A 143,172-nucleotide genomic window follows, 5' to 3' on the forward strand; every position below is an offset into this window, starting at 1 on the left:
TATATACCTACCTTTCAACTTTCTCGCCCAAGGAATTGAAATATCATGTTGCAGTTATATTTTTATACTGTATCACCGTGTATTAAATCTAGAATTTTGTTTTTTATAAAAGAACTTATTGCAATTTGTAACCTTACACTTTGGCTGATTAGCAAATCAGACTCTACACTTTGAAATGTGACAGTTTGTAACCCTAAGTTTAATTTAGCTTTCGGTTTGTAACCCCGGCCCACACATTCGTTAAAAACAGCCGTTAACTTAACAGTGTATATATTAGTTTCCAACAGCTACTTTACTCCACGTGACCCCTCAAAATTTATGTATCATATTTGGAAATTATTTTTGAACACACACAACGATGTAAAACAATTTAAAATAATTTTAAAAATACGTATTTAGATTTAGAATCTGAAATTTTTTTTATTTTTACATAAACGATGTAACTTATCTTAAAATTTTAAATTAAATACATATTTTGAAAATTATTTGTAATTTAATATATATTGTTGTGTGTGGTCAGAAATAATTTTAAAATATAATACATAAATTTTGAGAGGTCACAAGGGATAAAGTAGCTGTTAGAAATTAATATACACATCGTTACCTCTCAAACAGTTAAAGTTAACGGTTGTTTTTAACGGATGTGTGGGCCATAATTACAAACCGAAAACTAAATGAAACTTAGAGTTACAAACTGTCACATTTCAAAGTGTGAGGTCTGATTTGCTAATCAGCCAAAGTTTAGGGTTACAAAGTGCAATAAGCTCTTTATAAAGAGAGTATTCTTATATTCATAGGGAGCTGAATTTGATTTGTGAAAACATAATTATATAATTAATATTGCATACAGTACTAATTTATATATAGATGATTTCAAGTTTAGTCAAGTTCAAGTCTTGAGATTAAGGTCTCTAATCAAAATTACAAGACTTTCTCAGATAATCACGCTTCTAGTCGTACATCACTGTTACCTATTTGAATATTAGTATTACTCAATGGAATATTATAGCCAATGACGTCCACTTATCCATCACTATTTCTTGGTTGATTATTATTGTTAGTCACTCATGTTATACTCGATTCGGAAAAGGATCACTTGGTTCTAAAAATAATATGAGTTGAAATATGAAATCGTTAATATATTATGTAGTTGAGTTATCATTTTTGATAACATGTATTTAGTTGAGTGGTAGATGAATATGGTTGATTTAGTGTGTGTATATAAATATATAATTATCAATATTATTTAAATAATATTTTTACATATTGGTAGGTTATTAATTTCATTTTGTATCAACAATTTATATGTGATGATATGAATAAAGATGAAAAAAATTAAAATTTGATTTTTAAACTCATACTTCATATCCATCTCCCGTCTCGAGGAGTAAATTATTATTTTTGAATTAAACATAACTTATATTAGAGAGAGACGAAACAATGACAAATGAAGTGTGTGTGTATAATTTTAGCATGTATCTTAAATTATGTTAAACAAATCATGTAAATAATGTATTTAAGCCAAAGCTGATCATAATTCGTACAAATTCATAATTACATGCAATTATGCAAAGCAGACGCCAGACAGGACCTTTATATATCTCAGTAAACCCACGCAGAACTTCGTGTATAACGGAAATGCGATTACATTTACATACATGTATTTGACCATAGTCCTCGTTACACTGTGCCAGTGCACACAGATAGACATACGAATAATACATGTGAACTGACCACCACGAAATTAAGGCAGTGACCTTATTAATTAGATAGACAAAGGGGATAGATAGTATCAGCATTGTGTGTGGATTTTTTTTTAAGGTGAGGGTAGAAGAAATGGGGAGAGGAAAAGTGGAGTTGAAGAGAATCGAAAACAAGATTAATCGACAAGTGACTTTCTCCAAGAGAAGAAATGGTTTGATGAAGAAAGCTTATGAACTCTCCGTTCTCTGTGATGCTGAAGTTGCTCTCATTGTTTTCTCTAGCCGCGGCAAGCTTTATGAGTTCTCCAGCTCCGGCAGGTTCTCTCTCTCTCTGTCCCCCCATCCCTCTCATATCTCTCTCAGCCTTAGGTTAATTTTTTTTGTTTAGGTTTACAGATTTATTCTCAGACTCGTCTCCCAATAACAATCATTCGCTTTTACAGCTACATATGCTAGTTATATTATTTGTTTATTCTTAGTACTGGTCTACATCTTGCTTTCTCTATGGAATCTTGAAAAGTATATTTATATTGTAAGATGTTACTGCAGATTAGGGAAGGATAATATTTGTTTAATGTCTGTTCTAATGAGAAATTGACACGTTTTAACAATCTGTGTTACTTTAATTGAACTCATCGTTCTACATGGATCTTTGTGCTAGATCTAAGGTTTCCATGAAACAGATGATTTTCTGTTATAGAGATGGAAAATGGACTTCTAGTCCTGGATCTATGTGCAATGTCTGTGTGATTTGCTCTGCTGGTTTATGCTTTAACCCCTATTTTCTTGGCCATTGTTTCATCATCTTTCTTGTTAACATAGTTCTTCTTTGTCTGTATATCTGAGTGTTTGAATGTGTTGACTGTTCTCCCCCCTTCTCACTCTCTCTCCCCTTTCCCTCTCTCTCTCTGTGTTATATCTTTATATTCTGCTATCTGTAAGTTCTCTCCTCCTTTAACCCTTTGCTGCTTCTTCCATTCTTTATTATCATTCTCATCTTTCATTCCATTTGTGTATATAGTTCAAACCAGTTTTGTTTGAGATCATATAAGGGAAAATCAGGAAAATTCATGCTTGTTCAACTCAGAAAAAGGGAAGAAATGGGATTAGGGCCGGTGTGCATGTGTGTGTTGGTGTGACTGATGATCATCTGGGTTTTTATGTGTCCACAGTGTGTTTGGTACTGTGCAATATATATATCTTCTTCGACTCTCAGTTCAAAAGATTTCTTTATAGTAAACTAATCATAGTTAATTAGGTATGTTCTCTCAAGTATTAATGGTTATTCATAACTACTACAGATATATGAGATTTTGCAATTGTAAATTTTAGTGACCTAAATGTATAGACTGTTTAATTAGGGCATTCTTCATTCTGATTTGAAGGGAGAAGGTGTGTTTTTTCTTTGTTACAAGACAAATGTATGGCTACATGAGAATATCTTTCTTACAAAAAATTATGTTTCCCATTCTTCCTCTGGTCAAATTGTCAGTTTGGTTTTATTATATATATCCTCTCAGCTGGTACTTCCCCTTCAATATTTCTGCTTGGTAATATGCTTAGGAAAAGAATAGATCTGTAAGTACTTAAATATAATTCTGCTTGGTAATTAATGTTCTTAAAATTCTGATCTCTGAGTATTTCTCATGTTGATCAGGAAATCATTTGCAGAATCTTGGTCCGATTGATACTACGAGATTATACAGAATTTTACTGTTTAAATTTTTAACATATTGTACTGTATATTACTGATGACATATAATAACAAATTACAAGCCGATTTACAGACATTTATAGTTTAGTACTTTATTTCTGCAGTCTTTGTTCAAGTCCTTTTATTAATTATACATTGTTCAAATTTAACTACTGTATCATTTTGTGGCGAGAGTTATAACCTAATATAACATGGAGAGAGATAATGCAGTTTGTTCTGTGAACTGCTATGTATATATTGATCGTAGAAGCACTTTAAGAATGTTAATCTTGTTGCTGCAGTATGACTGCAACCCTCGAGAAGTACCAGCGTTGCAATTTAAATCCAATGGCCAACAGCATCGGAACTGAAACACAGGTTTCCATTTTATCTTGAAATAAATTTGAGGTGACTGTACCAATTGAATTTCAGCGAGCTACGTTTAAATTTTACAATGATCTTTACCACGATTTCTCGTTTTATGCTTTCAACCAGAATTGGTGCCAGGAGGTCTCACTTCTAAATGCAAAGTATGAATCCCTGCAACGCACTCAAAGGTTAGGCTATACGATCATTAAAACCTTTAAGCTAATTAATCCATTATTCATGATTGTATAGTCTTAGAGCAATTATATATATAATATCTATATATGTGGTAGCACTTCTACTCAGTCATGATAGGTAGATATATGCTCACACAAGTTTTTATTCTGATTGTCAAAAAAAAGTCAATAATATAATTTGTAAATTTAACGGTGTTGTGATTTGTAAAAATTGCTGAAATCATTAAAATGATAAAGGCATTTGCTTGGAGAGGATCTTGGACCATTGAGCTTGAAAGAACTGCAAAGTCTTGAGAAACAGCTGGAAGGGGCTCTTGGACAAACAAGGCATAGAAAGGTAATTAAGTCAAAGAAAGTAGTTACAACACAGCAGCTAGCTCTACAACTATACAAGAATGAAACACAGACTGAGCATGAGCTTTATTTTTGAAATATTTCTTCCTCTAATTATTTATTTACGGATATAATATATATGCAGTCACAGGTAATGGTTGAACAGATGGAGGAGCTTCGCAGGAAGGTATCTGAATTAACTGTTAGATACACACATGCACCTCTCTTCTCTTTGATTTTGCTTTACTGTACATGAGTTCTAGGTAGCTATATAAGTAGTGTTATACAAAATGTCCTATCAGAATTAATGAATGCATATTTAAACCTGACCAAACATTGAACTAGCTATATCATGAAATGAACTATATCATGCATTACCCCTTCAAAAGTACTAGTGCTACAAAGAATAAGACTATTGGGATTAGTTTTAATAGATGTATACAAAAGGTGAAAATTTTGACCAGACATCAAATGTGTCTAAAGACCTTTCAAATATATCACACGAATAACAGGATTGATATGATTAGTTGCCTCTCCCTCCCTAGTCTCTCTCTCTCTCTCTCAATATTAAATTTCTAGCTAGGTTTTCTTTGCAGGCTCTATTTTCTTCAGTCATAAGTGCAAAAGCAAGAGCTATAGAAAATTAATTGCACCACTTCTAATTATCTTGTATCATTTCAATCACTCGTATTGTAATGACTATAGACCCACATTCTGTTTTACTGTTTGCAATGGCAGGAACGTCATCTTGGAGATGTGAACAAACAGTTGAAAATCAAGGTTTCTTTTGAATTGTCTTTGGTACTCATTATCCCCATGAATTTAACTTATATATAGACCTGTGCCCTGTGGGTTGTTTATTCACTAGTATTCTTACTGACAAGAAATGACTCTCTGGTTGTGTGTACCTTGTCTATTTGGTTTTACAATATGCAGCAAGAGTCATCAGGAGTGCATGAGTATAGGGGTCTTCCATGCCCATGGGGTACTGGCTTACCTATGCATCAGCAGCATGCACAATCTTCTCACTCAAATCCCATGCTCTCTGATCATGAACCAGCTCCTCTCTTACAAATAGGGTACTCATCTGATCTCTCTATTGTTCTTTTATATATAGGGTCGGACTCAAACGAGAACTAATTTTGAGATGAGAATTCCTTGAGCAAATTAATGTTTGATGCAAAATATCGATGTAGAAAAAGTGCTTAACTTTTTTCTTTTTTTATATCCCTGCCAAAGTTACTTTCACGTAAATAAATTGTATCGAAATAATGCATACAGAACCCCGTATTAGTTTTGGTTTTGTTTATGAAGCAGGTATGAGCAACAGTATGTTCAAGGTGAAGGATCGTCTGACATTCCACCAAACAACAATATTGCTGGTGAAAGTAACGTCACCTATGGCTGGGTTCTTTGATATACATATATAGCTATCTTTTTACCTACTCAACCTCATACGTATATATAGAGGGTTTGATATTATTTGAGTGATAAGATCTTGATGAGACACTATTTTTTTGTAAAGTACAAGGGATTGCAGACTTGCAATATGGGTTGGTATTGTATATTTTGCTTGCTGAGAGTAGCTTTGCATAGTCCGACTGCATGTAGTACTCTTGGTCTTCAATGAAACTTTTGATTTTAAGCTAATATAAAGTTAAGATCTCTTTTGGGTGCAATATATTTTTTAGTTGACAGAGATATTTTTATAACTAAACACTAATCGAATTCACATCTCAATATTATTAGTGCAATTTCACACTATATATATTGATTCAATATCAGTGGGAATACAGTATTATACGTATTTAACAAGATTCCAAGCCGTTTTTTCCTAACTTTACACAAGAGCTTATCGGTATATAAAACTTTTGGGTACAATATATATAAACATAAATTAATACCTAAAAAAGCTTTATTCCCAGAAAATATGTTTTTCAAAAGTTCTTTTCGGTCAAATTATATTACAAACTTCTTCCCAATTCACTCTTTCGCTTTCAACTTTTTGTACCTGCTTTTAATGTGACAACTTGATGGATATTTTTTTATCTTTCTGGCCTTTTCATAACCTATTTTTAGAACTCTTCATAAGAAATCAAAAATTACTTTATTCAAAAAGTGTTACTTTCCACACTAACATGATATGATTATTTAACTTTCTTTAAAAAATATATGTCTAGAAATCATGGTTCCAGTCTTCGGTAAGATAGACTTCCCGATTCGATGTCTAAAATCTGATTAATTCACTATAATTTTTTTAAATGATATGTTATATTGTAAATTAAATTAATATATTGTATCTTATTATAATATCTAAAAAACCTGATTTTTAGTTTTATTAATCCTTATGATTAATTCCGATTAGTTGATTAATCTATATTCAGTATCTCTACCGATTAATATTGATTTTCGATTTTTACATTCATACTAGAAATACGTTTGATTCAAAATTAATCTAGACTTGTCATATCAGAATTTACTGATACTTACTTGTCTAGAGCGTGTATTCGACTAAAAATTCATAAGCTATTCGAAAAAGAATGAATTTTTTTTAAGCAGTTCAAAAAATAAATATATGTTACTTTTCTTTTTCTTTTTTTCTTTCAAAAACGATATATTAAAGCATATTAACGTTTCGTCAAAAAAAAAAAAATATTAACGTAAAAAAGTCCTTGTTTTATGTATTCGAGTTTTCGTGGACACCATTGACCGTCCGAGACTTATTTTGCTTTCAAACAGCCCACCTGGCGCAGTAGCCCCCAACGTATCAGAGCAAGTCCAATGCAAGATGCAAAATAGCTATAGCTATTGTTATAATTTAGCATCAAAAAGTGTTTTTTGTTGCTAAAATAGAACTTCAACTCCAATGCTAGATGCATTTTGCATCCAAATAATTCCAAAATTAAGTAACTTTAGTCCCTCTCTCCTAAACTTTGTTTAAAGTTCACCACTAGACATACCAATTATAGTTAGTTGATGATGTGGCATGGATGCATAAATGCATCTTTGGTTTCAAATTTAGAACCAAAGATGCATATATGCATATTTGCATCCAAGTATAGAACCCCATTGGAGTTGAGATTTTTAGCATTTGATTTCAAATTATAGAAATGGCACCACTTATAACATTGCATTGGAGTTGCTCTCGATAGTTGACTGACTGGGCTCAAACTCAACTTAGGTCCTATTAAAGCTTTTGATGGGCTTTAAGCTTATATTGGGCTTCTCAGCATAGACGCCCAATATCGACATTTTCAAGGTCTCAGCTATCAACGTTTAGGCCTGTGCCCAATCCACAAGTACAAGGACGTGAATTAAAAATTTTGCGTAATCCAAAGACCTTTCAAAATATTTCTTGGATATCTCTTTTATTCCATTTCTTTTGGTGAGGTAGAATAAAAATCCCCAACTGAGAATCCCGAATTAAGACGATAACAGAATATTCTTGAATTATTTCGACTTTTTATTTTACATAAATAATATTTTAAATAATAACCGATGCAATTATACCAACTTTTTTTTTGAAAGAAACAATTATACCAACTTGAAATCCATATATTAAACATAAAATCATAAAAGATATATATGCAAACGGCCCACCGTTTTGAACTAAAAACTCTTGCAAAAGCTACTAATATATGAAATATTGTAGCTGTGTAAACTAAAGTGAGAGTTTGAATAGAAAATTGAGAGAAAGGGAGAGAGAGTTTTGGTGACTTGTTTTTTTCTTACGGCTGCCCCTAAATTCTCGTCTATATGTCCGTCATCTCTATATAACATCCAACCCATAACTCATCATGGCTTGACGATTTCATCAAAATTGAACTCCCCCAGATCTGATTTTTCTCTGTAAGCGTGTTCTTTCCTCTCTTTATGTGGTTTGCTTCAATACCCAGATTTTATATCTTTGTTTTTGTGTTTGTGTGGATTAAAGATTGGATTTTTAGCTTGTTATCATGTTTTTGCTCGTGGGTATGTGTGTTCATGTGTTTTTTGCCTCTGGGTGTGTGTTTTTATGGTTTTTGTGAGTGTTTATGTTGTTTTCTTGCTTTCAATGGTTCTGTGTAGGGGTTCAGTTGGTAGATTATGGACTTGACTTGAATCTTTGTTGCCAATTTGTTGTAATTTGGTGGTGTGAAAACTAAAACTTTATGATATGTGTTTATTGCCTGAATTAGGGGTGCTTGTGATTGGTGTTACTTTTTCAAGAATTGATTATGTGTGGGAAATTAGTACTTGATTGATGGGTATGTTGCATATTATGTTGTGTAGTTGGAGGGGGCAGGGGCGGGGGGAGGGAATCATGACTGTTGGTCACGAGGGGATGGGAGGGAGGGAAGGAGACTATTGATAAATTCTAGATGGATATGATAATTAGTACCATAAATCAAGAATCTTACTGAATGACTTTATTAGTATATAGTATAAAATTTCCGCACAAAACCAAACTAGGTTTATGTGTGTGAATAACTAAACTTGAAATTGGCGGGAGTTCATTCTTTTGTGTGTATATGACTATAAGCTTGACCATCTAAAATTTTATGTTATTTTTGGCGTTGGTTTTTGATTTGACCAAAACAGACTCTCTCCCTTGCTGGTCAGATTTTCCTGTTTGAATGTCATTACATCAGCTTTATATGATAGTTTAGGTCGAGCATATGAAGTAGGTTTTACGGTGTACAGCTGATCAGGTGTGGTAACAGATTTGCTAATTAAAAGTTGTGATTCTTTGTTTGTTAGAATATATTACTTTTCAGTATTATTTAGCTGCACAGTTTATAATTTCATATGTGTACTTAGCTGGGTTCGCGACTATATTGCCTTTGCTTATATTGTTAGTCTAATGCATATATACTTCAGTTTGGAAGACATGTTTGGATGAATGACATTTGTAGATACGACAAGTAAAATGTCTGCTCCTTCGTGGGAGCGTGCTCAGCGTCTTTATGACAAGGTTTGTGTTTTCTTCTTGCCTAGATAGTAATGTGTATAATCCTGTACTGTATTTTGTACTTTTGCAAGAAAGTATATTATTCTGACGGTCCATTGTCTCTTTCAACATTTACTTGGTTCGTTCTTTTATTTTATTCCAAATTGAGTGCATTTACTTTGTTATTCTTATTCTCTAGACTTGGTTGGTATATATTGATTCGTAGTCTATCTAATATGTTCTGTCGTTACGTTAGTCTTCAATCTTCATTAATTATGATGCGATACAATCACTTGTTCTATCATCATCAATGCTGCCTTTTAAAAATATGTTAAACGGAACCGCCAGCGACTTTTTGACAAATTTCTTACTTTTGGTTGACACACACACATACATACATATACATATATAGTCTTTTGGAAAGACTCTATAAAGCTAAAAAGTCGTGCACAATAACTAATCGGTAGAGGGTTTGAGATTAGGGTAGGGTCCTGTCTTTAACACCTACGTGTACCACCTTTGCGTGTAATGAAATTTCAACCGCATGAGTTGGATTTTTCTATATTTGGAAGATTACAAGGCCAGTAAGTAGTAGAAGCAGCAGATAATTGAGACGTATTCATGTCTACAAAGCTATTTCTTTTTATATTCTCGTTTTCCTTATCTAACATGCTCTTAAATTTATGATTCTTGAGTTGCATATTTTAAGTGTATTATCTTCATATATCGAACTGATTTTGTTAAGATTATTTCAGATAGCTAGACAATTCAGGTAAGTAAGCTAGTTTGTACTAGTAGGGTACACAAGTTCTTGGTTCTAGTATTATTACATATATTCACTCCAAGCTTATGTGCATATACATACATATCTCTACACCGAGTACAGTAGGTTACACCTTCCTGGCAATTAAAGTCTATACCCTTGAATTACGAGCATGTTTATCTGCATTTACTTTTGCCGTGGAAATTAATTGCTTACACACATATTGTGTCTCATAGAATACGGAGTTGGAGAATAAGCGTCGACGAGCAATACAAGCAAAAGTTCCCTCCGATCCAAATACATGGCAACTTATGCGGGAAAATTATGAAGCTATAATCCTCGAGGACCATTCCTTTTCGGAAAAGCACAATGTTGAATATGCTTTGTGGCAGTTACATTACCGGAGAATTGAGGAGTTTAGAGCACATTTCAATGCTGCTGCAGCAGCTTCTGCTGGATCTGTCCCACCTCGGTCTGCAAAAGGTCCTAGGCCTGATCGAATCACTAAAATACGTCTCCAGTTCAAGACTTTTCTTTCTGAAGCAACAGGATTTTACCATGACCTTATTTTGAAGATCAAAGCGAAACATGGGCTCTCTCTTGGACATTTTTCTGACGATTTCGAAACTCGTATTGTTTTTGAGAAAGATGAGAAAAAATCTATTGAGATGAAGAAGGGTCTGATAGCTTGCCACCGATGCTTAATTTACCTGGGTGACCTTGCACGATATAAAGGTTTATATGGGGAGGGTGACTCCAAAAATCGAGATTATGCAGCTGCTTCCAGTTACTATTTGCAAGCTGCATCTCTTTTGCCATCTAGTGGTAATCCTCATCACCAGGTACCTGCTCCTTGTTTTTTAAGCTTTTTTCTTTAAATATTATACTATTTTTAATCTTTCCAAATAAGCTCCCTTTACTTTACAACTGTATTAAGGTTTAGTAAGTTTTAGAGATCTTTTTTGTTTTGAAGCTCGCCATTGTGGCTACTTATTCCGGGGATGAACTGGTGGCTGTTTACCGTTACTTCCGTAGTTTGGCTGTGGAGAGTCCCTTTTCAACTGCAAGGGAGAACTTAATTGTTGCTTTCGAGAAGGTTTTTATGTACTAGTTTGTATATATATGTGTGTGTGTGTGTGTGTGTGTGTACATACTGCTTTCTTTTCTAGTTTATGTCCTAGTACTTGATTCATTCAGCTATTCAGACATACACAATCTAATCAACTTCACCTTCTTAAGACACTGCTTTTTAATTACTAGGCTCCCCAAGCTTATTAAGAGCTATTTTTGCTGTCATATATAGAAAGGGTAGAGGGAGGACTTTTTTCCAACTTGTTTACTTATCTACTAGAAACTATAGTTGATCTGGTGTATGCTAATATTTTTAAAGGTTTTGGTACTCAAATGTTAGTTTTTTAATTGGTGGAATATGGAAGGAATCTGGCAGCAGTCACATTTTTTAAGGAGATTATAGTAGTTACATAGATGACTACGACTAAATTATGCAATCAAGTATAATACGAAAATAGCTTTGTCTAATGTTGTCTAGATTGTTATTTAATATATAACAAGTCAATAATTAGTCTCATTATTATAATATTCTACTTTCCGGTTACAATCTAGCATTTACAATTGGGATTGTATTGTAACGAGGGCACTTGCCCCACTAGCAATAGTGTTGAGGAATATTAGTTAACTGTTTGACATAAACCGGATGGTTGTCCTGTTATGGATTTTTATGAAGTATTTGTCGATAGATGAATGTATTCGCCTTTTTACATTTCTTCATATATAATTGTATTTGCCTCTATATTTCTGCAGAACCGGAAATCCTATACTCAGTTGCACAAAGATATAGAAGGTTCTGCTAGTAAGGAGTCACCTAACCAGACAAATAACAGAGGAAAAGGAACAAAAGAAACAAGACTCCAGGCTAAGGAAGTCGATCTTGATGGCTTCAGTGAAAGAGCACCCAGTATTCATGATATATACAAAGCTTTTTGTACGCGATTTGTTCGTTTAAATGGAATCCTTTTCACACGAACAAGGTAGATAATCTTTGTACTTATACCTTACTGATTTTGTTGAAATTATTATTTAAATAACTGTATGATATATATAATCTCTCCAGCTTGGACACATTTGGTGAAGTGCTCTCACTTGTTAGCAATCTTCTGCGTGAACTGCTTTCGTCTGGCGCAGAGGAGCTGAAATTCGGTTTAGATGCTGTTGATAATGGACTTTTTATTGTTAGGCTGGTCACTATTCTCATTTTTACACTTCATAATGTTAAAAGGGAGGCTGAAGGTCAGTCATATGCAGATATTTTACAGCGTACCGGTTTGCTTCAAAATGCAGCTGTTGCTACTTTTGAGCTTATGGGACACATTTTTAAGAGATGTTCAGAGTTATCTGATCCCTGTGCAAGTCAGCTTTTACCTGGACTCTTAATTTTTCTGGAATGGTTGGCTAGCTTTCCTGATATTGCAGCTGGTACTGACATAGATGACAAGCAAGTTTCTGTTAGGTCGAAATTTTGGGATCATTGTGTTTGTTTATTAAACAAGCTCCCCTTAAGTGGATCAATGCTTACAAGTGATGGAGATAATGACAACTGCTTTTTTAACATGAGCAAGTACGAGGAAGGGGAAACTGATAATCGGCTTGCTTTATGGGAGGACTTTGAATTACGGGGGTTCTTGCCCCTACATTCTGCTCACCTCATCTTGGATTTTTCAAGGAAACAGTCCATTGGACATGATAGCAAGAAGGAAAAAACTTCTCGTTTGAAAAGGATTCTAGCGGCAGGGAAAGCCTTAACAAATCTAGTGAAAGTTGACCAAAAACCTCTTAGCTTTAATGTGCAGCTTAAAAGGTTCGTTATAGGTGTTGCACCCCAGAGTTCAGAAGATACTAGCTCAGCCCTCTATTCAGCCGGTTCAAAATCAGGTGCTAGCATCAAAGAGAGTTTAAAAGCTCCCATGACAGATTTGGCAATTAGCCAGTCAGAGTTTGAGTTATATGATGGTGACGAGGATGACGAAGTGATTTTATTTAGGCCAACATTGAGTGAGAAGCGTCATGATGAAATATCTGAATTGGTCCCGCCAGGGGAAGTGGTAAATGGGATGAATGCTTTCTCAGATGAAACTCAGCTTTATAGTGCTCCTCTTTCAGCTTTTGAAGTCGGTCTGCACCAGAATTCTGCTTTTTCTTCAGGTCCACAGGCACCAATGCCTGTTACTGCTTTTTCTTCTGGTCGACAGTCACCTTTGCCTGTTCCTAATTTTGTGTCTCAACAAATGCAACCAAATCAGACCAGTTCTAGCTCCAGGAACCAACATGATTTTCTTGCGAAAGACTTGGAAGGTTGGAGCTTGGTGGAAAGTGGTCGTGTGATTGATCTCAGGATGCAGAATGATATGAAAGTGTCTAATGTTGCTTCGTTATCTCTTCCCGTGCAGCAAATTATCAGTCCTGGTTATACAGGTATATATTCTCAGGCAGTAGGCCCGGGAACCATTACGCAAAACCAGATCAACCCAATTTCATCTTCTCGGGCACCGGATGTGCCAAATAATTTTGAGTTTGTTGCATCCTCTGGATACAATGGAGGCATCATTGCACCTAAGGTGTCTTCAGCATTGCAAGCTATGTCTATGAAAGGTCCAGCCAATCGTCCTGTAAGGCATTTAGGCCCTCCACCCGGGTTCAACTCTGTTCGTCCAAAGCAAGGTTTTGAACCGTCTGTTGCAATGAGTGGTGAGAATCCATCAGTGGATAATTATAGCTGGTTGGATGGATATACGCATCCATCATCTATAGGTCATTCGAGTCTTAAACAGTCTACTGGATATCCATCACATCCAGGATTTCTGTACAGTGAAGAGGGCAATGCCCCTTTAGAGGGAGCTCGTTTCCCTTTTCCTGGAAAACAAGTTTCTTCTGCGCAGTTTGGAGCTGAAGATAGAAATGGACAGATTCCAGAGAGTTTAAACTTGCCCAATGAACAAATGCAGCAGCAGCAGCAGAGTGTTCCACCACCACAGCAATACCAAGGCAAATCTTTCTTGATGAATCATCGTATCGTGTGATAAAAATCTGAGACATCAAATGGTGAGTTTCTGCCATCTTCTGTGCAGTATATACATTCTATTATTATTTCTGAATTGGATTAAAATGTATGTATATTACCTGACTTTTTACTGTTTGTAGTAATTTGAGATTTGTCTATCTGATTTGATAATCTTAGGCCCTTGAGCATAATTCTGAATTCTGGATGTCTGGGACAAACTTTTGTTAACGAAGTCTGGATCCAACTTGAAACCCTTCCTGTTTTCATACATGTATGTTGGAGCACATTGTTGGTGGCATCTTGCAGGCCCTTTAAGGTAAACCCTGATCTCTCTTTCTATATTGTTTTGCTCAAGATTCGATCAGTAATGATGGAGCATACAAGACTTTCTGTGAAGATATTATTTTGAAATAGTAATTGACATGATGTTTTGCGACCTCTGTGGTTATTGTTGGACCACGTGCAGATTGCAATATACTCTTTGCGTGGAGGAAGATTGTGAAGGTTTCAGCTGGCTCGTTACCCATCATTAAATCTACTGTCTGGTTAATCTGCGGATGGAACATGTCAATTATGCCATTGTTAAACTTTGGTCATTGTCTTTAAGAAGAAAGGGTGAATATAGTAAAATCTAATGACGGTTTTACTTGGTTCTGTTATGCCCTATCAGTGAACACAAGCATAGTATCTGGTGGCTATTAGCATCAGTTGGACGATTTATGTGTTGCTCGTTTGCTGCTTGCTAAAATAATTATCTGCTGGATGCAGAATGATATATAATGTTAAGTTACTTAAGTTTTTGTATTGAAGTCTGAGGACATGAGTTCAATAAATGGATCATGGGATCTATAGCTCAGAAGCCTGGTTTTTTCTTTCTTTATAAACTTGATTTAGACTTCTGTGTTGGTGCGTTTATTTTGTGCCTATATATTGTTAGAATAGAATGTTGTACCTTTAGGTTGAATGTTCCAAACATGAAAATGTTGTGGCATTGTCTGATTTGACCTGGGCGAAATGTTCCGAGTCTCCCTCTGACATGTTTCATGATTTGCTGGAAGCCCTTGTTCTCTTCATTTAGACTGGTAAACCTCCAATACTTGCCACAATTGTCTTCTTGACTTTTCGTGATTGATCACCTTGTTCATCCCCCTCGTAGCAAATATGATTACCCGCTTATTTATTATCACCGCTAAGCTCTCTTGACATTTGACAGACTTTGGTTCATTTCTCTTCAGAAACGCTTCTATTAGCTTCTTGTGTCATGCAAGTGCAGCTTTTCTCCGTTCTCTTCTTGCATGTTTTTAAGCCAAGCAGAATGGCGTAGAATTTTGCTTCGAGATTTAAACTGCTGAAAAATCATAAAATGTCGAGAAAACACATTTTGCAACTCAGGGTATACAGAAACCGTGTTGTCTCTCCTGTATATGTTCTTTCATCATATTTCCGTTGACATGTTCTTTTAGCATAATTTAGTGTTACACAATAATATTAATATTGTGACAGTGTCGGATCCGAAAGGGTGCACCGACGATGCTGACACCCCCGATTCCTATAATATTTCTTGCACTATACTATAGTTTATAATATTTGGCTGCATTTCTAAAAAATAAATTCAGCTCTGTTAAATACTGTAATTACTTAAAAATTATTGATGGCATATAGTATTTTTTTATATATATATAAATGATTGTTTCTTGGATTTCTAGATCCATGGACAGTAAAACCGCAGGAAAATTCGATTTTTTCATGGTTAAAGAGTCCTGTCAATATAAATTGGAACCTTGAACCCAACACAGATTAATATTTCCTTGGATATCCATTTACATTCTCCATTCCCATCTACCAACCAAACACCCCCTCAATTTCCCCGCAATCTCCGTTTCTCTTGAGAATCAATATATATCTCCGTTTCTCTTGAGAATCAATATATTTACTCTGATACGATACTAACTAGTATGCACTACAAAACACAGGATGCAAACATTGGTGTCAAGGGAACAACAAACATGATTCACCAAACCAGCCATTATTTGTGTCATTGTTTGATGAGAAACAAGAGTTTTTTCTTGGACAACTATGTAAAGAACTAGACAAGCGAAATCAAAAGCAACAAGCCACGTGCATGCATAGTATCATTTCTCCATAATGCGCTTGAATCTCTTTTCTGGAGGTCCGATGAACAGCTCAGTCTCCACGTCTGAGTTCTCGCTGGTTTCTGTTGTGGATGTTATGTTTCCTCCGTCTTCTGGCGATTCTTGTCGCGGTTGAACTTCATACTGAAAAATCATTCAAAAATTAAATCTGAGTTAATTACGTCAGTACTACTAACAAATTTAGAGGTCTTTTGGTCTAGTGAATATCCATCTTGCGTAGGGCTGTTTAACGAACCGAGCTGTTCGCGAACAAGCTCGAGCTCGGCTCGTTAAGAGCTCGTTCGGCTCGGCTCGTTAAGTTAACGAGCTCGAGCTCGAACACAAAAAATTGTTCGTTAAGTAAACGAGCTCGAGCCGAGCTTTTAGTATGTTCGGCTCGAGCTCGGCTCGAGCTCGACTCGAGCTCGCTCGGCTCGAGCTCGGCTCGTTAAAGCTCGAAAAAATGTAATATTTTTGGGGTTTTTTTTTATAATTTATATATGTTATTGAACTCAGAATTCAACATATAATTTATATATATATATTTTAGTGATGTAACCAAAATTTCGGAAAATAATAATTTTATATGGTTTGCTATTTTGACAGTCAAGTAGAAGGTTAACTAGTACCGCTAACTAGTGTTTAATCATAAATTAGTGTTTCAATTTTTTAAAAAATATTTCTTACCGATCCAACCTCATGGATGTTAACATATATACATTTTAGTGATATAAACAAAGTTTCAAAAAAATTAAAATTATTTGGTTAGCTATTTTAAGAGTCAACTAGCGGTTTGTCTTTATTTTTTTTCTGGCTCGGCTCGACTCGACTCGACTCGGCTCGGCTTGTATTTGTTCGCGAACAAGCTCGTGTTCGGCTCGTTAGTTAACGAGCCGAGCTTGAACACAATTTTTGTTCGATAAAAAAGCTCGGCTCGGCTCGGCTCGTCAGAAAAAAAATTAAAGCTCGGCTCGGTTCGGTCAAAACTCGGCTCGGCTCGGTTCGTGAACAGCCCTAATCTTGCGTATGCTTCACTCCCTGAAACCCTACTTTCTAATGTGTTCAGGTGGGTTTGGTTTGGTTTATAAATACTATTGAAAATTTTATTTGCCCAAGGTTCAGAAACCATATATTCTCATCGAATCTAAACTCTCCTATTTCGGATGAAACTGAAGTTCAAACTTCAAAACCGGTGTAAAGTACAAAACCATGACACTGCATAATACCGCAGGATCTTGGTCTGATAGTATCTCCATGGCTTTCTTTACGAGATGTCGATGTTGTCAAAAACGAGATGTGTGTGTGAGTTTCTAATTAAAAAGAAAACCATTCATGTAGATTACCTTGGCAAGCAGCATTGCGTTATCTGCTGCAAGAGTCTTCTCCTGAAATTTTATAGAATTTAGAAGAAAAAAATTATCAGACCATCAGACCCGATTCTTTTATATTTATTTTCGATACCAAGTAGCTCGACTCCTTTATTTTCTTCAGCATAGCAGCGGTTTAAAGAGTATTGCTTCTATAAATTTACAATAGTTAAGTACCTTTTCCTTTAATTGTTCGATCTGCTCTTTGAAGACCTGCATCTGAAATATGAACACACGAATTTATAAGTACTTAATAAATTTGAATTATGCAAGATTAATCTCTTAAACCCTCAGTTTAATGTTTTCATCGTTAAAAAGATACCTTTCTGGCTCGAACAGTGCTCACACTCTTCTCCAGCTGCTGTTCTATCTGTTGCAGTTCAGTAATGGAACACGATCCCAAACCTTCTCCCAATAGTTTCCTATGTGCATTTGATATGTTCAACAATTTTGATAATAAGCCTATTTAAGTGCCAAGAATGTGTAAGAAGGACCGTAAGCTAACCTCTTTGAAACTTCAAGAAGCTCTATCTTCTTTGCCAGAGTTGCTGTTTCATGCTTTAGATGCTGCAATTTAGTTACACCACAAAATAAGAAATACTGCCTTCATATTCGATGTCTTAAAAAGAACTTGTGCCAAAGTTTGATGATATGAACAAAGAGCTCTAAAATACACTTCATATGGTTCAGTGTCAAGTCTCTACTTGTTTTCTGTTGGGTTACTAATTTGAGTCTCGTTAAATGTTAATATATACAGGCAGGGGCGGAACCTGGAGAAACTAACAAACACGTGTGTGTTCAATGTAACCAAACACGAACATCGAAATCAGTGTGTACAAATGTGTGTGAAATTAAATTGTTGAATGGATGAAAAACCTGCATGTTTTGCGCCACAGGCGTGTTGTTACTTTGAACATCCTTAGTGTGTTTGCGGTATCGTTCGATGGTCTCATGCATGCTGCACGGTTTTAAAACATTATCAAACATATCAAATTAATTCTTAGAAGTGTTTTGTGGCAAAAAATAAAAATAAAAAAAACTTAGAAGTGTTTACACAGTTTGGTGCAGTGGGACAGAAATCGTAAACAGGCAAATTAGTGATCATAAGGACCAATTAAGACTGGGATTAGTTTAAAGAAACCTCTGTAGGAAACTGTAAAAACCTCTATGTCGGAGGCAAACAGCTAAGCACAGAAAGTAATACCGAAATAAAAATTTAAGAAAAATACAGTCAAGATACTATTCCTCATTGTGACTTCCTAGCTCCCCCACAGACCACCACCGCAACTTTTTTTGTGTTAATTAAGCTTAGAAATTTAAATATTTACGTTCCCAGATCTTATACTAAGAAATCTCTTACACATTAGTTAGTTACATGATAGAAAATAATCCAATTTTCCAGCATAATTCTAATCATTCCCTAAATTTTTAGTATTTATTTTTCATTCCCCTTAAATAGGTAATGACTAACCCATTCGTTTTACACAGTCTTTTCCCTATTTTTTCTATCAGTCTTTCTAATGTGTGCCCAAAGGCACATAATAAACACCAACTTTTATGAAAATGATTTCTTCTGATTGGTATAATTGATGTGAATGCAAAGGAGCCATTAACATTTATTATTCATTCACCAATCAAAAGCTAGTATTAATCTCATGAGAGTTAGTGACTAGTGTGTGCCCACGGACACATTATAGAAAATTCGTTTTTTATATGATCTTTTTGTTAATAGATTTGTAATTTAATACTCATAGTTATAAGAGATATAATTCGAGATTATTGTTGGAGTTTTCATTTGCTATCAATTTCTTTTTTTCTAGAAATTGAATTATTAATGATACAGTTAGGAACCTCACTAAGATACTGTCAGATATACTCTCAGACTCAGCATGGATAATACAGCATGTGTATAATAAATACGAACTAAGCATAAAAGCCCGTGCGAGGCACGGGCTCTAATTTGTGTTTGTATTTTAAATAATATCCATGTGTCTTCGTACTATTTCGAATGTAACTATTACGTTTTATTCTTTGACAAAATATGTAAACATGAAAATGAAATATTTGAAACCTAATAACATTAATGGTAAGAATAAGTACTATATTTTTAAAAAATTTATAGATCAAAAACTCTATTTGAACTGATTTTTTTATATTCAAATTCGTTAGGATATAGAGGCCACTACCATATTATTTATATATTCAAAATCATATTCGAAATTAATATTGAAACTTTTAGATTTTAAATATATTATACCTCATTAAAAGTATATGTAATATATTGTTGAAAATTATTAAATTATTTCATCTAATATAACATAATTTTGATGAAAACTTTTTCTTGATATGTGAATTACGATATCCTAAATCATGATTAGATGAAGATGGGTGATCCGCGTTGTTTTAAATTTATTTCTTCTTATTGATCATACGTTTGCGTAATAGCTAAGTGATACATGATGGGGCGGATTTTAACATATGTTTCACACACATTGTACAAATAGGAATTGAAACATATGTTGTATGTAAAAAGAGTCATACCTTGTTTTATTATAAAAGCATCAATTGAACTACTAAGCTTATAATTGTACCCCAAAAATATTCTGACACCTTTGATGTGGCTTACCCTGTTAATTTTCATATCAATTATATAGTACTTCAATGTCTTAGATCTCAAAATGATTTTACTTTTTGATTTTAAATATATTATGCCTCATTAATAGTATCTGTAATTTATTGTTGAAAATTATTAGATTATTTCATCTAATATAACATGATTTTGATGAAAACTTATTCTTGATATGTGAATAATGATATCCTAAATCATGATTAGATGAAGATGTGTGGTCCACGTTGTTTTAAATTTATTTCTTCTTTTTTGAGCGTAGGTTTGCTTAATAGTTAAGTGATACATGATAGGCAGATCATCAAACACATTTTTTTTCGGCATATGTTGCGCACACTTTGTATAAATAGAAATTATAACATATATTGTATGTAAAAAGACCCATACCTTATTTTATTATAAAAGCATCAATTGAACTACTAACCTTATAATTGTACACAAAATTTTTTGACACCTTTGATGTGGCTTACCCTTTAATTTTCAGATCAATTATACAGTACTTCAATTTCTTAGATCTCAAAATGATTTTTTGGAATTTCAAATAGCAAAAAGAGAGTAGATATGAGTTAGGAACCATGAAGTTTATAATAACATGAAATTTGCATATTATGTTCAATGTTAAAAATCAAATCAGGTATTCGATATTCTGGATTATGGGAAAACTATTCTTGTTTTAGTCCCGTTGAGTCAGATAGTAGTTTTCACCATATCGCGTCGGATTGTCCGGTTCAGAATTAATTATATTTTATTAGTTTAATTGGTAAAATTATTAATTAATTTAATTATAGTTTGCATCATTTTATTTAACTGGTATGTTATATGTTGATTGATTGCATATTAAAATTATACTTTTAAGACTTTAATATATATAACTTATTTCTCTGTGTTATTTTATTTTAACCAAGTAAAATTTATAACTCAATTATTTTTAGTAGGTCACATAAACGCTTTTTATTATAATTTGGTTGCCTTTTGATTAGAAATTTAGAATTTCCCTAAATTCACTTTATATCACAAGTCGTAATATTTCAAATTCATATATCATCAAAATCACATCATCTAGATATATTTTCTAACACCAAATTTGATTTTTTTTGTCATTATTCTTATATCTATAATTTTTAAAAAAAAAATTAACATGACAAAGTCCATGTTAAAAGTCCATCAATTCTTCCTTTCAAAGATGCTCACTGAAATCTCATTTTTATTCGAATATGAATTGTATCTATTTTTAGAAATCTGAAACATGGTTCGAGCTCGATTATTTAGATTCTTTTTCAAATTTAAATTTATTTATGTAAATACTTAATTTATAGATATTAACCTATCATGTAAATAATATATGCGGGTTAACTGAAATAATAACTTATCTCAGATAAATAAGATATTGAAAAGAATATAAATACAACAGATTTAATGTATGTGAGTAATGTTTTTGAATAACAAACCAATTGATTGTGTAGCTCAAGTGGTTTGAGCTGTGTATTCATGTTGGAGAGGTCTTGGGTTCAATTCCTAAGAATAACAAATTTTTTTATATAAATGAGGATGAGTCAGGTTCGGAGTTAGGCTCGGGTTCGGAGCTAGGTAATTTATTTGCTCAGGAGGGAGGTTTGACACGAACCTGTTGGGCTATTATCTATACTATACTATAATAAGCCAACATGAGTATAATTTGTAGTCCAAGGTTTTAGTTATATTTTTTGGTTTGGTACTCTCCTTTTGGTACTACAAGTCTACCAATGTGGAGTCTATTAGTATTATAAACAGTTTCAAATACTAAAAACACTCATAACAATACATTATCATATAATATTTCATTAAAAAAATTATAATGATGTTATAAATAAAATTATAAATATACAATTTTGAATATTTTTTTAAACAAGAACCTTCATATAACTCTTTTTAACTTTAACGTGTTCTATTTCAATATAACATTATATAATTAGATTACTGAATCTTTCAAAGGTATTACACGATCGGCTATGATTGGAAAAGATTAGAATTTTCTGATTTTTTTTATTTTTAAATCTATGTGTACTAAATTCGGATTAAATGTACTAAAATCCTAATATATATTTATTAGGGTTTGTCCATTTTGAAGTAATCGGGAGAAAATATAGTCAGTTGAATAATATAATTTAATTAAAATTCAATCCATTAATACTAAAATACTAACAAAATGATGTTAAAATTTAAATTATAAATAATAAATTACGAACTATAAACCCGCACGTGCTTCGCACGAGTTAAAGGCTAGTTTCTTCCTCTTTGTTTCGAAGCAACATTCTGTTCAGATAATACACGAAAAGCATATTCAACAGATGTTCTGGTAAGACAGTGAGCACTCGATCTACAAGCAAGTAGGTTGGTAAATAGTAAAGCAAGATTAAATAAACTATATCCGAAAACAAAAATCTTCAGTGATTATCCACTATTCCGAAACAAGAAATCATATCCTTGGACACAAATCACACACGACTACGCACAACGCACTCTACTGCTCATCTCATCCTCAACTTGACATACTTTTAATCTTATAAGCAGCACTCAACTTTACTGGAATATGCAATGGTACCAGCTGCATATGTAAAAATTGCAACTAGGTACCTCAAGTATCAACTATTATGCGTGCATATTCATGTAAGTTGCTACACTGCCTATTTTGCTATAATCAAAATATTAACAGAAATATAAGATTATACTAAAGTTATTATGTTATAGGTAATTTTGATAAAATGTGGAAATTAGTGACATATGATGTTTGATTTGTTTACAAATTTATTTAACTCGATTTGATCGAAACCGGTAATATATAGGGTTGGGTTACAAACTTTATTTCTTATGGTTGGATTACAAAATTTGAACCGCTCTGATTAGGTCGAATATTAAAACAGTCTATCCCAACCTGAACACTCCGAATCGATATCTTTTAGTATTATTTAAATTTGAAACTGATGAATCTGCAATTCATCATTCATGCATCTACAAAATGCAACTAGGTTCCTTTGTCTACACAGTTCATGAGAAAGAACAAGTGGGTCTGAGTGAATGCGTTGTGTGTGTAGATAGAGTAAAAGATGGGCTTATTTGCACTTCTTATATATTTTGATTGTTAATTATAAATGTAGACGAATTTTATATTACATTGCTTTTAACTAGCTATGAAAATTAAATAGAAGTCTAAAATATGTCCTTGAATTATTATGTATCTACGGGTATCTATAAGTTACTCATAGGCTAAAAATACCCATATTTTTCGATCTACGAGTTACTTATAAGATATCTTCGTAATTCATTCTCGAAAATGAGGCTACACAGAATTAGAGTTTATTAGAATTATATGCAATAAAATGAGAAAAATATAATTAACCCGAGAACTCGCTCTCGGGGTCGAAAAATCCCAATTTGCAGGTACTGATACTTCTAGTCGATAAACGTTCATTGTAATTAAACAGCAATACTAATCCAGATTGGATCTTCAATTGTTGAGTTGCTTTTGAAAAGATTGGAAAATCTGATAATCAAGTAATGACATATATATAACATATACTATATATGAGTGCATACATGCTTTATACACACACATGCTACCTCCATTCTAGAAAATATCTTTTGGCCTCCTCTTAAGTCAACAAAGATTCGGTTCCTAAAGCATACAACTTCTGAGATCTGGTTTCTTACAAAAACACACACCCACACTCAAAGATCTCCAAAGGAACTCACTGGATTCGGGTTTTCTGGTTTCTTACAAAGACACACACCCACACTCAAAGATCTCCAAAGGAACTCATTGGATTCAACAAACCCTAACTGCACATATGCATGGTTTATAACTACACATACCCATATGAATAACACTCAAGATTTTGCCAAATATTGAAGCTGATGAAATTCCAAAAAATGAAAACTACCCATATGAATTACATTCAAGATATTGCAAAAAGATCAAACCTTTCGATTAATAACAGATGCATCACTAGAGCTTGATTCTTTCAAGAAGTATGTAGAGATATGAATATGTGTATGATTATATGGAGTATGTTTATGTTTACCTTGAGCTGGCAAATTCATGGAGCTTGCCTCTAGGGGAGAAGATAATCAAAGCAACTTCAGCATCACAAAGAACAGAAAGCTCGAAGGCCTTCTTCAACAATCCATTTCTCCTCTTGGAAAAAGTCACTTGCCTGCTTGTCGCGTTCTCTATACGCCTCATCTGAGTCTTCCCCCTCACCATTTTCGATCTCCACAACCTTCAACAAAACCAAAATTATAAGTTCAACAACCATATGTATAAATAAATATGCAGATTTATCTAAATAGGCCATACAGAAAGAAACAAGAGATATTCCCTTATTGTCTTATAATTGAACTCAAGTCAGAGAGAAATCTTACAGAAGAGGAAATGGAAAAAGAAACAAGAGAAGAGATTATTTAGGTGGAGGAAAGATAGGCCTAAAAAAGGCAAAGAAACAACTTTATAAAGGGGAAGAGAGATCCCAAATTATTTCCAAGAGAGCACAGAACAAGCCCAAGAATGGTAGAAACAAAGGTAAGTTTTGTGTTTGACTGATTGATTTCTAGTCTTTTTATGGGTTTTTTACCCAAATGAAGGCCAAAGATTCAATCTTTTTTACTGCCCATCTTTCCATTTCTACTCACTGTATGCATTTATGTGATCTACAGTACAAACACTAGCAGTTTTATATTAACTAGTCTACTTGTTTCAAGTTTTCCCCACAAAAAAAAAAATTTATTATATTTCCGATAAAAACCTCATCTTTTGCTAATTTTGGTAACCCAGAGGATAGATATGGAAAATATTGAAATGGGTGGAGAGAGAAAAAGTATTTTTGGCAGAAAAAGCTAAAGGAAAAAAAAGCAGAAAAAATAGAAATAAAATTAGGTGTTAAAACATGCATGCGTCCGTACAGCTGTTGGATACGGGAAAATAATAAATAACTGGGCTGGTAGAATATGGAATGAGCCAATCAGAAATCGAAAACGCATCGGGCTTTAATGATTTGTTAGTATCCAAACTTATTGTCACCGTGGGGTCACAGGCCCACTTGTGAGTTGTGGGTATCGCTATTGGCTCATTCGAAGTCTTGTCTTGGTTTTTTTCCAGATGAAGATAACCCAAAAGTAAGTTACTGTTGTCTCTTCTTTTCTGCAACTATCCACATTTGTAACCCTAGGACACTGTACCTTTATATTTTCATATATTTCAGTATATTATTTTATATAATAATAATAATAATAATAATAATAATAATAATAATATATTTATCTTGCGGCACCTTTTATTATTTTTTCACATTTACTTGAGTTAATTTTAGTTAAAAAGAGGATGATCACCAGAATTTTGTGTCAAAGTGATTAAAATATACTCATAAATAAGGCTATTTTATGATTAAAATTCACTGCTAGTGGACCTTGATTATAATTATTAATTAGTAAAATAAAAGGACCATAAAGCATTAAAGCTTACGATATACTGTATATGAAATTATGAATATAGTGGCAACATGAGTCACTTGCCGCTTAGGGGCTCGCAACAGTTGTCGGTTGTGGAATTCTCTAGAAAAGTAAGCCTGATATTTTAATTTCAGATATTTAGAACATACTCCCTCCGTCTCAATTTATAGGTGCATTTTGGAATAAACACAAGAAAAAAGTTGGTTAGATAGAATCTTATCTTATGTATCATTAATTAGTGCATTGATAAGTGAGAATATAGTTGAGTTTCAAAAAAATCACAATAAATATAGGGATTTAGTGCATTGAGAAATGAGAATAATGTTGAGTTTCAAAAAAATTACAATTAATATGTAGATATATTTGTATTTAAAGAAGGGAGGGACAAATATTTTGGGACAAATTTTTTTCTCAAAATGGACCTATAAATTGAGACGGAGGGAGTATCTACGATTAGAAAATAATTTTAATTACTGTACCCCCGAATTTAAAAGAGTATATATGAGTCCTTTGCCCCAAGACGTCACCTAAATTGTATTGTATGCATTACCTATTTCGTATTGGCTGTCTAAACTTTTGAATTAAGTGGTGGCACCTAAAGTGACCTAGGTAATTATGCAATTCAAGATCAGTGCTAGTCTAACCTAACTTATGTATTTGTGGTTTTAATTATATATATAAACAGAATTATAAATATATATTTATAATATTTTAATTCTAACAAATAATAAGGAGAGTTTAATCTTATTTCCTTCGTCTCCACAGATTTTACTTTTTGAAAATGTATTTTAAGACTCTTATAAAGTATAATTAATAACTTTTTTTGAAAAAAATTCTGAATAAAAATTTGACGTTTAATCATTTATTTAGAAAATAATAAATTAAAAAAACATTATGAAGATATATTTTATAAAAACCTCAAAATATATGCAAAATAACGAATGTACTAACTAAAATATTAATAATATCTTATAATTTTAAATTTAACATACAGAATTCGAATAATTTTAACATATTTCAATATAATATATAAACAGAAGGTAATTTTAATATATTTTACCTGTAACTCTATTCGTTATTTTACTTTACTAGAAAGACATATATAGAAGTAAATCTAAGGCAATACATAAAACCCCAGATTATAAAGAATATATGTTACCCCCTCCTTCCCTTTTTTAGATGTGCATTTTGATTTTTGACCGATCAAATTGAATATACTTTGACTGAAATTTACATGTATTATATAATTGACAAAAATAACAAAAATTATATCATTAGAAAGTAAATTTTGTCTATTTTAATATGCAACTTTCGGATTTTAAAAATAATGAATAGATAATTCGTAATGTTTAGTCAAAAATTGGTTAATTTGACTCTTCGAAAAGCAAAATGGACATGTAAAAGGAGACGGAGGAAGCATAATATATTCAATAATTAATCATAAAATACCTATATTACATCAAATCGGAATCAACATAAAAGTTAAAACTCTGAATTTTGCACTTGGCGCTGCTTATTATTTCAGTTCATTTGTTGAATTGTTGCAGTCCATAACCTATACCGACTTTCGTTATTTGTTACAGACTATAAATAATGCATTTCCATATAATTTGCTCCGTTGAAAATTTGGTATGGAAATAATAGGGTATGAATTGTTGGAGACATTCGCGGGTGATACAAAATCGGTTCGGCTCACTGTTTCAACGGCCAAGGATGATGTTTTGCTATAATTAGTTTACGACAACAAGCACAAAACGGTCATATATTATGAACAGAAAAAAATTATAACCCACTTGATTCACTTAAAAACCTGAAATAATAATTTTTCGCAAATAAAATTCATAACAATATATTTTGATAAATGTGCGAAAAAAATCAAGAAAGAGCAGACAGAAGAGCAGTTAACATAATAGAGCCTGTTTGTCGACCTTGGGTCATTTTCGACTTAAACTGAAAAATATTTATTTGCGTGATAATTCATAGGTCAGCTTAGTGTTAGAAATAAGTCAAGAACTGACTTAAAATTATACGTTAGTTTGAAATAATTTTCCGGTCAATTAATTTTTTATATAAAAACTATTCTTAAAATATAAGTTATTCATAAATCACTTTAATTTCTATTATTATATTTTTAAAAACTCACAAATCACTAAAAAGTTAAAATTAAATAAGGAAATATTTTAAATTCTCAACTTATATATTAAAAGTCATCTTAAATCATAAATGTTAAATGAAACATGATCATGACTCCAATATTTAAATCAACGGGAAATGCAAGTTTAAATTATTAGAATTAAATATACTACTTTCTCAAAAAAAATTAAATACACTACAACTATGAACTATCTCAACTGTGCATTGTTTTCCTCAATTATAGAGAGAACATAGGCTGCTGTTTAGTGTCCGAAAGGGTAATTAGGCCTCAATGTGAATGTGTGAGAGGATTAGGACCACTAAGCGTGCGAATCTCTTTCTTTCATGAATTGTTAAGTTAAAGATTACTGTCGTTTAATTATGCTCACATTGTGTGAAAATTATAATTCTGAATCTAACTAAACAACAAGGATGAAGAAGAAAGCTAAGAAAATTACATTACGCACTTAACTGTATTTACATGTTTGCAGAAAAGAAAGAGATGTAAAAACTGAACTGTACAAGAACAATGCAAATGCTAATATATACAGGTGAGTAAAGTCATGGCTGGAATCTAACAGAACAAGTGTTCTGTTGTAACAAACTCTCTGAGCTGGCACCACCTTGCTGACACCACCTGGAACATTCTGGAAACATTCCTCCACCTCAGCTGATGTCTGATATCGCAACAGCCCCCCTCAAGTTAGGAGGGGATGAAGACACACCTAACTTGGACAATAAGGAGTTGAAGTGTGGTGAAGGAGCTACTTTGGTTAGCACATCTGCCAACTGGGATGAAGTGGGAAGATAAGTAAGCTGGAGTAATCCCTCTAAAACCTTATCTCGAGTAAAATGGCAATCAAGCTCGATATGCTTAGTACGTTCATGGAAAACGAGATTTTTAGCTATATAAAGTGCACTCTGGTTATCACAGTGAAGTGTTACAGGCTTAAGATCATGAACACCTAAATCTTCAAGAATACGAACAGCCCAAGTCACCTCAGATGCAGCTGCAGCCATAACACGATACTCAGCCTCCGATGAAGAACGGGACACAATAGGCTGCTTTTTAGATTTCCAGGTAACTGGTGAGCTACCAAGAAGAAGAATGTAGCCTGTGATGGAACGTCGAGAGTCTGGACAAGACGCCCAGTCAGCGTCTGAGAAGGCCTGTAACTTAAGATGGTCTGATGAGTTTAAGAGAATACCCTGGTTAACCGTAGCAGCTACATAACGAAGTGTATGATGAAGAGCTGCAAAATGAGGGCTACGAGGTGCAGTCATGAATTGACTCAAACTTTGGACAGTTAAAGAAAGATCAGGCCTTGTGTTGGTGAGGTAGTTAAGTTTACCTACAAGCGATCGATACACTTCTGGATTGGGGAGTAAATCACCATCTGAATTGTTTAGCCTGAGATTAACAGGCAAAGGTGTGACAGCAGATTTGGTGAGTTCAAGACCAGAAGAAGCAAGAAGATCCTTGGCAAATTTCTTCTGGCTGACAAAGAAACCAGAAGAGAGATAATCGATTTCAAGACCAAGAAAGTAACTTGCTTTACCCAGATCTTTGATGCGGAACATGTCATCCAAGTGAGACTTTAATGACTGAATAGCATCAAAATCAGTTCCAGTGAGTAACACATCATCAACATAAACTGCCACAATACAGATTTTACCATTGCAATGTTTAGTGAATAAGCTATAATCGTTCTTGGACTGTGAAAAACCCTGACTAAATAGTTCAGCAACAAGTTTTTCATTCTAGACCCTGGAAGCTTGTCTTAGCCCGTAGATGGATTTTCTAAGCAAGCACACCAAATTATTCGGATTAGGAATACCTTCAGGTACCTTCATATAAACCTCTTCAGTCAAACTACCATGCAAAAATGCATTATTTACGTCAAGTTGGAACACAGACCAGTTCTTACTTGCAGCCAGAGCAAGTAAAATTCGAACAGTACCCATTTTCACAACAGGTGAAAAAGTTTCGTCGAAATCAACACCATATTTCTGATTGAATCCTTTCGCGACCAAGCGAGCTTTGCATCGTTCAAGGCTACCATCAGGCTTTAGTTTGACCTTGAATACCCACTTGGAGCCTATTGCCTTCTTTCCTTTTGGCAAAGTCACCAAATCCCAAGTGTGGTTATTATTCAAAGCAGTTATTTCAGCCTTCATGGCATCAATCCAAAGAGGATCTGTAGCAGCCTCAGCATAAGACATTGGTTCTGTGATAGAACATGGAGTAACTGTAGGCTTATGCTGGACAAGATTGCACCAGTGAGATGATACTGAAGTATGACACTGATAATTGGATAAGTAAGTAGGAACTTTATGCACCCTGGAAGAGCGTCTTAGTTCTGGGAATTCATCAAGAGAACTAAGATCAACAACATTAGTTGAAGTAGGAAGGGAAGTAGGCGTATCTGGTGTAGAATTTATGATGAACTCATTTGAAGTGGATGGAGAATTCTGTACATGTGAAGAGTTCTGAGAAGCAGTTGCAGAATTCTGAGGAGGTGAGTTCTGAGAAGAAGGACTGGAGCCACTAGCATAATCATCATATACTGGCTTAGAAATAGAAACAGGTAGATATATGGCCGTGTCAATTTTCTTAATCGACTGTGGATCATGAAAAGGAAAATATCCTTCATGAAACATAACATTTCGAGATACAGAGAGTTGCTTAGACTTCAAATCAAGGACCTTATAACCCATCTGTCCAGGAGAATATCCTAAGAAAACGCAGGCAACACCTCTGGGATCAAACTTGCCTCTGTGCGCACTTGTCGTAGCAGTAAAGCACAAGCAGCCAAATGAGCGTAGATTTGTAATGTCAGGCACAGAATTGTATATTCTAAAGTAAGGTGTCTGGTCAGCAATACTGTGTAAAGGAGTGCGATTAATGAGATAAGTCGCACAAAGAATACACTCTCCCCAGTACATAGATGGAACATTGGACTGAAAATATAGTGCTCGAGCAGTTTCAATCAAATGCATGTGTTTACGCTCCACAACACCATTTTGTTGTGGAGTGTGACTACAACTAGTCTGATGGAAAATCCCATATTTATGAAATAAAGCTTGCATATCACCAAGACACAATTCTTTGGCATTATCTGATCGGACTATGCGTACAGTAGCATCAAACTGATTCTTGATGTACTGGAAAAAATTAGCTAAGACAGATGCACATTCAGACTTATGCTTGATTAAATGCACCCATGTAAAACGACTGAAATCGTCCACTATTGTAAGGAACTGAGTACATCCTGATGAAGACTTAACCTTGTACGGACCCCATACATCAATATGAATCAATTCAAACTTTGATTTAGTCTTAATCTGACTATGAGTAAAGCTAGATTTAACATGTCTTGCTTTTGGACAAACTTGACAAACAAGTTCTGTAGGAGTACCACTAATGTGTGGTACCACTAGCTTCAATTTAGGAAAAGGAATATGGCCTAAACGTAGATGCCAGACTTTTGCATCAGTGACAGCAACATGACAGCTTTTAGACTCTGCACCGCTTTGGACTTTATTTGTGCTGTAGAGACCTCCACTGATTTCACCAAGAGGCATCTGAAACTGTTTCGGAGAAAGGCCCTGTAGGATACACTTATCAACAGTAAACAGTATTGCACAACTAAGATCTCTGCATAGCCTTTGAACAGAAATGAGATTAAAACGAAAATCTGGCACATGAAGTACATTATGCAAGATAATATCTGTTGTTAGTTGAACTGTACCAACATGTTTAACCTCAATTTGCTTACCATCTGGGATAGTAATAAACTCAGGACCAGAGACATCTTTATAACTGGTGAACTCAGCAAGATTATTGCAGATGTGGTCAGTAGCACCACTATCAATAAGCCAATTTATTTTGGCATTATGATCAAAAAGGAAGCAGAATTTACCTGCCAGAAGAGCATGATGTTCAGTGTCTTTCGAATGACAATCCATAATTGAGTTTTGATTGTTGAGAAGTCCCAGAAGCTGATTGTACTGAGCTGTTGTAAATGTAGGAGTCTGATGAGAATCATCCTCATTTGCACCAGTGACAGCAGCAGCAACCTTTTTGTCTTTGAATCCCTTAAAACCTGGTGGATAACCATGAAGCTTGAAGCAACGTTCTGCACTGTGTCCAGACATTTTACAATGAGTACAATAGTATTTTGAGTTTTTCTTGAGTCCAGGATTAAACTTTGATATTCCTGAATTTGTAGACCTCTGTGAGGTTACTTGCTTGTTGTCAAAACTTTTCTTGTTATCAACCATGAAAGCAAGTGATTCAGTATTAGAGGTTAGGTTTGCGATGTCTTGGTGCCTTTCTTCCTGAGAAAACATCCTAAAAGCATTAGCAATGGTAGGAAGTGGCTGTTGCATCAGTACATTGCCCCTGATTATAGAATACTTATCACTAAGTTTCATCATAAACTGGATTAGCCTGTGGTTTTGTTGCCTTTGAAGGATCCTTTGATTGACATTACATACACATTTGTTGCAAGAACAGTAAGGTAAGGGATCAGCATCCAACACAGCATCCCATAGAGTTCTGATCTCAGTAAAAAACTCAGAAATCGATTTGTTTCCTTGATGAGACTCAGCTAACTGTTGCTCAACAGAGTAAACTTGTGCCATAGAAGCAAAACCATACCTATCTTCGAGATCGTCCCAAATTTCTCTTGCATTCTTAAAGGACAACACACTCTTAGCAATACTTTCATCAAGATTAGTAAGCAACCAGGCACACACCATATCATTACAACGCTCCCAAGCTTTGAGATCAACAGAGGTTAATTCAGGTTTAGCAACAGAACCATCAACAAAACCTAATTTGTTTTTCATAGACAAACTCAACAACATTGATCGTTTCCAACTCGTAAATCCATTTCCATCAAATTTCACAGACACTAACTGTGAGGCACTATGATCAGACGGATGAATGTAATAAACACTCGATTGATCATATACTGGCAAGATCGTAGTACGATCATGAACATTTCTTGAAGAATCAGTCATGTTTCTTTAGTTTCGACTCGAAAATCACACAAATTCTCGCAAAAGTACAATAGTAATGACTAGAACACTGATGTAGATTCAGGACACTAGGACTGAAATCAAAGAGTTTAGAGTGATTGCACCTTGAAAATGATGCAGAAAGGAGTAAAAATCGCAGATTCACAAGCGACTTCGAGCTCAGATTGATCGATAAACGAAGCAGCTTCTTCAATCTTGACTGTTTCGCTCTGATACCATGTGAAAACTATAATTCTGAATCTAACTAAACAACAAGGATGAAGAAGAAAGCTAAGAAAATTCCATTACGCACTTAACTGTATTTACATGTTTGCAGAAAAGAAAGAGATGTAAAAATTGAACTGTACAAGAACAATACAAATGCTAATATATACAGGTGAGTAAAGTCATGGCTGGAATCTAAGAGAACACTCTGTTGTAACAAACTCTTAACAAACTCTCTGAGCTGGCACTGCCTTGCTGGCACCACCTGGAACATTCTGGAAACATTCCTCCACCTCAGATGGTGTCTGATATCGCAACACATTGTTCCCACTGCTTCGAAATGCACCATTAAATTATTAGTAATATTTTCATGTGGACTTCATATAAATCATCCAATCATTTACAACATTGGTTCACTGTTCCGCACATTGTGCATATTATTCATTGAACTTACCGGTTAGTATTTCCCCACATACAGATTCCTATATTTATGAGCTTGCTTAGGGCGCACTAACAATATTTCCTAATTTAATCAATGAAGTACGTATATATGGATTTGCTGCTGAAGTCAAAACTTTAAATTTTCTAATTTTATCAATAACTAGTTGAGAAACCGCGCGTTGCGGCGGCCTATAAAAAATATATTAATGATTCAATATTAATATTTGTAAAATGCTAATACTAATATATAAAATTGTAAAATTGGACCATATTTCATGGTAAAAAAAATGAAAATAAATTTCAACACGTAATTAACAATTTAAAGAACGACGAATCTTAATTTTATTTGTGTTTTTTTAAAAAATAATCATGTTCTTACATTGTCACCTTCCTCCAATTTTTTTTCGATTGATTGTGCACGAAAACATCTAACTTGAATCCGTGAGATAACAGTCTATAACTACCCTTACTTGTAACAATAATACTGTATGAACAGTCTTCACTTAAAAGTTGCTTGAACGGAGAAAACAGATAATGATGAATAATATTTTTCCGTGTACAATGTAAATCATATAAAAAATTAACAACAACAAATATGTCCGATGAACAAAAAAAAATATTATAAAAGAATAACCAACAAACATACATCACTAATAGTTAATTTATTGATATCATCCATCAATATCATGCCAAGACTATATTTTTCTCCCGTGTTTGGATTTGTCCGACTCCCACATAACGGTCTATAACTACTTTCGCTTGAAACAACCTTTATTTTTTTAATACCGTATAAACAACCTTCACTTATCATTGTAGAAGAACGGCACCACCGAGTTAGAAATCGAGCAAGAAAATTATCACCAGAGAGAGATAGGGTTGTGGTATTGAGAGAGAGTAGGTTGTGTTTAGATGATCCAAAACCCTACAACCTATAGGGGTATTTATAAGTGCAGAATGACTTGTGTGTTACTCTTTTCCATAATTAAATAATCCGAAACAAAATCAGATTAAAACTTTCAAACTGCTATATTCCATAAATAATCTGAAACAAAATCAAATTCTGAAACTTGCGAAAATTCCAGAAAAATAGAAAAATAGAACAGAGCGATGTGAGAGGCGCCACCCACACGCCCCTCGCTTCTCCTTTATATAGAAACAAAATTAAAACTTTCAAGCTACTATGTTCCATAAATAATGTGAAACAAAATCAGATCCTGAAACTTGAATCTAATATATCCGAAACTAAAAAAGGTAGTTCTAATTTTTGATATTTTTTATCCAAAAATTTCAGTTATATAGAAACAAAATCAGATTAAAACTTTGAAGCTACTATATTCCATAAATAATCTGAAATAAAATCAGATTCTTGAACTTGCTTCTAATATATCTGAAACTAAAAAAGGTAGCTCTAATTATTGATATTTTTTATCCAAAAATTTCAGAAAATTAGAAAAATAGAACGGAGCGATGTGAGAGGCGCCACCTACACGCCCCTCGTTTCTCCTTTATATAAGTATATTGATGTATAGATATAGAGATTCATTGTTAAAACCAAACTTGGAGTTTGAGCTCACTGGCCTCCTTATTTTATAACACAAGTTAATAATTTTTATATAAATTTAATTATATTTAAACATTTTCATTGAAATATATTTCTTGATCAATTTCTAATTAGCTTATTAAAAGATTTAACTATAAAGAACCTATTCTAACATGCTGAATAGAACTTTTATTTAACATTCTCAATGAAATTATATTAACCGAAACATGTATATTAATTGTTTAATTTTTTCATTAAAAATGCATTTTTTTTATAATTTTATATTTACAATAAAATTAAATATGCATAACTAAATAATAAATATTATCAGACATATGCACATAACATATGTTATAAACTAGTTATGCTTAATGGTAAATTTGCACTTCCTTCGTCTCATTTGTATGTGGATGAATTAAACCACACCACACGTAAAAATGAGAGGTGAAAACAGATGGAGTATTGTTTTATGCAATAAAAACTTTGATGATTTAAAAATTATGTATTTAATTTGATGATTTAACAGATTTATGACTTATTTTGAATATAATAAGATTTATAAACAATACTCCCTCTTTCCCTCTCATTTCTTTACATTAATTTTTGGCATGTTTTTTAAGATTTATTTATAATATATTTTTTTTAAAAATAAAAATTTGATATTTAAATTCTTATTCATAAAAGAAAATTTTAAAAAATTATGAAGTTATATTTTATAAAAACCTTAAAAAGCGTGTAAGTAATTTAGACGCTGCCAGTCTTTTGAACATATGCAACAGTCTGGGTCAGGCGTCCAGCATCAACGAAAACGATATTTTCACTCTGTTTAATATGGGCCCCATAAGTCGACCTAGGAAAATGATACTCTAGTCTTTTATCAACCTTTTATCTGTCCACCAGTAATAAAATTCTTATTCCGCGTCTGGTTCGTGTATCCGGATCATTATAAATTTAATTATGATTCAAAACTTTCTTCAAAAAATAAATAAAAATTGATAAATAATTGATTCAAAACTTTAGTGAATAAAATTATTTAAAAAAAATTTCAAACTAAAACACAAGATAACAATTAAAATATATTGTTACATAATGATTTGAGAGTAGCTACAGGATCACGAAACAAATCAATTCTTCGAGTCAATTTCAAATTAGTTTAAATTGATGTAAACTTCGCATTTCGGATAATATTATATGTCATATATGTGTTGGTTAAACGAAGATAAGAAAATATCTAAATAGGGTAAGAAGATGAATTATTAAAGTGCAAGAGTTCAATCAGTGGCCAGTTTTAGAACTAGAGACATAAACGTTTTTCACAACTTCTACAACTACAAGCAACTGTCACAAGGAGTGCTCATGTAATTTGCGTTGTTCTGGAACTGTGAATCTGTGACAGCTGTATCGTAACATGCACGACGTCTTAAAGAATAGGCAGCCGTGTCATAATTAAAATTTTTAGATGATTGATATTATAAGAGTAAAGTTCTATGGAGTCCACTTTTTATTAGAGTCCTTGGAGTCCATGCATGTTCTGCAATTAAAATATAGCTTAAAATAATACAAAACACATTATATTCGAATGATGTTCTACAAACATCATTATTTTATTGTAAATCTTGCGGATTTCATATATTTTACAAGTAAAACATTGCAATATATATTATTCTATAAAACATGTTTAGTTTTGCAGAACATACATGTTCATCTTGAAGAACATACATGTTCATGTTGCAGAACATATATACTGTACTGAGATTTGTAGGATTTACAATAAAGTAATGATGTTTGTAGAACATCATTCGAAAAATAATGTGTTTTGTAATATTTTAAGCTATATTTTTAATTGCAGAACATGTATGGACTCCAAGGACTCCAATAAAAAGTGGACTCCATATAACTTGACTCTGATATATAATATAATATAACAATATCATATTAAACGAATACTCTCTTTATTTTTTAATATTTGACGCTTTGACTTTGGGCACGTACTTTTAAGTGCTTTGACCGAGTAGTTAAAAATATTATTTTTTAAATTTTCTTTTTATGAATAAAAATATATAATCAAAATTTTAATTTACAAGAAAAATCAATTAAAAATAATAATTTTTACTATCCGGTCAACTCACCTAAAGATGTGTGACAAAAGTCAAACTATCAAATATTAAAAAACAGAGGGAGTACATCAAGTATAGAATTATGTGCAACCAATATATATAAATTAAGCTTACGCCACGTGAAGAACACGTTTTAGCGAGTAAATAATAAAAAATCACTATCTTGCTGCAACATAATATAACATTAAAAAGATAAAATAACTATGTTATTCCGCACTTTTTGAAAAGTGCTGAACAACTGTTCACATTATTGTCACAAACAAATTGTTCTCACTTAAATCACTATCTATAATTAATATATATAATTTATGATATATCAAAAATTATTCCTTGAAATCACTTTGTCATTGGCCCATAGAAAGATTGACGAGACTCTCCTTGAAATTATTCCTATTGTTACCCTTTCTTTCGTTTTTCTAGTTCTGCTTCAGCGTCTTTCAACTGTTGTGCTAGTGTTGATACTCTCCCTTCCAGCTCTTCGATAGTGCCTCTAGTAACGGCAGGTTTGTATGCTGATAAAAAATTGCGAGAAAAATCTTTCAGAGCATCAACACCACAGACCTGCGTGCACACTCTTCTATTAATCAGAGAGACTAGCAGGGAGGGATCTTGAAAAATCAAAATAAGAACAGAGAAATTCTTCTAAATAATCAAGATGCCTCGGTGCATAAGAGTGAATGGCTTATGGCTACATATGCGAGAATGATCCATTGTGGAGTGCTTCATATCCGTGTTGAGAGTATTGGTAAAAAAATTGGAAATCGACCTTGCATGAATATCCTTTGCAGTTATATGCGAAATTCTTTACTATGTGCTGTAATTTTCCTAAGCCCTGCCTATATCTATTTCGACTTTCGAGTTAAGAATTAACCCAAATATATGGAGATCATGCAAAAATAATAGTGCTGGAGCAGGACTCTGTATAGTTTACCTCTTCTGGCAGCAAAGGCAACTTAGTAATATGGAAGTCGTCATATAACATGTAGAATTGATCGAGGTACTTCTGTTGCATCTTCATTCTAGCATTTAGCAACTTCGATTCAACAACTAGAATTATAGGAGTCCCAAAAGTGGTTAGCTATTTGTTCCAAACAATCATTGACTGATTAAAAAAATGTCATTATATTCTAGTGGAACATACCTTCATCATCAAAAAGTACTCCCTCCGTCCCCCTGAGTTGTATACATTGGGGGACGGGGACGCGGCACGGACTTTAATGCTCCTGTAAAGTGTAGTTGTGTAATTTATTTTTAAAATTTTCTTTTTCTGAATTAAAGTTTGGATGTTATATTTTTATTCAGAAAAAGAAAATCTCAAAAATAAGTTACGGAACTATATTTTATAAGAGCATTGAAATGCGTGTCGAGCAGTTGAAAAGAAACGTATACAATTAAATGGGACAGAGGGAGTACTTGATTGATGATAATATTATGTGTATCTATCTCAAATTTACTGAGTTCTTGCACCAGTCTTTCTGTTTCATATAGAGAGAGAAACTCCGGAATGCATATACAGACAAAAGTTGTCAAATCCTGTCAACCAAGATAAGCTGGCTTTAGTTTGACAGACTTGAACAATTACCCATAAAACTGATATACAAAGATGATGGAAAAGGAAAATTATTAACTGAAAAATAATTATTGATGCATGCGATTATAATTTTCTTTGTTAAGTCTCTTTTAAAAAGAATTCTCCCTCGTACTCAAATATATAGACTCCCTCTGTTTTTTAATATTTGATAGTTTGACTTTTTAATATCTTTAGGTGAGATATTAATCTCAAAACCTCTTTGGGATCTGATTGGACGATGAAAGATGTAAGGTACATTCCTGGACTGAAGAAGATGTTGATATCTGTAGGTCAGTTAGACAAGGAAGGGTATCGAGTTACTTTCGGAGACGGACAATGGAAGGTTATAAAGGGGAATCTTGTTGTTGCTCGCGGAGAGAAAAAGGGGACGTTGTATATTGTTGAACAATCTAGCTGTGAAGTGAATTCAGTTCCAGATGAGATTGGTTCTTCGAGTTTGTGGCACCAAAGGCTTGGGCATATGAGTGAAAAGGGTATGAAGTTGTTAGCTTCCACGGGGAAGATTCCAGAGCTGAAGAATGTGGAAGTTGGTTTCTGCGAGCCATGTGTTCTTGGAAAACAGAAACGGGTTACTTTTGCAAAATCAGGGAGGACACCCAAGGCAGAGAAGTTAGAGCTGATTCATACGGATGTATATGGTCCAACAACAGTTGCGTCACTAGGAGGGTCTCGCTACTATGTCACTTTCATTGATGATTCCACTAGAAAGGTATGGGTTTATTTTCTGAAAAATAAATCAGATGTGTTTGTTACTTTTAAGAAGTGGAAGACTGAAGTTGAAAATCAGACTGGTTTGAAGATTAAGAGTTTGATTTCAGATATTGGTGGTGAGTATAGTAGTGATGAGTTTAAAAGCTATTGCGCAGAATATGGGATTAGAATGATTAAAACTATTCCAGAGACACCACAACAAAATGGAGTTGCGGAGCGAATGAATAGAACCTTGAATGAGAGGGCCAAGAGTATGAGATTACATGCAGGGTTGCCAAAGATGTTTTGGGCAGATGCAGTTAGCACAGCAGCGTATCTCATAAATAGGGGACCTTCAGTTCCTTTGGGGTTCAAGATTCCTGAAGAAGAGTGGCAGGGAAAGGAGGTAAATTTTTCACACTTGCGAGTTTTTGGGTGTGTTTCTTATGTGCGTGTCAAAGATTCTGACAGGGACAAGCTTGATCCGAAAGCGAAGAAGTGTATCTTCATTGGTTATGGCTCAGATGATATGGGTTATCGTTTCTGGGATGAACAAATGAAGAAGGTTGTTAGAAGTAGAGATGTTACTTTTAACGAGAATGCAGTATATAAGGATAAGCTTGCGGTCGATTCTGGATTTACAAAGGAACAACCTGAAAAAGAGAAGGCAGTGCTTGATGATATTACAGAAGAAGATCTTGCTAGAAATAGTGGGAGTTCAAATAATGTTCCAGCTACTCCAGAGGCTGAGGTGAGAAGATCTAGCAGAATTGTGAGGCCACCACAAAGATTTTCACCTTCAGCATATTATATGTTATTGACCGAGGATGGAGAGCCTCAGTGTTATTCAGAGGCAGTTCAGGTGGATGATTCAGTTAAGTGGAAATCAGCCATGGAAGAAGAGATGGATTCTCTTGAGAAGAATGATACTTGGTCTTTAACGGAATTACCAGCAGGGAAAAAGGCTTTACAAAATAAGTGGGTGTTCACGATCAAAGATGAACCTGATGGCAGCAAGAGGTACAAAGCAAGATTAGTAGTCAAGGGGTATCAACAGAAAAAAGGTATTGACTATACTGATATATTTTCTCCGGTTGTTAAGATGACTACTATCAGAATTGTGTTAAGTATTGTGGCTGCTGAGGAATTACATCTAGAGCAACTGGATGTTAAAACCGCGTTCCTACATGGTGATCTTGATGAAGACATCTACATGGTACAGCCAGAGGGTTTTCAGATAGCTGGGAAAGGAAACCTTGTTTGCAAGCTTATAAAAAACTTGTATGGTTTGAAGCAAGCACCACGACAATGGTACTTGAAGTTTGACAACTTTATGATGAGGAATGGGTACACAAGGATTGCAATGGATCATTGTTGTTACTTTAAACAGTTTGACTCATCGTATATCATATTGTTGTTGTATGTTGATGACATGTTAATAGCAGGATCAAACATGAGGGAAATCAACAAGTTAAAGAGACAGATGTCTGAAGAGTTTGAGATGAAAGATATGGGTGCAGCAAAACAGATACTTGGTATGAGCATCATGAGGGATAGATCTGAAGGTACATTAAAATTATCCCAGGAGAAGTATATCGGGAAATTGTTGGAGAAATTCAGTATCCAGGATGCGAAGACCAGAAGTACACCGTTGGCGGCTCACTTTAATCTTACAAAGAAGCAGTCACCTAAAATGGATGAAGACAAAGAATATATGGCTAAAGTTTCATATGCGTCTGCAGTTGGCAGTTTAATGTATGCTATGGTGTGTACAAGGCCAGACATTGCTCATGAAATGGGAGTTGTTAGCAGGTTCATGTCTAATCCAGGGAAAGAGCATTGGGAAGCAGTCAAGTGGTTGTTGCGCTACTTGAAAGGTACATCCAAGATTGCATTATGTTACAAAAAGAAAGATGTTATCTTGGAAGGATTCTCTGATGCAGATTTGGGTGGATGTTTGGATACAAGAAAGAGTACTACGGGATATATTTTCACTTTGGGTGGCACTGCAGTTAGTTGGATGTCTCGACTTCAAAAGAGTGTTGCTCTTTCAACCACTGAAGCAGAATATATGGCTATCTCTGAAGCAAGCAAGGAGATGATTTGGTTGAAGAATTCTCTTGAGGAGTTGGGCAAGAAACAGGCGGACAGTGCTTTATATAGCGACAGTCAGAGTGCTATTCATCTTGCGAAGAATCCTGTGTTTCATTTTAGGACGAAGCATATTCAGCTGAGATATCACTTTACGAGAGAGTTGATTAGCAATGGTACTTTGTCCTTGAAGAAAATCCTTGGTTCAAAGAATCCTGCAGATATGTTGACTAAGGTGGTTACCAGTGAAAAGTTGAAGCTTTGCATAGCTTCAACTGGCCTTCAGAATTGATTAATGAGAAGGCGCCGCACTAGTTTGAGTTATTGATTGAAGTAGTGGATTTTACTAGATTTACAAGTGAAGTGAAGTGAAGATGAGGTCAGACTCCAAGTGGGAGATTGTTGGGTTTGTGGAGTCAGATTCGGAATAGGATTTGGTTAGGAATATTTGGACTCCTATTAGAGTTAGATATTTCAAAGTTAGACTCCTATTTTGGTTAGGCCAATTTCTTTTCGTATAAATACTCCCATGTAATTGTAAAATCACAACACAACAAATTGTGAGAGATCAATAAAATTAGTGTGGCTTGTGGAGTAGGATTTTCCGAACCACGTAAAATCTTTGTCTTGTGTGATTGTCGTTTATTTTCTTGTTCTTGTTTATTCGCTTTTGGGTTTTGCTTTCGTTGTTGTATACTCAACAGAAACCCCTGTAGAAACTGTAAAAACCTCTATGTCGGAGGCAAAGAGCTAAGCACAGAAAGTAATAACGAAATAAAAATTTAAGAAAAATACAGTCAAGATACTATTCCTCATTGTGACTTCCTAGCTCTCCCACAGACCACCACCGTAACTTTTTTTGTGTTAATTAAGCTTAGAAATTTAAATATTTATGTTCCCAGGTCTTATACTAAGAAATCTCTTGCACATTAGTTAGTTACATGATATCCTAAATTATGATTTTGACAAATATGTCACGAAAATCCACTCTAACGAAATCCTAGTTACTCCCTCCGTCCCATTTTAGTTGTCACATTTGGTTTTGTGCCGGTCAAATTGATCAAAGTTTGACTAAAATTTATTAATATTTTATCAATTGAAAAAATAAAAAAAATATATCACCGGAAATAACTTTTAATCTACTTTAAGATGTAATTTTCAGTTTTTTAAAATAATAAAGGAGTGACTTGTAATCTTTGGTCAAAAATTAGTCAATTTGACCAACAAAAAAGGAAATGTGACAACTAAAATGGGACGGAGGGAGTATTTCCTAAAAGTATCCACTTTTCCAGCATAATTCTAATCATTCCCTAAATTTTTAGTATTTATTTTTCATTCCCCTTAGATAGGTAATGACTAACCCATTCGTTTTCCACGGTCTTTTCTCTAATTTTTTTATTGGTCTTTCTAATGTGTGCCCAAGGTCACATAATAAACACCAACTTTTATGAAAATAACTTCTTTTGATTGGTATAATTGATGTGAATGAGGGCATTAACATTTATTATTCATTCACCAATCAAAAGCTAGTATTATCATGAAAGTTAGTGACTAGTGTGTGCTCATGGACACATTATAGAAAATTCGTTTTCTTATATGATCTTTTTGTTAATTGATTTGTAATTTAATACTCATAGATCTATATAATTCGAGATTATTGTTGGAGTTTTCATTTGCTACAAATTTCTTACTTTCTAGAAATTGAATTATTAACGATACACTAAGGAACCTCACTGGGATATTGTCATATATACTCTTAGACTCAACATGGATAATACAGCATGTGTGTAAAAAAAACGAAAATCATAAAGTTTCTTCCTCTTTGTTTCGAAGCAGCATTCTGTTCAAATAATGCACGAAAAGCATATTCAACAGAAGTTCTGGTAAGACAGTGAGCACTCGATCTACAAGCAAGTAGGTTGGTAAATAGTACAGCAAAATTAAATAAACTATATCCGAAAACAAAAATCTTCAGTGATTATCCACTATTCCGAAACAAGAAATCATATTCTTGGACAAAAATCACACACGACTACGCACAACGCACTCTACTGCTCATCTCATCCTCAACTTGACATACTTTTAATCTTATAAGCAGCACTCAACTTTACTGGAATATGCAAGGGTACCAGCTGCATATGTAAAATTGCAACTAGGTACCTCAAGTATCAGCTATTATGCGTGCGTATTCATATAAGTTGCTACACTGCCTATTTTGCTATAATCAAAATATTAACAGAAATGAAAGATTATACTCCCTCCGTCCCTCCCATTTCTTATCAAATAGGTTGGGCAAGGAGGTTAAGAAATATGTATAAGGAAGTGGAAAAGAGGAAGAAAAGTGGGTGAAGTGGTGGGACCCATTGATTTTTAATGTATAAAAATAAGATAGTGGAGTAAAAGTAGTGTGAAAAGGAAAGAAAAGTGGAGAAGTGGTGGGACCCATTAAATATTTTTGGTAAGTTTTGAAATGTAAAAAATTGGATGAGACACCCAAAAAAGGAAAGTGTAAAGAAATGTGAGGGACGGAGGGAGTACTAAAGTTATTATGTTATAGGTAATTTTGTTAAAATTTGGAAATTAGTGACATGTGATGTTTAATTTGTTTACCAAATTTATTTAACTTGATATGATCAAAACCGGTAATAAATAGGGTTGGGTTACAAACTTAATTCTTATGGGTTGGATTACAAAATTTAAACCGCTCTAATTAGGTTCGAATATTAAAACAGTCTATCCTGACCTGAACACTATTATTTAAATTTGAAACCGATGAATCTGCAATTCATCATTCATGCATCTACAAAATGCAACTAGGTTCCTTTGTCTACACAGTTCATGAGAAAGAACAAGTGGGTCTGAGTGAATGCGTTGTGTGTGTAGATATAGAGTAAAAGATGGGCTTATTTGCACTTCTTATATTATTTGATTGTTAATTATAAATGTAAACGAATTTTATATTACATTGCTTTTAACTAGCTATGAAAATTAAATAGAAGTCTAAAATATGTCCTTGAATTATTATGTATCTACGGGTATCTATAAGTTACTCATAGGCTAAAAATACCCATATTTTTCGATCTACGAGTTACTTATAAGATATCTTCGTAATTCATTCTCGAAGATGAGGCTACTCAGAATTAGAGTTTATTAGAATTATATGCAATAAAATGAGAAAAATATAATTAACCCGAGAACTCGCTCTCGGGGTCGAAAAATCCCAATTTGCAGGCACTGATACTTCTGGTCGATAAACGTTCATTGTAATTAAACAACAATACTAATCCAGATTGGATCTTCAATTGTTGAGTTGCTTTTGAAAAGATTGGAAAATCTGATAATCAAGTAATGACATATATATATTCCTTCCGTCCCCTCCAATTCTTATCATTTTGAATGGAGTGTTCGGTACGCATTTTAAGGCTCATCCAAAATATAGTTCTATAACTTATTTTTAAAATTTTCTTTTTCTGAATAAAAATTTAATGTTTAAATTTTTATTCAGGGAAAAAAAATTATAAAAATAAGTTATGGAATTATATTTTATATGAGTATTGAAATGCGTGCCGAACACCCCATTTCAAATAATAAGAATTGGAGGGGACGGAGGGAGTAACATATAGTATATATGAGTGCATACATGCTTTATACACACACATGCTACCTCCATTCTAGAAAATATCTTTTGGCCTCCTCTTAAGTCAACAAAGATTCGGTTCCTAAAGCATACAACTTCTGAGATCTGGTTTCTTACAAAGACACACACCCACACTCAAAGATCTCCAAAGGAACTCACTGGATTCGGGTTTTCTGGTTTCTTACAAAGACACACACCCACACTCAAAGATCTCCAAAGGAACTCACTGGATTCAACAAACCCTAACTGCACATATGCATGGTTTATAACTACACATACCCATATGAATAACACTCAAGATTTTGCCAAATATTGAAGCTGATGAAATTCCAAAAAATGAAAACTACCCATATGAATTACATTCAAGATATTGCAAAAAGATCAAACCTTTCGATTAATAACAGATGCATCACTAGAGCTTGATTCTTTCAAGAAGTATGTAAAGATATGAATATGTGTATGATTATATGGAGTATGTTTATGTTTACCTTGAGCTGGCAAATTCATGGAGCTTGCCTCTAGGGGAGAAGATAATCAAAGCAACTTCAGCATCACAAAGAACAGAAAGCTCGAAGGCCTTCTTCAACAATCCATTTCTCCTCTTGGAAAAAGTCACTTGCCTGCTTGTCGCGTTCTCTATACGCCTCATCTGAGTCTTCCCCCTCACCATTTTCGATCTCCACAACCTCAACAAAACCAAAATTATAAGTTCAACAACCATATGTATAAATAAATATGCAGATTTATCTAAATAGACCATACAGAAAGAAACAAGAGATATTCCCTTATTGTCTTATAATTGAACTCAAGTGATCAGAAAACAGAGAGAAATCTTACAGAAGAGGAAATGGAAAAAGAAACAAGAGAAGAGATGATTTAGGTGGAGGAAAGATAGGCCTAAAAAAGGCAAAGAAACAACTTTATAAAGGGGAAGAGAGATCCCAAATTATTTCCAAGAGAGCACAGAACAAGCCCAAGAATGGTAGAAACAAAGGTAAGTTTTGTGTTTGACTGATTGATTTCTGGTCTTTTTATGGGTTTTTTACCCAAATGAAGGCCAAAGATTCAATCTTTTTTACTGCCCATCTTTCCATTTCTACTCGCTGTATGTGATCTACAGTACAAACACCAGCAGTTTTATATTAACTAGTCTACTTGTTTCAAGTTTTCCCCACAAAAAAAAAAAAAGTATTTCCGATAAAAACCTCATCTTTTGCTAATTTTGGTAACCCAGAGGTTAGATATGGAAAATATTGAAATGGGTGGAGAGAGAAAAAGTATTTTTGGCAGAAAAAGTTAAAGGAAAAAAAAGCAGAAAAAATAGAAATAAAATGAGGTGTTAAAACATGCGTGCGTCCGTACAACTGTTGGATACGGGAAAATAATATATTACTGTACTATATATAACTGGACTGGTAGAATATGGAATGAGCCAATCAGAAATCGAAAACGCATTGGGCTATAATGATTTGTTAGTATCCAAACTTATTGTCACCGTGGGGACACAGGCCCACTTGTGAGTTGTGACTTGTGGGTTTTTTTCCAGATGAAGATAACCCAAAAGTAAGTTACTGTTGTCTCCTCTTTTCAGCAACTATCCACATTTGTAACCCTAGTACACTGTACCTTTATATTTTCATATATTTCAGTATATTATTTTATATAATAATAATAATAATATATTTATCTTGCGGCACCTTTTATTATTTTTTCACATTTACTTGAGTTAATTTTAGTTAAAAAGAGGATGATCACCAGAATATAGTGTAAAAGTGATTAAAATATACTCATAAATAAGGCTATTTGTATGATTCATGAGTAGTAGGTTTTTTTTAAAAAAATTTATTATATGTAGTAGGTTGGTGCTCCTGTTTTTCTAGAAGATTAGTCTTTTCCACATGTTTACTTTTGACCGAGACATGGTTAAATTTTCATCATACGAAGTTGTTGTGGTGACTTGGTGGGAAATTATGGGAAGAAATAAAATGGCCAATGCCCGGAAGACACACATGTTTCCCCACAGATGTATATAACTCATAACTGAATTAGTCTAATTTGGAAGAATTTTTAAATTAGTCGACTTTATGGGCATCATCGTATATGAACACAAATGACGACTGACGCAACACTTCCTTATCCAGAGCCATTTCATTAGCATCGGATGGAAGAAATAATATAATTACCTTTATATAATTTTATAATATTCTTGAATATAAACAAATTTTTCTTGCACATAATTATTTACCATTTATATTTATAATGTAATTTTAATTTTAAAAATCATCGACTTAACTGATTATTTGATTGATGATATGATTTTTGTAATTAATTTTGTCATCAATATTTGAATCCTTTAATTAATGTGCATGATTTCTTAATAGTCGACAAATATTCTGAGAGGGTAAGTAATATTAAAGTTTAATAAAATGAATATTATTATATTTTTTTACTTTATATGAATAACTAATATAAGTAATTTTGGCTAAGCTTTATTCATTCAATAAATCATTACAACCATACCACCTACTAATTCTGATTATGGATTTCTATAAATGAAATATAAAAACATGGTGCAGCAAAGCTTCGGCCAGCCTAACTATAATGGACGAGTTATGTGTTCGCTAAATTCACTACTAGTGGACCTTGATTATAATTATTAATTATAACTATAAAGCTTACGATATATATGATATTATGAATATAGTGGAAACATGAGTCACTTGCCGCTCAGGGGCTCGCAACAGTTGTCGGTTGTGGAATTATCTAGAAAAGTAAGCCTGATATTTTAATTTCAGATATTTAGAACATATCTACGATTAGAAAATAATTTTAATTACTGTACCCCCGAATTTAAAAGAGTATATATGAGTCCTTTGCCCCAAGCCGTCACCTAAATTGTATTGTATGCATTACCTATTTCGTATTGGCTGTCTAAACTTTTGAATTAAGTGGTGGCACCTAAAGTGACAACCTAGGTAATTATGCGATTCAAGATCAGGGCTAGTCTAACCTAACTTATGTATTTGTGGTTTTAATTATACTAGCCTTTAACCCGTGCAAAGCACGGTGGGTATAGAATTCGTAATTTATTAATTATAATTTAAATTTTAACATTATCTTATTAGTATTTTAGAATTGATGAATTGGATTTTAATCAGATTATATTTACCCACTGATTATATTTTTTGGACGACTACAAATTATATCAATGTCGGTTTATTATAATATAGTATATAAATTATATTTAAAAGAATAATTGTGGAGTTTTTATCTTGTACAACATCTCAAGTGTTTGTAATTTAAACAGTATAAAACTCTTTTAATATTAATATTGTAAGAGTAAGAGAAGTTTATATGTGACAGACTTGTGGTTACAAAGAAGATGACCAAACCAAAATTTTGTACGACTACAAATTATACCTATGTTGGCTTATTATAGTATAGTATAGATATATAAACAGAATTATAAATATATATTTATAATATTTTAATTCTAACAAATAATAAGGAGAGTTTAATCTTATTTCCTTCGTCTCCACAGATTTTACTTTTTGAAATGTATTTTAAGACTCTTATAAAATATAATTAATAACTTTTTTTGAAAACAATTCTGAATAAAAATTTGACGTTTAATCGTTTATTTAGAGAATAATAAATTGAGAAAAACATTATGAAGATATATTTTATAAAAACCTCAAAATATACGCAAAATAACGAATGTACTAACTAAAATATTAGTAATATCTTATAATTTTAAATTTAATATACAGAATTCGAATAATTTTAACATATTTCAATATAATATATAAACAGAAGGTAATTTTAATATATTTTACCTGTAACTCTATTCGTTATTTTACTTTACTAGAAAGATATATATAGAAGTAAATCTAAGGCAATACATGAAACCCCAGATTATAAAGAATATATGTTACCCCCTCCCTCCCCTTTTTAGATGTGAATTTTGATTTTTGACCGGTCAATTTGAATATACTTTGACTGAAATTTACATGTATTATATAATTGACAAAAATAATAAAAATTATATCATTAGAAAGTAAATTTTGTCTATTTTAATATGCAACTTTCGGATTTTAAAAATAATGAATAGATAATTGGTAATGTTTAGTCAAAAATTGGTCAATTTGACTCCTCGAAAAGCAAAATATACGGGACGGAGGAAGCATAATATATTCAATAATTAATCATAAAATACCTATATTACATCAAATCGGAAACAACATAAAAGTTAAAACTCTGAATTTTGCACTTGGCGCTGCTTATTATTTCAGTTCATTTGTTGAATTGCTGCAGTCCGTAATCTATACCGACTTTCGTTATTTGTTACAGACTATAAATAATGCATTTCCATATAATTTGCTCCGTTGAAAATTTGGTACGGAAATAATAGGGTATGAATTGTTGGAGACATTCGCGGGTGATACAAAATCGGTTCGGCTCACTGTTTCAACGGCCAAGGATGATGTTTTGCTATAATTAGTTTACGACAACAAGCACAAAACGGTCATATATTATGAGCAGAAAAAAATTATAACCCACTTGAATACTTGATTCACTTAAAAAACCTGAAATAATAATTTTTCGCAAATAAAATTGATAACAATATATTTTGATAAATGTGCGAAAAAAATCAAGAAAGAGCAGACAGAAGAGCAGTTAACATAATAGAGCATTAGAGCCTATTTGTCGACCTTGGGTCATTTTCGACTTAAACTGAAAAATATTTATTTGCGTGATAATTCATAGGTCAGCTTAGTGTTAAAAATAAGTCAAGAACTGATTTAAAATTATACGTTAGTTTGAAATAATTTTACGGTCAATTAACTTTTTATATAAAAACTATTCTTAAAATATAAGTTATTCATAAATTACTTTAATTTCTATTATTATATTTTTAAAAACTCACAAATCACTAAAAAGTTAAAATTAAATAAAGAAATATTTTAAATTCTCAACTTATATATTAAGGGGGTGTTTGGGGAGGGCTTAGAAGCCCGGCTTCTGGGCTTATAAGTTAGAAGCACTTATTCGTACCGTTTGTGTAGAAAATCAAGAAGCGCTTATAAAAAGCTAGGAATGCTAGCTGTTGTTTCAGGACTTCTGCTTATTTACCAAACACTTTAATCACTTATAAGTTCCAATTTGCTTCTAACTTCTACTCCACTTCTTTACTTTAAGCAAAAAGCACTTATTTTAAGTTTACCCAAACGCCCACTAAGTCACCTTAAATCATAAATGTTAAATGAAACATGATCATGACTCCAATATTTAAATCAACGGGAAATGCAAGTATAAATTATTAGAATTAAATATACTACTTTCTCAAAAAGAATTAAATATACTACAACTATGAACTATCTCAACTCTGCATTGTTTTCCTCAATTATAGAGAGAACATAGGCTGCTGTTTAGTGTCCGAAAGGGTAATTAGGCCTCAATGTGAATGTGTGAGAGGATTAGGACCACTAAGCGTGCGAATCTCTTTCTTTCATGAATTGTTAAGTTAAAGATTACTGTCGTTTAATTATGCTCACATTGTTCCCACTGCTTCGAAATGCACCATTAAATTATTAGTAATATTTTCATGTGGACTTCATATAAATCATCCAATCATTTACAACATTGGTTCACTGTTCCGCACATTGTGCATATTATTCATTTAACTTGCCGGTTAGTATTTCCCCACATACAGATTCCTATATTTATGAGCTTGCTTAGGGCGCACTAACAATATTTCCTAATTTAATCAATGAAGTACGTATATATGGATTTGCTGCTGAAGTCAAAACTTTAAATTTTCTAATTTTATCAATAATGTATAGATATAGAGATTCATTGTTAAAACCAAACTTGCAGTTTGAGCTCACTGGCCTCCTTATTTTATAACACAAGTTAATAATTTTTATATAAATTTAATTATATTTAAACATTTTCATTGAAATATATTTCTTGATCAATTTCTAATTAGCTTATTAAAAGATTTAAATATAAAGAACCTATTCTAACATGCTGAATAGAACTTTTATTTAACATTCTCAATTGAATTATATTAACCGAAACATGTATATTAATTGTTTAATTTTTTCATTAAAAATGCATTTTTTTTATAATTTTATATTTACAATAAAATTAAATATGCATAACTAAATAATAAATATTATCAGACATATGCACATAACATATGTTATAAACTAGTTATGCTTAATGGTAAATTTGCACTTCCTTCGTCTCATTTGTATGTGGATGAATTAAACCACACCACACGTAAAAATGAGAGGTGAAAACAGATGGAGTATTGTTTTATGCAATAAAAACTTTGATGATTTAAAAATTATGTATTTAATTTGATGATTTAACAGATTTATGACTTATTTTGAATATAATAAGATTTATAAACAATACTCCCTCTTTCCCTCTCATTTCTTTACATTAATTTTTGGCATGTTTTTTAAGATTCATTTATAATATATTTTTTTTAAAAATAAAAATTTGATATTTAAATTCTTATTCATAAAAGAAAATTTTAAAAAAATTATGAAGTTATATTTTATAAAAACCTTAAAAAGCGTGTAAGTAATTTAGACGCTGCCAGTCTTTTGAACATATGCAACAGTCTGGGTCAGGCGTCCAGCATCAACGAAAACGATATTTTCACTCTGTTTAATATGGGCCCCATAAGTCGACCTAGGAAAATGATACTCTAGTCTTTTATCAACCTTTTATCTGTCCACCAGTAATAAAATTCTTATTCCGCGTCTGGTTCGTGTATCCGGATCATTATAAATTTAATTATGATTCAAAACTTTCTTCAAAAAATAAATAAAAATTGATAAATAATTGATTCAAAACTTTAGTGAATAAAATTATTTAAAAAAAATTTCAAACTAAAACACAAGATAACAATTAAAATATATTGTTACATAATGATTTGAGAGTAGCTACAGGATCACGAAACAAATCAATTCTTCGAGTCAATTTCAAATTAGTTTAAATTGATGTAAACTTCGCATTTCGGATAATATTATATGTCATATATGTGTTGGTTAAACGAAGATAAGAAAATATCTAAATAGGGTAAGAAGATGAATTATTAAAGTGCAAGAGTTCAATCAGTGGCCAGTTTTAGAACTAGAGACATAAACGTTTTTCACAACTTCTACAACTACAAGCAACTGTCACAAGGAGTGCTCATGTAATTTGCGTTGTTCTGGAACTGTGAATCTGTGACAGCTGTATCGTAACATGCACGACGTCTTAAAGAATAGGCAGCCGTGTCATAATTAAAATTTTTAGATGATTGATATATAATATAATATAACAATATCATATTAAACGAATACTCTCTTTATTTTTTAATATTTGACGTTTTGATTTTGGGCACGTACTTTTAAATGCTTTGACCGGGTAGTTAAAAATATTATTTTTCAAATTTTCTTTTTATGAATAAAAATATATAATCAAAATTTTAATTTACAAGAAAAATCAATCAAAAATAATACTCCCTCCGTCCCTTTTTATCTGTCCATTTTGGAAAAAAAAACACATACCAAGGAATAATTGATTGTATGAACTTTTTTATTAAATGCCTCTAATTAATATCTTGAAAATGGTGGAATACCCCTACTTTATGTTTTGAAAACATGAATTCAACCAAGTTTTAAATAAGTCAAGCCTTGAAAATTGAAATTATGGAGATATATTTGAAAAACCATCATTAAATTAGTTTTGAAAGTATAAATGGACAGATAAATAGAGACAAATTTTTACTTCCAAAATGGACAGATAAATAGGGACGGAGTGAGTAATTTTTACTATCCGGTCAACTCACCTAAAGATATGTGACAAAAATCAAACTATCAAATATTAAAAAACAGAGTGTGTACATCATGTATAGAATTATGTGCAACCAATATATATAAATTAAGCTTACGCCACGTGAAGAACACGTTTTAGCGAGTAAATAATAAAAAATCACTATTTTGCTGCAACATAATAACATTAAAAAGATAAAATAACTATGTTATTCTGCACTTTTTGAAAAGTGCTGAACAACTGTTCACATTATTCTCACAAACAAATTGTTCTCACTTAAATCACTACCTATAATTAATATATATAATTTATGATATATCAAAAAATATGCTTTTCTCTTTTTTAGATTTTTAAAAAATATATTCAGATTTTTATTTAAAAAAATTACAGTCCCCAAATTTTGTGATTTCTGAAATTTTGGTCTGCGTTGCTCCACTTGCATACTTAACCGCGGGACTATAATCGATTACTTTAAAAATCATCGACATCATTTGAGTTTCCGTAGGATTATATCATACCTCGACAGTCGACATCGCTTTGAAAATTGAAACTTCATTTTTGAGTCTTAAAGGCTGGATCGATAACTTATCGCTACTGCAACTGCACTAACAGAGAGCCTTGCTATAAAGGCCTCGCAAAACCTGGGTCATACTCGAATTACCTTGACACATACCCTAAAGGTCCAAACTCCACAAGCCCAGCTCTTTGAGATCGAACATGTTAGCCGGACTTGCACCGCAAAGAATCGTTTTCGTAAAATATAATATAGAGTAATGCTAGGTCCACAGAAACTGATACAGAAATATGCACAGAATGATGTGGATTCCACTATCATCTGTGCTCTGTCATTTTTTGTTTACAGATGTGGATTCCACTCTCATCAGTGCTATGCCATTTTCTTGTAGCTTTGTTCTCTGATAATTTTTTTTACTCTTAAATTTTCAGTCTTAAAGTCTACAACTATCTTTTTATACATATAAGTTATATATTTAATCAGTTTCTCAACAACTTTTTTATATAAAAAATATATTTATATCATATTTTTAATATTTTTCTTTCTACTTTTATTAACCAATATATTAATTATATATAATATTATGGTTGTAATTTGACATGTTTATTGCTTTTAGTAGATAATTTATTTAATGTACTTTTACCAACTTAGTTATTTTATATTTTAAAAAATTTAAGTATATATTTTGTTATTTATAATTTAACTTTAACAACATATTTGTCGTACATGAAATATTTTTATACTATCATTATCTTTTTCAATAGTATTTATTATTTTTAAATTAAGATATTAAATATTTTTAATTTTTAACTTTTTTTACCAAAACAAGTTTTACCCTAAATATTGATAAGTTAACAATCTCATAGCAAATAATATTAGTATTTTTATATTTTAATAGTATAAATATATTTTATTTACTATAATTTTGTTATTCGGATTCTAAGACATATGTTTAAAAAAAATTCTTAATATAAAATAAACAAATTTCATAATATATAAAATTTCAAAATTTTATTTTGTTATGCATATATTAATCTTAACGAAAAATATATGTTGAATAAAATATGTCTATACTGTTATGTATGTGTATAAAAATTTTAAAATATAAAAAAAACTAAGTCGGGTACAAAAGTATAATAATAAATTATCTAATAAAAGGAAGAAAATGTCAAATTACAAAGATAATATTATATATATAATTAATATATTGGATAATAAAAGTAAAAAAGAAATATATTAAAAATATGATACAAATATATTTCTTTATATAAAAAGGTTGTTGGGGAGATGATTAAATATATAACTTATGTGTATAAAAAATATAGTTGTGGACTTTAAGACTAAAAATTAAAGATGAAAAAACAAGCCGAGTACAAAGTTAAAAACAACTAGAGTATAAAGTTTTAAAAAAAAGGATCAGAGTACAAAGCAAGGCGAGTATAAAGCTAAACAAGAAAATAGGATAGATAGTGGAATCCACGTCTGTAAACAAAAAATGACAGAGAACAAATAATAGTGAAATCCACGTCATTCTGTGCATATTTCTGGATCAGTTTCTCTGGATCTAGCATTACTCTATAATATAAGTTCGTGGGGTACCTAAGCTGACAGCTAATTTGCTTGATTTTTAAAAGGTTTGTCTAGTGTGTGCCCAATCGGCACATGCTAAGCACCGAAACTCATAAATTTGGTGTGTTTTTATTAGTGTGGTTAGTGTGAATGCAGTAGGTCATCGTTATTAAAGAAATGTAAGTCAATCAAAACATACAAAAACTTCCGTAAAAAAAAAACATACAAAAACTATCTCATTTTATGCTTATTGTGTGCACATGGGCACGCATTAAAAAAACCGTTTTTAAAAATTTATCGACGCAAATCAAGGTTTGCATTGAGCTTTGACTCACTTATTTTAACACAACCATCATTATTTAGCAAAGAAGAAGAAGCAACTACTCCCTCCGTCCCATTTTAATTGACACTTATTCCTTTTTGAGACGTCCCAAAAATAATGAACCTATTACACTTACGATTTTTGAACACTATTTTTCACTATTACACCCACTACTTCTTCCACTATCTCTATTCTATAATAATAAAAACACTATTACACCCACTATTTTCCTCCACTATCTCAAATCTATTATTAAAATTTTGATGGGTCCCATCACTTTACCAACTTTTCAACCATTTTAATTTCTTTTACTACCTTTTTCTTAATCTCCGTGAAAGTCAAAGCATGTCAATCTTTTTGGGACGGAGGGAGTATCTTATTAGACGTGAGCAAGTGACGTAGTGCATGAGATCATACGCGTCATTGGCATAAAACAAATTTCTGATGAAACAAAAAAGGATTATAGTTTAGGTTAATAAATTGGTAACATGTAATCCCTCCGTTCATTTCATTTTTATACACTTTCCTTTTGTGGATGTCCCATTTAATTCTATACATTTCAAAATTTTCTTAAAATAGTAATTTTTTATAATATAAAAGTCTCAACCACCCACTATTTTCATCTACTTTTTCAAATCTATCAATTAAATATTGATGAGTCCCGTCACTATACCCACTTTTCTTTCTTTTTCCCACTACTTTATCTTACTTTACACACTTTTCTTAATCTCCGTGTCCAATCCAAACGCATACACTGTTTAGGTGCACTGTTTGCACACATTTTGAGATTCTCGTAAAGTATAATTGTATAATGTATTTTTAATTTTTTCTTTTTTTGAATAAAAGTTTAAACGTCAAATTTTTTTCAGCATTTTTTTTAAAATTAAATATATAATATAAGTATGCTTTATAGAGCCTTAAAATGCGTGCCAAAAAGTAACGTAAAGAACCTGATGGGATGGAGGGAGTATATAAAATTAATACGTGCTCTCTGTTATTTTTTGACATGTTTTTTAAGACTTATTAAAAGTATAGTTTCATATTATTATTTTATTTTTTTTCTCCTTAATAAAAATTTGATATTTAAATTTTTATTTAAGAGAAGAATTTTTTTAAAAATGATTATGAAACTATATTTTATAAGAGTTTCAAATTATGTGTAAACAGAACCTAGACGGAGTGAGTATTAAATAAATTTTCTAAGGATGGTTTGTAATTCTAATAATAATACCGTACGTTTAAGATAATATGGACAGCTAATATTATGTTTTTATATATTTTGCGAGGGACAAATTTAGGTTAGGTTCAGCCGTTGAGGTAATATTTAAGATGTATGCAATTGCTGCCTCTTGAATATAACTCGGTGAGCATTTTGCAATATTTCATAAATGAAGATAATAATATTATCCAATTTTAAAATATTCTCGGCATATATATTTCCTTCGACTCAAAATAATAATTTTATTTTTATTTAATTAAGTCTTATCAAATTTTGATCGATTGTTACAGTACATATCATATATAAAAGAAGGTTAAAAAAGTTATAAAATATATCTGATCTACTTTGAAATGATTCTACAGTTTTTTATTCAAAATTATAAAGGAACAATTCTTTATATTTACAGTGGTGAATTTAATTATTAAAAAGTCAAACTTATTACCTACTTATATATAATAAGCGTAAGAGAGATAATTTGGTCGCATGGTCCTTTGGTCTAAAAGCTTATCATCCGTTGGATCGTATATTGAACAAATAAGCACCGTTAGATTAGAACAAAATTAATTTCTGTTTTATAAGGCAACTGATATCTACTTGCATTTTAATTCCTTTTCTGAATCCAAAACAAATTCTGTCTTTCAAGTGTTTTTGATTTTTTTTATTAAATCGCATTATAATAATTCTAAAATACATTTATATTAGAACACATATTTTTAACCCCTTTTCTTAATCCAAGACAAATTATGTCTTCTACTTGCATGCATGTTTATGATTTATTTTTTTAGTCAAAAACAAATTACAACCAAAATCTTCGAAACATAAAATTTGTCAAGATCTTCTATATAAACTACCTCATCTTAACCCCATTCTTGCGTCTTCTTCTTCAAAGATTTTAACTTGGAAATCTCCCGATGTTTCTTTTGGCCTCAATCTTAACAAAGTTTGCAACGGTTCTTTTTTCCCCAAACTTCTCCACCAAACTCACAAAGGTAATTAGCTTCTCTTTTTTTTTTTACTGCTATTTGATAAATTGCTATGTATTTGTTTTATTAATTTTTTTTGTTTGTCTAAATTATATTGATTTATTCAATTTTTCGTACATAACGACATGGATTTGCATGACGAATCAAATAATATGAATGAAAAACGGAGAATTGAACGTAACAAGGGTCGTAGAGAACGGTACAGACTACGTCAAGAACAAAACAAGCAACAACAGGAACCATGTAAGTAAAGTTTAGCGTGTGATATGTGCATTAAATATGTGTGACATCAAAATTATTGATCTCTGACATGAGAACAATACAGGTAGAGCAGTAGAACAATCAATACACCAATTTTTAATGAAATTAGGTACTTACTCATCAGTCAGTAAATTACTCCAGATGATAGTGTATTGTGTAAATTTCATTTGAAAACCTATGGTCAGTGTATTCTTAATGCAAATGTGTTTTTGAGTTTTTAGTTGGCAAATTAACTTTCCAGTAGGAATATTACCGATCAAATATAAGTGAACTTAAAAAAAAAAAATTATGAAAAATTTATATTTTGGATTCAATTCAACTAAAATTTAAGATAAATTCTAAACTATACGAACATCATATAAAAATTATATAATTTACAACAGTTCTGACTATGTTTATTGGGTTGTTTATATATGGATTTATAGGCCTCCTTTAATTATAATATGTAAAAAAAATATATATTTTAACATTCTCATTAAAACATATATATTTGACCTAATTTAAAATTAACTATTTGAAGAATTTATTCAGCTGCTAAATAATTTTTTTTATTTAATCACGTTATTCTATCATAATTTTACTTTCAATAAAAATTGGTTAAATCTAAAATATAAATCTTTATTTGACTGAAAAATTTTAATTTATTCTTTGTAAATTAAATTATTTCACACCATCTAAAATATATTCAAAAATTCATAACTAATTAAAAAGCACCGTGCTTTGCACGGGCTATAAGCTAGTTATTTTAAACCGAGTAACGGAAAATATTTTAACGGTTAGGTTGACCATAAACTCTTGTATAAATAGTTTGCTCCTGTGATATCTGTTCTCGTCCCGTGAGAAATGCTTATACATGTGACGAATGTGATTTTGATGTGTGCGTGGCTTGTACTTCTGATGAGAGGACGCTTCATCACGAAGGCCACGAGCATGAGCTTATATTGATGAATAGAAAGGCCAAGGTGGAGTGTGATGCTTGTGGCCGCGAAGCGAGAGACTCGACGTATGTGTGCACAAAGTGTGAATTCTGGATTCACAAGAAGTGTGCTTTCGCGGATTCGATTGTGCCGTCTCCGCATCACCATCACCCGCTCCACCTCGTCTACTCGATTCCTAATTTCAGGCTCCGCGGTGATAAACGATATTGTAAGGTCTGCAACAAGGAAGTTTTACAATAGCCACTCTACGTATTATTGGAGTCCCGATCCTCTGTCTCTTTTGTGTGTCTCCTTATACATCTCCTCTTTTCTATCGGTCAGTTTTATATATCTCTTCTTTTTTATTGGTCAATTCTTTACCTTGAGCACGTGATCTATAGTTTCTTTCTTGATAGTTTTTTACTGTTAAACTTTTTCAAATCTATATAAGGTTCTTAGTATTATTAAAATATTTTTTTATATAATACATAATCAACTAAATTCTTTTATATGACATAAATATAATATTATAAAGTAATGTCTACTATTATATTTTCTATATTAAATAATTAATTAAATTTTCGAAAACATATTTTTAATATGATTAAATTAGAAAGCAAAAAAACACTTTATTTATGACTAAAATTATATCAAAATATTGAAATGTTTTCTTATATAATATTTAATCTATTAAAATTAAATTCTATATAATGAATTTTTTGATATATGAAGGAAATTCACCTATACATTTTTTTAGAGAAACAACTAATACAATTTTTTTTGATAAAACTATTTTCAAATTTAATTTTTTTTGATAAAAAGTGTACATCATAGAGCTAATATTTTATGCAACAAATCAACATGACTGAGAATATAAAAATTGTTGTGTAAAAAGTAATGTAGAAGAGAGACAAGAGGATCACGTGGGATGTAAATAAACTGACCAATAAAAAAGAAGAGACAGAGAAGGAGACACAATAAGGAGACAAGGGATCCCGACTCGTATTATTGTCACCAGTGCACGTATTTTGTACACATGAATTGCGCTACGTCCGCAGAATCTGCTGCGTAAGTATTGAGATGAACTGTTTTGTGTATTGATAGGATCTTAGGATGTGATTATCATGTTTTAACTAATTTCAACTGTTTTTCAGAGATGAGAGCGAGTCCGAGGTGGATCCCGAATATTTGATTGAGAGGCTTCAAGAGCGCGTTGATCAGATATCTGAGGTGTCAGAATCGGCACAATCCACTTTCGACATCCTTGCTGATCTCATATTATCTTGACAATTTGGAGTTTGGTGTGTAATACGATATTATCAGTTTGGTAGTCCGAAACCATCGGCTTCTCATTTACGCGTCTTTTATTCAGTATATGTGAAATAAATCGGTTTTGAATGTATTTGTGAAATAATCCGGCTTCTCGTTTGCGTGTCTTTGTCTTTTAAATTACCTAATAAGTATTAATCCAATTTGTGTGTATTTTATTCGGTATGCGTGAAAATAAATGTGTTTGGAGATGTTGTATATGGTGTATCAACTTGTGTGTTTGACTTTTCACATTTTAATAAAATGCATTTATTTTGTATCCAAAAATGAAGCAAGACACCAAAATTAGTTGTAAGGCTATCTATTTTATATTGAATTTACACAACCTAAACAACAAAGACATGCATGACTTAAAGTGCAATGACCTGTTGCAAAGATTGACATTACGACCATCATACTGATCATTATACAAGGTAATTAGATGCAAACTCGATTTATTTTTGTCATCTGAATAAGTATTAAAGCCTTTGCATAGAAATAAAATGAGTGGTTAGTCATAAATGAATCGAATTATAAATCAAATCATCGGAAGTCCTGTGAAAGCTAAACTTCTGCAGACTTTGTCATTGGCCCATAGAAAGATTGACGAGACTCTCCTTGAAATTATTCCTATTGTTACCCTTTCTTTAGTTTTTCTAGTTCTGCTTCAGCGTCTTTCAACTGTTGTGCTAGTGTTGATACTCTCCCTTCCAGCTCTTCGATAGTGCCTCTAGTAACGGCAGGTTTGTATGCTGATAAAAAATTGCGAGAGAAATCTTTCAGAGCATCAACACCACAGACCTGCGTGCACACTCTTCTATTAATCAGAGAGACTAGCAGGGAGGGATCTTGAAAAATCAAAATAAGAACAGAGAAATTCTTCTAAATAATCAAGATGCCTCAGTGCATAAGAGTGAATGGCTTATGGCTACATATGCGAGAACGATCCATTGTGGAGTGCTTCATATCCGTGTTGAGAGTATTGGTAAAAAAATTGGAAATCGACCTTGCATGAATATCCTTTGCAGTTACATGCGAAATTCTTTACTATGTGCTGTAATTCTCCTAAGCCCTGCCTAAGTGTATCTATTTCGACTTTCGAGTTAAGAATTAACCCAAATATATGGAGATCATGCAAAAATAATAGTGCTGGAGCAGGACTCTGTATAGTTTACCTCTTCTGGCAGCAATGGCAACTTAGTAATATGGAAGTCATCATATAACATGTAGAATTGATCGAGGTACTTCTGTTGCATCTTCATTCTAGCATTTAGCAGCTTCGACTCAACAACTAGAATTATAGGAGTCCCAAAAATGGTTAGCTAATGTTCCAAACAATCATTAGTTGATTAAGAATAAGTCTTTACATTCTACTGAAACATACCTTCGTCATCAAAAAGTACTTGATTGATGATAATATTATGTGTATCTATCTCAAATTTACTGAGTTCTTGCACCAGTCTTTCTGTTTCATATAGAGAGAGAAACTCCGGAATGCATATACAGACAAAAGTTGTCAAATCCTGTCAACCAAGATAAGCTGGCTTTAGTTTGACAGACTTGAACAATTACCCATAAAACTGATATACAAAGATGATGGAAAAGGAAAATTATTAACTGAAAAATAATTATTGATGCATGCGATTATAATTTTCTTTGTTAAGTCTCTTTTAAAAAGAATTCTCCCTCGTACTCAAATATATAGACTCTTAGAGAGGTGAAGAAAAAATTTCATGTGCTTAAGTGGGATTCCTGGAGGGCTTACAGTACAATAGAATATTAGTAGGGGTTTTGTGATGATTGCCAATAGGAGGTGCAGATCAAGTTCTCGCGTTTGCTCTGATTTCGTTGAGCCACTTAATCAAAAAAAATAATTCTCAATTTATGCTTCTTACAGTATTTTGCTTGTCCATTGACACAATATCAGTTATTGTTTTCTTCCAGTTTATTTATAAAGACAGTATCTAAAATTCTGAATAGATCATTTATCATGCCAGAAGCAAGGTCAGTAATGTCTATAAATAAATTATTTCTAATTTACGCTTTACTAGTTGATAACCCGTGCTAAGCACGGGTTTAAATAAAAATTTAAAATTTGTTATTTATTGGAAGAATAATGTCTTTTTTTAATTGCATTATCATATTTTTATTATAGTTATTTAAATTATTATTTTTAAATGATATTTAAATTAATATTATTTAATATAAGACTTTCTATATATTAAAATTTGATCCTAATTTAAATTTATTTCATAACAATATAGGTCCTTATCTGTGTAGTCCACAAAATAAAAATATTGGAGTCCAAAATTATTAAAATAATCTACTCGTTTCAATTTTAATTTTTTTAGTCTACAATATTTGTAAACATCTAACAATTTACAGGTTATGTTCTACAATATAATCGTTGCAATCAAAAGATAAAACAATATTTTTAAAAATCACTAAACACTATATATGTTCTAAAATATAACTCATAAGTAGAATAATGATCTTAATTATTGTTAATGTTGAAAGATGTTAATGATTAATTGATAATAATATATTTAAAACCATCAAAAAATGGTAAATTATATATAAAATTTGAATAATTATAGATATTATCTATGATTGAACTAAAAGATTAATAATTCTAGTTGGAGTTTTGGTAGATCTGACAGTTGTTGTAGTTGTTTGATAAACTAATATTGTAGTTTGACAAAATTAGTTAACTTTCCAAAAGTAATTCGATATCAAATATTTTGACATATGTCTAGAGTTTCGGTTCTTTTATTTATTATATGTTGCAATATGGACAATGACTTCATTTTCTTTGAGTTTTTATTTGTCAAGTCAGTGTTACCACCACCTTCTACGTCTTTATTGCAATCTTTTAAAAACACTAAATTATTATAATTATTATTATTAAAAGATATATAACCAAATTTTTTGGTACTTTGGTCTTAATATTGAATCTTGTTTATTTTAATTATGAAATATGATAGAAATTTTATAGATTTGTTTCGTAAATTAAATTGTATAAGTTTTAAAAATTAAAAGGAATATTTGACGTATGTCAAGAGTTTCGGTTCTTTTATTATATGTTGCAATATGGACAATGACTTCACACTACAAGAAAATCCGATATTCCCAACGGAATTTCCCGTTGGTAAACATGAAATCCCATTGCTAAAACCAAATGCCAACCGAATTACCAACGGAAAAAACTGTTACTAAAAACCTCGTTGGTAAAATTTTTCCAACGGAATATGTATTCCGATGGTAATATTACAACGGATTAACAACAGATTGGGAGGCTGTTGACTTTCGGAGAAATCCAATCTACCAACGGATATTCCGTTGGTAACTTGCCAACGGACATTAAACCGTTGGTAATGTGCCAACAAAAATTGCCAACCAACATTCCGTTGGCAAAAAACTTTAGCAACAAAATGACATTCCATTGGTAAAGCACTTTACCAACAGAATGCCTACAGATTTTGCTTCCTAATAAAGGTTAAATTTTAATTATTTATAATTCCATTCTGTTGGTAAACGGTTGGTAAAGATATAAATATAATTTTTTTTTATTTTTATGGATACATTTAAATCTTTTTGACATCCTTATATTATACAATTAATAAAATAAATTGCTTCATTAAATAAAAGAAAAAGTCATAAATTAAAAGCAAAAGCAATATCCAAACATCCGAGGTTATAATTCATAGGTCACACATACTTCATACATAACATATAAAAAAGCTAGCTTGTCTCGTACACAATATCTAATTTGCAAGTCAGCTCTTCATTTCTTCCATCTACTTTCTCATCTCTTCAAATTCTTGACTTCTCATTTGAATTCTGATCACCTTCCCTTGTGTGCGGCTTCGTCATTCGAATTCTTCTCCGCTAGTTCTTTAAACACCCTGACCTAAGAAGGAGGCTAAGTGCAGTACACAGATGACTTATTAGGATCAACTGGCAAATAAGTTATCATAAACAATAATCTTGCACAAGGCCAGCAAAAGCAAATGACCAGTGATCTCAAATCGTCTAATCAGAGTACAACAAGCTCTTATAAGTATTTTAGATATCAAAGGACAATTATTATAACATTCTTGAGCAAAAGACATGAAATAGGAACAATAATCAAAGGACAATCCCTGACCATTCTAATGCATATCAAAACCCCTGATCCAAGCAAAACAAGTAATGATGAACTAGTTAAACTTTTATGAAACAAAACTGTAGAGACACGTCTAAATGGACTTAGAACAGAACTTAACTGGTGCATAACAAACCATATTGAGATACTCCAGCAAGCAGAAACCATAATTAAGAAGATAAAAAATAGGAAGATACATTGTGTTGTAAAGTCAAAAGGGTCCAAACCGAAAAATCGACAGAGATGGTTCTGAGGGTAGGAGGGGGGAGACTGGAATTAATTAGTTATATATATATGAATAAAGGCAATAAAACTAAGACAAAAGTACAATACAAGAGCAAGGCATAATTACCCATTTCAAGGCCTTTACAGTCTACACGAATCAGCTCTTCCACAAGAAAAGCATCACAGACCGTAGCTACAAGACTGTAATAGTAGCCATTCCTTGCTACATCTCAACAAAAAGTATATGAGTCTCTGCTAGAATTAATAACAATATGAACAACACAGAGTCTATGTACCAAGTCTTGTCAAGGTGGGAACAGCTAATCCTCGTCTTCTTATTTCTTTCGTCTCCTCGATGCTCAATTGTTTAATAGTTGTTTTTATGAGCCTTGGATATACAGGTTTTGAGGCTTCCATGGCATTAATGGAATTACTAGCCTCTTTCTGGGGTGATAATTCCTTCCTCTGTATTATCAGTAGACCACCGTGTTTATGGATAATCTTACTAAAAGTTTTATCTTGGAAGATGGACATTACTATCAATAAATATTAATTAGATGACATCATACCAAGAATTTAGCAGTTTGCGTGAAAAAGTGGCTAACTATGTTGTGGTTCAACAACTTGAGCAAGTGAAGGAGATCTTCGACGTCTTTTGACACATTTGGTCATCGAAATATGATCACTTTCCACATTGCACAAGCTCCTGATTCCAGTGCCTCCTGCTTCAGGTTTTATTAAGTTCATCACCATTGGTCAGATATTGAACTACATCATCAAACATAGTAGAAAGATTAATGAGTTGGCAGTAGCAAATTATCAGGAAGATCAAGAAATAAACACAAGTACACAACCTGGTTATAAAAAACACTAGCTAAATAAGATGAACATGTGTAAATTAAAAGATGGATAACAATCTCACAATAGCAATTAGACTGAACAAAACTAGCATAGCATTCGAAACAAAGATGGATCCTTGCACCTAACACTGAACAAATCCCAGATCTGAATATTGCATTCTTCTCAATTAGGAACAATACATGTAAACCAAAAGCAAAACTAAAATTCAGGTAACAATACCTAATTGAAACCCCAATTAGGAACAAGGAGAGCTTTGCAAGCAGAATACCAAAAGCAAAATGGCCAACCAGAGAGAGCTTTGTTGCCGTTTGAGAAAGAGAGTTTTTGACAAATAAAACCCTAACTCGCGCTTTGTGCTGCATTTTTTCACAATGCCGCTCTTTTTTTCCCTCAAGCCGCTCTTTTTTTGATTTGGCGGTGCCTGAAATTTTTAATATATAAATAATTTATAATCAAAAAATAATTACATAAGACTATCTCGAAAGGAGATATCTATAATTATTAATAATTACTATTATCAAGTTTTAATGGCTATATTCTCAAATAATAATTTATCATAAAAAACTTATAAACAATATTTTCCAGATTTACAAGGACTTATAAACTTATAATTTATCATAAAAAATCTATATTGTAGCGCAAACAATAAAAAAATTTACTAATTTAATAAAAAAATTTTAAAGAAATTTATTTAAATATAAATATAAAATTAAAAGTAATATATACATATTATATAATTATTAAATTGTAGAATGCAAGCAAAGAAGACGAGAGGGATAGAAGACGTGGCATAAAAAACGATTTCTTATTCAACAAATATAACATCTCAGAATTCGATAGGTAAAATTATACCTAACAAGAGAGTATCATTGGTGTTGGATAATAGGAGAAGAATATCTATAGTTTTTATTTTTTGTTGCGAGCTAGGGAGATTTACCTAACAGATGCAAATGGTTGGAGTTGTTTTAAACGAATTTAAAATATATCAGTATTTAGATATATAAAATTTAAAATAAATATGTACCTAATTATAAGAATCATTATTGAAATCAGAGTGAACATCACTTCTTGATGATCATATTTCTACCGAATCTTGAATCAAACTCTATTTCTTCTTCTCGCAACCATTCACAGTCATCTAAATTTATTATTTCTTCGTCATCATTTAGACGTGTATGAATATCTTCTGTAGTAATCATGTTTAAGTGTATAGGTATCTCATCTTGACACGATTCAACAAGTGGGCGAGTTTTAATTATGATGATAGAAGTTTAGAAACTGAAGAGAGAAAGAAAAAATTGAATGCTCTAACAATGTCTATTATGTGATAAAGTCAATTGTAATGTTGCTGCTTTGTGTGATGTTGGTGCAATTTGAATCGCTCGGAAGATCGTTGATTTCGTTTTCAGCTTTAAGAATTTTTGAATTCTATGTCAAACGATCAGAATACAAATTATCAAATTGTTTTTAGTATGTTATTTATTTTCCAACATGTATGGTCAGTTGGGGTTTGTCCAACTGTATTATGTTCTGGTTAATGAAAATTATTTTTATTTTGTGCCAAAAAAAAACTTCTAATATGTTTATAATACTGACGGATTGCCAACGGAATCAGATGACTCATCTACTTTACCAACAGATTTCCAACGGTTGCTCTATTTTAGCAACGGCTTCCCAACGGAACAAATATTGACTCTGGACAAATTAGCAACTGAATTACCAACGGAACGAAGCATCAAGTTACCGACAGAAATTCCGTTGTTAATCCATAACAAGTCTGTTAGTATTCAGATGCTAGATTTTTCCGTTGGTAAACCGTAACAAGTTAACAACAGAAATTACCAACGGAAATGATGACTACAAAGCATCAAGTTACCAACGGAAATTCCGTCGCTAATCCATAACAAGTTTGTTAATATTCGGATGCTAAATTTTCCGTTGGTAATCCGTAACAAGTTAACAACGGACATTACCAACGGAAATGGTGACTACAAAGCACCAAGTTACCAACGAAAATTCCGTTGCTAATCTGTAACAAGTCTGTTGGTATTCGGATGCTAAATTATCCGTTGGTAATCCGTTGAGAATTCTGTCACAACGCCTCCATTTCCCAACGGAATATTTCGTTGGTAAATATTGGTTGGTGAACCGTTGGTAATCTGTTGCTGACTGTTTGACCTCATCCTGTACAAAAAGTGGTCAGCATTCCGTTGGGAAATTGTAACGGAATTAGTTCCGTTGGGAAATTTTGTTGGTAATTCCGGGAATTCTTGTAGTGTCATTTTCTTTGAATTTCTATTTATCAAGTCAGTGTTACCACCGCCTTATTTGTCTTTACCGCAATCTTCTGAAAAACACTGAATGTTAATAATTATTATTATTTAAAAATATATGACCAATTTTTTTGGTACTTTGGTATCAATATTGAATCTTATTTATTTTAATTCTGAAATATGATAGAAATTTTATAAATTTATTTCGTAAATTAAATTGTATGAGTTTTAAAGATTAAAACGAATAATTTCGTTAACATTATTATTCTATTGATAGGATATTATATTAATATCAACATGAACTCCTTATTTATTTGAACTTGAAACATGATAAAAGATTTATAGAGTTGTTCTATATATTAAATTATTTGAGTTTTAAAAAATTAAAACAAATAATTTTGTTGGTAATATATTTTTATTAGTGAGATAATTGTTATAATACAAAATCCTGTCAAATATTTAAGTTTTTTTATAATAGTAATAATTGTTAAATAAAAAATAATATGATGATAGCCAAATTTTAATATGAATTTTATAGAACTGTTTCATAAGTTAAATTGTTAGCGATTTAATTGTGCGGATTGGATAAATGTTATATTATAAAATCGTAAACACCATAGAAGTCTTTTTATAGTAGTATAATAATTTTAACCAATATTGAAATTTTTAATAATAAAATCCGAATCAATATAGAAGTCTTTTTATAATTATATAATAATAATTATAAAATCCCAAAAATGTATAATAATAAGTATAAAATTCTAACAATATGAAAATCTTTTCATAATTCTATAATGATTATTGTTATTAAATAAAAAATTTATATAACATTGTCCTAATCAATATTGAAGTTTTTAACAATAAAATTTTAATCAATACAGAAGTCTTTCCCTGTTCTAATGAATATTGAGTTCCTTAATAATAAAATTTTATTTAATATAGAAGTCTTTTGATAAAAGTATAATAATGACTATAAAATCCTAATCAATATGAAAGTGACCAAATTTTGGTATTTTTGGTACCGATGTTCCACTGAAACGTGGTTTCACTTATTAATAAAAGGTATTGATTGATGGTTCTGTTTCTTAGCATTGAATACTGTTATGGAAAAACAAGGTCAAATATACAGAAAGTTGAATGATATATAATGATACATATCAGGAATATTAAGAAGGGATCATACTGGATCCCTAAATTGTTTGTTCACTTGTTGAATTATATCCTTCATGCCCTCAATCCTTCCAAGAATTGCATCCTCACCAAACTCATCACCCACGCCAAAGAGACGAGTCATCTGCCATGTAATATTTAGCATAAAGCAAGACATTATACATTCGAGCAATAATATTCATACACTCAACATACGCTGTACTAGAAAAATACCCAAATTACTTCATAACTAATTATTTAGGCATAGAAGGATTGTCTTGTAGGCATCATAAGCTATAAATCCAAGTTTAATTTTGTACCTGTATGGTTATTATATAAAAAGAGGGGCAAACTAGGGTTCCTGAAACAGATGGAAGAATATAGAAAAGAACAAAAATGATGGACCATCAGAATTCATTGCATGTAGAGTTTGTAAATTTGTGTATGAACTCGGTCCTATATATGTAAGCATACATATGACATGCATCATGAGAAGTACCAAGGAAATTACTAATCTAAAAGATATAGAACTCTCTTTCCATATTGAGAACACACCTGACCTAACATCCCGCCAAATTTATTCTTTAAGCTCATCAACTGCCCAAGACCCTTTTCCAATGTTGAAGGACATTGCAACAGCCGGAGAGTATGACCAGTGGGAGCTGTATCAAATACTATTATAGAGTAGTCCATTGTTTGCACCAATCTGCAAGAAGTAATTTAGTGCACAAAGAAGTAATCTAGTGCACAAAGAAGTAATCTAGTGAAAGTTGACTAAAAACCTCTCAGCTTTAATGTGCAGCTTAAAAGGTTCGTTATAGGTGTTGCCCCCCAGAGTTCAGAAGATACTAGCTCAGCCCTCTATTCAGCCGGTTCAAAATCAGGTGCTAGCATCAAAGAGAGTTTAAAAGCTCCCATGACAGATTTGGCAATTAGCCAGTCAGAGTTTGAGTTATATGATGGTGACGAGGATGACGAAGTGATTTTATTTAGGCCAACATTGAGTGAGAAGCGTCATGATGAAATATCTGAATTGGTCCCGCCAGGGGAAGTGGTAAATGGGATGAATGCTTTCTCAGATGAAACTCAGCTTTATAGTGCTCCTCTTTCAGCTTTTGAAGTCGGTCTGCACCAGAATTCTGCTTTTTCTTCAGGTCCACAGGCACCAATGCCTGTTACTGCTTTTTCTTCTGGTCGACAGTCACCTTTGCCTGTTCCTAATTTTGTGTCTCAACAAATGCAACCAAATCAGACCAGTTCTAGCTCCAGGAACCAACATGATTTTCTTGCGAAAGACTTGGAAGGTTGGAGCTTGGTGGAAAGTGGTCGTGTGATTGATCTCAGGATGCAGAATGATATGAAAGTGTCTAATGTTGCTTCGTTATCTCTTCCCGTGCAGCAATTTATCAGTCCTGGTTATACAGGTATATATTCTCAGGCAGTAGGCCCGTGAACCATTACGCAAAACCAGATCAACCCAATTTCATCTTCTCGGGCACCGGATGTGCCAAATAATTTTGAGTTTGTTGCATCCTCTGGATACAATGGAGGCATCATTGCACCTAAGGTGTCTTCAGCATTGCAAGCTATGTCTATGAAAGGTCCAGCCAATCGTCCTGTAAGGCATTTAGGCCCTCCACCCGGGTTCAACTCTGTTCGTCCAAAGCAAGGTTTTGAACCGTCTGTTGCAATGAGTGGTGAGAATCCATCAGTGGATAATTATAGCTGGTTGGATGGATATACGCATCCATCATCTATAGGTCATTCGAGTCTTAAACAGTCTACTGGATATCCATCACATCCAGGATTTCTGTACAGTGAAGAGGGCAATGCCCCTTTAGAGGGAGCTCGTTTCCCTTTTCCTGGAAAACAAGTTTCTTCTGCGCAGTTTGGAGCTGAAGATAGAAATGGACAGATTCCAGAGAGTTTAAACTTGCCCAATGAACAAATGCAGCAGCAGCAGCAGCAGAGTGTTCCACCACCACAGCAATACCAAGGCAAATCTTTCTTGATGAATCATCGTATCGTGTGATAAAAAATCTGAGACATCAAATGGTGAGTTTCTGCCATCTTCTGTGCAGGATATACATTCTATTATTATTTCTGAATTGGATTAAAATGTGTGTATATTACCTGACTTTTTACTGTTTGTAGTAATTTGAGATTTGTCTATCCGATTTGATAATCTTAGGCCCTTGAGCATAATTCTGAATTCTGGATGTCTGGGACAAACTTTTGCTAACGAAGTCTGGATCCAACTTGAAACCCTTCCTGTTTTCATACATGTATGTTGGAGCACATTGTTGGTGGCATCTTGCAGGCCCTTGTTGGTAAACCCTAATCTCTCTTTCTATATTGTTTTGCTCAAGATTCGATCAGTAATGATGGAGCCTACAAGGCTTCCTGTGAAGATATTATTTTGAAATAGTAATTGACATGATGTTTTGCGACCTCTGTGGTTATTGTTGGACCACGTGCAGATTGCAATATACTCTTTGCATGGAGGAAGATTGTGAAGGTTTCAGCTGGCTCGTTACCCATCATTAAATCTACTGTCTGGTTAATCTGCGGATGGAACATGTCAATTATGCCATTGTTAAACTTTGGTCATTGTCTTTAAGAAGAAAGGGTGAATATAGTAAAATCTAATGACGGTTTTACTTGGTTCTGTTATGCCCTATCAGTGAACACAAGCATAGTATCTGGTGGCTATAAGCATCAGTTGGACGATTTATGTGTTGCTCGTTTGCTGCTCGCTAAAATAATTATCTGCTGGATGCAGAATGATATATAATGTTAAGTTTCTTAAGTTTTTGTATTGAAGTCCGAGGACATGAGTTCAATAAATGGATCATGGGATCTATAGCTCAGAAGCCTGGTTTTTTCTTTCTTTATAAACTTGATTTAGACTTCTGTGTTGGTGCGTTTATTTTGTGCCTATATATTGTTAGAATAGAATGTTGTACCTTTAGGTTGAATGTTCCAAACATGAAAATGTTGTGGCATTGTCTGATTTGACCTGGGCGAAATGTTCCGAGTCTCCCTCTGACATGTTTCATGATTTGCTGGAAGCCCTTGTTCTCTTCATTTAGACTGGTAAACCTCCAATACTTGCCACAATTGTCTTCTTGACTTTTCCGTGATTGATCACCTTGTTCATCCCCCTCGTAGCAAATATGATTACCCGCTTATTTATTATCACCACTAAGCTCTCTTGACATTTGAGGTTGGTCATCATAGTGACAGACTTTGGTTCATTTCTCTTCAGAAACGCTTCTATTAGCTTCTCGTGTCATGCAAGTGCGGCTTCTCTTCAAAATAGCTTTTCTCCGTTCTCTTCTTGCATGTTTATAAGCCAAGCAGAATGGCGTAGAATTTTGCTTCGAGATTTAAACTGCTGAAAAATCATAAAATGTCGAGAAAACACATTTTGCAACTCGGGGTATACAGAAACCGTGTTGTCTCTCCTGTTATGTTCTTTCATCATATTTCCATTGACATGTTCTTTTAGCATAATTTAGTGTTACACAATAATATCAATATTGTGACTCTGTCGGATTCGTAAAGAGTGCACCGACGATGCTGACACCCCCGATTCCTATAATATTTCTTGCGCTATACTATAGTTTATAATATTTGGCTGCATTTCTAATAAAATAAATTCAGATCTGTTAAATACTGTATGTAATTACTTAAAAATTATTGATGGCATATAGTATTTTTTTATATATATAAATGAATGTTTCTTAGATTTCTAGATCCATGGACCGTGAAACCGCAAGAAAATTTGATTGTTTCATGGTTAAAGAGTCCTGTCAATATAATTGGAACCTTGAACCCAACACATGATTTTTTAGATTAATCATTTTGTGGTATGGAATTTGAACTCACATACGGACCCCGTATATGGTAAATCAATCTTTTCTTGGATATCCATTCACATTCTCGATTCCCATCTAATAACCAAACACCACTTCAGTTTCCCATCTAACAGCCAAACACCCCTTCAGTTTCCCCGCAACCTCGGGTTCTCTTGAGAATCAATATATTTACTCTGATACGATACTAACTAGTATGCACTACAAAACACAGGATGCAAACATTGGTGTCAAGGGAACAACAAACATGATTCACCAAACCAGCCATTATTTGTGTCATTGTTTGATGAGAAACAAGAGTTTTTTCTTGGACAACTATGTAAAGAACTAGACAAGCGAAATCAAAAGCAACAAGCCACGTGCATGCATAGTATCATTTCTCCATAATGCGCTTGAATCTCTTTTCTGGAGGTCCGATGAACAGCTTAGTCTCCACGTCTGAGTTCTCGCTGGTTTCTGTTGTGGATGTTATGTTTCCTCCGTCTTCTGGCGATTCTTGTCGCGGTTGAACTTCACACTGAAAAATCATTCAAAAATTAATTCTGAGTTTCGAGTGCCTGGGTTTGATTCGGTTCGATTTATAAGTACTATTGAAAATTTGTTTGCCCAGGGTTCAGAAACCATATATTCTCATCGAATCTAAACTCTCTTATTTCGTATGAAACTGAAGTTCAAACCTCATACCCGGGGTAAAGTACATAACCATGATACTGCATAATACCGTAGGATCTTGGTTTAATAGTATCTCCGTCGCTCTCTTTACGAGATGTCGATGTTGTCAAAAACGAGATGTGTGTGTGAGACTGTGAGTGTGTAATTAAAAAGAAAACCGTTCATGTAGATTACCTTGGCAAGCAGCATTGCATTATCTGCTGCAAGATTCTTCTCCTGAAATTTTATAAAGTTAAAGAAAAATGATCAGAACCGATTCTTTTGTATTTATTTCGATACCAAGTAGCTCGATCTACTCCTATTTTCTTCAGCAATCAGCGGTTCAAATAGTATTGCTTCTATAAATTTGCATTAGTTAAGTACCTTTTCTTTTAGTTGTTCGATCTGCTCTTTGAAGACCTGCATCTGAAATATGAACACACGAATTGATGAATACTTAATAAATTTGAGTTAAACACTCAGTTTATGTTTTCACGTTTAAAAGGATATATACCTTTCTGGCTCGAACAGTGCTCACACTCTTCTCCAGCTGCTGTTCTATCTGTTGCAGTTCCGTAATGGAACACGATCCCAAACCTTCTCCCAATAGTTTCCTATGTGCATTTGATATGTTCATCAATTTTGATAATGAGCCTATTTAAGTGCCAAGAATGTGTACGAAGGACCGTAAGCTAACCTCTTTGAAACTTCAAGAAGCTCTATCTTCTTTGCCAAAGTTGCTGTTTCATGCTCTAGATGCTGCAATTTAGTTACGCCACAAAATAAGAAATACTGCCTTCATATTCGATGTCTTTAGAAAAAACTTGTGCGAAAGTTTGAGGATATGAACAAAGAGTTCTAAAATACACTTCATATGGTTCGGTGTCAAGTCTCTACTTGTTTTCTGTTGGGTCACTAATTTAAGTCTCGTTAAATGTTAATATATACAGGCAGGGACGGAACCTGGAGAAACTAACAAACACGTGTGTGTTCAATGTAAACAAACACGAACATCGTATCAGTGTGTACAAATGTGTGTGAAATTAAATTCTTGAATGGAATTCCGGAATGGATGAAAAACCTGCATGTTTTGCACCACAGGCGTGTTGTTACTTTGAACATCCTTAGTGTGTTTGCGGTATCGTTCGATGGTCTCATGCATGCTGCACGGTTTTAAAACATTATCAAACATATCAAATTAATTCTTAGAAGTGTTTTATGGCAAAAAAAAAAATGAAAAAAAAAAATCTTAGTGGTGTTTACATAGTTTGGTGCAGTGGGACAGAAATCGTAAACAGGCAAATTAGTGATCATAAGGACCAATTAAGACTGGGATTAGTTTAAAGAAACCCCTGTAGAAACTGTAAAAACCTCTATGTCGGAGGCAAAGAGCTAAGCACAGAAAGTAATAACGAAATAAAAATTTAAGAAAAATACAGTCAAGATACTATTCCTCATTGTGACTTCCTAGCTCTCCCACAGACCACCACCGTAACTTTTTTTGTGTTAATTAAGCTTAGAAATTTAAATATTTACGTTCCCAGGTCTTATACTAAGAAATCTCTTACACATTAGTTAGTTACATGATATCCTAAATTATGATTTTGACAAATATGTCATGAAAATCCACTCTAACGAAATCCTAGTTATTTCCTAAAGAGCAATGCTACATGCACATAAACAGATACGTATAAACAAATACATAAATCTTGCACAGAATGGTGTGGCAACCTCAGCTCTGCAATACATTAATGACTCCTGTCTGCCATTATACTTGAAAGCCTACTTTATTTTAAAATTTAAACTGTTTGATGATCGGGTTCACCTACAAGAAATTATTTTTATTTTTTCCTCTTTTCTTACCCTTTTCATTTTTTTATTATTTACAGTTTTATATCTAATACTTGTGTAACTTTTTATATTATTTACTTTTGACATTTGATACTTGCATAACTTTTTATATCTAACTTCTACTCTTGCTGGCCACTTTAGTTATACATCTATCTTTTATTTTCATTTTCCAATCTAAAATTTGTAAATAATTTGATCTTTAGTTCATTTAAAAAAAAAATATTTTTTCAACTTCCTTACCCTTTTCATTTTTTTATTATTTATATTTTTTTCTTATGTTATTTAATTTTTACGCTTAAAGCTATTTATAATTTTTTATCAAATTCTCAAAAATAATATTTTACTCTTTTCGACCACTATACTTGCACACCTACCTTTTATTTTCATTTTCTTATGTAAAATTGAATTGATTTAATGTTTAGTTCACTTACAAAATTATTTTTTATTAACTTCTTACATATTTCGCTTTTTTCTATTATTTATATTTTTTTTCTTATATTATTTACTTTCATGTTTAATACTATTTATAAATTCTTTTACAGTATAGCGATATATGTCTAATTTTTAATAAAAATGCTCAAAAATTTAAGAAGTTAGACATCCACATTCACTATATTTTAAAAGAATTTATAATTAGTATTAAACATAAAAGTAAATAATATAAGAAAAAATGCAAATAATAAAAAAAGTGAAAATTTTAAGAAGTTGAAAAAATTTAAATAATATTTTTGTAAGTGAACTAAAAATTAAATCAATATCGATTTTTAGATAAGAAATGAAAATAAAATGTAGGTGTGCGAGTATAGTGGTCGACAAGAGTTTTATCTCTGAGAATTTGATACAAAAAGTTATAACTAGTAATAAGTGTAAAAATTAAATAATATAAGAAAAAAATATAAACAATAAAAAAGTGAAAATTGTAAGAAGTTGAAAACATAAAAATAATTTTTTTATAAGTGAACTAAACGTCAATATTTTCAATTTTTAGAGAAAAATGAAAATAAAAGATAAGTGTATAACTATAGTAGCCGACAAGAGTAAAACATTATTTTTTGAGAATTTGATATAAAAAAATTATATAAGTATTAAATGTAAAAAGTAAATAATATAAGTGAAAAATAAATAATACAAAAAGTTATACAAGTATTAGATATAAAAAAACAAAAAAAAAATGAAAAGGGTAAGAAAACAGAGAAAAAAATAAAAATAATTTCTTCTAAGTGAACCAGATCATCAAACCGTGTAGGTTTTCAAGTATAATGGCACACAAGAGTCATTAATGTATTGCAGAACTGGAGTTGCCACATCATTCTGTATAAATATTTTGTATCCGTTTATGTAGATGTAGCATTACTCTTTCCTAAAAGTATCCACTTTTCCAGCATAATTCTAATCATTCCCTAAATTTTTAGTATTTATTTTTCATTCCCTTTAAATAGGTAATGACTAACTCATTCGTTTTCCACGGTCTTTTCTCTATTTTATTTATTGGTCTTTCTAATGTGTGCCCAATGGCACATAATAAACACATGAAAATGACTTCTTTTGATTGGTATAATTGATGTGAATGCAGGAGGGTATTAACATTTATTATTCATTCACCAATCAAAAGCTAGTATTCTCATGAAAGTTAGTGACTAGTATGTGCTCATGGACACATTATAGAAAATTTGTTTTCTTATATGATCTTTTTGTTAATTGATTTGTAATTTAATACTCATAGTTATAAGATATATAATTCGAGATTATTGTTGGAGTTTTCATTTGCTACAAATTTCTTACTTTCTAAAAATTGAATTATTAACGATACAGTTAGGAACCTCACTGGGATATTGTCAGATATACTCCTAGACTCAGCATGGATAATACAGCATGTGTGTAAAAAAAACGAAAATCATAAAGTTTCTTCCTCTTTGTTTCGAAGCAGCATTCTGTTCAAATAATACACGAAAAGCATATTCAATAGAAGTTCTGGTAAGACAGTGAGCACTCGATCTACAAGCAAGTAGGTTGGTAAATAGTACAGCAAAATTAAATAAACTATATCCGAAAACAAATATCTTCAGTGATTATCCACTATTCCGAAACAAGAAATCATATTCTTGGACAAAAATCACACACGACTACGCACAACGCACTCTACTGCTCATCTCATCCTCAACTTGACATACTTTTAATCTTATAAGCAGCACTCAACTTTACTGGAATATGCAAGGGTACCAGCTGCATATGTAAACTTGCAACTAGGTACCTCAAGTATCAGCTATTATGCGTGCGTATTCATATAAGTTGCTACACTGCCTATTTTGCTATAATCAAAATATTAACAGAAATGAAAGATTATACTCCCTCCGTCCCTATTGATTTTTAATGTATAAAAAAAAGATAGTAGAATAAAAGTAGTGTGAAAAGGAAAGAAAAGTGGAGAAGTGGTGGGACCCATTAAATATTTTTGGTAAGTTTTGAAATGTAAAAAATTGGATGAGACACCCAAAAAAGGAAAGTGTAAAGAAATGGGAGGGACGGAGGGAGTACTAAAGTTATTATGTTACAGGTAATTTTGTTAAAATTTGGAAATTAGTGACATATGATGTTTAATTTGTTTACCAAATTTATTTAACTTGATATGATCAAAACCGGTAATAAATAGGGTTGGGTTACAAACTTAATTCTTATGGGTTGGATTACAAAATTTAAACCGCTCTAATTAGGTTCGAATATTAAAACAGTCTATCCTGACCTGAACACTCAGAATCGATATATTTTATTATTTAAATTTGAAACCGATGAATCTGCAATTCATCATTCATGCATCTACAAAATGCAACTAGGTTCCTTTGTCTACACAGTTCATGAGAAAGAACAAGTGGGTCTGAGTGAATGCGTTGTGTGTGTAGATATAGAGTAAAAGATGGGCTTATTTGCACTTCTTATATTATTTGATTGTTAATTATAAATGTAAACGAATTTTATATTACATTGCTTTTAACTAGCTATGAAAATTAAATAGAAGTCTAAAATATGTCCTTGAATTATTATGTATCTACGGGTATCTATAAGTTACTCATAGGCTAAAAATACCCATATTTTTCGATCTACGAGTTACTTATAAGATATCTTCGTAATTCATTCTCGAAGATGAGGCTACTCAGAATTAGAGTTTATTAAAATTATATGCAATAAAATGAGAAAAATATAATTAACCCGAGAACTCGCTCTCGGGGTCGAAAAATCCCAATTTGCAGGCACTGATACTTCTGGTCGATAAACGTTCATTGTAATTAAACAACAATACTAATCCAGATTGGATCTTCAATTGTTGAGTTGCTTTTGAAAAGATTGGAAAATCTGATAATCAAGTAATGACATATATATACTCCTTCCGTCCCCTCCAATTCTTATCATTTTGAATGGAGTGTTCGGCACGCATTTTAAGGCTCATCCAAAATATAGTTTTATAACTTATTTTTAAAATTTTCTTTTTCTGAATAAAAATTTAATGTTTAAATTTTTATTCAGGGAAAAAAATTATAAAAATAAGTTATGGAATTATATTTTATATGAGTATTGAAATGCGTGCCGAACACCCCATTTCAAATGATAAGAATTGGAGCGGACGGAGTAACATATAGTATATATGAGTGCATACATGCTTTATACACACACATGCTACCTCCATTCTAGAAAATATCTTTTGGCCTCCTCTTAAGTCAACAAAGATTCGGTTCCTAAAGCATACAACTTCTGAGATCTGGTTTCTTACAAAGACACACACCCACACTCAAAGATCTCCAAAGGAACTCACTGGATTCGGGTTTTCTGGTTTCTTACAAAGACACACACCCACACTCAAAGATCTCCAAAGGAACTCACTGGATTCAACAAACCCTAACTGCACATATGCATGGTTTATAACTACACATACCCATATGAATAACACTCAAGATTTTGCCAAATATTGAAGCTGATGAAATTCCAAAAAATGAAAACTACCCATATGAATTACATTCAAGATATTGCAAAAAGATCAAACCTTTCGATTAATAACAGATGCATCACTAGAGCTTGATTCTTTCAAGAAGTATGTAGAGATATGAATATGTGTATGATTATATGGAGTATGTTTATGTTTACCTTGAGCTGGCAAATTCATGGAGCTTGCCTCTAGGGGAGAAGATAATCAAAGCAACTTCAGCATCACAAAGAACAGAAAGCTCGAAGGCCTTCTTCAACAATCCATTTCTCCTCTTGGAAAAAGTCACTTGCCTGCTTGTCGCGTTCTCTATACGCCTCATCTGAGTCTTCCCCCTCACCATTTTCGATCTCCACAACCTTCAACAAAACCAAAATTATAAGTTCAACAACCATATGTATTAATAAATATGCAGATTTATCTAAATAGGCCATACAGAAAGAAACAAGAGATATTCCCTTATTGTCTTATAATTGAACTCAAGTCAGAGAGAAATCTTACAGAAGAGGAAATGGAAAAAGAAACAAGAGAAGAGATGATTTAGGTGGAGGAAAGATAGGCCTAAAAAAGGCAAAGAAACAACTTTATAAAGGGGAAGAGAGATCCCAAATTATTTCCAAGAGAGCACAGAACAAGCCCAAGAATGGTAGAAACAAAGGTAAGTTTTGTGTTTGACTGATTGATTTCTAGTCTTTTTATGGGTTTTTTACCCAAATGAAGGCCAAAGATTCAATCTTTTTTACTGCCCATCTTTCCATTTCTGCTCACTGTATGCATTTATGTGATCTACAGTACAAACACTAGCAGTTTTATATTAACTAGTCTACTTGTTTCAAGTTTTCCCCACAAAAAAGAAAAAATATTATTATATTTCCGATAAAAACCTCATCTTTTGCTAATTTTGGTAACCCAGAGGATAGATATGGAAAATATTGAAATGGGTGGAGAGAGAAAAAGTATTTTTGGCAGAAAAAGCTAAAGGAAAAAAAAGCAGAAAAAATAGAAATAAAATTAGGTGTTAAAACATGCATGCGCCCGTACAACTGTTGGACACGGGAAAATAATATATTACTATATATAACTGGACTGGTAGAATATGGAATGAGCCAATCAGAAATCGAAAACGCATCGGGCTTTAATGATTTGTTAGTATCCAAACTTATTGTCACCGTGGGGTCACAGGCCCACTTGTGAGTTGTGGGTATCGCTATTGGCTCATTCGAAGTCTTGTCTTGGTTTTTTTCCAGATGAAGATAACCCAAAAGTAAGTTACTGTTGTCTCTTCTTTTCTGCAACTATCCACATTTGTAACCCTAGGACACTGTACCTTTATATTTTCATATATTTCAGTATATTATTTTATATAATAATAATAATAATAATAATAATAATATATTTATCTTGCGGCACCTTTTATTATTTTTTCACATTTACTTGAGTTAATTTTAGTTAAAAAGAGGATGATCACCAGAATTTTGTGTCAAAGTGATTGAAATATACTCATAAATAAGGCTATTTTATGATTCATGAGTAGTAGGTTTTTTTTAAAAGAAATTGATTATATGTAGTAGGTTGGTGCTCCTGTTTTTCTAGAAGATTAGTCTTTTCCACATGTTTACTTTTGACCGAGACATGGTTAAATTTTCATCATACGAAGTTGTGGTGACTTTTTTTTTTTTTTGATAAAAGAAGTTGTGGTGACTTGGTGGGAAATTATGGGAAGATAAAATGGCCAATACCCGGAAGACACACATGTTTCCCCACAGATGTATAAAACTGAATTAGTCTAATTTGGAAGAATTTTTAAATTAGTCGACTTTATGGGCATTATCGTATATGAATACAAATGACGACTGACGCAACACTTCCTTATCCAGAGCCATTTCATTAGTATCGGATGGAAGAAATAATATAATTACCGGTTTCGTCTACTTCTCGAATCTATATAATTTCAGTCGTGCATATTCTAAGAGGGGTGTATTCGATTAGGATTTTAATGGATTGTTTTTAGTTTATGGATTTTAATGGATTGTGTCTGATTTTGATTTTGTGCGGATTCTTGATAAAATGTCGCAGAATTGATAGGATTTAAGCACAATGTTTCAAAATCCCATTGATTTTGATGGGATTTCAAAAAACTTAAAATACACTGTAGAATGCCACAAAATCCATCATTTTATGAAATGCAAAAAAATCCATCAGCATTTGAATACCATCAGATTTTAATGGATTTTAAACAATCTCAATCGAATACCATCGGATTTTAAAGCATAATTTAAAATCTCAATTGAATACCACCAGATTTTGTAGCATAATTTGAAATCTCAATTGAATACCTCAAGATTTTAATGATTTTAATGGATTTCAAACAATCCCAATCGAGTACCCTCGGATTTCATGAATGCAAAAAAATGTTTTAAAATCTCAATCCAATACACCCCTCTAAGTATAATTTTATATTTTGGAAAATTTAAAGCAGATTTATATTCAATTCAGAGGGATGTGGGATAAAATTATGCAAATCATTTTTTTTATTTTGAAAAAAACAAACAAACTATTTTAGTATCTGAAATTCTGTCAATTGCCATAAAAACTGCTACATTATGCTCATTGTTTTCTTGGTCAAAATTAGTCAAAAGATACACAATTTTTGAATAACGTATTACGTATACGTAAATCTTTTACTTCTAGATTTTATGTCACTGTTCTCATTTTACATTAACCCATTTCTCGACTCAGTCGTTACACAATATCATCAGTAAAAACATGTAAGTACTGTGTTATGTGTAACTAGTTGAGAAGCCGCGCGTTGCGGCGGTCTATAAAAATTATATTAATGATTCAATATTAATATTTGTAGAATAAAATAATTTTGTGGCTGTCTATAAAAAGTATATTAATGTTTCAAAATTAATATTTGTAGGATAAAATAAATATATATTATAAAAAACTTGATGTAACACCAATACTAATATATAAAATTGCAATATTGGACTATAATTCATGGTGAAAGAATGAAAATAAATTTATACATGGAATTAACAATTTAAAGAATGACGGATCTTTTTTTTTTAAAAAGTAATCATATTTTTACATTGTCACCTTCCTCCAATTTTTTTGGATTGATTGTGCACAAAAATATCTAACTTAATCTGTGAGATAGCGGTCTATAACTACCCTAGTTTGTAACAATCTTTATTTTTTTAATAATGTATAAACAACCTTTACTTAAAAGTTGTTTGAACGGAGCAAACAGATAATGCATGAATAATTTTTTCCTCTATACAAAGTAAATCATATAAAAATTAACAACAACAAACACGTCCGATGAACAAAACAAATATTATAAAAGAATAACCAACAAACATACATCACTAATATTTAATTTATTGATATCAACCATCAATATCCGTGTTTGGATTTGTCGACTCCAATATAGCAGTCTATAACTACCTTTGCTTGCAACAACCTTTATTTTTTTAATACTGTATAAACAGCCTTCACTTATCGTTGCAGAAGAACGGCACCTCCGAGTTAGAAATCAAGCAAGAGAACTACTAGAGAGAGGTGGGGTTGTGGTATTAAGAGAGAAGAGGTTGTGTTTAGATGATCCAAAACCCTACAATCTATAGAGGTATTTATAGGTGCAGAGAGACTTGTGTGCTACTCTTTCCCATAATTAAATAATCTGAAACAAAATCAGATTAAAACTTTCAAGTTATTATATTCCACAAATAATTTGAAACAAATCAGATTCTGAAACTTGCTTCTAATATACCAGAAATTGAAAAAGGTAGTTCTAATTTTTGATATTTTTCATCCAAAAATTCCAGAAAATTAGAAAAATAGAATAGAGCGATGTGAGAGGCGCCACCTACACGTCCACTCGCTTCTCCTTTAAAATCGAGCAAGAGAACTATCACCAGAGAGAGATAGGTTTGGGGTATTAAGAGAGAGGAGGTTGTGTTTAGATGATCCAAAACCCTACAATCTATAGGGGTATTTATAGGTGCACTTATGTGCTACTTTTTCCCATAATTAAATAATCTGAAACAAAATCAGATTAAAACTTTCAAGCTACTATATTCAATAAATAATTTGTCTTTCCCATAATTAAATAATCTGAAACAAAATCAGATTAGCTACTAAATTCCATAAATAATTTGAAATAAAATCAGATTCTGAAACTTGCTACTAATATAACTGAAACTAAAAACGATAGTTCTAATTTTTTATATTTTTAATCCAAAAATTCCATAAAATTAGAAAAATAGAACGGAACGATGTGAGAGGCGCCACCTACACGCCCCACGCTTCTCCTTTATATAAGTATATTGATGATATTTTGACATCTTGAATAATTACAAAAAGTAGTGTACTTAATATCGGCCCCTGTTATACGCCTACTTGAACTGAAAATACGAACTTCACCACTTGCGTGTAATAACCCCACTTTTAGTAGTATCATACATAAGTTCTATTATAATTTTACATATAATTTTATATATATATAAACAAATTTTTCTTGCACATACTGTAATTATTTACCATTTCCTGACAAAATAATAATAAAAAAATTATTTAACATTTATATTTATAATGTAATTTTAATTTTAAAAATCATCGACTTAACTGATTATTTGATTGATAATATGATTTTTATACTTAACAAAATTATTAATTTTTGAAATTGATCCCTCCTTTTTAAAAAAATACTTGTCCATTTACATTTTCAATATAAGTCCTAAAGAGTAAAGAGTACTCCCTCTTTCCCCCTCATTTCTTTACGTTACTTTTTGGCACGTTTTTCAACCCTCATTTAAAGTATAGTTCCATAATATATTTTTAAATTTTTTTCCTCTGAATAAAAATTTGATATATAAACTTTTATTTAAAAAAGAAAATTTTAAAAAAAGATTATGGAACAATATTTTGCGGGAGTCTCAAAATGCTTGCAAACAGTGAATGCAAACTACCTGGAGGGACGGAATGAGTATTTGTTAATTTATATTTTTAAGATTAATTTTACATCAGATATAATTATTTAATATTGGATTTGTATTTCTAAGACCAAATCTAAACCCCTAACAATTACTGTATTGAATTAATTAATATGGTCTACGTATTAAATATTAATATACATATAATTTTGTCATCAATATTTGAATCCTTCAATTAATGTGCATGATTTCTTAATAGTCGACAAATATTCTGAGAGGGTAAGTAATATTAAAGTTTAATCAAATGAATATTATTATATTTTTTTACTTTATATGAATAACTAATATAAGTAATTTTGGCTAAGCTTTATTCATTTAGCAAATCATTACAACCATACTACCTACTAATTCTGATTATGGATTTCTATAAATGAAAAATAAAAACATGGTGCAGTAAAGCTCCGGCCAGCCTAACTATAATGGACGAGTTATGTGTTCGCTAAATTCACTACTAGTGGACCTTGATTATAATTATTAATTCGTAAAATAAAAGGACCATAAAGCATTAAAACTTACGATATACTGTATATGAAATCATCGATATACAAGCGAGGGGCGTGTAGGTGGCGCCTCTCACATCGCTCCGTTCTATTTTTCTAATTTTCTGGAATTTTCGGATGAAAAATATCAAAAATTAGAACTGCTTTTTTTTAATTTCGGATATATTAGAATTAGAAGTAAGTTTCAGAATCTGATTTTGTTTCAGATTATTTATGGAATATAGCAACTTGAAAGTTTTAATCTGATTTTATTTCAGATTATTTAATTATGGGAAAGAGTAGAACACAAGTCTCTCTGCACCTATAAATATCCCCTATAGGTTGTCGGGTTTTGGATCATCTAAACACAACCCACTCTCTCTCAATACCACAACCCTAACTCTTTCTGGTGATAGTTCTCTTGCTCGATTTCTAACTCGGTGGTGCCGTTCTTCTACAACGATAAGGGAAGGCTGTTTATACGATATTAAAAAAAAAAAGGTTGTTGCAAGCAAAGGTAGTTATAGACCGCTATGTGGGAGTCGACAAATCCAAATACGGGATAAGAATATAGTCTTGACATGATATTGATGGATGATATCGATAAATTAACTATTAGTGATGTATGTTTGTTGGTTATTCTTTTATAATATTTATTTTGTTCATTGGACATATTTGTTGTTAATTTTTTATATGATTTACATTGTACACGGGAAATATTATTCATGCATTATCTGTTTGCTCCGTTCAAGCAACTTTTAAGTGAAGACTGTTCATGCAATATTAAAAAAATAAAGGTTGTTATAATGGAGGGTAGTTATAGACCGCTATATCACGGATTTAAGTTAGATGTTTTTGGGCACAATCAATCCAAAAAAATCGGAGGAAGGTGATAATGTAAGAACATGATTTCTTTTAAAAAAAAACACAAATAAAATTAAAATTCGTCGTGTTTTAAATTGTTAATTACGTGTAGAAATTTATTTTCATTTTTTCACCATGAATTATAGTTCAATATTACAATTTTATATATTAGTATTGGTATTACATCAAGATTTTTATAATATAAAATTTATTTAATCCTACAAATATTAATTTTTAATCATTAATATAGTTTTTATAGACCGCCATAATATTATTGTATTCTACAAATATTAATATTGAATCATTAATATAATTTTTATAGGCCGACGCAACACGCGGCTTCTCGGCTTCTCAACTAGTTATGAATATAGTGGCAACATGAGTCACTTGTCGGTTGTGGAATTCTCTAGAAAAGTAAGCCTGATATTTTAATTTCATATATTTAGAACATATCTACGATTAGAAAATAATTTTAATTACTGTACCCCCGAATTTAAAAGAGTATATATGAGTCCTTTGGCTCCCCAAGACGTCACCTAAATTGTATTGTATGCATTACCTATTTCGTATTGGCTGTCTAAACTTTTGAATTAAGTGGCACCTAAAGTGACAACCTAGGTAATTATGCGATTCAAGATCAGTGCTAGTCTAACCTAACTTATGTATTTGCGGTTTTAATTTTATATAAAAACAAAATTATATATATATATATATATATAGTTATAATATTTTAATTCTAACAAATAATAAGGAGAGTTTAATCTTTTTGAAACGTATTCAAAGACTCTTGTAAAGTATAATTCAAATACTCTTTTTGAGATAATTTTTCAATCGATTAATTTTTTTATATAAAAACTATCCTTAAAAATATAAGTTCTTCATAAATCGTTTTAATTTCTATTATTATTTTTTTAAAAATTCACAAATCACTAATAAGTTAAAATTAAATAAAAAATATTTTAAATTATCAACTTATATATTAAGTCACCTTAAATCATAAATGTTAAATGAAACATGATCATGACTCCGATATTTAAATCAACGGGAAATGCAAGTATAAATTATTAGAATTAAATACAATTATCTGAGTTGTGCATTGTTTTCCTAAATTATAGAGAGAACTCAACATAGGCTGCTGTTTAGTGTCCGAAAGGGTAATTAGGCCTAAATGTGAATGTGTGAGAGGATTAGGACCACTAAGCGTGCGAATCTCTTTCTTTCATGAATTTTTAAGTTAAAGATTACTGTAGTTTAATTATGCTCACATTGTTCCCACTGCTTCGAAATGCACCATTAAATTAATAATATTTTCATGTGGACTTCATATAAATCATCCAATCATTTACAACATTGGTTCACTGTTCCGCACATTGTGCATATTATTCATTTAACTTACCGGTTAGTATTTCCCCACATAGATTCCTATATTTATGAGCTTGCTCAGGGCGCACTAACAATATTTCCTAATTTAATCAATGAAGTACGTATATATGGATTTACTGCTGAAGTCAAAACATAGGAGGTTCGTTTCCATCTCATCATCAGCAACAGCAGCAACATGCTCAATCAGTAACAGGTGGCGGACTCTCCTTTTTACCAGGAAACAACCAGGATATTCAATACCAAAATTCCACAAACCCATTGTTTATTCCTGAGCATCAAGTCCCACCTACAAGTTCATCTCCGGTCCTCATAATCTTTCCGATTCTTCTGATTTTCATTTAACTAAGTTTCTATTGTTTATCCGCTACGGATTATAAACTCGAGAAAGCTCTCGCGATCACTTTCTCGAAGGCAAACGTTACAAACGTTATTTTGTCTTGAGAATTTTGATAATACTTGCTATTGCAAATCTGTTTTTCAGGTATATCTTCGTTTTTTTTCTTACTTTCATTTACTGATTTATTTTGAGTGGAATTGCGAAAAGGTGTTTGACTTTAATCTTGTTTGTTTGTGAGTATTTGTTTGTTTAATCCTTGTGTTTTGCTTGGTTTTTGGTGTTTTTGGCGATTTTTCGTGTCACAAATGAGACGCTTCATTGTTCGCTTCGCATACGACGAGGCAACTTGACCGATAGCATAGTGGTGGTGGCCGATGGTGGCGGTGACAGTGGTTTCAGGACGAGATCCGGTTCCAGAAAGGAATGCGCTAATTGTGCCTCAAATTGTGCCTCCTCTTTATTGAGGGCGTAAATTGCGACTCTTGGGTGTAAATTGTGCTTCTTTATTGAGGGGGCGTTAATTGTGCCTTATTTTTTGAGGGCTTTAATTGTGTCTTAATTAAGGACATTAATATTTTATTATTATGCCTTAATTAAGAGCTTAATTGTCTCAATCATGAGTTTTCATGATTATGGGAATATTTTGATATAATCAGTTAAATATATCGACTTATATTCTTCTTGTTTCTCTTGTTTTATTTTCAGGATTCTTGGAAGAAGACCGGTTTTCTTTTCGGACATTAAAGTTTTATTGTCTAAATTTCCCCGGTCATCTTGCATGTCCGACGGTTAGATAATAAGCTTTCTTGAATGAAAGAATTATCACGGTGAATTGCCGATTCTCGTTGAGATTTATTCTCATTTTCAAAAAAAAAAAAAACCTTTAAATTTTCTAATTTTATCAATAATGCATAGATATAGAGATTCATTGTTAAAACCAAACTTGTAGTTTGAGCTTACTAGCCTCCTTATTTTATAACCTAAGTTAATAATTTTTTATATAAATTTAATTATATTTAAACATTATTATTGAAATATATCTCTGGATCAATTTCTAATTAGCTTATTAAAATATTTAACTATAATAACCTATTCTAACATGCTGAATAGAAATTTTATTTAACAATCTCAATAAAATTATATTAACCGAAATGTGTATATTAATTATTTAATTATTTTTTAAATTAAAAATGCATTTTTATATAATTTTATATTTATAATAAAATTAAATATACATAACTAAATAATAAATATTATCAGACATATGCACATAACATCTGTTATAAATTAGTTATGTTTAATGGTAAATTTGCATTTCCTTCGTCTCATTCGTATGTCGATGAATTAAACCACACCACACGTAAAAATAGATGGAGTATTGTAATTTGTAGAAGTCTGCCGGAGGAAAATAGATCATAAATGATTAAAATGAGAGGTGAAAAATGATGGAGTATTGTTTTATGCAATAAAAACTTGATGATTTAAAAATTATATATTTAACTTGATGATTTAACAGATTTATGACTTATTTTTAATATAATAAGATTTATAAACAATAATTTTTAGACGCTTCCAGTATTTTGAACATATGCAACAGTTTGGGTCAGGCGTCCAGCATCAACGAAAAAGATATTTTCAGTCTGTTTAATATGGGCCCTATAAGTGGGCCTAGGAAAATGATACTCTGGTCTTTATCAACCTTTTATCTGTCCACCAGTAATAAAATTCTTATTCCGCGTCTGGTTCGTGTATCCGGATCATTATAAATTTAATTATGATTCAAAACTTTCTTCAAAAAATAAATAAATATTGATGAATAATTGGTTCAAAACTTTAGTGAATGAAATTATTTAAAATAAATTTCAAACTAAAACACAAGATAACAATTAAAACATATTGTTACATAATGATGATTTGAGAGTAGTTACAGGATCACGAAACAAATCAATTCTTCGAGTCAATTTCAAATTAGTTTAAATTGATGTAAACTTCGCATTTCGGATAATATTATATGTCATATATGTGTTGGTTAAACGAAGATAAGAAAATATCTAAATAGGGTAAGAAGATGAATTATTAAAGTGCAAGAGTTCAATCAGTGACCAATTTTAGAACTAGAGATATAAACGTTTTTCACAACTTCTACAACTACAAGCAACTGTCACAAGGAGTGCTCATATAATTTGCGTTGTTCTGGAACTGTGAGTCTGTGACAGTTGTATCGTAACATGCACGACGTCTTAAAGAATAGGCAGCCGTGTCACAATTAAAATTTTTAGATGATTGATATATAATATAATAGTATAATAATACTCTCTTCGTCTCAAATTAACTGTCCTGTTTGACTTTTTCGTGTTTAATTTGACCCAATTTTGACTGAAAATTAAAAATTATTCTTTTATAATTTTACAAAATTGAAAAATAGATTTCAAAATAGATTTGATAATCTTTTAAGTGATATATTTTTTTATTATTTTATTCAATTATTTAATATACATATTTTCCAGTCAAAATCGAGTCAAATTGACCATGAAAAAGTCAAATAAGACCGTTAATTTGGGACGGAGGGAGTATCATATTTAACGAATACATCTTTTATAGAATTATGTGCTACCAATATATATAATTTAAGCTTATGCCATGTGAAAAACACGTTTTAACGAGTAAATAATGAAAACATCATTATATTTTGCTGCAGCATAATATAACATTAAAAAGATAAAATAACTATTGTATATACTTTTTGAAAAGTGCAAGAACAACTGTTCACATTATTCTCACAAACAAATTGTTATCACTTAAATCATTACCTATAATTAATATATATAATTTATGATATATCAAAAAATATGTTTTTTTATTTTTTACATTTTTAAAAAATATATTCAGATTTTTATATAATTAAATTACAGTCCCCGAAATTTGTGATTTCTTAAATTTTGGTCTGCGTCGCTCCACTTGCATACCGAGTTACCGCGGGACTATAATCGATTACTTTAAAATCATCGACATCATTTGAGTTTCCGTAGGATTATATCATACCTCGACAGTCGACATCGCTTTGAAACTTCATTTTTGAGTCCAAGGCTGGATCGATATTTTATCGCTACTGCAACTGCACTAACAGAGAGCCTTTCTATAAAGGCCTCGCAAAACCTGGGTCCATACTCGAATTACTTTGACATATACCCTAAAGGCCCAAACTCCACAAGCCCAGCTCTTTGAGATCGGACATGCACCGCAAAGAATCGTTTTCGTAAAATATAGTAATATAAGTTCGTTGGGTTACCTAAGCTGACAGCTAATAGGCTTGATTTTAAAAATTTATCGACGTAAATCAAGGTTTGCATTGAGCTTTGACTCATTTATTTTAACACAACCATCATTATTTAGCAAAGAAAGAAGCAGCAATTATCTTATTTAGACGGGAGCAAGTGACGTAGTGCATGAGGTCATACGCGTCTTTGGCATAAAACAAATTTTTAATGAAACAAAAAAGGATTATAGTTTAGGTTAATAAACTGGTAACATGTATATTGTATATAAAATTAATACGTACTCTCTCTTTTATGTTATTTTTTGACAACTTTTTTAAAACTTATTTAAAATATAATTTCATAATATAATTTTAACTTTTTTCCCCTTAATAAAAGTTTGATATTTAAATTTTTATTTAAAAGAAGAATTTTTTTAAAAAAGATTATGAAAATATATTTTATAGAAGTCAACAGTGAACAAGTTAGACGGAGTGAGTAATAAATAAATTTTCTAAGGATGGTTTGTAATTTTAGTAATAATACGTACGTTTAAGATAATATGGACAGCTAACATTGAATTTTTATATATTTTGAAAGGGACAAATTCAGGTTAGGTTCAGGTAATATTTAAGATGTACTCCTATGCAATTGCTGGCTCTTGAATATAACTCGATGAGCATCTTGCAATATTTCATGAATGAAGATAATATAATTATCCAATTTTAAAATATTGTCGGTATATATATTTCCTTGGACTCAAAATAATAATTTTATTTTTATTTAATTAAGTCTTATCAAATTTTGATCGATTGTTATAGTACCTATCATATATAAAAGGAGGTTCAAAAAGTTAGAAAATATATCTGATCTACTTTGAAATGATTCTACAGTTTCTATTCAAAATTATAAAGGAACAATTCTTTATATTTACAGTGGTATATTTAAATATTAAAAAGTCAAACTTATTATTTTAAAACGGAGTACCGGAGAATATTTTAACGGTCAGGTTGACCATAAACTCTTGTATAAATAAATAGTGTGTTTAAGGTTAGCTCTAAGTCGAAGCTATAATCAACAAACACAAATCCCAAATCTGCACTCCCTCAACGCCGAAATGAGTTCAGCCTTCCACCACTTCAGCCACCGTAAGCACTCTCTGGTCCTTAACGAGAATGTCACTCAAAATGGTGCTAAGTGTTACATTTGCATGGGACCAGTCATAAACTCTCCCACATATACTTGCCCCACTCACCAAGACGCAGCCTGTCAAAACTTCTACCTCCACAAGACTTGCGCTCATCTGCCCACCCGCATCAATCACCACAAGCACCGCCAGCACCGCGTCACCCTCGTCCCGAGACCCGATACATGTTCTTGTGACATTTGCTCACGTCCCGTGAAGATTGCCTATACATGTGACGAATGTGATTTTGATGTGTGCGTGGCTTGTACTTCTGATGAGAGGACGCTTCATCACCAAGGCCACGAGCACGAGCTTATATTGATGAATAGGAAGGCCAAGGTGGAGTGTGATGCTTGCGGCCTCGTAGCCAGAGACTCAACATATGTGTGCACAAAGTGTGAGTTCTGGATTCACAACAAGTGTGCTTTCGCGGATTCGATTGTGCCGTCTCCGCATCACCATCACCCGCTCCATCTCGTCTACTCGATTCCTAATTTCAGGCTCCGCCATGATAAACGATATTGTAAGGTCTGCAACAAGGAAGTTTACAATAGCCACTGGACGTATTACTGTCACCGCTGCACGTATTTTGTGCACATGAATTGCGCTACGTCCACGGAATCTGCTGCGTAAGTGTTGAGATGAACTGTTTTCTATATTGATACTGGCACATAATTTAAGATTGATTGAGCATAGCTATATTATTTATTCTTAAAATTTTATTTTAAATAAAAATTAAAATATGAAATTTTTGTTTACAAAAGAAAAACTAACATAAGGTCAATATATCTTTAGTTACGGCCCAAGATCAATTTGGGATGGAGGGAGTATGATCTAGTTATCATGTTTTAACTAATTTTAACTGTTTTTCAGAGATGAGACCGAGTCTGAAGTAGATCCCGAAGATTTGATTGAGAAGCTTGAAGAACGAGTTGATCAGATATCTGAGGTGTCTGAATCGGCACAATCCACTTTCGACATCCTTGCCGATCTGATATTATCTTGAAATTTGGAGTTCGATGTGTACTACAACATTATCAATCTGGTAGTCCGAATACTCGGCTTGTCTGTCTTTCATTCAGTACGTATGAAATAAGTTTTAATCTTATTTGTGTATCTTGTTGTGAAGTCTTTATTCGGAGATGTTGGATCTGGTGTAACAACTTGTGTGTTTGACTTCTCACATTTTAATAAAATGCATTTATTTTGTATCATAAAATGAAGCAAAATACCAAGATTAGCTGCAATGCTGTTTATTTTATATTGAATTTACACAATCTAAACAACAAGACATGCATGACTTCAAGTGCAATTACCTGCAATTTGCAAAGATTGACATTACTACCTTTATACTGATCATCATACAAGGTAATTAGATGCAAACTTGATTTATTTTTGTCATCTGGATAAGTATCAAAACCTTTGCATAGAAATAAAATGAGTGGTTAGTCATAAATGAATCGAATTATAAATCAAATCATCGGAAGTCCTGTGAAAGCTAAATCTCTGCAGACTTTGTCATTGGCCTATAGAAAGATTGACGAAACTCTTCTTGAAATTTTTCCTATTGTTACCCTTTCTTTCGTTTTTCTAGTTCTGCTTCAGCGTCTTTCAACTGTTGTGCTAGTGTTGATACTCTCCCTTCCAGCTCTTCGACAGTGCCTCTAGTAACGGCAGGTTTGTATGCTGATAAAAAATTGCGAGAGAAATTTTTCAGAGCATCAACACCACAGACCTGCGTGTACACTCTTCTATTAATCAGAGAGACTAGCAGGGAAGATCTTGAAAAATCAAAATAAGAACAGAGAAATTCTTCTAAATAATCAAGATGCCTCAGTGCATAAGAGTGAATGGCTTATGGCTACATATGCGAGAACGATCCATTGTGGAGTGCTTCATATCCGTGTTGAGAGTATTGGTAAAAAAATTGGAAATCGACCTTGCATGAATATCCTTTGCAGTTACATGCGAAATTCTTTACTATGTGCTGTAATTCTCCTAAGCCCTGCCTAAGTGTATCTATTTCGACTTTCGAGTTAAGAATTAACCCAAATATATGGAGATCATGCAAAAATAATAGTGCTGGAGCAGGACTCTGTATAGTTTACCTCTTCTGGCAGCAATGGCAACTTAGTAATATGGAAGTCATCATATAACATGTAGAATTGATCGAGGTACTTCTGTTGCATCTTCATTCTAGCATTTAGCAGCTTCGACTCAACAACTAGAATTATAGGAGTCCCAAAAATGGTTAGCTAATGTTCCAAACAATCATTAGTTGATTAAGAATAAGTCTTTACATTCTACTGAAACATACCTTCGTCATCAAAAAGTACTTGATTGATGATAATATTATGTGTATCTATCTCAAATTTACTGAGTTCTTGCACCAGTCTTTCTGTTTCATATAGAGAGAGGAACTCCGGAATGCATATACAGACAAAAGTTGTCAAATCCTGTCAACCAAGATACGATGGCTTTAGTTTGACAGACTTGAACAATTACCCATAAAACTGATATGCAAAGATGATGGAAAAAGAAAATTATTAACTGAAAAATAATTATTGATGCATGCAATTTAGATTTTCTTTGTTAAGTCTCTTCTAAATAGAATTCACCCTCATACTCAAATATATAGACTCTAGAGCGGTGGAGAAAAATTTTCATGTGCTCAAGTGGGATTCCTAGAGGGCTTACAGTATAATAGAATATTATTCGGGGTTTTGTGATGATTGCCAATAGTAGGCCTATATCAAGGTTAGAAAGCTTTCAGGATGCCAGTTTAAATGATTTTAAGTACCAATAAGTTAAGAACAATCAAGAACCTGAAATAGAGGTGCAGGAGTTTATCTGGTCAAAGGCTGCGATCTGTAGATTGTGATGTCGGGATCACATCATATTCTCATAGGAGGTGCAGATCAAGTTCTCGTGGTTGCTCTGATTTCGTTGTGCCAGTTAATAAAAAAATAAAATAAAATCTCACTTTATGCTTCTTACAGTATTTTGCTTGTCCATTGACAATAGTTCAGTTATTGTTTTCTTCCAGTTCAGTTATGAAGACAGTATCTAAAATTCTAAATAGATCAGTTATCATGGCAGAAGCAAGGTCAGTAATGGTCTATTAGTAAATTATTACTAATTTATGCTTTACGGTTCTGGACTTGTGTTGGACATGTTAGAAGCCATCTATGTCTCAGTACTGAATACTGTTATGGAAAAACAAGGTAGAAAATACAGAAAGTTGAACGACATATAATTATACATATCAGAAAAATTAAGAAGAGATCATACTGGATCCCTAAATTGTTTGTTCACTTGTTGAATTATATCCTTCATGCCCTCAATCCTTCCAAGAATTGCATCCTCGCCAAATTCATCACCCACGCCAAACAGACGAGTCATCTGCCATGTAACATTTAGCATAAAGCGAGACATTATACATTCGAGTGATAATATTTATACACTCAACATACATAGTACTAGCAAAATACTCAAATTTACTTCATAACTAATTATTTAGGTCATAGAAGGAATGTCTTGTAGTTTTAGGCATCATAAGCTATAAATACAATTTTCATTTTTCACCTGTACGATTATTGGATAAAAAGAGGGACAAACTAGGGTTCCTGAAGCAGACAGAAGAATATAGACAAGAACAAAAATGAGGGACCATCAGAATTCATTGCGTGTAGAGTTTGTAAGTTTGTATATGAACTCGACCCTATAGATGTAAGCATACATATGACATACATCATGAGAAGTACCAAGAAAATTACTAATCTGAAAGATATAGAACTCTCATTCCGTATTGAGAACACACCTGACCTAACATCCCGCCAAATTTATTCTTTAAGCTCATCAACTGCCCAAGACCCTTTTCCAATGTTGTAGGAAATTGCAACAGCCGGAGAGTATGACCAGTGGGAGCTGTATCAAATACTATTATAGAGTAGTCCATTGTTTGCACCAATCTGCAAGAAGTAATTTAGTGCACAAAGATTAAGGGGGGATTCAATTCGTATTGAGTTTATGACAGAACTGTACATTATATATCAAATGCTCTGCAGAAAAAAATTGCAAAACACAACACATGAAAGGTACAAAATATTTGACTCTCATGGTGCCCATTTGAACCAGAGCCTATATACAAACACCTGTAGGGCAAAGTAAAATTATGCACCAATTTGTTACCTACATATTTGCTGCAAAGTGAATTGCGTAACTACAAACAATAGTATACAACATTCACGGTCTGCAGACAAGATCAAACCACAGACTCTATCTGTATTTATATCATAAACATTTATGATGAAGCTTACTTCAGCATCTCGCCAAAACTCATAGCCTCATCGATTCCAGGAATTGCATTTGATAAATCAGATATAAAACCATCCATTCCATCCAGCTCTACTTCATCCTCATGCTCCACAGTAGGATCTACCTCCTACGAAACAACAGCCATGGGATCATAAACATACTACCAACACTGATTTCCTTAAATACGAACACAGCTATCGACAAGACAGAGTAAGACAGCCAACAAAATAAATAATTGCCAATACTATGATGAATACTTGAAATAAGAAATTTTTTTGAAGTTTGAACAAGATGAAATTTTTCTGAAACATACGCGACAAATCACAGCATCTGGGGTCAAATGCTTTTTTTAACTGTATCTATTAATGTTTTAATTATTTGCAGTATGCTGTATCTAAGCAACATGGACTGGCAAATGTAAAGTAAACATATTGCTTCTAAAAGAAAGCAATCTAGGTAATTGGATGCCTATAACTGCAATATTTATCTCAAGAATTTATTGTGATTTTCTGCTGTTTCTGGATATGACTTATTCTGTAAGAAATTTAACCTTAAGAAAATCCCACACTAACTTATGATTTTATTTTAAGAACTTTTCAACCTAATTTGCAGGTGAATAGGTGATGATACCTAGCTCTCTTACAATGGTGAAAACGTCACTGATATAAGAAAACACTTAACTTTAGATTTAGCACATACGTCAATAGAATTCATTAAGTAATCAGATCACATTCTACACAAACATAAACAAAAACCATTCGATATGTTACACATCCAAATCACTAACCACGCCCTTAAAAAGCTACAAACGACATATCCTATACTAATAAATACTACTATCATAACAGAAAACATTCCTAAATGATTTGGTATAAGGACTTCAAAATCGACACTTGCAACTATTTAAACCCCAATATTACCCCAACCGGCTCACTTATCAAATTTTTCTTCTCTTCATTTCCATTAAATTTCAGCAACATTTTGCATGGCACGTAATCGACAAAAACACAAACACGCAAACTCAACAATGACAAGAGTATAACAATATTACATCATGTGTGTCCGTGTAAAGATGACATAAAATTACCATGGCATATAAATTGGTGAAGCCATTAACAAGATTGGGGGTCTTAGTAAATCTCTGTTGAAAAGCATCACTGAGATTATGAGCAGGATCAGTAGATATGATCAAAACAGAGGACCTAACCCTGGACAAAAGAATTGATATAATTGAGCTGCATGTTGTTTTTCCAACACCTCCTTTGCCACCAACAAATACCCATTTCAAACTCTGTTGATCCAGTACATTTTGCACACTTCCTTCTGGTATTTCACCTGATGCCATTGAAAATCAAGTTTCACTTTTTTTGCTTCTTTTTCATGTGATCTATCAAACCCTTAAATTTTTTAATGATTGATTGAGAGATCTGATGTGCACAATGCATCAAAATTGCATCTTCCGTGTTTCATCATATTGGGAGAGTTTAAAGCTCTGTTTGGCAATTAAATTAATCAGGTTTAAATTTAACATTCAAGAGGTATAATATTGATTTTTTTAAAAATACTCTATTCGTTCCAAAGTTTTTATCTTATATATATTATTAAAGTAAATTAACCAAATTTTATTTAAATATTACGATCTTTTGTTTTATTTAACATTTTCTAATTAAATAGACCAAATTTTAAATAAGTATTGTAGATAAAATATTTGATATAACAAAATTTGTACCACTAGAAAATATATTTTATATATTTTTCAAATCATGTAAATTATATAAGAAAAAAAGTAATAGTCAGAATTCACTCAATTTAATTATAAAAAATTTAAATAAGATAAAAAAATTGTGACAGAAAAGATAATATGTTACTATCCTAAAAAGGTAAAATAAATTTTCCTAACAAAACGTTGCGGAAATAATCTCTCGTCAAACCGAAATTTACTGTGGAGAGACTTCTAGCAACGCAGAAAAATTCATAATCTTAATCAATTGGTACATGTATCAATCCGTCGTATACAAGATCGATAAATGTATCGACGATTGCAAGAGAATTTGAGAGTCCTCTGTACATATACATATTTATAAAGCAGTACTATGAAACCTCAAGCTGCTGGCTTGGCTTCAAAATATTGGAGTAATCTTAATAACAAGTCCAGGAAAAACATCATCAGGATCTTGAATATGAGGATTTTGCTCAATAATAAAAGGGTCGTTGCATTTGTCACTTATGGTATGCAGAGTTTCTCCTTCTCCGACGATGTAAATTTGGTCGCAAATTCTGCCTAAGGGTATGAGTCGATCACCGCCAACTCCAAAGCCGCCATGATCATCATCTCTGAACAAATCTCCGGTGAAAGATGTTATGAAAACGAGTGTAACAATGACTATGTAACATGAGTACCACGAAGCTGTTGTGTCGGCTCCATTCTGAGACTTCATGTGCGGACAAGAAGCTCAGGGAACTGCAGAGAAAGATCAATTGAATACTATATGAGTGGATTCTGCCTAGAGAGATTGCGTAAACTATTTATAGAGAAAGAGATGGAAGAACATGTAACCCGAATTGCTAAAAGAGATTGATGTTTCGGGTCCTCGATTCGGTCAATACACTGAAAATACTACACATTTGAAGTTGCAATTAGAGGGCTAAGCAATTGCAGTCGCAAGGTGTGGGCTGTTATTCTATCAGCCTCCGAGAAACTGGGAAATTAGAAACTATATACAAGCACACATCAAATATTAAACTAATCAATTTTCAATGTGCCAAAAATGTTTCCATCGTGCTGATGTTAGATGTTCTGATGGAAATACTATTACATGTTATTTTCATGGACATCATGTTTGTGGCTCAAAATTCCCACTCTTTGACCATAGAGCTGCCCAAAGTCATACAACACATTTCTTGCTTCTAATGTGAACAATATTAGACAACACTTGCAATGCTGGTTCTCATCGTTCTCGAGTCCTCCATAGTGAACGTCCTCAACTTATTTGTTAAATGGCCAGACGAACTTACAGAAGAAGGTTGTAGATAGGAATTAGGCGGGTGGCCTCGTACACTTTCACCAAATAAAATTCCTAATTTTACTCACAGGGAGTGAAAATTGAATGAAAACAATTCATTCCCCCACTAAAAATAACCGAGAGTTGAGATGGACCAATTTTGCAACATGACAACTTTAGTTACCCTCATTCAATGCTAATTGCAAGGCTTGTTCTGCTTCTTTGAGGAAAAGTCTGGTGAGCTGCTTTTGCCCACGTCGATATATAATACTTGCCCATTTGTTCCTACTAAATGTCGTTTCATCAGCTGAGATATTGGCACCATTGCTGTCAAGAATAATAAGACTTTAGTGACCAAAGATAGCATATGCCACAAGTTGGTTAAAAGGTGAATTCATGTGTTGCCAAGTTCCTACTAAATGTATAAAGAATGTGCATGACATCAAACACACATAGCCCAAGTCTATATCAATCCAGTCATAATGTTTACAAGTTCTTGAAGACATGACAACACAAATTGCAATCTTGTTAAGAGATCTTAAATTCATCTGAACACTAAAATATGCATGCTTGAGTATTTTTATTTTTTTTTAAAGAAATTATTCTAAAGTTTGGCCGACTGCCTAGTTCAATCAGGGGGAATCTACTTTATGTAGGATATCAAGCAAGATAATCGGAAGTCGTAAAAAAGAGAATGGAAAAGACGCCTTGATTGCCTTGAATACTCCGGAAAAACAAGTTTTGCCAAAGAAAAGTGAGCCTAAACCTATCAACCCGCGAGTCCAGGAACACGTTTACAGTCATCAGCATGTAAATAATTTTTTATTAAGTCTTGCAGAAAGTGTTTGGATTTCGGAACTAGACAAGCAGACTTAAGAAGATAATATGTAACTTATTAAACTAATTATCCAGAAGAACATTATGTTACGATAAAATTACATTAAAAAATACGGACTGGTGGAATCGATGCCAAAAAGATGTTTGAGTATCATAGTTATTAGTTAATATTCACCTTAAGCCTATCTAGGGTTTACAGATAGGAACGATATATATCTCTTTAAAGCTAAAAATTGACTCACTTGAAGCATTCTTTTGAGTTATTGGCCTTCTGAAGCAATTCAGTGTCAGCGTCCTCTGTCCCAGAAGCCTCTTCAAGATCCATCATTCTAACATTCAACAAAAATTTAAACAAGCAAATATATAATGTCGCAAATATATCTGGAAAAGAAGAAACCTGTACACATTTAACAAAAGATAATAGCGCCATCAATCATAAATCAGGTGGTAAAGTAAAAGAAAGCAACATCCTTCTCTTTTCTTTTTTTTTTGAACTATCAATAACACTAGTGATAACCACTTATCATTTGAAAGCCACTACTATGACACATAATTTATCCGGTGTTGCGGTTAATAGAAGAGATTTTTTTAGTAAATGGTCTTTTCTAACTGTTACTTCATATTAAGAAGATCGACGAGAAGTTGCAAAGCTCCAGAATCACCACAAGCTTCCCATATAGCACCTTGAACTTCGGTATCAGATGGTTGCCTCTCCCCCCCGGAACCAACTAGCTGTGTAAGAGGAAAATCAGTCACATTCAACAATCAATACGACCATAAAATTCCTTTGGCATTACATCCATGAACCAAAAACTATTAAACAGAGCACGACTGCCTATAAATTTCGTTGTTTAATAACTAATGTGAAGTAGCCAATATGTACCTCGATATAATTCAGGGAAAATAGAATCCTAGCAATCAAAGTAGTACTAATTTGTAAGCTAATGGCTTACTGGTATTCTCAACTACTAACCACCGATTCTCTATTAAAGGAGAAGATACAGGGATCTGATTACCTCCGTGAGTAATGATGAAACACGATGTATGTCCTCTTCTTGCATAGCTATAGTCCTCAACGAAGCCATGAATTTCTCGGGAAAAACAAGTTTGCCAATGTAAGATGGCAGCTTGCGCTGACCAGACCAACTATAGTTGCAAACATGACTAGTGGTACCATTTGAATTGCTTTCTTTTTGTTTATCGGATGCTTCAAAAAGACCATGACGCAGTAAAATTCTAGGTAAAAGACATCTCATGTCACCTTTCTGCATAAGAAATTAAGTTTTCAATGACTATGCTATATTTCATACGACTGTGAGGCCTAAGGAGTAGATATTAGCAGACAGACTTTCTAAACATTAGTTCTTATGAGACAAATCAGATACAAATAATAAATGCTTATATTTGACAATCACATGAGAAGTAACATGGTCTGTGAGTCATAATCCATACAGAGTAGAAGATATCATCACCAATACTTTTTTTTTTTTTGAAAATCATCACCACCAATACTTGGTATAGTAATAAGTTTTGGTATATTAATAATTTCACTCTTGAGACTAGGAAAGAAATATGCATATCATCACCAATACTTGGTATATTAATAATTTCACTCTTGAGATTAGGAAAAAAATATGCAACTGAACATGCATGGTCCATAAATCTGAAGTTACAGACTTACAGTAATGATATCTCATGGAGTATATATAACTGACGATTTAAACAATATATTGCACACATGATGACAACTAACCTGTGCTTCTAGAAGCTGCAATTTAGATTCAAAAAAGGGAACATTCTGAATAGCCTCTGAAGGATAGTGGACCTGCATAAAACTTACATTTGTCACTGATTCAAATGCGGATCTATAAACCATGTTGACTAAGATGAAGATAGGCCAAAAATAGGCCAGGTTCAGCAACAAAAAAAGGTACCAGTAATGCAGCATTTTTAGGCCCATTTATGGAGAAATGGATTAGTATAGAATAGAAGAGTGTAGATGCTGATTTGGCTGTACAAAGGAATTACCATGAGATAATCATCTGGATTATTATCGACAACAAATCCATACAGGTATAGCAACTCCTGCATCATATAGGAAATGAATTTCATAGTAATTTGTGTAAATAAAGTACAAGCACAAAATAAAGAATACCGTAAATAATCATAGATGAAGCTACATTCCTTTTTTAGAGAATTCTGCTGGGCAGGATATCTATTTGATCATGCTAGTGCATAAACAGTAAGTCAAGTATATAGCTAAAGCATAATGATTGCTATTTGCTAATTTCTTTTCAAGATAGGACCACATTCTTCCACAAATTGGGAAACTAACCAAATTAAGTGAATATCATGAGTTATGCTTATGACAGCACACAACAATTCTCCAGGACAAGTTCGTAACATAATTCATGAAAATCGCAAACGATGCCCCAGTAAAGGTGGCACGTGGACAAACATAAAAGCCTTCTAGTTGCACAGTTCAAGTATGGACATGAAATATCATCTTTCTGTTAGAATAATAGCTAATGCAAGATAAGAAGTAAATATTGGTATGAAAAATATTATTATACCTCATTTCCTTTGTCGCCATAACTAATTGATATCTCTTTTTCAGTAGACTGGGAACCTTGGACCACTTGCGATTGCACATATAAGGAAACAGTATCAGTCGGTTAGAAACCTTACTTAATAATGAACATAAACTGTATATCATTTTGGTAGTTGATGAAACAATCAGGGGCTTGGTGCGCTTGATAAAGGAAAAACCTAAGAAATCATGAAAGATTACTACCAGAAAGAAGGTACATAGACAAAGGAACTCCAGTAGTCAATCCTGTTCCATCAACTTCCCATGTGGCAGAAGCCTTTATATCTGTAAAATTCTTGCACTAAATGAATCAAATATCTATGTCGACCTTACAATCTGTCTATACAGTATCAAAAACATATACACAAGGAAGAAACACAAGACACTGTAATGGCAGATCAGATATACTTGACTACTCACAGATAACTACACTGTCATATCTAAACTACTATCAACAAGCATAACAAATTTAGCTTACTATCAGCAATTCAGCACAATGGAAAACACTAGTTAAATTACATTCACCGCACAGTTGGTTTTCCATAACTCAAATTACATGCCCTGGTCAAGAAAGATTTATGCCCTATTTAATGAAATCCTTCAATTACCGTGATTGCAAAAATCTATAGCAGGGACAAGGCCCTCAACCCAAACAGTCTCTTCTTGTACTGGAGAGGAAGTGATTGCAGCAGCCTGGATTTTGACACCTTTAAGCTCGAGGCCTGGAAGAAAAAGAGGGGGGGGGATACGATGTAATCTTCACTGAATTAATGAGGAGAAAAATTATCACAAAGTAAATGAATAACAGAGGAAGGGGAACTCACTCTTGCCACTGTTTTTGCTAGCCAGCTCCTCATCATTCAAGGATGACCCATTGCCCAAAAGAGTGCTATCTTGAGGTTCATGATTTTCTGGAAACACATACGATCGTGGAAGAGGAATACTCAAAGCACGAGTCCAGAAAATGGAATTTGCCCTATGACAATGTCAGTTTGACAAATTAGCTTCTCAACTCATGTTGCTAAATATATACTCAGATCAAGAAGAAAATTCCGGGCACAAAGCATAGCGAAAAAGCAAAGACACTTACCACAGGAAATCCTCAAAACTGACTTGGCTGTTCAAAGCAGAAAAAAATATGCATAAACGAATAAATGAGATTTAATAATATAAATTTGCATAAATAACTTCGTTGATTGTAGTAAGAAAATTAGAAGGCCAGAGGATACTTAAAATGCAAAACCATATCCGGTGATGGTTACTTGAAGCTCTGAAACATTGAAGTGTAAAAAAGGCAACTCTTGTGAAGTCAAAAGCACTAACATAGTTTTGGTAATGTTACTGAAATCCATGAGCTTAAATTACAAGATAAATTCGCCAAAAACATATAAATTTCAGAATAAGCATCATATTGCACAGACCTTGCTGAAATCTTGTATCATCGAGATATTCAGGCATGTTTTAACAGCATTACTAATGATGCCTTAAGTTAGAGGCATAGACCTAATCAACAAAACAAACAGACCTTTCAGAATCTCCATCAAGGTCCAATAATCTCTTCACTAATGTTTCCACTTTATCAATGTAGATGGATTGCAACTTTTTCTTCTGCAATGGAACCATTTACAATCAAATTAATGTACATTACTGACATAGCATTTTCACAGATAATTCGATCCTCAGTTTTAAGATTATTAATCAAATAAGCTAGAGATAGTGCCTCAATAATATGATACCAAACAATACCTTGTTTGACGGATCCAACAAAGAACCAGAAAGATGGTGCTTATTTATAAAGTAATATAAAGCATTTTAAACCAGATATGCTTACATATCGACTTTATACCTGCAATTCAGTTGCACGATATAACGTGGTCCCTCTAAGCTCTAAAAGCTCATCTTCATTAAACCAAAGAGGATTACCGAAGGTTGTTGGAAGCACATCAAGATACCTAATTATTATCATCGTAAAAAATGGATATTACTAGCACTTCAAAAACATCCTACCATTTCAAGTATAGACTATTCTATAGCAGAGTACACATACGGCTTCCATGTAGACTTCTTTCTCAAACGTTCCAGCATTAGAAACAAGATCATCAAGAAACGGTCATCCACGTCACCTTCCTCATACATTGCTGAACACTCAGGTCCCAATAGAGGATCTTGTAGAACCCGCATTGGAGTTATAGCTAGATCCAAAGGAACAACTAGCAGAATCCCTGCAGTAATTATGGCACACATCAATCAAACTGACCCGCTAAGCTAGTATTTCCCTTTCCGAAAGAACTAAAAGAACAATGATTTATGCAAAATGTTTCGCCACATAATATAGCAATAGATACAGATCATATAGTCAAAAAAATGCCTCTCTTGAAGAGCTGGACTAGGGGCACAGATGAGTACACTAGTAAATTTCACCCACTCAAGACCCTAGTTTCAACTTACAAACGAGGTATATTAAGTACAATTAATTTTGTTCGGGTACAACTTGTAACAAGAACATACTAAAACAAACCATACATTACTAACTTTTCACTACCCTCTAAACTCCCAATGCATCAATCCCTAATCCTCATAACTTTAAGAGCACAAATTTCCGACAATTAACGGCAAATCCAGGATATGGGTAATCAATATAACTAATCAAGCCTCAAAATCACGAATCACATTCACTTGTCAAAATCCCTAAAAATCATAAAACAAGATGAAAAAATTCAAATTCTTGAAATTACCATCATTCTCAGAGACACCATCAGAAGAAAAAATACCAAACCCTTTAGTTGAATCGCAGTACTTAATTTTGCAGCCACGTAACTCTACTCGATTTACCTGCAATTCATATTGAAATTACTTCAAATGATCAAATCCAAGAACTTAACAGCACAAATATGAAAAGAAGAAAAAACACACACATAAGTTATGAATAATTTACAACCTTCAACCATTCCAGGAAAAATTCCAGCTTTGATTCTTCTGGGGTGGCCATGGCCGCGTTAAACCAGAGGTTTAAGAATGGGTTTTATAATTATAATGATAATGATATTTTACGCGTATCAAAATATGAACGTTGATAAAATAATGAGTAGTATCTTTTTAATTTGATATAATAATTTTCTGATTCAACCGTTTGTATATCCTCTATCAGATTCTTTACTAAATATTTTATATATTATATTATTGGAAACACAATTAACTATTTAAAAATTTTAGTTTCTTTAAAGTTGTAAATAAATATATTTAATATATTTAATAAGTTTTTAAAAATATATATATTTAATATATTCATGTTGATAGAAAAATTACGAAATTAACTAAAAAAGGCACACTAATTGATTTCTCTCAATTTGTCATTCGAATCTAATGAAATTTATGAATCTTAATAACTCATAGCTACTAGATTTGTTAAAAATATTACAAATTATAGATGTGTTTAAATTAATCGAAGATAAATACCTTTTAAATATTAAAAATTTCATTGCTTTATAAAATTTAGAAAAATTTATTGGTTTTTAAATATAATAATGATTTTTTTGTTGTGTCCGAATTTAACATACTACCTGAATACAATCAAATTTAGTGAGCTTTTTATATTCAAACAAATTATATAATGCTAATGGATTCGAAGAAAATTAAATAATTAAAAAATAATTAGCTTTTACTCGTTGATATATAAAATAATATATTTACCTATAATATGTATTTGAGAAATATATCATAGTTTTTACTAAAAAAATATGGTTTCCAAGTATATTACATATTTATTTTTAACTATTTTTCTTGATGTTTTTTAATTATTTTTTTTAACAAGGTATTATTTCAATTAAGGTTGTTCATTAGAGAGGTTGCAAAAGTATAGAAAATTCTTTAAATAATTAATCCTAATCTTAATATGATTTTGTATGATCAAGGAGACAAGGACTAGGAACCATTACAAATAGGGGTTTTCTTTTTCTGTTGTCATTGTTATCAACAGTATGATGATGCAGCCGACCACATGTTACATGGAACTACTTCCAACTGAGCTTAAGTTGAAGATCATAACCTGTCTATGGGGAGCTGATGTCGTTAACCTTGCCTCCGTCACTCATGAATGGCGGCGATTAGCATCACAAGTCCATGGCATGACCCTGCTCCCCGCTGATAAAAAGTTAAAGATCATAGATTATTTACAAGTAGAGGATGTTCTGAAGCTGCCTTGCCTTAACCGTGAATGGCGTCGATTCATGCAAGTACGTGTTGCTGATAACGGGTGGTGGGAGAAGATGTGTTTTGCCGACGACTCTTGGAAACAAGTGTGGGAGGATTTTCCTAGTTTTCAGGAATATTGCGCAAATTGGAAGCAAAATTATATCGAGTGGATCCTGTATGAGCGAGACATGGCTTTGTACTGGTTATTTTTGAATAATAGATACTACGGTTACATGGACTGGAAATGAGAGTTTACATAATTGATATCTTGTGATTCATTAGCCTTCTTTGAGTGTAATGTTTATTGCCGGGTTTTGTTTTCTGTTGAAACTATAGAAGATATATTATAAATAAAAGATAATTGTTTGGTAATATTTTGATATTTACATATTTTGAGTTATAACAGAAAAAATAGATTTGGACTCGACTAATTATTTCGGAATACATGAAGATCACATCTAATATCTTTGCTACACTTTATTCTTCAATTTCTACCCTCAATCAAATTGAAAATCTGGTGAAAGAAAGCACGATACTAAGCCACAGCAAGCGCAAAATTACAGATTTGTTCAATGCTGCACGACATCAACTATGAGTTCCATTGCTTTGCTGCACTTTTATTTGAAGTATAATGTTCTGTAAATGTGTGTGATAACTGATATGTTCTTCACTTTTTTGAGTTAAACAATATATTCTGTTCACCTTACTCCTCTTCTTGATTCACCATTTGCAAAAACAATACTATCAAAAAACACGGAAAGATAATAAACTATATAAGATAACTGAAAAAGATAGTGCTAGAAATATATCAAACAATGCAACTGCGAATTTAAAAAGTATAAGTAGGCAGTTTTTTAAAAGACATGAGGATCTACTTTTTCTAAAAACAGTTTTTGAGCCAAAAGTTGGTATCGGAAAAGCTGAGCAATGCCAAACAGAGCCTAGGAAAGATAATCTGCTGGTATACATATCTTCAGAACCTATGTCAAGCCAGCAGCGCTGTATAGATTTTATACAAATTTACGGTATAGAGAGCTTTCACGGATCAAAGGACCAACACTTAGTAATACAATAAAAAGTGGCAGAGCTTTAATAAATAAGAAAACATTAACTGAGTATTTACATGATTATATGTTTAACTTGCATCTGAGAACAGAGAGCAACTAAATTAACCCGAAAATTCAATATAGTTCAGACCAGTATATTAGACTAATGGTCTTTGTTCTTCCTCTTCAGTTTCAACTACAGTTCTCCTTTCATCAATGTAAGAAGACTTCTCAATCCTAGCAGCTGCAGGTAATCTTGTAGACTGCTTGGTTGGAGCATTATCATGCAATGGCAGCATCTTCAGTATGATCCCCATGGATATCAGTATCAATCCAGTTCCGTGTTGTTCGGTCAAGGGCTTTGTAAAAATCATATATGATAACAGTAACGTTACCGCCTTTCTAGCTGTAGTTATCTGCAATATAGTACAACAAGAACAAAGGCATTATAATTAATACCATAGCAAACAGTTATATTGAAGAATTGTGACAAGAATATACCATAGCAGTAGTGGCAGCACCAAAAATGGCAATGAGGGAAAGAACAGACACTTGGCCAATAAAGGTAGCCATGGCCTCAAATACCAACACGCCGTACACATAAGGATGCTGCATTGAATCTCTGAATCATTAATACAGAAATTCCAGTTAAGTGCTGCAAAGAAGAGATAACTCGAGTCTTACCTGAGAACAGGAAGTCCATGCCTTGAACAATTCTCCGGTTAAAAGCATAGGGGGGATGAGGAAAGGCAAACCTACTACAGTTGAGCAGAAAAGCATTTCCATCTGTGCAAATTTGAGGTAAAACGCAACTTTAAAATACAAATGCATGCCTGCTAATCACATTCAAACACGGAAACACCCTGACTAAAAGGTCATAGTGAAGCGCATGCTAGTTACCTGTGTGGTTTCAGGATTCATGGTAAAGATAGCTTCTTGAAAATTTCCTAGAAAAGCATCCATAACTAATGCGCCAGACACCATTATAACACCAATGATGCTGAAATTGGGGGAAGACTGTGCATCGGCTAAAGTGAAAAGAATCAGTCCTGCTACTAGAAGTAATGCTGATATGTATTCATGAAATGGGTATTTCCGCCTCAACCCTGGTATAAAGGCCCCCATTATCATCACCGGAAGAACCTAAAACACCAATTAACAATTGAAACTTCAGACTAACAAACTGCCATGCTTGAAAATCACAGAATGGGAAATATGTATAATAATGTATGTTCTACGTAAATTCTAGAAAAGTTGATACAAGCAATGATTCTGCCAGTTACCTTGGTGGATTTAAACATGAGTTGCGCAGGGTAGTTAAGAAAAGCCAGTGAGCCTTTAGTAAGACCATGAGAACCCATAAGCACAGCAGACAGCTTTACATAAGTCTTCCACGGATTCACCATTTGCTTACTTGTAAACCCTTGCAAGTATATAAGAGCAAGATAAACCCACCCTTGTACAAATGTGAAATACCATCCATAACTGCAACATTTACAATTGTCCCCCAGCTTAGTACAATAAATTATTTTCGAGCTGCTAGACGAACCTTAAAGTGTATCTTTTGGTACTAAAAATCGTTAAACTAACCTGAATTGAAGTCGATTATACACATATTCCTGAAATGAGCAGGAAACATGCATGAAAGGAAAGAATGTAAAGCAAGTAAATTAAATCAAATTTTATTGATTATGATGAGATAGCCGATTCCGGTTCTCGTGCACCCTCAGATTTATTGTGACAAATATGAGATAACTTATAATATGAGTAGTGTTGCACAAAATAATACGATAATTGAGTTGAAATGTTCTAATTAGTACTATTTACATGAACACTGTGACTCATTCCGGTCAAAACTTAAAAACCCAAATTATATGCACGAAAGATTTTAAATATTTTTAAAATTACAAGTGAGGGTTTAAAGATGATGAGTACCTCACAAACACCATTAACAAGATAGCCAAAGAAAAACCCAGAAGAACAAATGAGAAATTGTTGCCATCTGGGTCTTTCTGAAAGAGATAGACCAAAGAGTGACCTGCCCTGCTCTGCATTCTTCATGATTTTTCCCTCGAGTTCGAATATTAATCCGTGTACATGTATAAACGAAAAATATATGTATTCAACTTTTAACGGGGGATCTACAGACTACAGTGTTTGCATGTCGAAGTTGGAAGATAGAGTTTTAATAGAGTTTGAATACGTTTGGACTCTGTTACTTCATGTGTCGATATTAGTGTGATTTGGACTCATGCTGGTTTTATGGTCTTTTACCATTATTCGGAGGAGAACGGAATTATTGGAATTTATATTATATATAATTGTTAATTTAATTTTATAAATTTATAAGTCTATTATCTCGAAACATGATTTAAAATTGGGAATTGGGATTAAATGGTGGAGGTACTGGTCGGTTAGAGATTAATTAGATAATCCGGATTAACCGAAAATATCAGGATTAATCAGAGGGACTAACAAGATATTTTATAAATCTTATATCATTTACTCCCTCCGTCCCCTTTTACTTGTCCCTTTTGAAAAAATAACGCATCTTAAGAAAATGTTAGGTGGATATCTTGTTTTCATACATATCCCTAATAAATGTAATGAATTAGATAGAGTTGTGTGTATATATATATATGCTAGTCAAACATTGGAAATTGTTACATTTTGAAAAAACATACAAAAAATTGCTTTGAAAAGAGAAGTGGACAAGTAATTTGGGACAAATTTTTTTTTCAAAAGGGACATGTAAAAAGGGACGGAGGGAGTAAAATATTTACAGTGACTTCTCAAAAAAAATGTTATGATTAATTAGATTTAAAAATTAAATCGGGAAGCATCTTATGGGAATTAATTAACTAAGTTAAAGATTTTACCAACCATGATATACATTGGGGGACGGAGTCGCGACACGAATTTTAATGCTTCAATATAGTATAGTTTTGTAAATTATTTTAAAATTTTCTTTTTTTTTAAAAAGTATGACATTTATACTTTTATATAAAAAGGGAAAATTTTAAAAATGAGTTGTAGAAATATGTTTTATAAGAGTCTTAAAAAGCATGTCGAGCAGTGAAAAGAAGACACAGGAAGTAGTAAAAAAAAAATTATTGTAGGAAATATAAGGAATACGAGGTATCTTTCCACGAGTGACCCCCTCTGCAATGTGCTCATTCCAACTGTACAATCCGCCATGGAACAAGTAGATGGTCACATGGATAAAAGGACACTGAAGAGTGAAGAGGATGGACATGTCACTTTCACTCATAGGGGCCATTGCTCGTGTCACTGTTCAGGTCCAAATCAAGATATATTATAGAGTCTGATATTGATATGTCAGAAATATTTGCTAAAAAATCTCGTTAAGAGAGTCAAATTTGTTTAAAAATAGAAAAATTAGAAAACAAGTGATATTTTAACGGTAATATTATGAGAGTGGAATTTGGTAAAAATATCAAATACTATTAAGGAAGAAGTTGTATGTTCTTGCATTCTTTTAATAGAAAGTAGACTTCACCTTTTTGTTCTTTTTTTTTGACAAAATGCAAATTCACTCCATTAAATTAAAACAAGTCTAGTCGGGACAGATCCCCAACTGACAATGCAATCAGGTTAATAAACAATAAAACGAGCTAAACAAATAGCCGCATTGTTTCCAGACTGCTTAACACAATGAATCCAATGATTCTTGAAATTGAAAATGAATACAAAGGTTTCTCGAGTAATCCATCTTATATCAATCCCGAAAATGATAGCTTCACAATTGACCTTCACAATAGTTCCATGGCTGTTGCGGTGTTCAGAGTTGTAAAAACTAAGCAACGAGGAACAAGAATCCTCGAATAATGAACAACTATAATTTGTGAAAGGTGAGCACATGCGATCACCACCGTTCCAAGCATACCCCAGCTATCTACATGTCGAGAGCCAGCTATAGACATGCCGAAAGTATTAATGACGATAAACCAGATCTCCCAAAACTCCATCCCAATCATTCTCATTGATAATGCAGGAAGACATAACAACCACAAATATAACACCCAAAAATTGGGTACTAAATCAACACACGCCAAAAGGCGAGACGGAAAAACACAATCGGACCTTTGATTTCAAAAGATCTGATTTATTCAGAAAACAATCAAGTCCAAGCTCAAATCCGAAACAGATCTGAAAATAAAACTCGATTGGAATCTTCGAGGTTTAAGCAACACTCGATTTTATTGAAAAACAAAAAACAGGTAAATAGTGGAGAAGATGGGAGAGCGAAAATGATTTGGTGGATGTAGAGGATGAAGGTGAAGAATTGAGAAGTGACAGCTAATTTTGAAAGTCGACTCTCAAAACCCTAATTTGAGAGAGAATAACAGTAGAGCTGTTCGGAAGACTTTTTTTGTTCTTTTAATGATTTGTGTACGAAACAGAAAATTTTAAGAAATAAGAAAATTTTACATTGTTTGAATGTTTGTGTGACAATATGAAGAAACTATTTTTGTTTTTTTAAGAAGTTTTGAAAAGAAATAAGAAATTGATAAATTAATTTTTTTATAAATTCTACTTCTTTTTTTATATTTTTTAAATTACGGGACATTGTAAGTAAAATATTCAAAACATAAATTACTTTGAGAGAGAAAACATAAATTACTTATTATTCATGTTACAAATATCTTAATAATTTATGAATTCTGACCAATTTATTATTTAAATTCTATTTATTTAATTTAAATAATATATATGAAATAATAAGTAGCATCTGACCTTGATATTTTGTTTTACCTTAACAATTGTAAAACAGAATTAAAGAAAAATAAAATGGATGAATCACGTTTGAGAATGATAATCAAAATACGATTTATCTTACATATGAGTTTGATATGACCACCAGGGTAGATTATTGTCCACATTTTTAATATTTTTAAAATTTAAGTTGTGTTCATTTGGATAAGATGGAGTGAGAATAAAATGGATTTTGTATTCTATTAAAAAAAATATTTATAAGTATCCTTCATTCCATTTTTATTATTTTAATTATAATTCTAACTCATATGTTTTGTTTTAGAACAAATACTTTTTTAGTAATTTAAAATAAATACTTATCCTATTTCTACGTCATGAAATTGAAATTATTGATATTCAGTCACCGTTAGTTTATATAAATATTTTTTTTTATCGAGGCTATCCGGGCCTTTGGGGCCCAAAAACCTTCAGCGGGTCACGAATTATAGAAACGTGTTTTATTTTTCACGGACCAGAAGAAAACTCAACAAGGTGCTATTTGTTCTGGACCGCACAAGAAAGCTATGCGCTTGGTCGACTTCCGTGACGTTGCTATCATGCCACGTCAATATACTCCCTCCATCCCCTTTTTGTATGTTTTTTCAAAATGTAACAACTTCCGATGTTTGACTAGCATATATATATACACAACTCTATCTAATTCATCACATTTATTAGGGATATGTATGAAAACAAGATATCCACCTAACATTTTCTTAAGATGCGTTATTTTTTCAAAAGGGACAAGTAAAAGGGGACGGAGGGAGTATTCGGCAACTCCAGGCGACATTTTAGATCTTTACATTATATTATTTCTAATTAAAATTGTGTTAAATAGTTCCAAATAAAGTTAAGGAATTGTAGTGCTTTAGGTTCTCATGTGTCACAACCTCTCTGGTGAGATAAATATTTCCCCCCAACACAACAAGAAATGTGATGCATATTTTACGAGATTTTCATGTAGAAATTTGGTTATTATAAATAATAATGTTGCTCTCTTTGTCCAACCATTTTCTATATTTTTATTTTTTAAATACCTCATTCAATTCTTAACATTTCAAAATTTATCAAATATAATATAATTTTATAATATAACAATTTAGTTATGCACAAATTTATTTTAATAATTAACAATTTTTATTTATGCATAACTAATTATTAATATAAATTTGTGCATAACTGTTATAAACGGAACAAGATGTAAAATAATTCCTATTAAAAAGTCTTATTTGAATCAACAATACAAGAAATTAGGATATATAACTCCCTGATCAATGATACATAATTACTACATAATAATCGTTTTGTACACTACTCATGTCTCATGGAGACAGAAATACCCTAATCTTATAAACAGAAACGACTGCAGCTCTTTCAGATCTTATAACTAACCGGGCTTGTGCGCTAGTACACTAGTACTACTACCTAACTTAATTATTATTATTCTCGGGCCTTTTTTTTTTTTGAAAATTATTCTCGGGCCTTTGTTTTTCATTTAAAGATCAAGAAAATCAAATAATACCTCATCTACTAAGCAATTCAACAATTGTTTCTCAATTTCCAATCCCAATTCTTGCTCATCTTCATCAAACTTGTTCCATTTAACTCCTCTCTCCATATCTCTAATACTAAACTCTTTCTTGCCTACCAATTTCCACTCTAGACATCCTTCATCTTCTCCTTTAATCCACTCATTTGCTACTTTCGTTAGTTCATAATCACCCTTTTTGTTTTCGGTCAATTGTTCTGAAAAGAAATCCAAGAGAAGAAATTCTTCCTCGACTTCTAGATATCCAGATATATTTGTTTTGACCTGATTTAGAAGCTGCATTGCCTTCTCTTCCGCCCTATTTTCCGGTTCTTCGTGTTTATGAGTTTTGTTCACGAACAACTCTGTTGTTCCGGCTTGCTTTCTCCTAGGAGTTTGGTGAAAATATGAGAACGATTCCTCGTCTTCTTCGGAGAAACAGTCCAGAACCGAAACCGGACTATTTTGTTCTTTTTCCTCGTCGCATAACCATTTTCCCTATAAAATATACGCAGAAATATTATTAGATTTATTTAACTAAAAATATATAACAAAGAAAGTAACGTAATAATATAAATGATTTTAGTAGTTACCTTAGGGGTCACAGAATTACTGCACCATGACGGTAAATCTTCGGCAGTAAAATCACTATCACACCAACTAGATCTGCCACTATTGCTCGTCATACTGGTAGATCCTGTCGTGGTAGTAACGGTCGTGCAATGATGAGGCGATGATGAAAAATTCAACGGTTGAGATTCCACCTCAGCCAAGTCTCGGAATGATCTCCACCGTAGGATGTCCTTCACCTTGACCTTAGCAGTCAACTCTTTCATGTTGACATTTCGACTGACGCTCCTCGATTTAGAAAGTCTCTTGGTAATGCTCCTTGGTAAAATTGACGGAGGCTTAATATTGGTGGTAAACGGGAGGTATTTGATGAGAAATTTGGAAAATCCGCTGTTAGAAAATGTCATGTTTAGATTATCTTGAAAAAAGGACACTCGTTTCGAATGAGAATTGTCTGCAAGGAAATCTTTGAGCATTCGCGGTTTCTGGCCAATTGGTACAAGCTGAGAAGTCATAGTAAACTCAAAATCGAATCAGTATATCTCAGTCGGAAGTAGTGTGTGATCAATTTCTATTAAAAGAGAGCACTTGAAATTTTTAGAAGAAAATGGTGCAAAGATGATTAATGAACTCAAATTCGAACCAGTATATCTCACTCGGAAGCAGTATATATATACAGGACCCGACTAATGTGATTAATCTCTACGAAGAGGGAGAACTTGATGTTTTCGGGATTGAATGGTGTAAAGATGGTTAATGAGGGGAGTGTAGGCTACAGATATATATGGTGAAGATGTATCTGAGAGATAGATCTAGAAAGAAGGCGCGGCGCAGGTTCTTTGGTGCGAGAAACAATGGACGAGGAAGAAAAAGACAGAAGGAGCCGCACAAGTATGGAGGGTGAAGAGCATATAGAAATATAAAAATGGGGGGACAAGATTTTGTAAATGATACTTGGTTTGTATGGACTTGTGAAGGATGTCGGGAGGAAGGTTGAATTTACACTCACTCACTGTGTTCTTAATTAACTAGCTTTGCATGGTTGTTTATTTATTTATTATATATTGCATGTGTTCTTATTTTTGTTGGTAGCTGGGTTTACCAGTTTAAGGTTAAATAGAAGTGATATTAGTCTAGTCAATCAATTATATTTAACCACCTGCATGGACATGGTAGTCACCTGGAAAGAGTGAGCTTGACAAGTACTTGTCCTGTTATCCAGTTGTAAGAACTTTTAAAATATTCAAGATTTTTTAAAAACCAGTGTTTTCATCAATCCCACCCATATACGGTATACCATGTAGTATGAGATCCGGATATTTGAAATAAGAAATTACTGTGGGTGTTTGGCAAAACTTACTTTAAGTATTTCGGTCTTCTTTTAACATTTTATATAGATTTTATTTTTGTTTTTTTGCTTGTTTTGATTTTCAGGATCATGGAAAAAGAGGGTTTTCTTATCAGACTTTAAAGTCTTATCGTCCAAAGATATCTTTGCATATATTTCAGTTAGATGATAAACTTTATTAGAGGGAGTGATCCATGATGCCGCTATTGTAGATACAACTCATCTACGAGTATGTAAAACCTGACAAAAAAAAAAGAAAAAGAAAAATATATTATTTACAATTTTACATTTAAAATAAATGATAAGTAAGCTTTTATTTAGTCTCTCCTTGTGAGTGTTGATTTTTGTTTTAGTGTTTTTTTAATGTAATCTGTCATATGACAGAGGTCGTAGATCGGAATGATTTTTATAAATTTGATTATGAGATCACATATATATAGTTGATTGTTTAGGAAAGTCAGGTGAAAACAATCGGATGAAAATAAGTACATCAATCTTCAAATCGTATAGTTACCACTCCAAGAAGAAAGATTCACCAGTGAGGTTTGTCAAATTTCGACCATATTTGTAGATGCCGTATGACTTTTAATAAATGAATCGATTATTTTATAAAAAATAAAATAAAAACGCTAATGTGCTTTAAATTAATACTACTGGTGACAATTATCACGAGTGTACAGATACTAATACGATAAATGTAGATACTGAAGTATATTTTATTAATTTTACGGTGTGCGGCCAAAGTTTTGAGTCAAACATCGGTAATATTATATTGAAATTGAAGAACATGATCATTGATCATGAGAAGGTAGTTAGATATACAGGTAGGTACTGTAGTTGTCGTATTGGTCAGCATGGGAGCCTTGTGAATATTGTTTCTACGAACGTGTACAATATATAAACAATTAGCTATATAAGTTAATTGGAGGAATTCGAAAATAATAACTAATTCTTCTAACAATTTTATTAATTTTGTTCCGAAACATTTTTCAGTTTTTATACAACATGTTAATTAACTCAGTCAAAATTACTCACATTTAAAAAGTTATGGTACCCACAAAGATAAAATGAAACGGGGTGCAAATAGAAGAAGAGTTATGCTAGAATGAAAAGTTGGATAAAAGGGTTGAAGCTGATTAATTTCTCAATTTGATACTTATGTTATTTGATTTATGAGATATTGAAAAAGATATCCAAATCCGAATTAATATTCAAAATATAGAATCATATATTATCATCAAAATGTCATAAAATATACAATGTTATAATTGTTATTTATTATATAATAGTATTTTTTTTGAAACTATTTATTATATAATAGTATTAGTAATTGAAGACGTATAATTAGATAACGAATCAAGTAGTAGTAATTAATCCTACCACACAACATTGTAGAATTAAAACTAACTTATAACAACTGAGAACATATGCGGAAATCCAAAAATAAGTTATACTGTATTATCTTCAGAATATCATAAAATATAGAACCTTATCATTGTTATTAGTAATATAGGATGTATGATTAGATAGCAAGTACCAGTAATCTTACTAAAGCACATTGTGAAACAAAAACAAAATAATAACAACTGGGAAAATATTTAGAAATCCAAAAAATAATATTGTAATATATATTGTTGTCTCCTGCAAGAGGAAACAAACGGTGTGATATAGATATGGGAGGCGATTTCACTAGGCGGTACATGTCGGTGCTACTGTTGTTTGCACAAGGGATCCGATGTGCCAGCATAATCAATTAAATATTTTTTTTAAATTTAGATTTATATATTTTACAAATATATATATATATTTTGATACTTTTCAGATGAGACAGAATTAAATTCGGATATCAGCTAAGAGAGAAAATAATCTCACATATGTTATTCAATCACGCTCAATCACTTGAATAGTTAATTGTTAATAATAATATTTTCTTACATTGTATTAATAATTTTGTAAAGTTTTTTTTTTGATAAATGAGTTAATTCAATAATAAAAAACCATACGGCATCTATATAAATAGTCGCGTCGAACAAATAAATTACAGAAACAATCACTGATTAATCCATTCATCTTGGAGATAAAATCACGTGATTTGTTGAAGATGATATCTACACATACTTCGCCACTTTCGCTTCTGCCACAAATAGTTTGAGCTATCGACTGAAAATGCAATCCCTTGACAATTTTTATTACTAAATCAAGCGTCATACTCACACAAACAACGGTGAGAAAATAACAAAACTCACACAAACGGTAAGACAACAAAAAAACCAAAACCAAACGTGATAATCTAACAACCAAATGCATAAATGAAATATTGGCTAAACCAAGGCAATCTTAGATCTGGGGAACAAAACCCACAAAAACAAGATAAGTCGGACCACTTTCGAGGATAAAAGCACCGGGAAGAACGAGAAATCCGTAGTCCCGTGGAATTGAGATCTAAGAAAAAGAAGGGGATAAATATCAAGTAGGTCACTCGTTTCGTCCAAATATATCAATTGAGTCACTGATTTCCAAATTGACTCAAATGAGACACTCGTTTAGAAAAATTTGTATCAAAAATACCACTCTATCGTTAGTCGAAATTTTGAAAGTATTATATATTGAGTTTCACACATTGTTTATGAATGATATTACATCCAAATGAAAGATTCCGAGTTCTACTATATTTTTAGATTTTTAAAAACTTATCTCCTATTTATTTTTATTTAAATCAAATAAAACAATCAAAAAATTAAAAATAAATAGTTGACAAAATTTATGAGTAAAATTTCTATTAACTTATGAGTAAAATTATTCCAAACTGCGTCAAATTATCCTGATACCTATATTTTTTTATTAATATCGGTATGAGATAAATATATCATATTTTAATTTGAAATGCTCTAAGAGCAACTCCAATGCAATGCTATACTTGGTTCTATTGCTATATTATAGCATCAAAGGTAAAAAAACTCAACTCCAAAGGGGTGCCATATTTGGATGCATCCATGCATAGATGCAACCTTGGTTCTATATTTGAAACCAAGGATGGATCCATCCATGTTGCCACATCATCAATAAATAGAAATTGGAAACTATTTAATGAGTTAATGAGTTAGGTAAAAGTTAAAGAGTTGGTTCTATATAAAAGTTAGGTAAAAGTTAATGAGTTGTTTAAATTTGAAACAAATTATAGAACTTAGCATTGGAGTGCAAGTTTTATTTTAGCACCAAAAAACACTTTTTGATGCTATATTATAGCAATAGCAATAGATATATAGCATCTAGCATTGGACTTGCTCTAACAAACGGAGGAGGTCGAGATCGATGATTTTCACACTTAAAACAAAACATCAGAAGAACGCTGGTCATCAGCAGATTCAGCACTTTGCAGAGTGGCTGAGGAAGAAAAATTAAATGACAGGATCAGAACAAACTTAATTTTATCTTCCTGTACAAATGAATCTCATTATTTTGCTAAACGGGCCGTGGACGTGATAGTTGATACAAAATTTTGTACTAGGGTTCGGGACCTGCATTGGGCTCTCTAGAGAATTTTAGGAATCTCGCTTCAAAAAAGCATCATATACTTTTTCTAAACTTTTCATTTTGCTGAAAAGCTTAGAATTTAATTAAAAAAATAATTACATTTTCTGAGCAGTTGGGAGATAAAGATAAGGGATACCTATTCTAGAATTGTGTTGAGATGTTTTAGAAAAATTAAAAAATTTAATCAATTTGATTATCTGGAAAAGAACAATATATTTGTAATGATTCTCCACTTCATCAAGTTTTTAATTTTTTTTGTTTAATTTTAAGGAGATTCACCGTAGACAAATCTGAATACTAGCCAGTACTTAAAGTTTTAAGAAAAAAAAATTTAAAAAACGAGCTGCAACGGTCGGATACGAATCATAATCAAATCAAAGATTACAGCTTCTAGCAGATTTACCATTAACAGATTCTAGCTGGCACAGTTTTGTAAAACTCTGCATTTTTAGAAAAACTTTTTATATTATTTTTTTTTCGAGATTCTTAATACAGTAAGGTACATACAAATATAGACCCTTGCAGAAATTATAAATAGGTTATTCATGTTCCATTGTTTTTCATGTTAGTCTAGAACCACTTCAGTCTCTTCATTCATCGTATTTTTGCAAAAGATAGTCTAGAACCACTTCAGTCTCTTCATTCATCGTATTTTTGCAAAAGATATTCTTTCTGTCATCTCTTGTTATCTCTGGTACAGGTATTTCTATCTTTTCATCTTCTGTAACATAAATAGTTGCATTGTTTGAAAATTCAGTAAATTAAAAATCTATTGAAATCTGCTACAAGTTTTAGTTAATGGTGATGATACCCTTTTTTTTATTTCTTTTATTAATATGATTACAGTGGACTCACAATTTTTGTTCTGCGAAGGATTTGAGAATAGAAGATATGGAGAAGCTGTACGAAAACGATGGATTTGCAGTGGCAGGGAGTGAAAATGGTGAGACGAGTAATAGAGTAAATACATCTTTCGGAGATGAAATAAACCAAACAACTGAGAATAGAAAAAGGAAAGAGCCTGAAGGGAGTTCCAGTGGTGAACAACCAGACGATGGTGAAGATGATTCTCATGTCCAAAAGAAAACAAGAGTTATCTGGACAAGTGAAATGCATCGAAAATTCGTGGAGGCCATTGCACAATTAGGGGAGGATAGTAAGTCTAGCTTATTTTTCTTTCATTTCTTCATCGAACCGTCTTTTGTATAAGATATGCGTACATCTTACCTTTCCGCGCCACTTCTAAATGAAATCTTACTGGCTTATGAGTTGTGACCATACTAGCTTGTTTTATGTGCGCACAGGAGCTTTTCCGAAGAAGATATTAGAAGAGATGAATGAACCCGGACTTACAAAAGAAAATATTGCTAGCCATTTGCAGGTAAATTAATTTTTGTTTACACGTGTTCATCAATTTCTCACTGATATGCAATAATTTGCTGCATTCCAAGGGAAGAAATTGTATGCTTTCATAGTCATTCCTAATAAGTTATTCACACGAGTGGAAAATTTTAAGCATGCAATCACATTAAAAACGTAATATTCTATTGGATTAATATCTAATCTTACATTAACAATTCAGGATTATTTATCGCATAAATATAATCACGCGTGCAATAAATCTCGTATAGAAATCAATTTCCCAGAATCCGGAGGACTCTTTAAATACCTATAGACTATAGTTGTATCATGGGGCTTTTCACAAATCTTCTGAAGTTTGTTGCTCCAGAAAAATTTCAGAAACTTTCAAAATTTTTAAAGCCTTCTTTCAGAATCTCTCTACCTATAATGAAATGTTAGGGTTTCTTTCATTTCTCAATACAATACCGTCGAGATGAGTACTGATATTAGTTAAAATTGTGCAGAAATATCGTATAAGCTTGAAAAAGTCCCAGGAGGAAAGGGACGGGTACTTTCAGGGTTTAAATGCAGCAACCGGGGATAGTAAGACTCCATATTTCTATAACTCTTCTGTGGGAAATTTCCAGCAGCAGCATTATATGGGCACATCTCAAATTGGATCCAGAAACTATCTCCCCGTGTCTACATCAAATCATTCATCACTTTACAGAATAAATTACGCGGGCATTGGTACTTCTGGAGTCCGTCTAGCACCGCCATCTTACTCCCCTTTGAATGTTTCAACTTGGGCTATCAACGATGGAAATATGCACAAGCAATATAGTCTATGGACCGAGGTGAATGGAAACATTAAAGATGATCATGCTGGTGAGGAGGGAGACAAAATGCTGGGCATTTTGAATAAGAGGCCATGCATCAACACTTCTGACATTCATGCAACAAGTTCAAGCCCCGGAAATAGTGCGTTTCCTGGACTTCGAATGGCTAATGATGGAAAGTCTCTTGTGTTTGGTGATTCGAATGGAACTGAAGTCGTCTCGACAAAGAGAAACGATTTCAATGTTGGAAACGGTGCTCAAGATTTTGCTTTGCCACCATTTCCTGATTCTGAAGATCAATTCGAAGAACCTTCCTTGCCTCCTTTACCAGAATTTTACGTCGAGTATTCATTGCCACAGTTAGAAACAACAAACACTTCTCTACCTCCGATAACCTCACAATGGAACCCGAATACAGACATGGCCTCCTATTCTTTCGTCAGCCATGAAGATTTTCTATCACCACTACCATCATCTGAAATGCCATTGAACTTGTGTGGGGACGTCACCACTACCAATTTCGTTCCCCAGAATAGTTTATTACCCCCGTTAGCATCAGAGTCACAGTGCAATGTGAATCCAGATGCATCCAGTAGTACGAAATTCTTCTTCCATGTCCACCCTCCGAAATTCCATGGAGTAGTCTAGAGTTGGATGATGGACCCGTTCCCTCAAACATTTAATGCCACCATCAGTCATGCATGTTCGAAACATGTCTTCATTTCATGTAAACATGTGATGAATGTACTTACTGTGCAGCCAGTAAGAACATTCTTTTATCATTTACAACTTGACAGAAACAAGATACAGGAAGCTGTCAAGAATACTTGTTATATAGAATAGAATTAGAATTGTGGGAAAGGACAAGAAAGAGGGGTGATTTACATCATCTTGATTCTTGAAGAGGAGTATATATGTTATCCAAAATTTGAAGTTTCAAACATTTTTGAGAGATGATGTATAATTTTCAGATCGATGGATGCTTATATTGGTCAGGAAAAAATCTTTTAAATTTAATACTCATATGATCAAATTTAATGTCAATTCGAGAAATGATTCGTCTGTTTTAAATCTTTGATACTGATATATTTTGAATTCAATACTCGTGTAAAAAAAATCTCTCGCATTAAGATGATTGCTCATTTGCTTGTGGAAGTTTTGAAAACTCGTCAGATTTGAAACTCTGACTAAGTGGAAAAATTTTAAGCATGCATGAACCTTAAAGATTTTATTATACTAGCTTATAGCCTGTAAGGTTAAGGTATGAGAGATTTTTAATTATTTAGAAATTTTTTAAATATATTTTAAATGATGTGAAAAAAATTAATTTATAAATAATAAAATAAAATTTTCAATTAAATAAAATTTGAAATTATGATTTGTTTGTAAGTTAGAACTGTTGTAAAAATATATAATTTTTATATGTTGTTGATATAATTTAAAATTTTATCTAAAACTTTAGTTGAATTGAATTCAAAATCTTAGTTTTCCATGATTTAACGGTTATGAGTAACTTAATCTAACACATTTGTTTTTAATAATAAAAATATTTATTTAGATTAAAAAAATCATAAACACGTGAAAGATGGAATTTGCTTTTGATTCAGAATAGGAATTATAAAAATGCAAGTAGATATCAGTTACTTTATCGAACAGAAATTAATTTTGTTCTAATCTAACGGTGCTTATTTGTTGAATATATGATCCAACGAATGATAAGCTTTTGTTCAATACATGATCCAACGAATGATAAGCTTTTAGACCATATAACCATGCGACCAAATTATCTCCCTTACGCTTATTATATATAAGTATGTAATTGGATTAATTCCTACTTCTCCCGTACCATTTTAGTTGTCACATTTCTATTTTTGTTAGTCAAATTGATAATTTTTGACCAAAAATTATAGGCCACTCTTTCATTATTTTAAAAAACTGAAAATTACATCCTAAAAGTTATTTCTGGTGACATTTTTTTTTATTTTTTCACTTGATAAAATATTAACAAATTTCAGTCAAACTTTGATCAATTTGACCGGCACAAACCCAAAGTGACAACTAAAATAGGACGGAGGGAGTAAATCTTACATTAACAATAGTATCACGCGTGTAATAAATCTCGTATTGAAATCAATTACTCCGAGTCCCACGTACTCTTTATGCAGTATATAAATATCTAAACATTTACTCATGCTTTTCTGTAGCTTGTCACAAATGTTCTCAAGTTTGATACTCCAGGATTTTTTAAAAATTCAGAAACTTTCAAATTTTTTAAAGCCTTCATACAGAATATCTCTACCTACTCTAATCAAATGTTAAGGTTTCTTTCATTTCTCAATACATTTCTTTCGAGATGACTGATATTAGAGGAAATTGTGCAGAAGTATTGTATAAGCTTGAAAAAGTTCCTGGAGGAAAGTGATTTAAATTCGTCATTGGAGGATTTAAAATGGAATTAGGATGATAGAGTTAGAATATTGATCAGACTTGCATTCAGGTAATATGGATAGGTTTACGATTAGGGTTTCAAGTTGTGTTACCTCATTCTTTTATATAGCTTATAACTTTCGAAATACTCTTTCGAGTTCACGAAAATAATATAACTTATAACTTGATTTTTTAATACATGACTCCAAACTACTTCGATTTTACTTCTCTTAAACTTTTTAACAACAGCTTGAAGAAGTGAGTATGAATTTCCCCTTTTGTCTTTATTAATTTCGTTTCCTGCCGCTCAGATCTGCTTTATATTGTTAAATTAATTTTACATATTTATATTTATAACTTAAAATTTAATATTAATAAATTTTCATAATAAATAAGTTACAATTTTTATATGTTATTATAAAAATTTAAATTATAGACACTCTATTAACTTATGAGTAAAACACTACAAGAAAAACCGGGTATTTTTGACCGATTATTTTTGACCGGCTTATTTTTGACCGCTAGCAGTCAAATTTAAGGTCAACTTCATATGATATCAAGTCAAGGTTAAAATTGACCGACTATTTTTGACCGCTTTCATATGTGACCAAAACCGGTCAAATTTAGCACCGGTCAAATTTATCCGGTCAAATTTAGTATGCGGGTCCCCAAAAAAATAGGAGGGGAAATTCCCTCCAAAAAAAATTAGGGCTGACGTCATTAATTTTGACCGCCTTCGGTCAAAAATGAAGTCGGTCAAATTTAACTTTGGGCGGCAAAATTTCCCGCTTGAAGTGGTGGAAATTTTTTGAATAATAATTGACTAGTTTCGGTCAAATTTATAAATTTGACCTCTGGCGGTCAAATTTATCCTTCCCAGATCTAATTACTTTCATTACATGTTAAAATTTAATTAGTTTAAATTTTTAAATATGAATAAAAATATATTTATTTTAGGCGTGTGAAATAATTTAAAAAATTTAAAATTTAATTTGCATGACTTTGTAAGAAATATTCAATAAGAAGTACTACTCCTTAAAATGCGATTCATTCCTAATTAATATAATAATTTTTTGAAATAATTTATATTCAATAAGAAGTACATCTCCATGACTCCATCTCCCCCTCCCCATCTCCATGACTCCATGACTCCATCTTCCCCTCTTCCCCTCTTTTACATACACATTCATAACCATATATATTTATACATACACAATCTCTATCTACAATAACATTATTTGTACAAGAATATCACCAAGAAAATTAACTCGTGGAATGGTAATTTGGGAGGAATTCCGGCAACTCAAGCAACTCCGGCGTCCGAGAAACAACTCCGTCGACCAAAAATCTCAAGTCACAATTTCCGTCCAAATTGATAAGGAACAAAGTGGAACTACAAAATCCAATTAGGAACTTATATTAAATTTGTAACATTTCTTTTGTAAATAGAAAAATTCTTAATGTACATGAATTTCATTACGATTTTTTTTGTTAATAAGGTATATAATTTTAAGAATTATGTGATATATATGTTGATTAGTAAGATAATATTATGTGAATTTACTAAATAAAGTATTAAAATTCGCACACAAGAATATACCACAAAGTAGCAAAATACATTCTGTCCAGGTTTAAATTTGACCAGATATGGTCAAATTTGAAATTTGACCGCATTCGGTCAAATTTATAAATTTGACCGAATGCGGTCAAATTTAATAAATTGTAGGCGGCAAATTGAAAAAAATTCAAATTTCAAATTTTCAAGCGGGAAATTGAAAAAAATTCAAATTTTAAAATTTTCAAAATTTCGGTCAAATTTAAGCGGTCAAATTTAGTCGGTCAAAAATATTCGGTCAAATTTAGCTAATTTTGACCGATTTTGCTAAATTCGACGACGTTATGACTGACCGACATGAATCGGTCAAATTTAGCTAAATTTGACCGCGGGCGGTCAAATTTAACTAAATTTGACCGATTTTTTCGATCAAATTTACCCGTTTTTCTTGTAGTGAAATTATTCCAAACTGCGTCAAATTATCCTGATACCTATATTTTTTTTATTAATATCGGTATGAGATAAATATATCATATTTTAATTTGAAATGCTCTAACAAACGGAGGAGGTCGAGATCGATGATTTTCACACTTAAAACAAAACATCAGAAGAACGCTGGTCATCAGCAGATTCAGCACTTTGCAGAGTGGCTGAGGAAGAAAAATTAAATGACAGGATCAGAACAAACTTAATTTTATCTTCCTGTACAAATGAATCTCATTATTTTGCTAAACGGGCCGTGGACGTGATAGTTGATACAAAATTTTGTACTAGGGTTCGGGACCTGCATTGGGCTCTCTAGAGAATTTTAGGAATCTCGCTTCAAAAAAGCATCATATACTTTTTCTAAACTTTTCATTTTGCTGAAAAGCTTAGAATTTAATTAAAAAAATAATTACATTTTCTGAGCAGTTGAGAGATAAAGATAAGGGATACCTATTCTAGAATTGTGTTGAGATGTTTTAGAAAAATTAAAAAATTTAATCAATTTGATTATCCGGAAAAGAACAATATATTTGTAATGATTCTCCACTTCATCAAGTTTTTAATTTTTTTTGTTTAATTTTAAGGAGATTCACCGTAGACAAATCTGAATACTAGCCAGTACTTAAAGTTTTAAGAAAAAAAAATTTAAAAAACGAGCTGCAACGGTCGGATACGAATCATAATCAAATCAAAGATTACAGCTTCTAGCAGATTTACCATTAACAGATTCTAGCTGGCACAGTTTGTAAAACTCTGCATTTTTTAGAAAAACTTTTTATATTATTTTTTTTTCGAGATTCTTAATACAGTAAGGTACATACAAATATAGACCCTTGCAGAAATTATAAATAGGTTATTCATGTTCCATTGTTTTTCATGTTAGTCTAGAACCATTTCAGTCTCTTCATTCATCGTATTTTTGCAAAAGATAGTCTAGAAACACTTCAGTCTCTTCATTCATCGTATTTTTGCAAAAGATATTCTTTCTGTCATCTCTTGTTATCTCTGGTACAGGTATTTCTATCTTTTCATCTTCTGTAACATAAATAGTTGCATTGTTTGAAAATTCAGTAAATTAAAAATCTATTGAAATCTGCTACAAGTTTTAGTTAATGGTGATGATACCCTTTTTTTTCATTTCTTTTATTATGATTACAGTGGACTCACAATTTTTGTTCTGCGAAGGATTTGAGAATAGAAGATATGGAGAAGCTGTACGAAAACGATGGATTTGCAGTGGCAGGGAGTGAAAATGGTGAGACGAGTAATAGAGTAAATACATCTTTCGGAGATGAAATAAACCAAACAACTGAGAATAGAAAAAGGAAAGAGCCTGAAGGGAGTTCCAGTGGTGAACAACCAGACGATGGTGATCAAGATGATTCTCATGTCCAAAAAAGAACAAGAGTTATCTGGACAAGTGAAATGCATCGAAAATTCGTCGAGGCCATTGCACAATTAGGGGAGGATAGTAAGTTTACCTGTTACTATATATTTTTCTCTCATTTTTTCATCCAACTGTCTCTCGCATAAGATATGCATACATCTCACCTTTCCGCGCCAGTTCTAAATGAAATCTTACTGGATTGTGACCATGCTAGCTTGTTTTTATATGTGCACAGGAGCTTTCCCAAAGAAGATATTAGAAGAGATGAATGAACCCGGACTTACAAAAGAAAATGTTGCCAGCCATTTGCAGGTATTTAATTTTTGTTGCACGTGTTCATCCATTTCTTACTGAGATGCAATATTTGCTGCATTCGAAGGGAAGAAATTTTATGCTTTCATAGTCATTCCTAATAAGTTATTCACACGAGTGGAAAATTTTAAGCATGCATTAACATTAAAAACGTAATATTCTATTGGATTAATATCTAATCTTACATTAACAATTCAGGATTATTTATCGCATAAATATCATCACGCGTGCAATAATCTGGTATTAAAATCAATTACTTCCAATCCCGCGTACTCTTTATGCTGTATATAAATATCTATACATTTATCATGCGTTTCTGTAGCTTTTCACAAATCTTCTGAAGTTTGCAACTCCGGGCCGATTTTTGAAAAATTCAGAAACTTTCAAATTTTTTATAGCCTTCATACAGAACTTCTCTACCTACTTTAATCAAAGGTTTCTTTCATCTCTCAATACATTTTTCTCGAGATGACTGATATTAGTTGAAATTGTGCAGAAATATCGTCTAAGCTTGAAAAAGTCCCTGGTGGAAAGTGATTTTAATGCAGATACAGGGAGTACTAAGACTCCATACATCTATAACTCTTCTCTGGGAAATTGCCAGCGGCATTATATGGGCACATCTCAAATTGGATCCAGAAACTATCTCCCGGTATCTACTTCAGATCATTCATCACTTTACAGAATAAATTACACGGGCATTGGTTCTTCTGGAGTCCGTCTAGCACCACCATCTTACTCGCCTTTGAATGGAAGCTTCGGAGATCATGGTGGTGAGAAGGGAGACAAATTGTTGAGCATTTTGAATAAGAGGCGTTGCAGTAACACGTCTGACCATCATGCAACACGTTCCAGCACTAGCCATTGTGCATTTATGGGACTACAATTTGCTGATGATGGAAAATCACTATTAGTTGGTGGTCCGAAGAGATCTGAAGGCGTTCCAATAGAAAATTATTCAACCAACAGTGATTTTTATTATCAAGAATCTGCAGCGCCAGCATTCCCAAGCTTTAGCGTCGAAAAATATGCTCAGGATTCTCCTTTGCCACCGTTACCAGAATGTGAAGACTACTTGGAAGAAACTACATTGCCTCTACCAGAATTTTATGTAGAAAATTCTTTTCCGCCATTGGAGGATACGGTGACTTCTCAACCAATTATAACTAATTCACCATGGAACTCAAATATGAACATGGCCTCCGATGCTCTCATCAACCATGAAGTATCGCTACCACCGTTACCATCAGAAATAACATGGGACTCGTATCCGGCCTGCACCACTATAAACTCAATTCCCCAGACTATGACTCAACATAGTGTATTGCCATCAGAGTCACAATGGAATGCGAATAATGAGGAGCAAGAGCTTCTTCTTCCATGGTCACCATCTGAAATTCCTTGGAATCTCGACTTGGATCCTGTCCCTTAATCATTTGGTGAATGTGCCTACTGTGCAGCCAGTAAGAACATTCTTTTCTGATGTTGAAGAAGACAGAAACAAGATACAGGAAAGTTGCATCCGTCTAGCACCGCCATCTTACTCGCCTTTGGATGTATCGTCATCTTTGCCTATCAATGATGAAAACGTGCACAAGCAATATAGTCTAAGGACAGAGGTGATTAAAAGCTCTGAGTTTTGGTGAGTAATAATATTCATCAGGACCAAGAAATTCTTCTTCCATGGAGTAGTCTAGAGTTGGATGATGGATCCGTTCCCTGAAACATATTAATGCCAACTTCTTCGATGATCGAAAGCCACCATCAGTCATGTTCCAAACATGTCTTCATTTCACGTAAACATGTGATGAATGTACTTACTGTGCAGCCAGTAAGAACATTCTTTTATCATTTTCAATTTGACAGAAACAAGATACAGGAAACTTGTCAAGAATACTTGTTACTCCTATATACATTAGAATTAGAATAGTGTGAAAGAAGAACAAAATAGAGGGGTGATTTACATATTAAAGAGGATTATGTATATCCAAAATTTGAAGTTTCAAACATTTTTGAAAGATGATGTATAATTGTTGGATCGATGGATGCGCTTATATTGGACGGGGGAAATCTTTTAGATTTAATACTCGTATGATCACAGTTAATGTCGATTCGAAAAATAATTCGTCTGTTTTAAATCTTTGATACTGATATATTTTGAATTCAATACTCGTGTAATAAAAATCTCTCGCATTAAGATGATTGCATGTGCAATTTTGTAAACTCGTCAGATTTGAATCTTGGTTCACCCAAAAAATGGTGTGGTGTCCGCAGTACACACTACTGATGTGTACGCAACATTTCAGACTTCAGAGCTCGTATTCCTCCGTTTCAAAATATAATTTATTTTGAAAAAATTAGATACTTTTAGATTAAAAAAACAGTGTATTTTCATATACTTGTTTACTTTTTTCCTGATAAAATTTTAATATCTAAATTTTTATTCAGAAAAAAATCTGAAAAATAATATATAAGAATTTGATTTTTTTTTCTTCCACAGTCAATTATGTGCAAAAAAGACAACGATTATTCGGGAAAGTATTATAATACTACAGCGGACACCAAGATCCTGCATTTTATTAGTTATTTGGTTGGTATTTAAATTTTTGAAATACTGGCCTTTACTTAACAAATCTATTAATTTAAAAATATTTTAAATCAAAATATAATTTAAATTTACATATGTAAAATATATTTATTTTATAATTATTTGAATTAAAATAGATATAATTATTAAATAACACAGTATTGCTTACTCTCTCCGTCCCACTTCTTTTGTCTTGTTTGAGTTTTTATGGTCAAATTGACCAAATTTTGACCGATAATAAGTAATTATTTTAGCATGATTTTTAAAAATTGAAAAAAACATCTAAAGTAGATTAAATGTAGATTCTAATGATATATTTTTTGTAATTTTTTTAATTATTTAATATCTCAGTCAAAGTTGGGTCAATTTGACCACAAAAAATCAAACAAAACAAAAGAATTGGCATAAACGAAGAAGAAAAGTTTTACTATTAGGCAACATGCAATTACAATGAGAGCTTTAGACTATATATAGAATCCCGAACTATACACACGATTGTATCTCTACGTCTAACTAACTCTAACAACTTTTGCCAGCTATGCTATGACGTTCCAGCCAGCTATGCTATAGCGTTCCACCTGGCTATTTTATAGAGTGCTAGCACACTCCGTGTTCCTTTTAGCTTGCTATTTCACTTCAAGAAGTTAATTCAAAAATTCTGTAGCAGAAGTATATGAACAATTCCAATAATCTCTTCATGGCTTTGAGGTTAGACTGTGCCATACTGGCGCGGTGCCAATCAAATTAAGGAGGTGGTGTTTGTAAATAAGTTATTAATTAATTTTCGATTTGCAACCTAAAATTTGAGAAGTTCAAGGTTTAAGTTTTTAATAGTTTTTATTCTTATTTTTAAAATTTTAATTTATAAATATGTAAAATCATTTATCATATTTTATAATATACTAGCTTTTTGCCCGTGCTTCGCACACGGAAATTGTTAAGGTTCCATTAATTTTTTATAATTTTAACTGGCTATCGATGATTGAGATAAAAAATATATCAGTAACAGATATCACATTTACAAATTACTTTTTGTAATAGCTATAAGATAATTAATTTTTAAACATATCTCATAATTAGAAATTACTTCTTATAATTAACCTGTAAATAATTAATTTCCAAATATGAAAAGCATATTACTCGAGGCATTATTATCTACACAGATCATAGGATAGAATAATGTGTAGTAAATAGTGAAAATATATTCCTCCGTTTTGAAATATAAGACGCTTCACTTTTTGGCACACACTTCTAAGTCAATTGACCGCTTAATTAAAATTATTATTTTTAATTATTTTTTCTGAATTATAATATTAATCATATATTTTTATTCGGAAAAATAAAATTTTAAAAATAATAAGTTTAACTATACATTCAAAGGTTTTCAAAATATGTGCCAAAAAGTCAAACGATTTATATTTCAAAATTTTTATTAATGAAATTTTTAAGGTGACAATTTCATTCACAATTTCATCGAATTTTAAATTAATAATAATTGATTTAGTGATGCTCTTCAAATATAAGAGTGAACAAATATATTTTGAAATCATAAAATGTTAATGTAGTATTTTTTTCATATATTAATGTTAATATCGAGTAAATTAGTGACAATGAATTGTAATAATTAAATTAATTAATACTTGATATAGTAATACCCTTCTAATATAAGAGTGAACAAATTTATTTTTGAAATTGAATTAATAATCAAAAATATTCTTGCCTTTTTTTTAAAAAAAAGATAAGCAGTAGATTTTATTGATAAAATTGTTAAGGTGGTAACCCTGTATTGAAGGGCTGAGCCCTACCAGTATACACCAGATTAAGCTAATCAAGCTTTCAGAATCCTGAATTTAAATACTTAAACATAAAACAAAAGATATATAACAACTTTAAACTAAAACTGAATAAACTGCAGAAGGTGAGGGGGTTGCGTCTTGCAGAACATACAACTTCCATTTAATCAATGTCTATGAAGACATTGTCTACAGCTCCCACCACTACCTGCTGGAGGCTCATATCTTGCCCGAAAGCTCAACCCCGACAGAGCATCAGGAAGCGTAGACGTAGTGAACCACCAGTAGAAACTTTCTCAAATGTTTCGCCTCCTGCTTTTCATTTGACAGCAAATGTTATCACCTGAGAGACCTATATACAGAAAATGATCATGTCTTTTATATTCAATCTGCAGAATAAACTATATGCGGTGACTTGGTTTATGTTTGTGTCTTGTATAGCATAATTATTTGTTTGGTGTGAAGTGTCAAAGAATGACAATAAAATGTTGCATAACTTTATGAGTTCATGAGTTCGGTCATCCGCGATTCTGATCATTCTGAGCAGCAAAAGCCTCTTACTTCAAGATGAATGAAGACTTCGTCAGTGCATTTGTGCAGTAATGATTTATGCTGTCTTGTTGGGGGCATGAGGTCTAAATCTTTGTAGCGTCTAAGAATCTTACTTGAGTCTAAATCTTCCACATATTTACAAAATCACATTATGCCATTAAACAACATTAAACCGCATTTCTTGACTGTGCATAAAAGAATCATGACTTATGTTAACAGAGGTAGCGTGGAATAACCTGAAAATTCAGCGCCCTGAATCTCCTTTCTCGAGCAATGAAGCCTAATCTGTAATTGCACTCTAAATTCCTAAACACGATAATGGATGAGTGCTAGGTAATTAACATTTTAAATATGTAAAATACCGATAAATAGGTTGATCAGAATATAAAACACTTGAAGGTGAGTTGCTGTCATAACTTGGCGATGACGACGAAACATTAGTATATGCATACGTGAAAGGAAAATTACTTGCTGATGGTGTTCTAATGCCCGAGGAACCTGTGAAACACACAATGCAGATGTCCAATAAGCAATTACATGGTAGGTACATTACATGCCTACAGCGAATGTCACAACAATACTGATGGCAAGTACATTTCATGTCTATACAGAAAACTCCACAACCAAAATGATCAACAACATAACTTGCATGAGATACTAATGAGCAAGAAAGCACGGGTATAAAACCTGTTATTCGAGATATCGTGTCATTGTTAAAAGCATTGTTCGAATAAAGCTTGCATTTGCCTTTGACAGCGAAGAAGCTACTGAAGGGAGGGTAGGAACCTGGGGTGCATTCAAATTAATGCTTAAAGAGAAATTGATAAAGAAAGAAGGGTGACCTTTGGAGCTTGCACAATTGACCTGTGGTTTTGAGGAGAAGTGAGGTGGGGTAAAAGGCAAAATTTCATGAGAATTCTTATAATTGAGTTAAACAAAAACTTAACAAAACTAAAATCCGCAAATGATTGGAATTTGCTACTTATATACAATGTGCAAAAATGATAATAAATGAAAGCCTAAAGCACATAAAGAGACGTTTCCACATTTTTTTAAATATTTATAACCAACACTATCTATAGCATTCTTATATATTTGTGCAAACTATCCTTGATACAGAGATTACTATTTAATTTTCATACTTTCTAAGAGCTATATTTACAAAGTATTCATTTCTAATAAATTTAGACTTCTACCATTTACGGTCGATCAATATAAAATAATTTATTAATATTATTTTTTTGTCACAATATACATTAATAATATTAAATAAATATAATAATCTAATATATATATATATTTATCTAATCTATTTGCTCATGTATGTAATTAAAATTTTATAATTTTGACAGCATTTTCTTGCTAATTCTTTGACTACATTCTTATACCAAAGTAACTAATCTTTTAACTGCATTTGTATACAACAAAAGGAGAGATTATTACACATGTATCATCAAAAATAAAAAACATCTGCTGAAATTAAACTATCAGGTTATCTGACCTCTTTTAAAAGACATCCATATTTTAATTGAAAATAAAAATTACTCCTTTTTCAAAAAAACATTAAAAAACGGGATCAAAGTTTTTTGTAATAGACAACGAAAATGAATAACTTGATCAGTAATGCAAATGGAACCAAGTATGCAATCCATAATTTAATAACTTGACTATGCAAGAAAGATACAATTCTACCACCAATGCATGTAATTTTACACATATGCAATGGGGTTATTTACTAAATGGGGTTATATGCAGTGGGGTTCTATGATATAAATGGGGTATATTAGAAACCTTGATTCGCAAAGACACTGGTAGGATTTTCTTTGATCTTAGTTGTTGCTCTTTGTTGAAATAGAGCTGTAAGCAAATGCGAGGTAGATTTCAATGATATCAACATGCCACAGAATAAAATATTCTGCAGAGGTATAATGCTGCAATCCGAGATAAATGTGAATTTTAACCATTCTTGCAAAAATCCATATATTTCGTTTAGAAAATTTCAAGAAAAACAAAGGATGAACAAATCAAAACCTGGAAGGACCTCCATGGCCTGCCTCTTCGGAGGTGGCAAAACATATTTGTTTGTTGTGTCTTTCAAAACCGTATCTGCAATAAGATACACAGGAGTACATCGAAAACCACACAACAAATATCTTTCGACTTGCTAAGTATTTAAATTGGATTTGAATGTGACAAATAACAGATGGGATATAATTACAATACAACAAAGGAGAACAGAAAATCTAAACACATAAGTAATTTAGGGGATAGAACAAAGAAAAATTCACCGTGACCATGCGTTGGGCGACTCTAAGTTGGTGCTTGGATTGCCAAACAGTTTTCTCCTGTCAAACCTTCAAAGTAAACGGATAATTTACATGATGTAAAGCCCAAGAACAAACATCCAATATTTTACGAAAACATAACATAAAGCATAGTTACCATTCAATCTCGAGGAGCGGTGTCAAATATTTGCTTGGTATTACCATTGGAATCAGCTGCTTGAAATTGGCATTCACACCAAGAGGATTAATTTATAAACATCAGACTCATTTTTGAGTCTATATTCACAGCACCTGAATTTAAATTGCCTTTAAAATGATAGTATAGCCTTTAACAATCGTGTATAATAGCAGGCCTTTGCTCTGACCCGTAAAATCACTTATAATAAAATCATTATCTGAAATTGGAATATTCCCTAAAATAACTATCATCCTTACTTTGAATGCGGAAGTCATCTTCTTCATTGGTGCATTTTATCAAACACTTGATGTAATAGTACTGGAAAACAGATTCAACAACATTCCAAGGTGTAGTGATCCGTGGATAAGGAACCCGCTAATTACGACCTGAGGCAGAGCAAGAATAAGATGCAAAGCACACACAGCAACAGTTCCAACGAAGGAAGGACAAAGCAGGCTTACCGGTATCGCCGGAAGAAGGAGATGACGGTCTTCGGGGAATGGATGCATTACTTGCAAATCCCAAAAATGGCTAAAGACGGAAGACAAACAACAAATCGGAAAGCGGATTCATCGACAATGAATGTCTGAAAACATACCGGACATGTCGTGTGCAGCCTCGATGTGCTCTGTGACTGATCAGAGAAGGAAGAAAAACGTGCTGCAACTACGCCACAGATGGTACGCCTGAGATCACGTCTCAAAAATATCAGTAATGATTTTTGAGAAGTATATTATAGGTTGTTCTTGGGAAGAAGAAAGTAGATGACGGATTGTTATTGGAGAGAAGATCAATGAGCATCAGATGCATCCATGAAAATTGGTTATTCTGGGACGAAAACAGAAGATGGTTCAAGCAGAAGTCCACGGTGAAGAATTTGAAGCGAAGAATTTGAATTGATGTTGGTGAGATAATGGAAGCTAAATTGGTGGGAGTGATGGGAGGAAGTTGTTACAAAGTGATGCTTGTATATGGGTTAACGTGGTTAAAATTGCCAAAGATTTGATTAAAAAACGGGCATGACCCATTTCACAGGAATGTAGGTAGAAAAGTAACTGTCGGGTCGGTTTATATCCATATGCTAAATGGGCATTAGCAGGAATTTAGAATATATTGATATTGATTAGTAGTTTTTATCCTTATACATATTAAGAAAATTTATCTAAAGAGACTTACTTATAATAACTTGAATTAAAAGCAAATAAACAGGTCAGCCAAACGGTCCTAATATTGGCCCGCTACTAATATTAGTTTTTAGGCTAGTTGGATTTTCTCTAGTTTGTTTTGATTATAGTTTGATTGTTCTTCCTAATGAGAGTGTGATTTTTCTCCTTCTTTTGTAAGAGTTGGTTTGGATTCACGGATAAAAACCTTCCGGGAATTACATTTGTGATTGATAGCTCAAACGGAATTTTTAGAAAAGATGGTGAACACGGAGTAAGGACCTATACATGTACCATCGTCAATTTCAACATCGCTTATTTGTCTCATTTTTGGTATGAAGACAGGCATGTTATTTTTTTTTTATATTTGTTCGACTCGTTTATTCTTATAGATGCCGTATGACTATTATTTATTGAATTATCTCTTTTTTTTAATTAAAAAAACAAGCGAAAAAACAGTTGATTTTCTTAACCATTGTCAACAATCAACAATCTGCAGAAATATTCATGCAGTCAAGGCCGGAAGAGTATACTTATAAATATTGATGGCCATTTTTATTTAGAGGAATTTTTTTAAAAAATAATAATTTATAAATGTATGGTCAAAAATCTTTAAAATACGTGAAAAATAGGTCAAATGAATTTTATATCCTAACATGGGAGAATTTTATCATTTATTATCTGAATTTTGTTTCAATGATACTCCCTCTGTCCCATTTTAATTTGACTTTTGACACGTATACTGAGTTGTAAATATACAATAAGAGTTTAGACTCTAAATTTTTATTGATACAAATTTCATAAAAAATAATTATGCTTGATTGTGATTTTTTTAACATACTATTTTTAAGATCTAAAAAAATCAAAAACAGGTACACTCATGTACTGAGAAGTGAGAACTGAATCAGCCTCGAAGTTTGGGCAGGCCAGAGGCAGCGTGTCATTTCATCCACGCCAAGCCCAAGCAAGTGTGGTGCTGGGCCCAATGAATCACTATTTATTAGACTAAACATAAAACAGCTGCAAAAACAATTATTTCGGAGAAAGTGCTATAAAATAGTTTAATTTTTTCTTTGAAAATAAATAAATTTTATTTAATGTTAAATATGATTTTTTTTTTTAAAAAAATTCCCAGAAATTCATAAATAAATATTTTTTTTATAAAGGCAAGTCTTTGTTTTAATAAAGACTTTTTTTGCCAAAGCCCAAAATAGGACGTGCTTTATCTCTTTGGAAAGCAAAAGAAAGGACATATTCAAAAGTTTGAAATGTGAAACGAGCGTGAGCTGGGAGCTTTATGCAGGTTGACAAGAAGAGATGATGAAATTCTGTCAAAAACAATGATTGTTAACTGCCAAGACATTATTTTGTTCGTTATGAAAAGAGTATCGGTGATCTGGTGGTACTATTTTGCGTGACAAAATTTCCAACTTTAAATTTTAGAAAGGGTGGTATACGGACATATTGAATATAGCAATAGCCAATATGCATGAGGCGTTTCAAGAAAAATAAAATGATACTCCCTCCCTCTCTCTCCTCATTTCCTTACGTTACTTTTTAACACGTTTTTTAACCCTCATTTAAAGTATAGTTCTATAATATATTTTTAATTTTTTTTCTTCGAATAAAAATTTGATATAAAAATTTTTATTAGAAAAAAAAATTTTAAAAAAAGATTATAGAACTATACTTTACGGGAATCTCAAAATACGTGTAATACACTGAAGGGACGGAGGGAATATGTAGTAGTGATTTTTTAAATTGCACATTCCAACTTGCTATTAGTGAGTTTTTATTTTTGAGTAAATGCTATTAGTGAGTATTAATGTAAAGAATATTAAAATTAGATTTTAAACATTATACAGGATTATAATATTTATAACCAAGAACTGAAACTTTTGTTTTTTTTTTATCTTCCAAGTATAAAATAAAATAAAACAAAACGCCGACAATATATTTCAAACGATGGACACGAGACTCTAACGAGTGTTGCATACCGTTTCTGTGAACTCCGATATTCACGTGTCAACCTTTTGCTGGTCAAAGCTGTCCGATGTCCTGTACTCTGTCATTAAAGCTAGGTAATCACTGCAAGAGCATTACACTACTTCCAATCATTCCAATTATATCCTGTTTTTTTCTTTTTTTCAATAATATTCGTTTCAACATAATTCTATTTAATTTGATAATTAAGTGCAGAAAATACATGAAAATTCAAATACTCTACCGTTATAATCACTCCTATATTTTAATAAAACAAAAGCTCAATGTCAAACCATACCCACCTCGATCTGGTCACACCCTCCCGAAACATATCAAGGGCATTTTCGTCAACTTACAAGTCTCTCGTATAAAGAAAACCTTTTTTCAAACCCTGACCCACCTTACGTTGTTTAAACACGTGTACTTCTCTGCCACCTCAGTGCCTCGGTAAACGGATCAGTTTCAAAAAAGTAACAGTTTCAAAATTAATCACCTATCTCAACGGTCAGAACCAATAAACTCAAATCCTGACCGTCCAATCCCTTATATCTTAATCTCAATGGCTTATAATCAGCCATTCATCTCGCTGCTTACATCAGTTTTAAACTACATATCCAAAGTACATGTATTAATAAGAGTGAAATCTGGCCAGACACAACATCACAGCCCTGACACTTGTTTCTTGTCAAGACCCAAGAGCTATAATTTGAAAAAAGATTTGATTTTTGAATCTGCTCACCTCTACACTCTTCTTCACTTGTCTTCTTGCCTTAAATCTTGGCTTTTCAAAGCTAAAGAATTTATCTCTTTGTACCAAAAATTATTTTTTGAGTTCAATTTTACTCTGATTCTGAGTTTAGCTATCTGGGTTTTCTGTTTCCTTGTGAATCGTCACAAAAAGATGAGACTTTGAAGCTAAAATCCCACAAATAAGTGTGCTTTGAGTTTGCTGGATCATAAAGGTAGAGTCTTGAATTATATTACTCCTTTATCTAAGTTTTTACTTTTAACAAATAATATAAGGTCTTTCTTTTTTAATTGTCTAACACTAATAATTCTGGTTTGTATTTAATATTTTAGTTTGTGCTGGTAGGTATTGATAGCAGTGAAAACAGTTTCTGGGAGGATTCTAAAGGTCAGGAGCTCTGGTAAATGATAGCAACAAAGAATTGCATTTGAGACAATGTAAGTATATTGGTGTTTGGTGGTTTAATGTCGTGGTCTGTTCTTTGTGGGTTTTGCTCCCTTTACAAGATATTAAATACATTCTCCAGAAAATTGTATAGTTGTAGATAGTACTAGATAAAGACTCTGCCCTCTCTTCAAAGCAAAGTCTCTCTTTTTCTCATGAAGTGCTTACAAATATAGAATAATTATAATATTTGATGTAGGAACTAGGAAGGGATAAGTATGGAATATTGTAAAATAAAAAGAGAGTAAATATTTTAAGCCTTGGATTTAAGCTAAAGAATATGATCTCTAACTCTTTAAGTGATATTAATGCTCTTACCTAATTGCTCTTCACATTTTGTGTATAAATCAATACATGTGGCCTGATGTGAAAGTTATGTGCATTTGTTGGTGATGACATCGACTATAATGGATGGCTGTGGTATCTGAAAGTTGTTTCTTCAATTTTTAGTAGCTTCTCTTGTTGTTTCTTTGAAGTTTATTGTGATACTACTTGATGTTACTTAATAAGGCTCTTGGAGTGGACTCATGTGTGCTAATAATGCGCTACTACTTTGATGTATGTTTGGCATTTGCTTTCTGTGGATAAGAACTTTGTGAGCATAAAGATTTCATGAAGCTACTCCTCTTGGGTCTTTCTGCATTCATTTCTTAATGTTTATATGTATATAGTTTTATGTTTAATGATAGCAGCTGCTCCACAACTTCGATTTCTTTAAATGCTAAAATGATGACTTCATTATTAATCTAGTATGGATCACCTACTTTTTGGTCTGGCTTCTCTATAATTTAGTCTAATTTCTCTTAAGGCTATTTTGATCCAGACACGAATTTCATATATGTGCATTCCTCTTATCCGTAAAACAATCTGTATCAAAGTTTACTTTCTTATGTTTCAGTTTAGCTATGTTTAATTTTGACTAATATCTCCGATCAGCTAATTTGATCAAACACAAATCTTGTTTAGAAAATCGTTTCCTTTCATAAGTTTATTACCTGCAAAATATATATTTGTGAATTTCTGTTATCCATAGAAGAATTTGTATCAAGTTTTCACTTTTTCGTGCTCCAGTTCAGCTATATCTGAAGTCATGGTGGAGGAGATTAGAAATGATGATTTGGAAGGTAGAAATGATGCTGTGATGGAACAATCAGCAGAAGAGTGGTTAGCACATGCCCAAGAAAATGTGCCGATTGCACTAGGAAAAGCAAGAGAGGTCAAGGGATTTTCAGGTAGGTGGAAAGTCATAATTTCAAAATTGGAGCTCATTCCATCGCGCTTATCAGATTTATCAAGCCACCCTTGTTTCTCGAAGAATACACTCAGTACGGAGCAGTTGCAGGCTGTTGCAAAGACTCTGGATGAAGCAATTGAATTAGCAGAAATTTGTGTAAAGGAAAAATATGAGGGGAAACTTAGGATGCAGAGTGATCTTGATTCCTTGTCAGGTAAATTGGATTTAAATCTCAGAGATTGTGGTCTTCTGATCAAAACTGGGGTGCTTGGTGATGTCACCTTTCCTTCAACAGCTTCAAATCCCACTGACTCTGAAACGGCCACACATTTTAGCATAAAGGAATTACTGGCCCGACTTCAGATTGGACATCTAGAGGCAAAAAACAAAGCTATTGATAGCCTTGTCGAGATCCTTCAAGAGGATGAAAAGAATGTGCTGGCTGTTCTTGGAAGGAGTAATATTGCTGCTTTAGTCCAATTACTAACAGCCACCTCTCCGAGGATCAGGGAGAAGACTGTCACAGTAATCTGTTCTCTTGCGGAATCAGGAAGCTGCGAGAGTTGGCTTGTTTCTGAAGGTGTTCTTCCACCTCTGATAAGGCTTGTCGAGTCTGGTAGTGCAGTGAGTAAAGAGAAATCGTCAGTTTCTCTGCAAAGACTGTCAGTGTCAACAGAAACTTCTCGTTCAATTGTGGGACATGGTGGAGTCGCGCCTCTGATTGATATATGCCGAAGTGGTGATTCTGTTACACAGGCTGCAGCTGCTTGTACTCTAAAAAACATATCTGCTGTTCCAGAAGTGCGTCAAACTCTTGCAGAAGAAGGAATTGTTAAAGTAATGATCAATCTCCTTGATCATGGAATTCTATTGGGATCCAGGGAATACGCAGCTGAATGCTTGCAAAATCTCACCTCAACCAATGATAGTCTTCGAAGGTGTGTTGTAGCAGAAGGTGGAATACAAAGTCTATTGATTTACTTGGACGGTCCACTTCCTCAAGAATCTGCAGTTGGCGCATTGAGGAACTTGGTCAGCTCAGTCTCCGAGGAAATCTTGATCTCACACGGGCTTCTACCAGTACTGGTTCATGTCCTGAAGTCCGGATCATTGGGTGCACAACAAGCAGCCACCTCAGCAATATGCCAAATTTGCAGCTCCATAGAAATGAAGAAAATGATCGGTGAAGCTGGCTTCATTCCTCTGCTTGTTAAAATGCTGGAAGCTAAATCAAATAGTAACCGGGAGGTTGCAGCACGAGCACTATCAAGCTTGATGAATCTTTCACACAACTGCAGAGAAGTGAGACGGGATGAAAAAAGCGTGCCAAATTTAGTCCAACTTCTTGACCCGAGTCCTCTAAACACCGCTAAGAAGTATGCAGTCACTTGTCTTGCCTTGCTCTACTCGAGCAAGAAGTGTAAGAAGCTGATGATCTCGTATGGCGCCATTGGATATCTCAAGAAACTCACTGAGATGGACATCCCAGGTGCAAAGAAGCTGCTGGAGCGATTGGAAAGGGGGAAGTTAAGAAGCTTGTTCAGCAGAAAGTAGGGGCAAGAAGAGTTTTCCTGAATTATGTGTAATGTAATGGAAGTATATTCTCTTATGCTTGAAGTTTCATGATCTGTATGAAACGTCTGGTTTGTGACATTAATTAAGATGTTTAACATTGTGATATGCATATGCAATTATCTTGTACATTGCATTGTAATCAAGAGGACTGGATGCAGAACCTTTGGTTGTAATATAAAGCTTCTCTTTCATTTTCTAGGAACACAGAAACTCCCTTATATTAAATATCGGTTTTTCTAGTATGTGCCCATGGGCACATGCTAAGCATTAAAACCTATAAATTTGGAGAGTTTTGATTGGCTTACCTTCTCTAATAATGGTAGACTCCCTGCAATTACAACAACCACACCAATCAAAACCCTCCAAATTGATGGATTTTTGTGCTTAGCATGTGTCCATGGGCACACTAGACAAACCCATTAAATATAATACTTGTCGTTCACAAAAATATGAATACTCAATATTCTGTAAGAGACCAAAGAGAAAGTCAGAAAGATATTATTAGATTAAGAACCCTCCATGTATCATTAGATTAAGAACCCTTGACATTCAGGAGCTAGAAAAATATCACACCACCAACACATTTTGCACTTGAAACGGCCTTGATCCATCATTTATGAGAGAATATGGAAATTCAAATAATTATTAAGTCTACCAGGTGTATTCGATTGGGATTTAAATAATTATTAAATCTAAAAGGAGTGTATTCGATTGGGATTTTAAAAGATTGTATGTGATTTTGATTTTGTGCGGATTCTTGATAAAATGTCGCAGAGTTGATAGGATTTAAGCACAATGCTTCAAAATCCCATTGATTTTGGTGGGATTTCAAAAAATTTAAAATACACTGAAGAATGCCACAAAATTCATCATTTTATAAAATGCAAAAAAATCAATCAGCATTTGAATACCATCAGATTTTAATGGATTTTAAACAATTCCAATTGAATATCA

The 143,172-nt window shown here is 32.5% G+C and overlaps 14 protein-coding genes and 2 long non-coding RNA genes across 61 annotated transcripts; 8 read left to right on the forward strand and 8 right to left on the reverse strand.

The window, feature by feature from the left end:
- The first annotated feature begins 1,695 nt into the window (after nt 1-1,695).
- LOC108207931 (agamous-like MADS-box protein MADS3) lies at nt 1,696-5,973 on the forward strand. Of its 4 annotated transcripts, none has more exons than XM_017378367.2 (8): nt 1,696-2,021; nt 3,699-3,774; nt 3,892-3,953; nt 4,197-4,296; nt 4,438-4,479; nt 5,031-5,072; nt 5,229-5,371; nt 5,610-5,973. In XM_017378367.2, exons 1-8 carry the CDS (start codon nt 1,837-1,839, stop codon nt 5,707-5,709), a joined length of 750 nt encoding a protein of 249 aa, XP_017233856.1. In that variant the 5' UTR covers nt 1,696-1,836; the 3' UTR covers nt 5,710-5,973. The 4 variants fall into 4 exon arrangements, with proteins under 4 accessions (XP_017233856.1, XP_017233854.1, XP_017233852.1 ...); XM_017378365.2 differs by having other exon boundaries at nt 1,712-2,021; nt 5,607-5,973; XM_017378363.2 differs by having other exon boundaries at nt 1,712-2,021; nt 5,031-5,093; nt 5,607-5,848.
- Nucleotides 5,974-7,877: 1,904 nt separating this feature from the next.
- Nucleotides 7,878-14,959, forward strand: LOC108209099 (nonsense-mediated mRNA decay factor SMG7). Its single transcript, XM_017379844.2, has 8 exons — nt 7,878-8,141; nt 9,153-9,246; nt 10,222-10,827; nt 10,959-11,081; nt 11,807-12,033; nt 12,117-14,101; nt 14,238-14,376; nt 14,527-14,959. The coding sequence occupies exons 2-6, from the start codon at nt 9,175-9,177 to the stop codon at nt 14,077-14,079; spliced, it is 2,991 nt and encodes a 996-aa protein (XP_017235333.1). The 5' UTR covers nt 7,878-8,141; nt 9,153-9,174; the 3' UTR covers nt 14,080-14,101; nt 14,238-14,376; nt 14,527-14,959.
- A 1,088-nt stretch (nt 14,960-16,047) lies between these two features.
- Nucleotides 16,048-79,755, reverse strand: LOC108209496 (MADS-box protein SOC1-like). 4 transcript variants are annotated; one of them, XM_064088465.1, is made up of 8 exons: nt 79,589-79,755; nt 79,249-79,446; nt 74,345-74,426; nt 73,961-74,022; nt 73,778-73,877; nt 73,648-73,689; nt 73,459-73,500; nt 16,048-16,336 (listed from the first exon to the last, which is right to left on the reverse strand). In XM_064088465.1, the coding sequence occupies exons 2-8, from the start codon at nt 79,428-79,430 to the stop codon at nt 16,193-16,195; spliced, it is 654 nt and encodes a 217-aa protein (XP_063944535.1). In that variant the 5' UTR covers nt 79,431-79,446; nt 79,589-79,755; the 3' UTR covers nt 16,048-16,192. The 4 variants fall into 4 exon arrangements, with proteins under 4 accessions (XP_063944535.1, XP_017235334.1, XP_063944534.1 ...); XM_017379845.2 differs by lacking the exons at nt 73,459-73,500; nt 73,648-73,689; nt 73,778-73,877; ... (2 more) ...; nt 79,249-79,446; nt 79,589-79,755 and adding exons at nt 17,536-17,577; nt 17,737-17,778; nt 17,882-17,981; ... (2 more) ...; nt 24,244-24,441; nt 24,584-24,738; XM_064088464.1 differs by lacking the exons at nt 73,459-73,500; nt 73,648-73,689; nt 73,778-73,877; ... (2 more) ...; nt 79,249-79,446; nt 79,589-79,755 and adding exons at nt 17,536-17,577; nt 17,737-17,778; nt 17,882-17,981; ... (2 more) ...; nt 24,244-24,441; nt 24,519-24,603.
- LOC108207894 (ATPase GET3A-like) lies at nt 60,667-69,454 on the reverse strand (the record flags this gene model as incomplete). Its single annotated transcript, XM_064086269.1, has 5 exons — nt 60,667-60,883; nt 61,258-61,373; nt 61,467-61,605; nt 68,769-68,879; nt 69,290-69,454. Coding segments are annotated over 5 exons (696 nt in total), but the record flags the coding sequence as incomplete, so codon positions are not given.
- LOC108209497 (uncharacterized) lies at nt 63,725-65,694 on the reverse strand. 3 transcript variants are annotated; one of them, XR_010289338.1, is made up of 5 exons: nt 65,532-65,694; nt 65,021-65,219; nt 64,748-64,916; nt 64,579-64,674; nt 63,725-64,004 (listed from the first exon to the last, which is right to left on the reverse strand). It is a non-coding gene; the product is annotated as an uncharacterized LOC108209497 (long non-coding RNA). The 3 variants fall into 3 exon arrangements; XR_001804630.2 differs by having other exon boundaries at nt 63,725-64,674; nt 65,532-65,693; XR_010289337.1 differs by having other exon boundaries at nt 63,725-64,916; nt 65,532-65,693.
- On the forward strand, nt 69,546-71,647 carry LOC135150878 (uncharacterized). The gene is made up of 3 exons (XM_064088466.1): nt 69,546-70,789; nt 70,926-71,064; nt 71,215-71,647. The coding sequence occupies exon 1, from the start codon at nt 69,651-69,653 to the stop codon at nt 70,185-70,187; it is 537 nt and encodes a 178-aa protein (XP_063944536.1). The 5' UTR covers nt 69,546-69,650; the 3' UTR covers nt 70,188-70,789; nt 70,926-71,064; nt 71,215-71,647.
- A 7,478-nt stretch (nt 79,756-87,233) lies between the features above and the next one.
- Nucleotides 87,234-87,999, forward strand: LOC135150880 (uncharacterized). The gene is made up of 2 exons (XR_010289339.1): nt 87,234-87,294; nt 87,856-87,999. It is a non-coding gene; the product is annotated as an uncharacterized LOC135150880 (long non-coding RNA).
- A 3,451-nt stretch (nt 88,000-91,450) lies between these two features.
- LOC108209495 (protein VACUOLELESS GAMETOPHYTES-like) lies at nt 91,451-92,819 on the forward strand. Its single transcript, XM_017380428.2, has 2 exons — nt 91,451-92,219; nt 92,464-92,819. Exons 1-2 carry the CDS (start codon nt 91,522-91,524, stop codon nt 92,594-92,596), a joined length of 831 nt encoding a protein of 276 aa, XP_017235917.1. The 5' UTR covers nt 91,451-91,521; the 3' UTR covers nt 92,597-92,819.
- A 178-nt stretch (nt 92,820-92,997) lies between these two features.
- Nucleotides 92,998-97,388, reverse strand: LOC108208306 (ATPase GET3A). Its single transcript, XM_017378821.2, has 7 exons — nt 96,995-97,388; nt 95,910-96,034; nt 95,411-95,561; nt 94,882-94,992; nt 93,908-94,046; nt 93,699-93,814; nt 92,998-93,325 (listed from the first exon to the last, which is right to left on the reverse strand). Exons 1-7 carry the CDS (start codon nt 97,250-97,252, stop codon nt 93,161-93,163), a joined length of 1,065 nt encoding a protein of 354 aa, XP_017234310.2. The 5' UTR covers nt 97,253-97,388; the 3' UTR covers nt 92,998-93,160.
- Nucleotides 97,389-98,641: 1,253 nt separating this feature from the next.
- Nucleotides 98,642-105,414, reverse strand: LOC108207896 (uncharacterized). 3 transcript variants are annotated; one of them, XM_064088467.1, is made up of 16 exons: nt 105,275-105,414; nt 105,072-105,168; nt 104,384-104,558; nt 104,183-104,288; nt 103,862-103,944; nt 103,427-103,453; nt 103,161-103,312; nt 102,945-103,058; nt 102,541-102,621; nt 102,320-102,384; nt 101,775-101,831; nt 101,500-101,571; nt 100,763-101,011; nt 100,363-100,478; nt 99,989-100,075; nt 98,642-99,236 (listed from the first exon to the last, which is right to left on the reverse strand). In XM_064088467.1, exons 1-16 carry the CDS (start codon nt 105,323-105,325, stop codon nt 99,086-99,088), a joined length of 1,683 nt encoding a protein of 560 aa, XP_063944537.1. In that variant the 5' UTR covers nt 105,326-105,414; the 3' UTR covers nt 98,642-99,085. The 3 variants fall into 3 exon arrangements, 2 of the variants coding, with proteins under 2 accessions (XP_063944537.1, XP_063944538.1); XM_064088468.1 differs by having other exon boundaries at nt 105,113-105,168; nt 105,275-105,340; XR_010289341.1 differs by lacking the exon at nt 100,363-100,478 and having other exon boundaries at nt 99,094-99,236.
- A 2,180-nt stretch (nt 105,415-107,594) lies between these two features.
- On the reverse strand, nt 107,595-109,764 carry LOC108206896 (UDP-galactose/UDP-glucose transporter 2). The gene is made up of 7 exons (XM_017377325.2): nt 109,509-109,764; nt 109,164-109,192; nt 108,857-109,058; nt 108,474-108,716; nt 108,258-108,359; nt 108,075-108,182; nt 107,595-107,989 (listed from the first exon to the last, which is right to left on the reverse strand). Exons 1-7 carry the CDS (start codon nt 109,632-109,634, stop codon nt 107,732-107,734), a joined length of 1,068 nt encoding a protein of 355 aa, XP_017232814.1. The 5' UTR covers nt 109,635-109,764; the 3' UTR covers nt 107,595-107,731.
- A 3,781-nt stretch (nt 109,765-113,545) lies between these two features.
- Nucleotides 113,546-115,202, reverse strand: LOC108208046 (uncharacterized). Its single transcript, XM_017378521.2, has 2 exons — nt 114,471-115,202; nt 113,546-114,375 (listed from the first exon to the last, which is right to left on the reverse strand). The coding sequence occupies exons 1-2, from the start codon at nt 114,960-114,962 to the stop codon at nt 113,845-113,847; spliced, it is 1,023 nt and encodes a 340-aa protein (XP_017234010.1). The 5' UTR covers nt 114,963-115,202; the 3' UTR covers nt 113,546-113,844.
- A 5,018-nt stretch (nt 115,203-120,220) lies between these two features.
- Nucleotides 120,221-122,157, forward strand: LOC108207897 (two-component response regulator ARR10). The gene is made up of 3 exons (XM_017378326.1): nt 120,221-120,485; nt 120,634-120,710; nt 121,195-122,157. The coding sequence occupies exons 1-3, from the start codon at nt 120,221-120,223 to the stop codon at nt 122,155-122,157; spliced, it is 1,305 nt and encodes a 434-aa protein (XP_017233815.1).
- Nucleotides 122,158-127,180: 5,023 nt separating this feature from the next.
- On the forward strand, nt 127,181-129,108 carry LOC108207898 (two-component response regulator ARR12). The gene is made up of 3 exons (XM_017378327.1): nt 127,181-127,448; nt 127,600-127,676; nt 128,173-129,108. The coding sequence occupies exons 1-3, from the start codon at nt 127,181-127,183 to the stop codon at nt 129,106-129,108; spliced, it is 1,281 nt and encodes a 426-aa protein (XP_017233816.1).
- A 2,974-nt stretch (nt 129,109-132,082) lies between these two features.
- On the reverse strand, nt 132,083-136,059 carry LOC108208006 (uncharacterized). Of its 28 annotated transcripts, none has more exons than XM_064088481.1 (10): nt 135,533-136,059; nt 135,329-135,457; nt 135,051-135,106; nt 134,897-134,962; nt 134,640-134,714; nt 134,400-134,539; nt 133,026-133,106; nt 132,845-132,914; nt 132,554-132,616; nt 132,083-132,408 (listed from the first exon to the last, which is right to left on the reverse strand). In XM_064088481.1, exons 2-8 carry the CDS (start codon nt 135,353-135,355, stop codon nt 132,907-132,909), a joined length of 453 nt encoding a protein of 150 aa, XP_063944551.1. In that variant the 5' UTR covers nt 135,356-135,457; nt 135,533-136,059; the 3' UTR covers nt 132,083-132,408; nt 132,554-132,616; nt 132,845-132,906. The 28 variants fall into 28 exon arrangements, with proteins under 28 accessions (XP_063944551.1, XP_063944561.1, XP_063944559.1 ...); XM_064088491.1 differs by adding an exon at nt 133,296-133,472 and having other exon boundaries at nt 132,083-132,616; nt 133,077-133,106; XM_064088489.1 differs by adding an exon at nt 133,296-133,472 and having other exon boundaries at nt 132,083-132,727; nt 133,077-133,106.
- Nucleotides 136,060-138,842: 2,783 nt separating this feature from the next.
- LOC108206351 (protein CELLULOSE SYNTHASE INTERACTIVE 3) lies at nt 138,843-142,397 on the forward strand. Of its 9 annotated transcripts, none has more exons than XM_017376621.2 (3): nt 138,843-139,179; nt 139,298-139,402; nt 140,481-142,397. In XM_017376621.2, exon 3 carries the CDS (start codon nt 140,500-140,502, stop codon nt 142,195-142,197), a length of 1,698 nt encoding a protein of 565 aa, XP_017232110.1. In that variant the 5' UTR covers nt 138,843-139,179; nt 139,298-139,402; nt 140,481-140,499; the 3' UTR covers nt 142,198-142,397. The 9 variants fall into 9 exon arrangements, with proteins under 9 accessions (XP_017232110.1, XP_063944567.1, XP_017232109.1 ...); XM_064088497.1 differs by having other exon boundaries at nt 140,486-142,397; XM_017376620.2 differs by having other exon boundaries at nt 139,311-139,402.
- Nucleotides 142,398-143,172: the final 775 nt, after the last annotated feature.

The sequence above is a fragment of the Daucus carota genome, chromosome 2, assembly GCF_001625215.2.
Source record: "Daucus carota subsp. sativus chromosome 2, DH1 v3.0, whole genome shotgun sequence".
Taxonomy (NCBI): domain Eukaryota; kingdom Viridiplantae; phylum Streptophyta; class Magnoliopsida; order Apiales; family Apiaceae; genus Daucus; species Daucus carota.

Bases quoted from the DNA above. Each gene is read 5' to 3' on its own strand.
- LOC108209495 (XM_017380428.2), top strand. From the start codon at position 91,522: ATGAGTTCAGCCTTCCACCACTTCAGCCACCGTAAGCACTCTCTGGTC. The intron at 92,220-92,463 runs GTAAGTGTTGAG...ACTGTTTTTCAG, and splicing joins ACGTCCACGGAATCTGCTGC to AGATGAGACCGAGTCTGAAG.
- LOC108208046 (XM_017378521.2), bottom strand. From the start codon at position 114,962: ATGACTTCTCAGCTTGTACCAATTGGCCAGAAACCGCGAATGCTCAAA. The intron at 114,376-114,470 runs GTAACTACTAAA...TATATTTTATAG, and splicing joins GTAATTCTGTGACCCCTAAG to GGAAAATGGTTATGCGACGA.
- LOC108209496 (XM_064088465.1), bottom strand. From the start codon at position 79,430: ATGGTGAGGGGGAAGACTCAGATGAGGCGTATAGAGAACGCGACAAGC. The intron at 74,023-74,344 runs GTTTTTCATCCA...ACTAAATTGCAG, and splicing joins CTGTGGTGCAAAACATGCAG to CATCTAGAGCATGAAACAGC. The intron at 16,337-73,458 runs GTAATCTACATG...ATGATTTTTCAG, and splicing joins ATGCAATGCTGCTTGCCAAG to TATGAAGTTCAACCGCGACA.
- LOC108207931 (XM_017378363.2), top strand. From the start codon at position 1,837: ATGGGGAGAGGAAAAGTGGAGTTGAAGAGAATCGAAAACAAGATTAAT. The intron at 2,022-3,698 runs GTTCTCTCTCTC...TTGTTGCTGCAG, and splicing joins GAGTTCTCCAGCTCCGGCAG to TATGACTGCAACCCTCGAGA. The intron at 4,297-4,437 runs GTAATTAAGTCA...ATATATATGCAG, and splicing joins GACAAACAAGGCATAGAAAG to TCACAGGTAATGGTTGAACA.
- LOC108206896 (XM_017377325.2), bottom strand. From the start codon at position 109,634: ATGAAGAATGCAGAGCAGGGCAGGTCACTCTTTGGTCTATCTCTTTCA. The intron at 109,193-109,508 runs GTACTCATCATC...TGCTCATTTCAG, and splicing joins TTGTTAATGGTGTTTGTGAG to GAATATGTGTATAATCGACT. The intron at 107,990-108,074 runs GTATATTCTTGT...ACTATATTGCAG, and splicing joins GTGCTGCCACTACTGCTATG to ATAACTACAGCTAGAAAGGC.
- LOC108207897 (XM_017378326.1), top strand. From the start codon at position 120,221: ATGGAGAAGCTGTACGAAAACGATGGATTTGCAGTGGCAGGGAGTGAA. The intron at 120,486-120,633 runs GTAAGTCTAGCT...ATGTGCGCACAG, and splicing joins TGCACAATTAGGGGAGGATA to GAGCTTTTCCGAAGAAGATA. The intron at 120,711-121,194 runs GTAAATTAATTT...AAAATTGTGCAG, and splicing joins ATATTGCTAGCCATTTGCAG to AAATATCGTATAAGCTTGAA.
- LOC108207898 (XM_017378327.1), top strand. From the start codon at position 127,181: ATGGAGAAGCTGTACGAAAACGATGGATTTGCAGTGGCAGGGAGTGAA. The intron at 127,449-127,599 runs GTAAGTTTACCT...ATATGTGCACAG, and splicing joins TGCACAATTAGGGGAGGATA to GAGCTTTCCCAAAGAAGATA. The intron at 127,677-128,172 runs GTATTTAATTTT...GAAATTGTGCAG, and splicing joins ATGTTGCCAGCCATTTGCAG to AAATATCGTCTAAGCTTGAA.
- LOC108206351 (XM_017376618.2), top strand. From the start codon at position 139,970: ATGTTTGGCATTTGCTTTCTGTGGATAAGAACTTT. The intron at 140,005-140,480 runs GTGAGCATAAAG...TTCGTGCTCCAG, and splicing joins TTTCTGTGGATAAGAACTTT to TTCAGCTATATCTGAAGTCA.
- LOC135150878 (XM_064088466.1), top strand. From the start codon at position 69,651: ATGACAGATTTGGCAATTAGCCAGTCAGAGTTTGAGTTATATGATGGT.
- LOC108208306 (XM_017378821.2), bottom strand. From the start codon at position 97,252: ATGGCATCAGGTGAAATACCAGAAGGAAGTGTGCAAAATGTACTGGAT. The intron at 96,035-96,994 runs GTAATTTTATGT...GTTGTTTCGTAG, and splicing joins TCACCAATTTATATGCCATG to GAGGTAGATCCTACTGTGGA. The intron at 93,815-93,907 runs GTATGTTTCAGT...CTATAATTCTAG, and splicing joins AGTACTTTTTGATGACGAAG to TTGTTGAGTCGAAGCTGCTA.
- LOC108209099 (XM_017379844.2), top strand. From the start codon at position 9,175: ATGACATTTGTAGATACGACAAGTAAAATGTCTGCTCCTTCGTGGGAG. The intron at 10,828-10,958 runs GTACCTGCTCCT...TTTGTTTTGAAG, and splicing joins GTGGTAATCCTCATCACCAG to CTCGCCATTGTGGCTACTTA. The intron at 12,034-12,116 runs GTAGATAATCTT...TAATCTCTCCAG, and splicing joins ATCCTTTTCACACGAACAAG to CTTGGACACATTTGGTGAAG.
- LOC108207896 (XM_064088467.1), bottom strand. From the start codon at position 105,325: ATGGCCACCCCAGAAGAATCAAAGCTGGAATTTTTCCTGGAATGGTTG. The intron at 104,559-105,071 runs GTAATTTCAAGA...TAATTACTGCAG, and splicing joins TGGTGTCTCTGAGAATGATG to GGATTCTGCTAGTTGTTCCT. The intron at 101,012-101,499 runs GTTAGTTGTCAT...TTTCTTATGCAG, and splicing joins TGCAGCTTCTAGAAGCACAG to AAAGGTGACATGAGATGTCT.
- LOC108208006 (XM_064088475.1), bottom strand. From the start codon at position 135,355: ATGAAGAAGATGACTTCCGCATTCAAA. The intron at 134,715-134,896 runs GTGAATTTTTCT...ATCTTATTGCAG, and splicing joins TCGCCCAACGCATGGTCACG to ATACGGTTTTGAAAGACACA. The intron at 133,107-134,399 runs GTTTCTAATATA...TGTGTTTCACAG, and splicing joins CAGTGTCTTTGCGAATCAAG to GTTCCTCGGGCATTAGAACA.